This window comes from Garra rufa, chromosome 16 (assembly GCF_049309525.1).
Source record: "Garra rufa chromosome 16, GarRuf1.0, whole genome shotgun sequence".
Lineage (NCBI taxonomy): Eukaryota > Metazoa > Chordata > Actinopteri > Cypriniformes > Cyprinidae > Garra > Garra rufa.
The window spans coordinates 34,194,198-34,338,376 of NC_133376.1; the positions used below are offsets into that span (position 1 = coordinate 34,194,198).

Consider the following 144,179-nt stretch of genomic DNA (forward strand, 5'->3'; position numbering starts at 1 on the left):
AATCACATTATCATCATGTTTTGCACAAACTCATGTTTGTTTTTTACAGGAAACGTGCAGTAGAAACTAGTATTTAGAAACATTTAGTTAACACCTGGCATCTTTGCTGCAGCAGTGCGGTGTATACTTTGAGAAAACAACCTTTGGCCTGGATGAGGGGTTTCCCAAAGCAGCGCTGGTGGATCCAATTGGGAAAGTGCCATAGGTACATTTGGAAAGTACAGGCTGGCTTCGAGCCAAATACAAATGCCTTTTATTGTATTGTAAGTGCATACGGCTCATCATAACCACATTACAGCTTGAAATGTTTGCTCAGAGATTCAGCTGTAATATTGAAAATGGTTGTAGAGGCATGTAGGTTTTTTTATTTGTTTATTTTATGAAAGGGAAAGTCCACTAAAAATGAAAATACTCTAATACTGTAATCATTTACTTACCCTCATCCAATTACAAACCGGTATGAATTTCTTTTTTCTATGGAACACAAAACAACATATTTTGAAGAATGCTGGTAACTAAAGAGTTTAGGTGACCATTGACTTTCAGTGTATGGACAAAAACATTTATGTTCCACAAAAGAAAATAAGGACAGTTTTAAATGATGCCGGAATTCTATATATATAGATGATAGATGTAGAAATACTCTGCAACAATAATAATGTATAGATGAGAAACTGTACAATAATAATGAGAAAACATTTTTTACTTCTGATCTTAAAAACCTGGCCTAGTTAAATGCAGGGAGACCATTCTAAAAAATATATATATATATAAAGAATATAAAAAAGTGAAATGAGGAAAAAAAAAAAAAAAAAAAAAAAAAAAAAAAAAATATATATATATATATAATAAAATATATACATTTATTTGATCCAAAGTCAAAAAAAATATTTGTACTATTTAAAATAGCTGTTTTCCATTTGAATATATGTTCAAATATAATCTTTTTTCTGTGATCAAAGGTAAATTTTCAGCATCATTACTCCAGTGTGACATGATTCTTCAGAAATCATTCTAATATGCTGATTTACTGTTCAAGAATAATTTATGACTATCATTATCAATATTTAAAGCAGTTCAGTAATTTATTTCAGGATTCTTTGATAAATAGCAAGATCCGAAGATCAGCATTTATCTGAAATAAAAGTTTTTTTAAAGAAATTATAGAAATGAATACGTTTACTTAGCAAGGGTGCTTTTATAATTTATAATGTTACAAAAGATTTCTGTTTCAGATAAATGCTTTTCTTCTGAACTTTCTATTCATCAATGAAACCTGAAAAAATCTCAGCTGTTTTCAACATAATAATGTTTTTTTGAGCAGCAACTCAGAACATTAGAATGGATTCTAATGAATGTGACTGAAGTAATGATGTTAAAAATTCAGCTTTGAAATCACAGGAATAAATTAGATTTTAAAATCTATTCAAATAGAAAACAGTTATTGTAAATATTTAAATATTTTTCAAAATTGTACTGTTTTTGCTGTACTTGGGATCAAATAAATGCAGGCTTGGTGAGCAAAAGAGACTCCTTTAAAAACATTAAATATCTTACTGTTCAAAAACTTTTGACTGGTAGTCTATGAGTTATTTATTTCAGTCTCAGACATTGTCATGACTTCAGTATGCAAAGTGATTTTTTTCCTCCTTGCACTCCATCTGAAGAGAGCTTTTCATATGAACTTGAAACAGCACCTCCAGGCAGATCCACATTAAAACTGACAGGAAAGCACCTTCTAAGAGGGGCTTTTAAACGCACGGGGGGGCTTTGTGATCCATCTGAACCCCAGTCGCCTTCATCTTGCCCTCTGTGTTTACGATACACATCTTCTAACAGCCCGCCGAGATCAATGGTCAATGCAGGATGATTGTGCTCCGGAAAAGGCTTTGCAGACACGGATACTTGTCCGTGAGTACGAAGGCCACAAAGATCTCAAAGCCTGTTTAACAATATAAAATCATCCTCCAGGTGGTCCAGATGGAACAAACACATTGCTAGTGAAGAGACTGAAGGTGCGGCTGTGTCTTAAGAGTGTGAATGGAGCTTCCCTCTTCTTTTGAAACGACTCATGCCCGCTGTTTTTGCGGTCCTGTCTCCTTTGATGTTTGAGGTTGAGATGTTACACCAAAGAAAAGCTTTGTGGGAAGTTTTCCATGTGCTGGTATGTCAGCTGAAATAATGGCTGTTTTGACATGACTGGTGCAGAAACTTTAATCTTGGCATCATTCATGTGTCATTCACCGGAATGAAAAAATGATGAAATTGCATTTCATGTCAGTGCACAAAAAAAGCACACGCCGGACTGTGGCCCGCATTTCTGCGACATTGTGTGTGCTGATGAAACATAAGCCTTTATTGTCCTATCTTGAAACCAACACCACAATGTATCCATCAGCGACGTAAAAGTAGCGTGCAAGTGTGTGTATCTCAGAGGATCTGCGGCAAGACTTTGTTCTTCTTTATTTGTTAAACCGATGTTAAAACACCAAGATATCTCTTTGGGATAAAGGCAAGCGTCATCATGCGGCATTCAGGCTAGATGTGTGGACCACCAGGCAGAGGTCTTCACATACAGGAATAAAGGTAGTGTGATATGAGCCTAACTCCTTATGCTGAGAGTGATTACGCTGTGATTTGCGGTATAGGGACTGGTGGTGCTTTGTATGGCTCATCTAGATTTGAGATAGAATGCAATGATAAGTGTCATGAAAGGAGCTTGTCATCAGTTTTTTGTGTTATTTTTTTCCCACAGCACCATGATGATGGCAGCAGGGGGCAGCTGAAAGGGCTTGGAGTTGGCAGGGATGCAGCATGGGTTGACAGGCAGGCACTCGCTGGTGACAGAGGACCGGAGCTTCTGTCTCTTTGAAGTTTCTTCTCCGTGAGGATTTCTATTCTCAACTCATGTCTTAAAAAAAGTATAATACTGTAATAGAGCAAGAACACATTAAGATAATTAAAAGTGGCTGTTAAGACATGTTAGGAAAGAACTTTCTGTTTATCAAAAGCATCCCAGTTTCCAAAAAAAATTGTGACCTTGGAGCACAAAACCAGTCAGAAGGATCATTTTTTTGGAATTGAAATTTATACATCACCTGAATAAAAAAGCTTTTCATTAATGTATGGTTTGTTAGGATAGGACAGTATTTAGCTGAGATACAACTATTTGAAAATCTAGAATCTGAGGGTGCAAAAAAAAAATCGTTCTTAGCAATGCATATTACCAATCAAATTTACAGCAGTCAACTTACTAAATATCATCATGGAACATGATCTTTACTTAATATCCTAATGATTTTTGGCATGAAAGAAAAATTGATCATTTTGACCATACATGCATTTTTGGCTATTGCTATTGCAAATATATCCATGCTACTTATGACTGGTTTTGTGGTTCAGGGTCACATATGTGACCCTGGACCACAAAACCAGTCATAAGGTTAAATTTTACAAAACTGAGATGTATACATCATACGAAAGTTCAATAAATAAGCTTTCTATTGATGTATGGTGTGTTAGCATAGGACAATATTTGGCCGAGATGCATCTATTTGAAAATCTGGGATCTGAGGGTGCAAAAAAATCAAAATACTGATCAATAATTTTGACCCATACAATGTATTTTTGGCTATTGCTACAAATATACCCCAGCGACTTAAGACTGGTTTTGTGCTCCAGGGTCACATATTAGGCTGCACAACTGTTTTAACATTGATAATAATAAGAAATGTTTCTTGAGCAGCAAATCAGCATATTAGAATGATTTCTGAAAGATCATGTGACACCGAAGACTGGAGTAATGATGCTGAAAATTCAGCTTTGCATAACAGGAATAATTTGCCTTTTAAAAATATATTCAAACAGAAAACAGGTATTTTGGATTGTAATACTATTTGTTCAAATCAATACAGCCTTGTTGAATACAAACCCCAATCTGTTGAACCGAAGTGTATATAATACGTGGTAGACACAAGTCAGTTCTAATCAGCATTTTTCTAGATACTAAAAGACTGGAGTAATGATGCTGAAAATTCAGCTTTGCCATCACAGGAATAAATTACATTTTTCAAATATATGAAAATAGAAAACAGTCCATACAAATTGTAATAATATTTCACAGTATTGCTGTTTTTACTGTAGTTTTAATAAACAAAAATGCAGCCAAGGTGTGCATAAGAGATTTCTTTCAAAAAACATTTACAATCTTACCAATCCCAAATCTTTAAACAGTTGTCTGTAAAATATTTGAAGAGTTCATTTGCAAAATCAGATAACTCAATTTTTAACTATTTTCAAAAATCATGTTTTTTCATTGTACATTCCAATTAATCTCAATCAAACTGCAGTTGGGTTATTTTGATGTAAAAATAACTAAAAAATACAGTTAATTAACAATAAAACACAATAAAAACATGATTTTTGACCATTTAAAAAAACATTAAACAATAAAAATGAAATGAAAATGCTTCTCATTTGCATTTTTCTAGTTTATTACAATTTCAAAATCGCAAATGATATTATTAGCAAATAATTTGAGTGAAAAGTTGACTTTAAAAACTGACATGAATTTCAGAATGTTAGTATTTGAACATTTTTAGCTTTGTTTTTTGCTTTAATGACAAAACATGGCAAGGTTATCTTACAAAGATCACATGATCACTGTCACAGATTTGCTTATTTAATTTGGAAATTATGTAATATGTAATATTATATGTAATTGTAATGTATATGTAATGTTATATGTAATATATGTAATATTAGTTTTCCATTTTACCTCACAGTGTTTCTTTGTTGTAAGTGCAGTGTTTTAGTCGAGACCAGCTCTTCAAGTCCAAATCAAGAACGAGACCAAAAAAGGTTTGAGTCTAATTCAAGAATGGGAACATAGCTTCCAAATCCATGACAAAACAGAAATCATAAAAATATGGTCTTAAAATCTACCTCACATTTTTGTGGTCAGAGTTCAGGACCATATTTTCCTGGTCTTGGTCTTGTCATAGATTTGGGAGAATGTGGATTTGGTCTTCACTAAGACTCAACCCTCTTGTGGTCTCAATTTTGACTCTGTTAACGGGATAGTTCACACAAAAATGAAAATTCTGTCATTAATAACTCACCCTCATGTCATTACAAACCTGAAAAACTTTTGCTCATCTTCTGAACACAAATCAGGATAATTTTGATGAAATCCGAGAGCTTTCTGACCTTGCATAGACAGCAACACAACTAACAAGTTCAAGGCCCAGAAAGGTAGTAAGGACATCAATAAAATACCATGTGACATTAGTGGTTCGACCTTAATTTTATGAAGGTATGAATGATACTTTTTGTGCGCAAAGAAAACTAAAGACAACTGATGTCACATGGACTATTTTAATGATGTCTTTACTACCTTTCTGGGCCTTGAACGTGGTAGTTGTGTTGCTGTCTATGCAGGGTCAGAAGGCTCTTGGATTTCATCAAAAATCTCTTAATTTGTTCTCCAAAGATGAATGAAGGTCTTATCGGTTTGGAACGACATGAGGGTGAGTAATTAAGCGTTTTCTCAAGTTTAAAAAAAAATTGAGATTTCAGTTAAACAATTTAAAAAGTAAATAATACAAAAATCACAAAATGAATATCATAAATAGCACACATATGTTATTCAAATTCACCTTTAAAAAGCATTAGTACAATGGATCCATTCATTACAAACACCGTATATGATATTATTCAGGTCAGTAATGATCCAAAGCAACCAAGTGGAGTGTACACTTTCACAAAATAAGATGTTTGCTGTTCTTCTTCTTATCTGCGCCGCATAGCACAGCATTAATGCCATCTAATGTTTCCCCCATATATCCCACAACACACACTAACCCTATGTTATCAGTTCTGCATGTCAATGTCAAGCTTAAAAAGGCTATTTCCTCTTACCTAGAATGTTACCTGTATGTACTGAGGCCAATATTATAGCTGTCATCTCTGCCCAGTGCTCCTTGCATAAAAGAATCTTTTGTTCCAGTTGTAATTTAGACATTATTCAGCTCTCAGGTGCACACACACACACACACACACACACACACACACACACACACACACACACACACACACACACACACACACACACACACACACACACACACACACACACACACACACACACACACACACACACAGCAGACTGCAGTGAGGAACATTATATCTGATCTTGAACATGGCGTAACTGTTTCTTGTTGACAGAGTGGGATTTCTCAGCAAGACATCACTACATGTTTAATTCCCTGCTTGTTTTTCTAGTAAACTGCACATACATGACCAATGCTGGGAAGGAATGTATTCCCATGATCACCGGTGCTTTTACATACACAGCAAATCAAAAATCCTCACTTCTTTTCTTTTTTTGACAAGCGCTGAAGAATGTAAGCAGAAACACTGAGAAGAAAAACATATGATGTCTTGAAAGTGACAACATAAACCTTACTGTTTCTCGCCTTAAGGCTATGGATTGTATGCACTGTTGTGATTGGTCACCATCTCTGAAGCTCATCTCAAAGCTCACACCCCTTTCTCAAGGGAGAGAGATGCTTTTGTTTGATGGTGACAGGGGGAATGTCAGACTAAGCAGCGTTTCAGCTCTTCAAAACCTCAGAAAAGCTCTAATGTGCACACAGAGCTACTTTGATCTGCTGATTCTTATACATCTGCAACAAGCTTGGAATAAATCTGAATAGCTGTCACTGTTTTTCGTGTTAGAGTGGCCCGTGTAAAGTCAGAGCACTAGAGTTTCTGGAATTATTGGCTGTGAGATAGAACATTCCTGTAGATGTCTGCAAACTCTAGCTGCTTTTTTTGACATACAAAAGAGTTTTTTTTCGAGACGACTCAAGATCTGCACATATTTGGTACTATTTATGGCATCCCATGAAGGAATCTCTTGGGACCAGTGCAGATATAGGCCTAAAGTCATATTTTATTTATGCTGTTGGTTCTACACAAACTGTCAGCGTTTTTTGTGCAAAATCTGGTGTAACATTTGATGCAACTCATTCCTTGAGTCTAATTTTAGGAATATAGCTGTCTTAATTTTATTTATTTTTTATGGTATGTTAGAAGAACGTACAAAATCTGTATCCTGTCTCATGTAATCGCTTAATCAGTGTTTCCACCGTGCAAAGACGTCAGTATAGAATACTTGTAAACAGCTTGTAAACAATATGTCATGTAACGTCACGTTTACCTCAGAAAAAAACATAGAGGAGCATTTTGCTAAATATATACACCAGTGAATATGTTGTTCATTAGTTTTTACAGTTCTTCAATGTTTAATTTATGTTTGAATAATGATTAATACATATCTGAAATTTAAATAAATAAGCTTTCAATTGATGTATGGTTTGTTCGAATAGGACAATATTTGGCTGAGATGCAACTATTTGAAAATCTGGAATCTGAAGGTGATAAAAAATTTAAATTTTGATAAAATCGCCTTTGAAGTTGTCTAAATGAAGTTCTTAGCAATGCGTATTACTAATCAAAAATTAAGTCTGGATATATTTAAGGTAGGAAACTTACAAAATATCTTCATGGAACAAAATCTTTACTTAATATCCTAGTGATTTTGGCATAAAAGAAAAAAAAATACAATTTTGACCTGTACAATGTATTTTTGGCTACTTAAGACTGGTTTTGTGGTCCAAGGTCACATATATATACAAAATAATTGAATCACAAGCTTGTGAATCAGAAACAAATCATCAAGCTTACTTTTTAGTGCTAAAATAAATGGGAATGCATATAATATTAAATATTATATATGAAAGAAAGCCTAAATTATTCATTTTCCTGTTTTTTTTTTGTTTTTTTTTTGACAGGGAATGGCGGGGCAGAGGGCAGGGGGGGTGTGCATACATTACTGTGGGATAATTAACATCTAAAGCACTGGGTCATTCTGAGCCCTGCTGTGTAAGGAAACGCTGGCACATGCATTCTTCAGCTGCTCACTCGTCTTTAATCAATGACAATATCTCCACTGGATCTATATGGGAAAGGTATTAAAAGATTAACCGAAACTTAACCAGTATAATGTCTTTTGATTTGAAAAACTCTATTTGGAGGAACAGGGTGTCATTTTAATGCTTCTATCTATTACCCGCGACCACAGCGCTGTATGTTGGTGGGAACTCCATCTATACCTGTCTGCCTAACAATTTCCCCTCCAGATAATTACACTGGGGTCAGATTGGTCTCAGGAGCCGAACTTCAATTCAGATGACAGGAAGTTTATCCAAGCACTTCTTAGAAATAACATTTTAACCCCCAATTAAAGCAATTCAGTTCAAAGGATGAAAAACACAACAAATCCAAATAATCTTTCTTATATTGCTGTGTAATAATCTTTATCTATTTCTTTACTTGTAGCCTTCAGTTTTAGTATCTAAAATATAGCAAAATGGTGATTAGAGCTGACATGTGTCTACCATGTATTATATACACTACTGTTCAACAGATTGGGGTTTGTATTCAATTGAGGCTGTATTGATTTGAACAAAAATACAGTTATATTGTAAAATACTATTACAATCCAAAATATCTGTTCTATTTGAATATATTTTTAAATTGCAATTTATTCCTATGATGCAAAGCTGAATTTTCAGCATCATTACTCCAGTCTCTAATGTCACATGATCCTTCCGAAATCATTCTAATACGCTGATTTGCTGCTCAGGAAACATTTCTCATTTTCTGTAATATATAATCTATTTATAGAGGAATGTAAAGTTCAAAAGAACAGCATTTATTTAAAATTAATTTTTTTTAACATTACAAATACCTTTACTCTCACAATTTAATGCATCCTTGTTGAATACAAGTATTGATATTTTTTTTCAATCTTGATTGCTTTTTAACAGTAGTTTATGCATATCTATTTATTTACATTTTTAAAAGAACAATAGCAGTCAAAAATTTGTGAACAGTAAGATTTTTAATGTTTTTTAAAGAAGTCTCTTTTGCTCACCAAGCCTGCATTTATTTGATCCAAAATACAGCATAAGCAGTAAAAAATGTGAAATATTTTAACTATTTAAAATTACTGTTTTCAATCTGATTATATTTTAAAACGTAATTTATTCCTGTGATCAAACAAATTTTTTTTTAAATCATTACTCCAGTCTTCAGTGTTACATGATCCTTCAGATATCATTCTAATATGCTGATTTGCTGTTTAAGAAACATTTTTATTTTTATTGTCAATATTTAAAACAGCTGGGTACATTTTTTTCAGTTATCTTTGATGAATAGAAAGATACAAAGATCAGCATTTATCTGAAATAAAAAGCTTTTGTAACATTATACACTAAACCATTCAAAGGCTTTGAGTCAATATAACTTTTTAAAAAAAGAAGTGATAGGAACTGATCAAAAAGTGATGATAAAGGCATCTTTCTACTGTTTTCTAGCTATTTTCAACATAATAATAATAATAATAAAAATAATAATAATAAATGTTTTTGAGCAGCAAATCAGAATATTAGAATGATTTCTGAAGGAAATTTCTGGAGTAATGATACTAAAATTCAGCTTTGAAATCATAGGAATAAATTACATTTTAAAATTATTCAAATAGAAAGCAATTTTTTAAAATAGTAAAACTATTTCAGAATTTTTCTGTTTTTGTTTTACTTTTGATCGATTAAACGCAGGCTTGGTGAGCAGAAGATATTTCTTTAAAAAATCTTACTGTTCAAAAACGTTTGACTGGTAGTGTACATGTGAAGTTATTAAATATTTTAATTACTTGAAATGTAATCCCTATATCAGCTTGATATTAGACTGGGAAATGCCCAAAGAGAGATCTGACCTGAACTACATCTAATGAGTGACCTTTCCATATCAGAATCTCACATTTCTAATTCACCAGGTTCCCTCTAGAAATTCTTCAGCATGTCAGATGGTATACATCTTATCACCTTGTGCAGCATCTTGTTGTGCTAGCTTGTGTTGCCTTTGATATCGGAGAACATAGAGGTTTCACCAAAATAAAGGCCTCCTTTGTACTCCACTGATTAACTTCTGTACCTGAGCTCCCTGATAAGGCCTGAAAAAAAATCCATCCTCGAGAAGCCGACAACCGTGGATCCTGTTGGTTTTATTTATTGGGTTTTCTGTGACAGCTTTGGATTTTGTTCAGTGCTTGAAATTGCCATAATATTGACCTGTTATCTTTGCCATCACATCACAATAACGAATATCAGCTTAAAAAACTGCACATCTTTCATCCAATATTAACTCTTATTTTCTTCTTAAGTATGCTTGCGGTCTTCTAAGCTCTTTGAGAGACTTTAATGTGTGTTATGAACTACATTTAACAGATAAAAACTACAAAGCACATGTAAAAAGAGCTCCTTTGATAGCCTGCCTTTGCACATTTGATCTCAAGCCATTTGAGTTTGTCATAGTCGTTCCAATGAAATTTACAGGCCCGAGGGCATGTACTCCAGCAGCTGAGAAGGGAAATCACATCAAATTTATTTTGATGTTGGTTTCTCAAAAACAGCCAAGGATTTTGTTTGCACTAATTTACATGTTCTATCTTTTGTTGTATAAATAATATGTGTCTAAAGTGATTATAAATATGGATGTCTGTTACTCCTGACTTCTTTAGTTTGATTGCACAAAACATTTTTTCTTAAAGGGAACCCCGGGTATTAAGACTTGCATGGCTTAATATAACATAAATGATGTCTCTTATTGAAATATGTAGTAGAAAACCATGATAGATTTATGATATTTAAAAAATCCGCATCGTTTTATGCATATTTTGGACAATGGGGTGCGCCAACATTTTGATGATGTAAAATGGTTGCACTCTGAGAACTACTGGCACTACCTGTTGCTGTTTTCACAGCAACAAAACTCTGAAAATAAAATACTGATACGATGACCACAGCTACTGAGAGACCTTACAGGTGGCGATGGATATAAGCATAGGCTTAAACCAAATACCGTACCATAGTTTTGTCCCATTAGGAGTGAGAAACTCCTTTAGTGCCCACAGCATCATGACAAGCGTCAACATGTTTACATCCTGCCAGGATGGCATCTAGCGTTTCTTGTCTCTGCCATTTGTAAGCTCTTTCAGTAGCTGTGGTCTACTAAAAGCCTCAAAGACATCAAGGCTAAAGTGGAGAGAACAAAGACGCAGGTCTTTAGAAAGTTTTATTCATCCACAGGCATCTTGCATTGCTTCTCTTGTTTCCCTTCGACTGAAAATTACAACCAAAAGCCGCACATTGTGGCGTCGTATGAGTGTTTTTTATTTTCCGAGTTGTTTTGTGGGAAAATAGCAACAGATAGCTCACCGAATGTAACCATTTCACCATGGCACCACCCATAGTCCAAAATAGGCATAAAACAATGTGTGTTTTTTTTTAAATAACAGAAATCTTTCATAAATTTTCCACTACGTATTTCAGGTAGAGACATCATTTATGTTACATTAAGCCATACAAGTCCTAATACCCAGGGTTCTTTTTAAATGTGAAATGTTTGATGGACAATTAAAAAAACCCCTCTGGTAATACTTTTTAACTACAACTCACACTTTTGTACTTTCATAAGCAATCACTGAATTTACATGCGTTTACACTCATTTGTCAGACACTTTTATCCAAAGCAACTTGTCAATTCATGGAATTTGTGGAAATCTGATATCTAGCACCTGTTTGTGCTACAGGAGCAGTTTCGGCTTCTAATATAACCACTTTTTTTGTTGCTTTACGATGCAATAGAGGAACCTTTTTGTCTAAATTGTTCCATAAAGAACCTTTAACATCTGAAGAACCTTTCTGTTTTACAAAAGGTCTATTTTGGAGAAAGAAGGTTCTCTAGATTATAAAAAGGTAAGAAAGAGATGATTCTTTGAAGAACCTTTGACTGAATGGCTCTTTGTGGAAGCAAAAATGGTTCTTCTATGCCTATGGCATCGCTAAGAACCTTTTAATTATTTAATTGTCAAATATTACAGCAAATTTTTAGTGAACTATTCAGTGAGCCAGCAATCCATTTTATATCAAGAACTAAAAAGTGATAATATCATCAGGATATGATCATTTAACCTCTGACCCCCTCAGTCATCTTCCCATGCTGCCTCTGATGGTGTTTTCGTACATGTCTGATGTCTTGTCAGAACCTGCAGTGTTCAGCCCTATGATTTATCAAGTGTCTTGATGGGAGCGTTTTAATTGCAGATGTACACATTGACAGGTGGCTGCTCTTTTTTATATTTGCGCTTTGATCTCTGTATATATGATCACTGCAGGCCATGTCAAAGAAACCAAGACTCTACACATGGGATTTCACCAAGTAAAAACATCCTTTGGATTTCAGGTGCCACTACAGCTGATGATGATGTAGACGGAAAAGACAGCAACAACATGCGGTGTTTTGATTTCATTAAATTAAACTCAGCCATAACAATCACTGTCAGAAGCATGAGGGTTATTTGATCAGATTGACTAAAAGCTGGGCTTTTATTTCCATTTTTCTTTTCACACACACACACACACACACACACACACACACACATATATGTATATACAGTGGGTACGGAAAGTATTCAGACCCCCTTAAATGTTTCACTCTTTGTTATATTGCAGCCATTTGCTGAAATCATTTAATTAAATTTTTTTCCTCATTAATGTACACACAGCAAAAAGACAGAAAAAACACAGAATTGTTGACATTTTTGCAGATTTATTAAAAAAAGAAAAACTGAAATATCACATGGTCCTAAGTTTTCAGACCCTTTGCTGTGACACTCATATATTTAACTCAGGTGCTGTCCATTTCCTCTGATCATCCTTGAGATGGTTCTACACCTTCATTTGAGTCCAGCTGTGTTTGATTATACTGATTGGACTTGATTAGGAAAGCCACACACCTGTCTATATAAGACCTTACAGCTCACAGTGCATGTCAGAGCAAATGAGAATCATGAGGTCAAAGGAACTGCCTGAAGAGCTCAGAGACAGAATTGTGGCAAGGCACAGTTCTGGCCAAGTTTACAAAACATTTCTGCTGCACTTAAGGTTCTTAAGAGCACAGTGGCCTCCATAATCCTTAAATGGAAGATGTTTGGGATGACCAGAACCCTTCCTAGAGCTGGCCGTCCAGTCAAACTGAGCTATCGGGGGAGAAGAGTCTTGGTGAGAGAGGTAAAGAAGAACCCAAAGATCATTCTGTCTGAGCTGCAGAGATGCAGTTGAGAGATGGGAGAAAGTTGTAGAAAGTCAACCATCACTGCAGCCCTCCACCGGTCGGGGCTTTATGGCAGAGTGGCCCGACGGAAGCCTCTCCTCAGTGCAAGACACATGAAAGCCCACATGGAGTTTGCTAAAAAACACCTGAAGGACTCCAAGATTCTGAGAAACTAGATTCTCTGGTCTGATGAGACCAAGATAGAACTTTTTGGCCTTAATTCTAAACGGTATGTGTGGAGAAAACCAGGCACTGCTCCTCACCTGTCCAATACAGTCCCAACAGTGAAGCATGGTGGTGGCAGCATCATGCTGTGGGGGTGTTTTTCAGCTGCAGGGACAGGACGACTGGTTGCAATCGAGGGAAAGAAGAATGCGGCCAAGTACAGGGATATCCTGGACGAAAACCTTCTCCAGAGTGCTCAGGACCTCAGACTGGGCCGAAGGTTTACCTTCCAACAAGACAATGACCCTAAGCACACAGCTAAAAGAACGAAGGAGTGGCTTCACAACAACTCCGTGACTATTCTTGAATGGCCCAGCCAGAGCCCTGACTTAAACCCAATTGAGCATCTCTGGAGAGACCTAAAAATGGCTGTCCACCAACGTTTACCATCCAACCTGACAGAAATGGAGAGGATCTGCAAGGAGGAATGGCAGAGGATCCCCAAATCCAGGTGTGAAAAACTTGCATCTTTCCCAAAAAGACTCATGGCTGTTTTAGATCAAAAGGGTGCTTCTACTAAATACTGAGCAAAGGGTCTGCCTTAGGACCATGTGATATTTCAGTTTTTCTTTTTTAATAAATCTGCAAAAATGTCAACAATTCTGTGTTTTTCTGTCAATATGGGGTGCTGTGTGTACATTAATGAGGAAAAAAAATTTACTTAAATGATTTCAGCAAATGGCTGCAATATAACAAAGAGTGAAACGTTCAAGGGGGTCTGAATACTTTCCGTACCCACTGTATATACATACAGTTGAAGTCAAAAGTTTATATTTTACCAAAATAAGAGGTATCATACCAAATGCATGTTATTTTCTTATTTAGTACTGACCTGAATAAGATATTTCACATAAAAGATGTTTACATAATAGTCCACTAGAGAAAATAATAGTTTAATAACAGAAAAAATGACCTTGTTCAAAAGTTGAATAATCCACAGCTGTGTTTTTGTTTTGTTTAGCGATAGTTGTTCAAGAGTCCCTTATTTGAACAGTTAAGCTGCCCGCTGTTCTTCAGAAAAAAATTTCAGGTCTCACAAATTCTTCGGTTTTTCAGCATTTGTGTATTTGAACCCATTCCAACAATGACTATATGATTTTCAGATCCATCTTTTCTCTCTGAGGACAACTGAGGGACTCATATGCAACTATTACAGAAGGATCAAATGTTCACTGATGCTTCAGAAGGAAAAATGCATTAAGAGCCGGGGTGTAAACTTTTGAACAGAATGAAGATGTGTACATTTTTCTTATTTTGCCTAAATATCTTTTTTTTTTTTTTTTTTTCATTTAGTATTGAAGCTACAGAAGATGTCTGCAAAATAAATTTACCCTGATCTTAACCTGAAGGATTTTTCTGAAGAACAATGAGCAGTTTAACTGTTTAGGACAAAAAAAAAGAAAAGAAAAGAAAACAGAGCTGTGGATCATTCAGGTAACAACACAGTATTAAGAATCAAGTGTATGTAAACTTTTGAATGGGGTAATTTTTATAAATTCAACTATTATTTTCTCTTGTGGACTATATGTAAACGTCTTCTTTGTGAAATATCTTATTCAGGTCAGTACTAAATAAAAAATAACGCAAAATAATGCATTTTGTATGATCCCTTTTATTTTGGTAAAATAATTAACATTTTGCAGATTCTGCAGGATGTATGTAAACTTTTGACTTCAACTGTATAATACATTTTTATTCATTTCTATAAATCATTTTTTTTTTTACCCTGACAGTTTCCTTACTCTGTTTGCTTTAAAATTCCTTGTACTACAAAACGTAGAACAGTAAGAAGCAGTGACTGATTTCTCAACCAACAACAAAATCAACCACCATCCCAATAAGGGAGGAGACTATTGATTTAGGCAACTGGAATCCAGACAAGTGCTTGACAAGCGGAAATAATTTCACCTCAAGAGACGTCAATAGATTCTGATGGGGTTATTAAGGGGAAATCAAAGATATTTGCATTTAGACAACGGGCAATTTGTCATGTAAACCGAAATCTCCTCTCACCCTTGCAATGCAAAGGAACTCTAACAGGAAGCGAATGAAAGTTAATCAGGAATGTATGGCACAAAACACATGATGAATGAACTGCTTTAATGCCGAGCCAGGAAAACACAGTAATCTCTCAACATCCTCATCGATGTAATGAGTTTATAGAGGACCACACAAACAGATAGAGAGTCCCTTTGATTGTTTTCTTACCCTCGGGGTTTAAGGCCAAAGCATTTAATGTCTGCATGCTGGAAAAGGTATGAAAAGACTTTGTGACAAAATCACAGGTTTTCTTCTACCATGCACTCTATTCATCGCAAACTGAACACAGAGCATGACAAATTTCTCTCGCCTATCAGTTTTCCTTGGCCTACAAGGCAGTCCTCTGCTAAACCCTCCTTTATTTTGCACTCTTCTTGTTTTGTTATTTTACCTGGCAGTCCAGGTGTGAAAGGGTGAGGCCATGGAAAAACATTCAATTCTGCAGGCTTGTCATGAAAGAATCCACTGATTGACCTCTACATCAAGGAGCACAATGACAAATGGGTTAGCAATTTTCCGCCTCGCTTATGGCCAACAATGCACATTTCCACTTTCACTTGCTAGCGTTGAGTGTACAGTGTGCATACCTTTTGTGGACTCTGTTTTCACAAGTTTTCACCAATAAATTTAAAATGGATAATTTTTCATTGACCTCCTCAAATAGTGACCCAGGTTTGCGCTGTGTTAATCTACAGTTGTTTTTGTATTAGCATGTAAAACAAACACTAATGATTTTCTATTTCACTCAAGGATGTTATTGCATGTTCTAGCCGCTGATTGAATTACTCGGAGTGCTTTAAGAATGTTTTGGGTGGAAAGTATGGAAATTAACCAATTGACCTTTGTGTTGACCTTTGGGTTAAGGGAGCTTTGTGGGAAAAGCTCGCTGTGGAGAATCAAAGACACCTATGGTGAACACCAAAAAACCTTTCAAAACATGTCAAAATAAATATGAATTTGTAAAGAAAATAAATGATGGAATATGATTTATTTGTTGTATTAAAACATATTTGTGGCCCTGGACCACAAAACCAGTCTTAAGTAGCATTGGTATATTTGTAGCAATAGCCAAAAATACATTGCATGGGTCAAAATTATCGATTTTTTATGCCAAAAATCATTAGGATATTATGTTCCATGAGGATATTTTGTACATTTCCTACCGTAAATATATCAAAATTAAATTTTTGATTAGTATTATGCATTACTAAGAATATTTAGATTTTTTGCACCCTCAGATTCTAGATTTTCAAATAGTTGTATCTCTGCCAAATATTGTCCTATCCTAACAAACCATACATCAATAGAACGCTTATTTGTATAATATAAATCTCAATTTTAAAAAAATATGACTGTATGTTTTGTGGTCCAGGGTCATATTTTCAATAGTCGGTTTATCTTATTAAGGTAAGAAGTTTCCATTCACATTTTTGGAGTCACCGAATATCTCTGATACTTCTGACGGCGGCAATTTTCAGGCCGTGAGTAGCTTCTGTCCTCAGATCAGACATGTCCTATAGGGATAAGCTGTCACACTGCTGGGTGCCTAATTGATGCCTCATGCTTTTGAGGAGCAATTATGGTGCCCAAATGTCAAGAGCTAATTTGTGGCTTTATAATGTGGACACATGGGCCAAGGAGAGGGCCAGATCCAGGCCCCTCTGGGAGAATCAGAATAGTTTGCTCAGCAGATGTTAGATGGTCTGCGTAAAAAAGTCTGGGGGTGGGGGAGAGCCTTCGGAAGATGTGAAATCTACTGCAGGGACGCTTGAAATGACATTTTGCTCATTATGATTTTTGGTTTTAACTTACATAATTTTCACACTCTGAACTAGGTCTATTGTTTATCCATTTGCAAAAGACATGTTTAGAAAGTGCCCGTTCTTAAATACATGATAGAAACAGACGTGTAAGAGGTGTTTAAAAGAGTCTTAAAATGCGTAACCACTAGTTGGATCGTGTGAGTTGCTCCTGATGTCTCCATAGTGATGCAAACAGCAGAACAACAATTTAGCTGCAGTTGACAGCTTGAAAGTCAAAAGTCAATATAAAAACATTACATCTTCATTGCCTACTTGAGGAGTGGTAAGACATACAGCGCAAAATGCGGCAAGGTGATGTGCCAAAAAGATGTGAAAGGATGTTATTAACTCTTCTACACCTACACAGAAGAATCCTCAGGAAACCTTGAATATTCAAGTTCAATCTGTTGATTCATTTCTTATTTCTTCAGATGTGTTTCATTAAAAGAGATTTGACTCTTTTATGATTCTTTGACAATTTAACACTGCTTTTTACTCATGAATACATCAAGGAGCGATAGTCATATGGTCAACTATTATGAAACTTTAATGTTTCTCATTTTGGAGTAATTTTGACATTCCCATTCATTTTTAATGTATTGAAAAGAGTTAGGGTTATGTTTGAAAAGACAAAGAGAAGTTTCAAAGTTCCATTGTGTGTTTGTGTACACACTGTAAAAAAAAGAAATGAAAAAAGATTTTTCAACTTAAAAGACAAAAAGTAAGTGTTAATGCTTTAAATTTTTAAGTTTACTCAACTCAAATATCTGTTTTCATGTAGTACAACTTAACATTTCGTGTTGACTAAATGTAACATTTTAAGGCAGCATGAACACTTACCTTTTTAAGTTTAATCAACTTTTTTTTTACAGGGCATGACTGGTTAAAAGTAGAATAATTAGAGGGATAGTTTACCCAAACATTAAAATTTTTAATGATTCCCCATGATTTATTCACCCTTAAGCCATCCTAGATGTATATGGCCTTCTTCTTTCAAATGAATACGATCAGAGTGATTTTTTAAAACAGTGCTGAAAAAATGTGTGGAAGCTAAATCATAGGAGGCCTTAGTAAGTAGGAAAGAGCGCAATATATTGACAAAGTAAAGTTAATAGGTGGTAAAGATACATACGAGCAGTATTCATTAAGATATTAGCCTAATATTTCACCTGACCGGAAATGATAAGAACAAACACGAATGTTGTCAAGATTCTTGCCCTGGAAATCCTGGTTCAGTTTGACCAAGCACAAATACCTTTTGTTTCTCAAGACAGTTTTTGCTCTCTTCTCCTTGATTTGTTATAACTTTTGGCAGTCTATAGTATTTCAAATGTGTTTCTCGGTCCGACCGATAAGTACAGCCCAAAACATGACAATAATTGACAATTTTCAGCAGCAACAATCAGCAAAATATGCAAGTTTTGTCCGATTCAGTGGCATTTTTAACATTCAGTGCCACTAATATGACAGATTGTTGATGTATTATCTAATAAACTGCACCCATTCATCATGAAAAAGTATTCCACACAGCTCTGGGGGTTAATAAAGGCCTCCTGAAGTGAATCAACGCATTTTTGTGAGAAAAATATCCATATTTAAAACTTTATAAATAAATGACATAGGTGTTACACTCTTAAAAAAATAACGGTGCTTCACAATGCCATAGAAGAACCTTTTTTGTCTAAATTGTTCCATAAAGAACCTTTAACAGCGATTATAAAAAGGTAAGAAAGAGATGGTTCTTTAAAGAACCTTTCACTGAATGGTTCTTTGTGGAAGCAAAAATGGTTCTTCTATGGCATCGCTGTGAAGAACTTTTTAAAGCACCTTTATTTTTAAAAGGGTACGTGAGAAAGTAGCGTATCATAAAAAGTCAGTGTTTCCGCAAGTTTTCTGTAAAGATTTTGTCATAGTAGCTATTAGGTCACTGCTTTAATAGAAGCAAGTTTGCATCACGAAATACTCCTTGGCACGATTTTTAAATGTTTTTGAAAGTCCAAGGCAGCAATATAGTAAAACAGTAATTTGTGGAACATTATTACATTGTAAATATCTGCTGTGATTCAACTTTGCCATCACAAAAATAAATTACATTTGAAAATGCATTCAAATAGTCAACAGTTGTTTCAAATTGTAATAATATTTCACATTTACTGTGTTTTTGATCGTTCAGCATTGTCCTTTGGCTATAAAGAGGTCATTTACTAGATAAACAGTTGCTGAGGATGTTGTCCGACGCCACCCTTGTGCAAACACAAATCTGCCCTGAGACTACAACTTAAAACACCAGGTGAGACTCTGCCACTTCCCCCAGCCTGTAAAGATATGAATTATGCACTATTGTAATCCACACGGACTACAAAGCTACCGAAGCTGTATTTCCACGGGTTCGCGTGAACTCCCGCCCCATTTTCGCAGCTGACAAACACAGGGCCTTGAAGATCAGAGACCCGGGACATGCTGACATGTGCTGTGGGAACACCTGCAATGTCTGATTGGGCCACAGCGACAGATCCCTCACTTACACACCTGTCTGTGGACCCATGCCACTCTCTCTCTCTCTCTCTCTCTCTCTCTCACACACACCTATCTGATAGGGTTTCTTTGAGAGCTCTTTGAGGCCACGTCTGAGGTGATGAAAATAAGGGTGCATCCATTAAGCGCAAGAGGCAGGGCTGAGAAAGGGCATGGATGAAGGATTTAAGTGTTGCTTGTAAAGTGCTTCAGACCACCTGCTAGAAGGACAGACAAAGGCATCTATTTCAACTCAGACAGACAGAAAAATATTGGTTCTTCATGTGCCAGGGAGTATTTCGTGACACGAACTCGAAACTCTCTTGTATTAAAGTGGTGCCCTAATAGCTACTATGACATTTGCACTAAACAAACAATTATGTGAAACTTGGGCAAACATTGAGTTTTTATTCGTTAAGCCACGCTTTACAAACTATATCCGATGATTGAAATCAGAGCACTTGTGGTTTAATTTTTACAATTGTTTATCTTTCAGTTCTGAATGGAGTAAAGCTCATATACTCACACTCATTCTCCACCCTCATATATCTGTTGTTAACAATCACGCTGGTTTTAAGATGGGGAAAATCCCACAATGTAACTCCGGTTGAGTGTTTCAGGTACACTCCCATCTTAAGTCAGAGCCTGGCTCACCTTCACAGAGATACTGAGATCACAGACTATATCTTCATGCTTCAACATAAAATGTCCTCTCATCCGTTTAGAAACTGTGTATAGATGTGCCTCTTTAGTCATTGTTGTGGAAATGTCTCATTGAGGCGTTAAACAACATTCGGGAAGGTTTAGCCCGCGGTGTTTAAATCTCATATCACCTTCCCTAAAGCTTCTTGCTTGGTTTCAAATGAAAATGCTGGTACTATCCGTCAAAGAAAACTCTAGTGGGGTTTATATATACAGTAGGAGGAATTAAAATCATATTTGAAAAGTGAATTTTTACTTTTTTGATCTCACTGTTCTCACGGACTGTTTCAGCAGGCATCATTACTAAGCATCAACTGAGATTACTCTAACTTTGGGTTTGACCCAAAAGAAAAGGTCAGTTTTTATTTCAGTCATTGTGTAGCTGTTACCTGAGAAGGTCTTGCAAAAGAACTTTGATGCTGATGAGTGCAGGACAACCCTGGGTCTCGGCTAAACAGCGTCTTAAAGAGATAGTTCAGCCAAAAATGAAAATGTATTCACCCTCAGTTCTTTCTTTCTTCTGGAGAACACTATAGAAGATATTTTTGAAGAATGTTAGTAACCAAACAGTTTTGGTCTGACATTGTAATATCTTCAAAATATCTTCTTTTGTATTCCACAGAAGAAAGAAGGTTTAGTAAATTACACCATTTTCGTTTTTGGATGAACTGTTCCTTTAAAAACAAGACACATTTGATTTGTTTTCCTTGTTTTCTTTTCTTTTTTATTAATTTATTTTCCTTTTTTTCGTTTCAGAATCTGCGGTTGTAATGTTGGATCATTTAGGTTTTTCAAGAATTAAGAAACTATATCAAACAAAACAAGCTTTTTAATGATAATACTTGATTTAATGGCCTGTAAAATGTACTGTGCGGCATGCCATTCTGGGAAATCGTGCTTGAAAACAAATCTATTAAAATCACAGAGTCTCATGGCATTCTTCATACATTTGCAATAGGAAATCACAATCGTTCTTACCCTCCGTAATATCATAGCAGTGATAATGAGTAACTTGTACAGCTTCCATCATATAAAAAGAACAGCTTTGCCACTATTTCAAAGCACCTTCTACAGTTTGGTCTAATAAAAAAAAATCTACTTTTAGATGTAAAAATATATATTTATATTTTCAAATAAATAAATACATACAATAAATACGTGTATCAAGAACTGTATAAATAACATTGTGTGAGATGGCATCTCCTGTTCTCTGCATCATCCCAGTTCTGTCATCTCTGAGCATCATGTACGCATTGTTCCTTCAAGTCCTTCTTAAGCCATATCGAATATTTCCAGAGCAAAGCAGCACCATGTTTAAAACCTTCAAAACCCTCGGTTTTGGCTTTCATGGACATGTTATGCTACCAGTCAGCAACACATAGGGAGTCTTTTGAGACTCGAGACTGTTGTCTTCACTGTCAGTACTGGCCAGTGCATTTCCAGAGCAAATCTTAGCTTTGGACCCTATTGGCATCTCCACCTCATGTAGAGAAGAAACTGGGCTCAGCTGTGTCCAAGCACTTCTTTGTAAAGTTCTGGAACTTTTTCAGGGTCCACAGGTCTTGGAAGAAAGTGAGTGAACTTTTGGTGTCTCCTAGATTTTGTCCCATCACGTGGCGTGCCGTCCTTGTTGAGAGCCACGAAATAACGTGCTCCTCTCTCCCCATGTTTGTAAAGATTTGAAGAATACGTGTTGTACCAGTTCTCCTCAAACTGCTCACGGAAGACACATTCTGCTGTGAGTTTCTCCTGAGAAAACAAAAAACATACTATAATTAATACAGCGAGAGATTGGCAGAATTATAAAACATATATGCCATCTACTGGGCTTGGTTAAGAACAGCAATCATGCAGGATCATTCTTAGTGGTAAAAAAAATATCAAAATCGGGGTAAAAGTTTACTTACAGAGCCGTAAAGTTCTCCCTTGTCGTTCATCCCAAGATAGAGACCACTGTCCACTCCTCGGATACTTATTAATCCAACTGCAAGGCTTATGAATTCCAAAATGCCTGGAGAAGAATAAATCAATTGTTCAGATGTTCTTTGAAGTCGAAACCCTGGTCACATATTGTGAGAAAGTGCAATGCATTTTCCATCTGTATATTGCCTAGACTAATATACAGTTTAATAAGATTAAAAATAAAACTTTTAGAAAATGACAGCTTTTTTCCTTCACTTTTGAGAAATTAAAAATACTACATTTTATCTTGTTCATATCAAGGTCTCTAAAAGTAACCAGAACAACTTTATAAGAATTATAAAAACGGGAAACCCCACATTTTTAAAAGCGTGAGTACATATTGTGATTAAACAAATCCAGAATGCTAAAAACAAAGTGTAAAATTACCAAAACGACTGTGGTCCTTTCTCGTGCCCTGCACGCTGCCATCCGGGAGTATTTCAAGGTGAAATCCAGTCCTGCAGTACAACTGTCTTCTCCGCAGGATCCCTTTCAAGTGCGTTAGATCTGCGGAGGTGCTCCGTGACAGTCTCTCTGCTGGAACTAAATGATCATTTAACAGCCCGAGGTTTTCTCCTAGAGGTGGTAGGAAGAACTGTGATCCGACCTGTCCGAAACCCTCCAGGCTCTGTAAAAACGTCCCGATCTCTCCCATAGCTGCCATCGCAAACCTCCAATCCGCTCAGGGAAACTTGATCTAAATGTATACGGTGAAGCAATCGTCCAAAGCTATACGTTACGCCGAATAATATCCATGCGAGCACGTCACTTGTAGTGGATCCATGCTGAGCGCATATGAAATATCACTTGACTCCTGTAGATTGGGTACACAGACATATCCAGTGGACAAGAAACTTGGTCACTGCAAAGAACTGACTTCGGGCAAGTCCTTTAATTTCTGCTCTCATGCCTCATCCACATGGTGGCCGGTGGTGCTTTCTGACATGAGTAAATGTGGAGCAGGTATGAGGCAGCAGGTATGTGTTGTTGTGGGAAGTGCTTTGCGCAGTGAGTGGCTGCTGTGCGCGCGGGGCAGGTGCAGAGATCGGGCTTCTGTGGGCGGGACATCGGTTTGGTCCAGCCTTGAGTTTTTGCGCACAATCTCAGTTGTGTGTGTTTAAGTTTATGTCTGTGTGGGTCAAGTTTTGCATACATTGTGGGCTGAATATGTATCTATCTCACAGGCAGAGTACAACTTAAAATGAATTGTGTTCTATCTATCTATCTATCTATCTATCTATCTATCTATCTATCTATCTATCTATCTATCTATCTATCTATCTATCTATCTATCTATCCATCCATCCATCCATCCATCCATCCATCCATCCATCCATCCATCCATCCATCCATCCATCCATCCATCCATCTATCTATCTATCTATCTATCTATCTATCTATCTATCTATCTATCTATCTATCTATCTATCTATCTATCTATCTATCTATCTATCTATCTATCATCCGTCATTCTATCTATCTATCTATCTATCTATCTATCTATCTATCTATCTATCTATCTATCTATCTATCTATCTATCTATCTATCTATCTATCTATCTATCTATCTATCTACCTGTGTATCATCCATCATTCTATCTATCTAATAATTCCTATAAAGTATATTATAATGTGTTACTACAAAATGATATACTACTAATTTCATTTTAAATTCCTATACAATATTTTGTAACAATGATTTCACTGTTATTTAATTATAGTGTTGTTATTAGGCTAAAAATAAGTACTTCTGAACCCACAAATATTAGATAGTAGTAGACAACATTTAATACATTCACAATTTGTGTTTTATTATGTTGTATAAGACTTTTTCCTGAAATTCTTTTTAAGAGTTGTTTTTATAGTTGTTCACCCACATGTTTTCACATTTGTTTACTAATTTAGTTACTGCTTTAATTAAAATGTTTTCTATTTGTTTACCATTTTTAATACAAGAAAATTGGTAGTGGTAATGGCATAATTATTTTTAACAGGTGATTTTGCCCTTGAGAATAATTTGTAATTGTATTTATTGTTTTTATTTGCAGCAGATAAATATATATTTGTATATAAATATTATATAAAATATGGAAAAAACTTACAGTCTAACCAAACATTATTTAGGCACCAGATATAATTTTAGATTTACTAAAATTACTAGTTTGTACACCACAAACTGAACAAAATTAAAACACTGTTTGGTAATTGGCCAACGTATTGATAGTTTGTATAAATATTGTCATATTGTAACAGTCAGAATTTTTGGTTGATTGTAATCCATTACACACCTTTCTATCAAAGTTATGTGACATTATCAAGATGATTTTTGAGTTTGATTGATGAGTTTAACTCTGAGTTCTTGTCATATTTTATTACCATTTTATAAACTATAGCGAATAAACTGTGATAATGTGAGAAATGTTGAAGGTGTCTGAATAAATTTTGGTTTGACTGTAGTTAATTCAGTGCTACAGAACAATCAAACACTCCTGTAGTAACTTAGCTGAAACTGTTTACCAAGTCAAATTTGTAAAAGAAATCCACAAACCACAAAATGAAAGAACCAAACGTTCTCCAAACGTTAACATATAACATTTTGAAGTCTAAGGGCTTTAACTATGACTTTTAACTATGACCTGAAAGGAAAGGACGAATGACTACAAATACAGCTGCTAATGTGTTCATCCCACACCATGTGCTTTAGCGAGGTCGCATATTTCATCTCGCGATGAGTGCGCGCTCTCTGCCCGCGGTGACACAGTCATGATGGCCGCCGTGCGTCGGTTTCTGGCTCTTCGAAACAAGTTCACCAGCTCTACGAACGGTTTAAGCCTTTACTTTACCAGCAGACAGTCATGGAGGGAAAGAGCAGTTCTGAGGCGTGTAGGGACAGGACTGTGTATCACTGTCGGCGGATTCGCTGTTGTTTACTACCAGCAAAATTCGAGTCCGGATCGGGGACGCGCGGCTAGTCTTCGAGCATTGATTTCTCCGCTCCCAGCAGTGGCTGCAAAAGAGGAGGTATCTATGCTATATTTTTGAAATGTTTACGTTTGTGTATACTTTAAATATTTTTACAGCATCTCGGTTTTTACTACTCATAAAGACGGTGGAGTTCGTGTGACATCAAAACAGTCGCTCTCCACTAGAGAGGTGCTGAATTCAATGTCTCGATTTATCAGTCAGGTGATACACTGTGATGCTATAAAACTACATAAAAGAGAAATAATGGCGCACATATTATAGGTACTATACATACTGGACATTTTATAGATATTCTGCATGCGTAGAATTGACTTAAGCTCTGAATGGGTCATTTTACTAGGCATGCAAATTCAGTCAACAACAACCTTTTCTCCTGTCAAAATCACTTTCCATCTGTCTTTCAGTCAGATTTACTAGTATACATTAGTACATGAGTACTTTGGTAGTGTTTTCTAAGCGACGATGTTGTTTCATATAATACTATTAGGCCTATTAAAGTAACTTTTAGACAAAAATAACCAATACTATGGGAAAAACAAAACATTATATCTGTTAAATAATGAGATTAATCACAATTTATTACATCATTTATTACTTATTCTAATTTATAGGTTTAACAAAGCAGAAGAATCCTTCGGATTGTGTTTAAGTGTCTCTGGTTGTTGTGAACAGCATTTATCAGACTAATCAGATTGATCATTAAACCACAGAGGATTGAATCAGTCTTGTCCGACTCTCTCCGCACTGTTCCCTTTTGTTTTTGTGCTCTTATCTGCTTGGGCTGGACGTAACCTTGACTTGTGGATTGAGATGCAGGAATCCAGGCTTGAGGTAACAGGACACGGCAGCTTGGCAGTCGGGTCGACGTTTGATGGGGGTAATAAGTAGCAGGGCACACATTCCCTGGGTGTTTGCACAGTGCCCAGTGGGCCTGGCTGTCGGCCACTGTAGAGTGAGAAGAACACTGTCCTCTTAATATTTCTTCTTGTGGATGTTTGTGTGCATGTATGTACAGGAATGATATTGAAAAGCCAGAGGCCATCCACTGAAAGGTGGAAAAAGATGGCCAGCACTTTCTTTAATATCACACTGTTCTTGTGATGAATTTCTATGTCCTGTAAGTGAGATGTGTATTTGTTTGATTATAGGCCAGTGCATCTGCTGAAGATGAAGAGGTTTCGATGTCAGCCCATGAGCACAGGTTCAGGCTCTTCAGTTCGCTGGAGTATGATGGACAGCTTTACATGACTCCTCTCGACTTTATCGAGTCTGTCACTATGAGCGAACCAAAGAGTGAGTTACACAAACAGTTCATCTTCATTCTTAGAAGAATATATGAACTCATCATATGAATGTGCAAATATAGCTCTCAGATTCCTAGTGTCAGAATTTTGACTAATGTTCTGGCAAAGTTGTGAACAAATGTTCTTCCAGTAATGTTAAATAGAATGTCTTTTTAAATATTTTAGAATGTTTCGGAATGTTTGGAGAACATTCAAAAGTAACATTCCAATAATGTTTGCAAAATGACGAAATGGAATGTTTTTAAACTTTAAAAAAACTGGATGTTTTGAACATTCTGAGAAAATTCATAAATAATGTTTTCATAACTTAATAATACAATTTATTAGAACACATTTTTGTTAGCTGGGTATAAGGTCGTCCTCTTAGTAAATCTTAGTTAAAAAGATTAATTCACACAAAAATAAAAATTATACACTACCAGTCAAAAGTTTTTGAACAGTAGGATTTTTAATGTTTTTTTAAAGAAGTCTCTTCTGCTCACCAAGCCTGCTTTGATTCAAAGTACGGTAAAAGCAGCAAACTTTTGAAATATTTTTACTGTTTAACATAACTGTTTTCTGTTTGAATATATTTTAAAATTTAATTTATTACTGTGATTTCAATGGTGAATTTTTTGTGTCTTTACTCCAAAACATTTATTATTATTATATTAAAAATAGCTGCATATAATTTTTTCAGGTTTCTTTGATGAATGGAAAGTTCAGAAAAACAGCATTTGTCTGAAATAGAAATCTTTTGTAACTTTTTTATTTTTTAGCATTTTTTTCTATAATTTCTTCCCCAAAGAATCCTGAAAAAATGTACTCAACTGTTTTAAATATTAATAATAATACTTAAAATGTTTCTTGAACAGCCAATCAGCATATTAGTATGATTTCTGAAGGATCATGTGACACTGAAGACTACAGTAATGATGCTGAAAATATAGCTTTGATCCCAGGAATAAATTACATATTCAAATAGAAAACAGTTATTTAATATAGTAAAGATATTTTAAAAATGTACTTTGGATCAAAAAATGCAGGCCTGGTGAGCAGAAGAGACTTCTTTAAAAAACAATGAAAATCTGTTAAAAAACTTTAGACTGGTAGTGTATCATCATTTGCTCACCACCATGTTGTCTCAAACCCGTAAAACCTGATTTCTCTGTTGAAACAAAAGAGAAAATTTGATGAAAGTGCTGGTTGCTGTGTTCAGGGGAGCATGTAAGCTTCAAAAGGAATTCAAAAGCACCATAAAAGAAAAGTAACGGTGACTGTGAATCACAAATAATTTACAGTAGTGTTTTTGTGAAACAGATCAGCTGATTCATGAAAATAAAAAAAATCAAACTAATGCATGAATAGTGTATTCTTCAATAGCATTTCTTTTTTATTTAGCCATTTGTGAATTTTAAACAGCATGACATGTGCAGTAAATAATAGCAACATTTTCATTTTTGGGTAAACTATTATTTGCCTCAGTGAGGAATAACCCTTTTATCTTAAAAGGCAAGTAACCCTGCAGGCATAAAAATCTACAAATGTAGCCGCAACACCTGCATAAAGATAGTCATCTCTCTCTGCCAGCATCACAAATCTGACCTATTTCTGTAACCAAAATCTGAAACTGGCTAGACAGACAACTTTTAAACACGTGTGTCAGGTATACTGTGGATCTCAGCTCAACCGAATTCATTAAGTTCATATCTCACATGAAGTGGAAAGGCACTGAGATCGGTCCAGATGGTAGAGTTGATATGCTCTATAAATTTATTTTCAGGACCCAGCTAAACTTGTAGGGGCATTGAGTTTCAACCAGTCATGTTTGCTGCTATCTGAAACTTGGACTTCCTGGAATGTGCAGACGAGAATAAAATGTGAACTGCAATATGGCAGGCAAACATTGCATCACCATCTTTTAATGGCATATGCATGACGGAACGAATAGTGGTATTTATGGTTTTATGCTGTGGCTGTTAAACACACTTTGACTGCATTATATAAACAGAAGCTACAGTTCAGATTTGAACTGTGTAGTTGTTTTTTGTTTACCATGTTAAATATTTGGATTTTTATTGTATTAAAAACAAAAATGAAGTATGAAATGTTATATCTTTTATTTAATAAGAATAATTCTATCTATAGTCAAAAGTTTACATACACCTTGCAGGTTCTCTAAAATGTTAATTATTTTACCAAAATAAGAGGGATCATACAAAATGCATGTTATTTTTTATTTAGTACTGACCCGAATAAGATATTTCACATAAAAGATGTTTACATATAGTCCACAAAAAAAAATTATAGTTGAATTTATAAAAATGACCCCATTCAAAAGTTTACATACAATTGATTCTTAATACTGTGTTGTTACCTGAATGATCCACAGCTGTTTTTATGTTTAGTAATAGTTGTTCATGAGTCCCTTGTTTGTCCTGAACAGTTAAACTGCCCACTGTTCTTCAGAAAATCCTTCAGGTCCCACAAAATTCTTTGGTTTTTCAGCATTTTTGTGTATTAAGAGCATTAAGAGCCAGGGGTGTAAACTTTTGAACAGAATGAAGATGTGTACATTTTTCTTATTTTGTCTCAATATCATATTTTTTTTCTAATTTAGTACTGCCCTTTAGACACTACGGAAGATACTTGCATGTTTCCCAGAAGACAAAATAAGTTAAATTTATCCTGATTTTAAAATTCAAAAAGTTTCCACCCCTTGGCTGTTAATGCACACAAAAAATACTATTTATACTCTGCAAAGATGAAAAAGAATAAACAAAACTGTTACTTCACTGTAACAGTATCTTTTCAACCTGAATGAATGACATAATCTATAATATATACAATGTTTATATTAATAGCCTAAATAAGATTTTGTCATTAATATAGAATTATGGTACATAAAGCCTTTTCTTGGTCTGCTTTCATTTAGATGTAGTTTGTTGTAACCATAACTAATTCTTATGTCTGTCTTTTTTTCTTAGAAAAGAGGTTTTGGAAATCCCTCTCAAAACAGGTTTGTTTTTTTATTTTACACTTAAAATTGATCTACCTCTTAGTTTAGAAAATCTGAATGATTCGAATATATATGTGCTTTTTTAAAGGATCTAGACAAGATTCTGTCAGATACGCCACCAGTTTGGAAAGGATCGTCTTGTTTGTTCCGAAACCTGCGAGAAAGAGGTGAGACCTAATAATCGTATGTAAATCAGTTTGTATTGTATAATGCAGTGTCATTTGCTTAGTAATTTGATCATTGTTTACTAAGGAAATGTCTCCAGGCTACTTGACTTTGAGACGATCTGCTTTTAAACTGCCACGTGTGTGGCTATCATACTAAACACAGAGTTAATATACTGCACTAAAGTGCAAATTATGAATGATGTGCTTGAAATGGACACATCTCTAATTAACAAATATTGATGTAGGCACAATTAGAATAGTTTTTAGTGTGCAGATGCTTAGGCCACCCACATTTGCAGTGTTATGAAACAGTCCGGGTCTTGAAACTTGGCCTCATACAGCTGGAGAGTGCACAGGCTGTAAATACTCTTATCTCGCAATCATTCTAGCATTACTGTGACTTTGCTCTGGGATAATCACTGATAGGAAGGTGACAAAAAAACACCCTGTGCATAACATGGGGCATGTCGTTTTGAATAGAAAATAATCACACGCTCAGCCGAGGGGTGCGTCGTGCTCACACAGTCGCACTAATCCATAAATTACCAAGCTTTATATTACCTCGAGGTCTTACTTTATAGACATGCTTTGAGAAAAACAGTGTTTGCTTATCATACTTGACATATCAGTAACAATACACAAATTAAAAGGCAATTTATGGTATTGCAAGAATTCTAAAAATGCCCACAATATTTAAAAAATTATATATATATATATGCAGAATCTGCTAAATGTTAATTATTTTAGCAAAATAAGAGGGATCATAAATGCATGTTATTTTTTATTTAGTACTGACCTGAAAAGATGTTTTTTTTTGTTTAGTGAGTTGTTCATGAGTACCTTGTTTGTCCTTGTTTGTCAAATTCTTTGGTTTTTAGGCACTTTTGGACATTTGACCCTTTCCAACAATGACTGTATGATTTTGAGATCCATCTTTTCACACTGAGGACAGCTAAAGGGGCTCATATGCAACTATTACAGAAGGTCCAATCACTCACTGATGCTTCAGACAGAAAACGATGCATTAAGAACCAGGGGTGAAAACTTTTGAACAGAATGAAGATGTGTATATTTTTCTTATTTTGCCTGAATATCCTATTTTTTTCATTTAGTACTGCCTTTCAGAAGCTACAAAAGATACTCACATGTTTCCCAGAAGACAAAATAACTTAATTTAGCCTGATCTTCAAATTCAACGAATTCAAATTCAAGTTTTCACCGGCTCTTGATGCTTCGTTTTTCCTTTTGAAGCATCAGTGAGCATTTGAACCTTCTGTAATAGGTGCATATGTATATGACTGCATCAGTATGTATTTTTTCAGGTCATTAAGATTTTTTTGTCCCAGCCAAAAAGGAGAATATTCATATAATTCTTAATTTAACACAGAATAGTTAAAAATTACGAGAGAAAAAAAATCAGCTTTTAACGAGGGGCTTTCCGAGATGCTAACAGTAACATTCCTTGTAGTGTTCTTTCTTACACTTAAAACACTGAAACACTCCACATAGTGCATGATATCTCTGTTCACCGTTGCTCTCCTTGAGTGCCAGCGCCTGGATTTGGGCTTTTAATCCGGCTGTTAAATGTTAAAGCTGCACTTAGGTTAAAAAAAAAAAGAAGATAGGCTTGATCTGTGAACAAAGCCTTACTTCAGAAAATGAAAAGAGCTGTTTGAACTTTGCAATGTTGAGACTTGTCCTAGTGGCAGCCCCGTATCACTCTGGACAGTGTGAATTCTAAGAATGGAGTTGGATTACATCTCCATCACTGACACTCTATATGAATTGTTTCTGCGGAATTCTTTGTGTTCTGACAACTGTTTGAGCTCTTGGGCTGGGTTTCTTTCTGCAAGACTGAAGGTGTGTGGCTCTAATGAAACCTGTCTGGGATCCTAAAAGACTAAATGCACAGGGAGTTTTAAATAGTATAGGTATACGTAGGGAAAATCAATCTGTTATTCACAAATAATCACATATATTCACTACCAGTCATAAGATTTTTAAAGACGTCTCTTCTCTCCAAGCCTGCATTTATTTGATCCAAAGTACAGCAAACAACACAGTACAAATTTGAAATATTTGTACTATTTAAAAGAACTGCTTTATATTTAATTATATTTTAAAATGTTTTTTATTCTTGTGATCAAAGCTGAATTTTAAATTTTAAAACAGTTCATATCTGAAATAGAAAGCTTTTACAGTATACCATTCAAAAGCTTGGAGTCAGTAAATATATATATTTTTGGGAAAGAAATTAATGCTTTCTTTTCTTTTTACCAAGGATGCTTTAAATTGATCAAAAGTGATGATAAAGACATTTATAATGTTACAAAAGATTTCTGTTTTAGATAAACGTTATTCTATTCATCAAAGAAACCTGAAAAAGTTCTGTTTAGCTGTTTTCAACATAATAATAATAATACTAATAAATGTTTTTTTGAGCAGCAAATCAGAATATTGGAATGATTTCTGAAGGTTCATATGACTGGAGTAATGATGCTAAGAATTCAGCTTTGAAATCATGGGAATAAAAAACAATTTAAAACCGCTATTTTAAATAGTACATATATATTGTAAAAATGTACAGTTTTGCTGTACTTTAGATCAAATAAATGCAGATTTGGAGACTTAAAAAACATTAAAAATATTACTGTTCAAAAACTTTTCACTGATAGTGTAAAATATTTAAAAATATAATTAAATATAAATATATTTTTGATCAAATTAAGTCAAATGTTATTGCAAAATAAAACTATTTTCTGTTTCAATATATTTTAAAATGTAATTTATTCCTGTGATGGCAAATCTGAATTTTCAGCATCATTACTCCAGTCTTCAGTGTCACATGATCCTTCAGAAATCATTCTAATATGCTGATCTAAATGAAATTATACATCAATTAATATTTTATTTTGATATAATGAAATATATTAAAATTAACCGTTTAAATTAACAGCCTTAATTATATACAAATTTAAAATAGTGGTGAATCAACCAACACGTACGTCAAGGATCCGAGTGGCCTAAAATGTGAAAACTTTTCTTCTCTATTCTGTTCTACCTTTCTTTATCCATTTCCTTAAACATTCCAAAGTCCCTTTTCCCACAGCACTCAAAGAAGCCCTCCTGAACTATCTGTGTCCAAGTCACTATCATCTCCTTCAAACAAAAGCTTGGGAATGCTTTCAGTGGCAGGAACAATTCTCCTCAAGTCTCTCCTAGACACAGACCTGACAGTTGCTCTTCCTTTCTTCTCCTCTCACACAACAAAGGCCTAACAGACCTCGAAAAGGAAAACAAACCCACATCAGGCATCTGCAATCAGTTACAGATCACTTGAGAATGTTTTACACCTAGGAAAATAAACAGAGAGGGAACTTGGAAGCCACTGGCCTGCTCTAATTTTGTTTGGGTTTGTGTCCCGCCTGGTTACTTTACGTTTTAACGTCTCTGTTTGTGCAAAGAGAACACCAAACAAGAACACCAAACGGGATCCTCTTAGATCTTATCAATGTAAAAGAAGAAAGGAGCTCTCGTTTAAAATGACATTTGATAGGAAGATTTATTTTGAAGGCAGGTTCTGGGATGTTGGAAAACAAGCTTTGTTTGAGCTCTCAAAAGGAAATGTTTATGTGCTGTTTTTCAGGTGTCATCGCCTACACAGAGTATCTGTTTCTGCTTTGCATTTTGACAAGTAAGTTCGTCTTAAGGTTTAATTCGCCACGCACGTTTAGCACAAACAACGGTCACAAAAAGATTATATGTCTTACATGTCTTTCTTTTGTCTTCTAGAGCCGCATGCAGGTTTTAAAATAGCCTTCAAAATGTTTGATGCAGATGGCAATGAAATGGTGGATAAGAGGGAATTCATGGTGGTACGGTTGGTTTTGTTGTTTAACATTAATCTGAGCGTCAGCAGGCTTAAAGATGAATTTACATTTTTTTCATTTAGCTGGAGGAGATATTCCGTAAGAAAAATGAGAAGAAAAAAGAGCGGAGAGGAGATACTGAGAGTTCCTCTCAATTGGTAAGAAATACATTTCTGTTTTTACAATCCTCAGTCGCATGAGCATGTTTATAATCTAAGGAAATAGTTCATCCGAAAATAACAATTCTGTCATGATTTCTTATGCTCAGAATTTGAGTAACACTAAAAGAGAAGTTTTGAAGAATGTTCACACTGCTCTCTTCCATTCAGTAAAATGAATGGTGCTTCATAAAAGCCCCTAAGTCTCAAGCATTACATTATAAGATTTTTTAAATCCATTTGATTACTTAACATGAGGCTTAACAAAAGACTTTGGTTTGCTAAGCTGGGGTTTAAAAGACACTTACTATTAAGTAATCAGAGATTTGACAGCACTGACAGATCAAATCAGAAAAAACTTGAGCTAAATTAATGAAGACAATATTGTGTATTATAGAGCTGCTTTATAGCTAATACACTACCAGTCAAAAGTTTTTGAACAGTAAGATTTTAATGTTTTTTTAAAGAACTCTCTTCTGCTCACCAAGCCTGCATTTATTAGATCCAAAGTACAGCAAAAACAGTAACATTTTAAAATATTTGTACTATTTAAAATAAGTTTTCTTTTTGAATATATTTAAAAATGTACTTTATTCCTGTGATTTCAAAACTGATTTTTTTAAACATCATTACTCCAGTCACAATCCTTCAGAAATCATTCTAATTTTCTGATTTGCTAATCAAAAACATGTATTATTATTATTATTATTATTATTATTATTATTATTATTATTATTATTATTATTTATTCAGGTTTCTTTGATGAATGGAAAGTTCAGAAGAACAGCATTTATCTGAAATAAAAATGGTTTATAACTTTATAAATGTCTTTATCATCACTTTTGATCAATTTAAAGCATTCTTGCTAAATAAAAGTAGTAATTTTTATAATTTCTTTAAACAGCAAATCAGTAGGATGATTTCTGAAGGACCATATGACACTAAGGACTGGAGTAATGATGCTGAAAATGTAGTTTTGATCACAGGAATAAATTACATTTTCAAATATAATCAAACAGAAAGCAGTTATTTAACATAGTAAACATATTTCACAATATTACTGCTTTTGCTGTATTTTGGATCAAATAAATGCAGGCTTGGTGAGCAGAGTTGTCACATTAAAAATCTTACTGTTCAAAAACTTTTGACTGGTAGTGTCTGTCATATTTGATGAAGCATCACTGATTCTTTTCTGTTTAATCTGTAAAGCTGCCTTAAAACAATCTCTATTGCATAAAGCACTATAAAAATAAAGGTAACTTGAAATTGAAGAACTTTGAACATCCATGGAACCTTTCAAATACAGAAAAGGTTCTTTATAGTGGAAAATGTTTTTCAAAATGGTTATTTTAAGAACGGTTCACTAAAAAGTTCTTTGGGGAACCAAAAATGGCATCCCTTTGGAGCCTTTATTTTTGAGAGTGTACATTATCTTTTAAATTTATCTATGAATGAGAAATATAATAACATTTTTGGATAAAATATTCCTTAATTTGAAATGACTGGAATAGAAATCCAGCTCCTATTTTATACCAGGTGGCCTAAACTACTATGTACTAACATCAAAAAAATAAGTGCAGTGTATGTAATGTATTTAATTGCAAAACACTTTTGCTGTTATTGAGGAGGAATACGGGTAAGGTTAGTACAGTTCTGGTGGTATGAGTAGATTTAAGTGTGGGTCAAGGTGTAAGAGATGGGTCAACAGTGTATCTATAAATGTAATTGCAGGTGTAATTGGATGCAGTTTTTTTTTTTAAATATAAGTGTAATGTAAGGCCACCTAATATAAAGTGGGATTGAAATCCATGAATAGTGATTATATTGTTGCATGTTCTCAATCGCATTTAAACATGAGAGATTATGTAGTGCATGATTCATTCATAATGTTCATTTGAACAAATTTGCATGGTGAAAATAGGAATGCATTTCTGCGGAGTACGAGACTACAATGAGTCTCTTATCTCTCATGCTGGGGAAATGCTGATTATTATAGATTGTGTTTTGAAAAACACATTGTCTTTCACCATTCCTTAGTGAGATATGACAGATGCTGAATGGTGATTTGATTTGATTTCTTTCCTGTTCTGCACGCCATCATAATCTGAGAGCGTGGAACTGTACGGACGTCAGGGATCTGTCAGCAGCACTGTATGTATCTGTGTACTAAAGAATCCTTATGAGAATGACTTTGACGTGTGTTTTTAGCATGCCGGTTAATGTGGTCGGTGCTCGATTGAACTTGTAAAGTCATGATCGACAGCAACCATGCACGCCCGTCGTAACCGCTATTGTTTATGCAGCTTCACCATGATTAGTGCTCAATAAACCAGAAGGGTTACATCCACATTTAGTGGCTTCATTCAGACAGTCAGTGAGCAATATTATTTTACATAGTGAAGTGTTTGGATAGGGCGTAACAGAGTGACCCTCACGCATGGCTCACCTCCAGAGAAGAGGGACAATGCAGCTCTAATGGGGCTCAGTCTGAAATGCAGCTCCATTGTCTAAAAGAGCAGAAAAATCATCCAGAGACTGAAACAGATGATTTATGTTGCTTGTCTACTGTCAGGAGCTTTCTGCCAAGGAATGGTCTCACAGAATCAAGTTAAAAGGCCCTCACCTGAAGAATGGCAACTCTCCCTGGACCCCCATGTTTTATTTTTACAGTTGCTTGAAGAGTGGTATTTGGGTTTAGGTTACTTCTTGCGACGGCTTGACCATGAAGAGTTTTGTGTCACTTAGAGTTGCCGCTGAGGAATGAGACAGTCTCAGCACCAAACAAGAGAAATGAGAAGCTCTTTCAGCTCTGTTCAGTCAGTGTTTTTCCGTGTAAACCACAATATACTTGTGCTGACTTTAAAAATGTAATAATACTGAACGGAATCCACTGTTTATCTCGGCACTGGATTCATTCAGAGTGCTTGTTTACTGACTAAAGCACCAAGATCACATTCACACAGCAGGAGGGCTTGGGTATCGTTTGAATTTTATTGATTCCGACTCTGCTTATCGATTCTGATTCTTATTGATTCCTAATTCCGATTCCAATAAGATAAAAAAAAAAATCCATTAAAAAGTTAAAAGTCAAACATTTAAATGTCAAACATATTCTGTCTTTATGGTTTTACCAAAAAAAAAAAAAAAAAAAAACTAGACCAATATAAATTTCAAACATTAAATCGTTAAAGACAAGTAATAAAATAGGAACAAACAAACCAATTAGCAATAGCATAAATAAATAAAACTGAACAAATATCAGGTATAGAAATTAAAATCAAAAGTTTAAAAACACTGCATAGTTTTCTTTTCATAAATTAAATATTGATTAATCCTCATTAAATTTATAAAAGATATTCAGTCAGTTAATGATTTTCTTTTGTTCTTTGATTAACATTAATGACAGGCGGCACGTTTATTAGACGGCTGTCTCTTTAACACCGAACACAGATCTAAAAATACTGTTACACATGTGTTTTCTTTTTCTGTTCATGTTCACTCAAGACAAAAAATGCTGTGTTTATGAGGATATGCTGACGTATTTCATGCATACGGGTCAATAAATGTGAAAGAGAATTTAGTTCCAGGCCGGAACAACCTTTTTTGCAGTGGAAATGCACAAAACTGTTTGTGAACAGACAGTTCGGGAACCCGAATCGGGACAGCTGTTCGTCTTGCTCACGCTTCACATGTCTGTGCTGCAAGCAAATAGTGCGCAAGTTATTTTCCTTCCTGCCTGAATAGTTTAAAAATCCCATTAAAATGCGAACGCGGGAATCGTTAAGCCCGAATCGAAATGCACGTGTCTTATCGAATACCCGATTATTGGAAATTTGGATCCGGTTCTAAAATGGAACCGGTTCTCGATACCCAACCCTACACAGCAGCAGATGTGTGATATGATTGTCTGCCCTGTATTTTAGTGTTTAATAAGGTTATGCTCTTACCTTGTTTTTGTTTATGAGAGTAACAAGTTAAAGGGATAGTTCACCCAAAAATTTAAATTCTGTAATTAGTTACTCACCCTTATATTATTCCAAACCTGTAAGACCTTCGTTCATCTTCAGAAGACAAATAAAGATATTTTTGATGAAATCCAAGAGCTTTCTGACCCTTGCAACTGACACATTTGATACCCAGAAAGGTAATAAGGACATTGGTAAAATAGCCCATGTGACAACAGTGCTTCAGAGTTCTCAGATTTCATTAAAATATCTTAATTTGTGTTCCAAAGGTTGTGTCTTACAGGTTTGACACAACATGAGGGTGAGTAATTAAAAACAGAATTTTCATTTTTGGGTGAACTATCCCTTTAACCAAACTCATAAAACTAGAAAACAAAACAATAACAGATCTTAGAGTGATATAGGGAGAAATTCATGTGTGGTAAACACTTTTCTGTGACACTGTGTTGCATTACTGCAGGTGGTTTTTGATGTGAATTAGCTTTCACCGTATTGTCTGAATCTTGTTTTGGTCTGTTCTGTTAAGCCTTTAATATTTTCACCTCTGATATGCAGGTACTTAAAAAAGAGCAGCCTCAGTCTGAACCCAGAAGTTTCTGGGATGTTCTAAGGCATGGTGCGAGAATAGTACTCTTTTCAGATCTAATGGAGGTACAAGTATCCTCAAGCTCACGTTTTCTTATTCGAATCTCATATCACCCTTGGTCATTCACATTCTCTCCATCCCATGTGAAGTTATACCCATTGTTTCATGTTTTTTTCTTTTTGTAATATCGCCATTTTCATTGTCATTTCAACATGTCACTACACATGTTGTTACAGTTAGATATTAATACATCAAGACATGTTCAAGAACTTAAAAGGTATATGAAGATAACTGAACCAAACCATGTTTGTTTTTATTCATTCATGTTAGTACAAATTATTAAAATTATTACTTGAAATGAAATTATTGTTATTATATGATATCTATTATGATGATTTCAAAAATACTTTTTAGTTGACATTTCAAGGCATCTTTGTGGAAAAAAAAAAGACTATGAGAAACAGTATGCCTCTTGTTTCTGAAACGATACATGGCTGCAAAGGAGCATTGAGGTATACCTTGTATGTAGATTTCTGCACGACCAGCCTGTTGTTTGCGTGGCATGAGATGATGTCGGCTGCCCCATAATGTGTCTTTGCTCTATCAAACATAAACTTTCCAAGACTTTACAGATAGGGACATTTTATTCTAAGTGAATTCTGTCATCAATTCCAAATCTGTTATTTTGTTCATGCAGTTATAGTTTATAATGTATCAACAGGAGATTTAAAGAAGATGCTAAAGTGCTATAAAAATCTAGAGTTACATCATGAGTGTGAAAAAGGATGACAGAATTTTCATGATCCCTTTAATCGATATTCACAGATAGCTGAAGGCCAACAAATCAAAGGACAATGTTGATGTGTGATTTTAAGATGTATGATAGAGATTTTGCTTTTTTCCCAAATCTGATCTCAATTAATTTTTAATTAATCATTTATTTGGCAATTTATGTTCATTTTACATTTCTTTGTGTTTGTCTGTATCTGTGTTGTTTATGTTGTGATATGTTTATGGCTGCACTGTAATATCCTCATCAAGCTATTTTTGTGCACTTATTCTGTGACAAATTTTGCTCCCTTATTCAGTTTTTACAGCTGAATAATGCTTTTCATAATTTGCTTTCACAGCACGAACCAGAAAATGCCACCGACACAACTCTGCTGGTGCATTTCTTTGGAAGAAAGGGCAAAAGTGAACTTAACTTTGATGACTTCTACAGGTAAGTGACAGATTTAATGACTGTGATCCAGAATATAGGCTGCTAGATTTCCTATCTTAAGTCTTTAAGAGATAGTTCACCCAAAAAGAAAATTACCCCATGATTTACTCACCCTCAAGCCATCCTAGGTATTTATGACTTCCTTCTTTCAAACAAATAAAATCGGAGTTATATTAAAAAATGTTCTGGCTCTTCCAATCTCTATAATGGCAGTGAATGGCTGTTTGAAACCCAAAAAAGTGCATTCGTCCATCATAAAAAGCGCATAATAAAGGCCTTCTGAAGTTAATCGATGCATTTGTGTATAGGAAAAATATCCATATTTAACATTTTATAAACTGTAATCACATTTATGAGAGAGTGTCGTTGCAGCAGATGACAAAGGACGGCTGGAAAGCCAGTCTCTCATGAACACACGTACAACACTTTTATGATGGATGGATGCACTTTTTTGGTCTACAAAATCTTGCAACCCCATTCACTGCCATTATAAAGCTAGGAATAGCCAATACATTTTGTAATAAAACTCTGAAAGAAGAAAGTCATATACATCTTGGATGGCTTAAGATGAGATGATCACGGGTAATTTTCATTTTTGGGTGAACTATCCCTTTAAATAAAGGTTTAACTCTATTATGATGTTTAATTAAGTTTCTGTAATACAGCCTTAGGTTTCTTCACTGCTTTTATATATGTTATTAATGCATGACCCTTAAAAAGGAATCTGAATGCCCTGAGGCCATCAGTGAGGATGTTGTATTGGTTATTAAAGCATGTTGGGATGGTCCAGTCACTTAGTCTAGTGTCCTACTGAGCGAGTGAAGGCATCTTCTCTTAACACTGTGCCTGTGTCATGCTCTGTCGGCAGATTCATGGACAACCTGCAGACAGAAGTCCTTGAGATTGAGTTCCTCAGCTATTCTAAGGGAATGACCACCGTCAGCGAGGAAGACTTTGCTCTTATCCTGCTGCGCTACACCACGGTGGAGAACATCGCAGGCTACCTTGAGAATGTGCGTCAAAGCATACCCGATGAAAAGGTAATACTGTTGCTCTGGACACACACACACACACACACACACATGTTGGGTTTACATGTTTTATGGGGACATTCCATAGGCGTAATGGTTTTTATACTGTACAAACCGTACTTTCTATCACCCTACACCTACCCTACACCTAAACCTAGCCCTCACAGGAGATTGTGCAAACTTTTACTTCCTCAAAATAACTCATTGTGCATGATTTATAAGCCTGTTTCCTCATGGGGACCTGAGAAATGTCCCCACAAGGTCAAAATTTACTGGTATTCCTATCCTTGTGGGGACATTTGGTCCCCACAACGTGATGAATACCAGGTACACACACACACACACACACACACACACACACACACACACACACATGTTTGTTTTTGTGAATTGTGGGGACATTCCATAGAGGTAATGGTTTTTATACTGTACAAACGATATTTGCTATCACCCTACACCTTCCTTACACCTAAACCTAGCCCTCACAGGAGACTGTGCATATCTTTACATTCTCAAAAAAATGTATTCTGTATGATTTATAAGCCTTTTGAAAAGTGGGGACATGGGCAATGTCCTCATAAGTCACCCTCTCCTTGTAATACCTATGTCATACCCATGTTATTACACCAATTTGTGTCCTGATATGTCACAAAAACAAACACACACACACACACACACACACACACACACACACACACATTCACCACCATCATTACTCAGGAAAAAGTGCCACAGATACCACATTCAAATTATATGGCAATTTGCATTTACCAACAAAATTGTAAGATATTGTAATGAAACACATTGTTATTTTTGTACAGCATCTACAGAAAATACGCTACCAGTCAAAAAGATTTTTTTGTTTTGTTAAGAAGTCTCTTCTGTTCACCAAGCACGTATTTATTTGATTCATAGTAGAGCAAAAAGTTAAATTTTGAAATATTTTTACTATTTAAAATAACTGTTTTCTATTTGAATATATTTTAAAATGCACTTTATTCATGATTTCAAAGCTGAATTTTTAGCATCATTACTGCAGTCACATGATCCTTCAGAAATCATTCTAATATTCTGATTTACTATTTAAAAACATTTATTATTATGTTGAAAACAGCAGAGTAGAAAGGATTATTTGATGAATAGAAAGTTCAGAAGAACAGCATTTTGTCTGAAATAGAAATCTTTTGTAACTTAATAAATGTCTTTATTCACTTATTTCACTTTTCATTAATTTAAAGCATCCTTGCCAAATAAAAGTATTCATTTCTATAATTAAAAAAATATATACTGACTCCAAGCTTTTGAATGGTATAGTGTCTAATGTTACAAAAGCTTTTTATTTTAGATAAATGCTGATCTTTGGATCTTTCTATTCATCAAATAATCCTGAAAAAAATTTACTCAACTGTATATTAATAATTGTCACAAACGGGACGACCAAGAGTGAGGATCCAAATGCAAGGCTTTATTAAGCAGATCGTAGTCAGACAGACAGGGTCGAAAACACCAGCAAACATGAACAGTGAAGACAATCCAATAGCGTAATCCAATAAACAAGCGTAGGTCAAAATCCAGGTGGGCAGTCCAAATGAAACAATGAAATGAAAACAAGAAACTAGAAAACTAAGACTAAGACTGGGAAAACAAAAACAGAACTATAATTAGGGAACAACAAGGAGACTAGGAAACCTGGGAGCAATGGAAAACGCTTGGTAGAGTCCGCTGGAGCAAAACAATACTTCGCGATGTGTGTGTGTGATGAGCTGGCTTTTATGTCTGATAAACAGGAAGTAACCATAGAGGCAGCAGAGGGAGCAGCAACAGTCAGTGGGGGTAAGGGCTCCCTCTGCTGGCCTGGCGTGACATAGCCCCCCCCCAAGGAGCGGCTTCCAGACGCTCCAAAAAACAACAGGAGGAAACAGTCCAGGGGAGCGGTGGGGGGGCCAGGAGACTGAGGCAGAACAGGTTGGGCAAAGGCCCTCCAGAGCAGGGCAGAAGATTCAGGAGCCCTCCAGGGCAGGGCTGGAGGCAGAGCAGTCCTTTGAGGTGGAGCAAGAGTCTTAGGAGCCCTCCAGGGCGGAGCAGGAGGCTTAGCGACCCTCCGGGGCAGAGCAGGAAGCGTAGAAGCCCTCCAGGGCGGAGCCGAAGGCGGAGCAAGGGGTTTAGGAACCCTCCAGGGCGGAGCAGGAGGCGGAGCGGCCCTCCAGGGCAGAGCAGGAGGCGCAGGAGCCCTCCAGGGCGGAGCAGGAGGCGCAGGAACCCTCCAGGGCGGAGCAGAAGGCGCAGGAGCCCTCCAGGGCGGAGCAGGAGGCACAGGAGCCCTCCAGGGCGAATCAGGAGGCGCAGGAGCCCTCCAGGGCGGAACAGGAGGCGCAGGAGCCCTCCAGGGCAGAACAGGAGGCGCAGGGGCCCTCCAGGGCGGAACAGGAGGCGTAGAAGCCCTCCAGGGCGGAACAGGAGGCCGCATTATGGACTGGGACCTGGGGAGAACAGAGATAGAGGAGGCAGACAGAGCAAGGAGAGAAGTAGAGAGTTCATGGGAGAACGTGGCCTCCATAGCCGTGACCAGGCAGACGAGAACTTCAGGAACGACTTTCGTGGCAGTTCCTGGGCAGACAGAGACTTCTGGAACGGCCCCAGACGCCAAGACAGAGATGACAGGGAACCTAGGCGGTGCAGGCAGAGCAGGGAGTCTTGGCGGGGCAGACAGAGCAAGGAACTTTGGCGGAGCAGGCAGGGCGGGGAATTTTGGCGGAGCAGACAGAGCAAGGAGTCTTGGCGGAACAGGCAGAGCAAGGAACCTTGGCGGAGCAGGTAGAGCAAGGAGTCCTGGCGGAGCAGATATAGCAGGGAACCCTGGCGGTGCTGGCAGAGCAGGGAGCACTGGCGGTGCTGGCAGAGCAGGGAGCCTTGGCTGAGCGGGCAGAGCGTGAAGCCTTGGCGGAGCGGGCAGAGCGTGAAGCCTTGGCGGAGCGGGCAGAGCGTGAAGCCTTGGCGGAGCGGGCAGAGCGTGAAGCCTTGGCGGAGCGGGCAGAGCGTGAAGCCTTGGCGGAGCGGGCAGGGCGTGAAGCCTTGGCGGAGCGGGCAGAGCGTGAAGCCTTGGCGGAGCGGGCAGAGCGTGAAGTTCCGCTATGTACGCCACCTCCGAAAGAGGTATAGGCGCAGCGGACATGCCTGTAGATGAGGTCTCCAGAACAAACTTGTGGGCAGACTCATGGGCCGAAGAGGCAACTGGGGCGCAGTGTGCAGCCCACACACTCAAAATGGCGATAGCCATAACAGGTAACACAGTTGGCAGAGGAATGCCCTCCGGGTCATTGGGCGTGGGGCTTGGGAGCGTTGGCTCTGTGTGACTTGGGAGCGTTGGTTCTGCATGGCTTGGCAGCGTTGGCTCTGCATGGCTTGGGAGCGTTGGCTCTGCATGGCTTGGGAGCGTTGGCTCTGTATGGCTTGGGAGCGTTGGCTCTGCATGGCTTGGGAGCGTTGGCTCTGCATGGCTTGGGAGTGAAGGCTCTGGATGCACAGGGGAGATGTGACTTGGCAGTGAAGAAGTAGCTATGACCTGACTCGTCATGACAAGAGCAGCAGTGACTTGATTTGGCGTGAGAGGGACAGCTGTGGCTTGGCTTGGCTCGGAGGGAACAGCTGCTTGACTTGGCTCTGAAGGAACGACTGCTGCGACATGACTTGGCCTGACAGGAACAGCAGCTGTATCTTGACTTGTCCTGGCAGGAACAGTGACTGTGACGTGACTTGACTCGGCAGGGACAGCAGCTGTAACTTGACTTGACTTGGTAGGAACGGCAGCTGGTGCAGGTTCGAGAGAAGCAGATATGACGTTCACAGGCAATGGCTTGGTTGACGTGGCGTGAGCAGACGCTGGCTTGGTTGACGTGGCGCTAGCAGACGCTGGCTTGGCTGATGTGGGGTGAGCAGACGTTGGCTTGGCTGACGCTGATAGTAAGGGATCAACTGAACGAGCTGACAGCAGTGGTGGGTCCTCCAAGCTTGATATTAGTCTCTGATAAGTCCTGGAAGGGTGAGAGTCTGATGCTGTAGCCACCATGTTGATAGCAGACTCAGGTATGGCGGCCATTTTGTGTGCAAGCTTGGGAGTGGCGGTCCTCCTGGGTGCAGGTTCTGGCATGGCGACCATCCTTGTGGCAGGCTCTGGCGTGGCGGCCATCTTTGCAGCGGGCTCTGGCGTGGCGGCCATCTTTGCAGCGGGCTCTGGCGTGGCGGCCATCTTTGCAGCAGGCTCTGGCGTGGCGGCCATCTTTGCAGCAGGCTCTGGCGTGGCGGCCATCTTACGGGAGGACTTGGGCGTGGCAGCCATCTTGGGCAGTGGTTCTGGAGGTACAGACATCTTGTGAGAAGACTTGGGCGTGACGGTAGCCATCTTGAGTGCAGACCCTGGAGTGGCGGCAGCCATCTTGTTAGCAGGCTCAGGAAAGGCGGCCATCTTGTGAGCAGGATCTGGAAGAGCGGCCATTTTGTGAACAGGATCTGGAAGGGCGGCCATTTTGGGTGCCGACTCAGGAAAGGCGGCCATCTTGTGAACAGGCTTGGGGGTGGCAGCCATCTTGTGAACAGGCTTGGGGATGGCGGCCATCTTGTGATCGGGCCTTGGGGTGGCAGCCATCTTGCGATCGGGCCTTGGGGTGGCAGTCATCTTGCGAGAGGAGTCAGACGTGGTAGATTTCTTGTGAGCTGGGTCCAATTGGGTGACCATCTTGAATGCGGACTCAGGAAGAATAGTCATTCCGAAAGCAGATTCTGGAAAGGCAGCCATCTTGTGAAGGGGCTCTTGAAGGGCGGCCATCTTGTGAACTGGCTCTGGAGGGACAGCTGTCTTTTGAACAGGCTTTGAAATGGCGGCCATCTTGTGAACGGGCTTTGGGATGGCAGCCATCTTGTGCTGTAGCTCTAGGCTGGCAGACATCTTGTGCTGAGACTCTGGGCTAGCAGACATCTTGTGCTGAGGCTCGGGGCTAGCAGACATCTTGTGCTGTGGCTCAGGGTTAGCAGACATCTTGTGCTGAGGCTCTAGGCTGGCAGACATTTTGTGCTGTGACCTTTTGAGTATACCCACAGTGAATGGAGAGCCACAAAACGATAACACAAAGTCAATGAATTGTGCGAGGGTCCAACTCGGGTCCTCATCGGGTAAACTCAGGCTGATATCAGTGTCCAACCCGCTCCAGAAACATTCCTTTAACATCGATTCGTTACAAGGTGCCAGGTGACTGTACGTAAGAAATTCCTCAACATAACATTCGATGGGACGGTCATCTTGAAAAATGGAACAGAGTGAACTTACGGGGTCTGCTGAGCTCATTCTTGGAGGGTACTTCTGCTGGTGGGTAAAGCCGCTGGATCCGGGTGTGGCGAAGTATTCTGTCACAAACGGGACGACCAAGAGTGAGGATCCAAATGCAAGGCTTTATTAAGCAGATCGTAGTCAGACAGACAGGGTCGAAAACACCAGCAAACATGAACAGTGAAGACAATCCAATAGCGTAATCCAATAAACAAGCGTAGGTCAAAATCCAGGTGGGCAGTCCAAATGAAACAATGAAATGAAAACAAGAAACTAGAAAACTAAGACTAAGACTGGGAAAACAAAAACAGAACTATAATTAGGGAACAACAAGGAGACTAGGAAACCTGGGAGCAATGGAAAACGCTTGGTAGAGTCCGCTGGAGCAAAACAATACTTCGCGATGTGTGTGTGTGATGAGCTGGCTTTTATGTCTGATAAACAGGAAGTAACCATAGAGGCAGCAGAGGGAGCAGCAACAGTCAGTGGGGGTAAGGGCTCCCTCTGCTGGCCTGGCGTGACAATAATAATAAAAATAATTGTTTCTTGAGCAGCAAATCAGCATATTAGAATGATTTCTGAAGGATCATTTGACACTGAAGACTGGAGTAATGATGCTGAAAATTCAGCTGTGCATCACAGGAATAAATTACATTTTAAAATATATTGAAACAGAAAATAGTTTTATTTTGCAATAATATTTGACTTAATTTGATTAAAAATATATTTATATTTAATTATATTTTTAAATATATATGTAATATAATATTTTACACTACCAGTCAAAAGTTTTTGAACAGTAAGAATTTTTGTTTTTTGTCTCTTCTGCTCACCAAGCCTGCATTTTTTGTACAGCAAAAACAGTACAATTTTACAATATATTTACTATTTAAAATAACGGTTTCCTGTTTGAATGTATTTTAAATTGTAATTTATTCCTGTGATTTTAAAGCTAAATTATTAGAATCATTACTCCAGTCACATGATCCTTCAGAAATAATTTTAATATTCTGATTTGCTGCTCAAAAAAACATTTATTATTATTATGTTGAAAACAGCTAAATAGAATATTTAGAAAAACAGTTATTTTAAATAGTAAAAATATTTCAAAATTTGACTGTTTTTGCTGTATTTTGGATCAAATAAATGAAGGCCTGGTGAGCAGAAGAGACTTCTTTAAAAAAACATAAAAAATCTTACTGTTCAAAAACTTTTGACTGGTAGTGTATGTTCTAAAGACGTTTTGCAAAAATTTCCATTACGTTATGAAAGCGTTATTTCAGAATGTTCTCAGAATATTCAAAACATTTTAGAATTTTGCAAACATTATTGGAATATTACTTTTCATCTGAAACAAATAGTAATGTTTAAAAAATGTTAGATGAACTTCCAACTAAAGCATTTGAGAAAAGCGTTACACGAACAACAGACCAGATAACATTATTGTTAGCTGTGAAGTACAAAAATAAAATGAAAGGAGCCAGATTGGTATGAAATCATGCCACTTCGTCAATATTCTGTTTCTTCTCCTTTATTAAATTCATGTATTTTTCATGAATGCGTCTATTCAAATCATTGCATAACAAAACAAATACCAACACATAGTAGAGAGAGGCGGACATTTATAATCTGACTGATGTTGGAGTCTTTTTTCCTTTAGGCTGTTTACCTTTTTGCACATTGACCCTCACATTATGAGGTTAGATTCTTTTCAGTTACTCAAAGAGGCTGTTGGTGGATGGCCATTGCTGTATAAGTGGTTTTTATTCTTAAGTTAAGAGATATCGCAATACAGCTTAACTTGTAAAACCACCAAAGCGTCACATATTACTCATTAGATCATTTGTAAAACGGTTGTTGTTGGTTGCAAGAGAGGCTTGAGAAAAAGACGTGGGTCTAGTGCCTGGAAATGGATGAGTGGAAATCAAAAGGACCGCTTGTTTGGGTAATCTGCTAGCGCTGAGATATTTTGGACACATCCTCTTTTGTTTTTATGTATGCAAGTATCAGGTTAATCTTCTTCAGAAGAGTCGACAAGCTACCCGACCTCTGCTTAAACAAAACAACCTAAAGGTGTCGACAGCTCAAATTGTATAGATCGGGCGCGGGAGCAGGAGAGAGATGTGTGCTGGGATTGTTTGACTTTGCTGTTTTCCGTCTTGGGATCTGTTAACGCTCTTCAAGGTCCCACCGACACTTAAGGTGTCCTCCTGGTTGGAATAGTGCGGCATAATGCAGTTTTGTCTTGTTTGTGCTGCATTTATTACCCAGAGAATTATTCAAAATTCATCATTTTATGTACCAGCTCTCTGCATGAGTGCTGTCATATTATAAAGACTCTGACTTAAGGGGATAGAGCAAAAATCTAAATTCTGTCATTAATTACTCACCCTCAGTTCCAAACCTGAGACCTTTGTTTATCTTTGAAACACAAGTTAAGATATTTTTTGACAGGGTTCTATGCTTACTTTTCTCTTTAGGAGCACTTGTGCTCCTAACTTAAAAAATTTAGGAGCACAGTCAAAATTTCAGGAGCACCTTCAAATCAGTAATCCAAAAATCTGATCAAAAATTTGCCTTCCTATTACGAGGTGATATTTGACTCCTTAAAGTGATTTACAGGGGAATTTAGTTTTTTGCTTTTGTCAAATTTTTGAAAACTTATATTTTTAAGCTTTTTACATTTCTAATTAAAACAACCGAATGAGAACAAGTAGAATAAGAATAAGTTACCAATCAAATGAAATCGGTATTAACACAATTATATTAAAGACGTGGCACAGAAGAAAACAAAAGTGGCTTGTAGATGTATTTTTATGTCTAATGAGGCTCAGAGGTGGCATGAATGCAATCAAATTCATAAATTCATGTTGAGGTTAATGTTTTAAATATAACATTTTGAATACAGATATATTAAATGATTTAAATAATTGAAAAGATACTTTAGAAATTAAACTTAATCTGCCAGTAGGTGGCAGCAAGTCAATGATTTAATTACTGAATCAAATTATTCATTTGAATCGTTCAAACTGCTGATTCATTCAGGAATAAAGCAAGTGACTGTCTTTATGTATGAGAAATTGAATCATTGACTCACTAGATTTGTTTAAAAACGCACATTGATTCATAAATTAAACAACGCTGTGTTTTGAATGGAGATGTGCAGCATCTCAGTTGTAGTCAGTCGCACATGGTGCTCCTAAATATTTTTTCATAGTCGCATGCAGTCGTTTTTAGTCGCATATAGAGCCCTGTTTGATAATAATAGTAATAGAGTAATTGATAGTAATAGAGTAATAACTTTATTTAACCACTTTGGTATCACTGATGTCACATGGACTATTTTAATGATGTCCGTACTACCTTTCTGCGCCTGGAACGTGTTAGTTGTGTTGCTGTCTATGCAGGGTCAAAGCGCTCTCAGATTTCATGAAAAATATCTTAATTTGTGTTCCAAAGATGAACAAAGGTCTTACGAGTTTGGAACGACATAAGGGTGAGTATTCATTTTTGGCTGAACTATATATTTAATTCTCTTTCTGTTGCCCAAAGCTCCCACTTAAAAGGAACATTGATGTTTTACTGTGATTTAACACTGATCTTCTCTTTTAGGGCATCACGTTTGAAGAGTTTAGGACCTTTTTTCAGTTCCTCAACAACTTAGAGGATTTTGCCATTGCCATGCAAATGTACAACTATGCAAATCGCCCAATTGGACAAGGTAAACATATAATCCATTCATATCATCCATTTACTCCTAAAACGCTTGTGGGTAATGATGTTTGGCTCTCACAGATGAGTTTGCACGTGCAGTCTATGTGGCCACTGGCCTGAAGCTGTCACGACACCTCGTGAACACTGTTTTCAAGATCTTTGATGTGGACCATGATGACCAGCTGAGCTACAAGGAGTTCATCGGGATAATGAAGGACCGGCTGCATCGTGGCTCCTGGGTAAATATCGGGGGAAGGTTGATGGTTTTCTCCAGTTGTTTAAATGCCATTTCTCCACCTTTCATTGCAATAACAGCAGTTATGAACCACTAGTGAGCCTTAAAGGGATAGTTCACCCAAAATAAAAATGTATGTTGTTCCAAACCCGTAATGGTGCGTTCACACCGGACGCGACTTGCGCGGAAAAAACGCGCTATTCGCGCGTAGTTGAACGCTTGAACATTTGAGTTTACTCGCGCCATTCGCGCGGTAAAATTCGCGTCATTCGCGCGTGACATTTTCTTCACAACAGACGCGAATTCGCGTCATGGGAGGGGCTTCTGCCACTCGTCAGCGGGAAAGTAGTTGTAAAATAGGTGAATGAGCTCAATTTGCCAGCTTTAGCTTGTTTGTAGTCTCAATATGTATGTATATGTAGGTCAAATTGAGTAAAGAGCGTTTTTTTAAAACTAACCAGATTGTCCGACCTCTTCACTCACTTTCTTCCTAGCAAGATCCTTTTTATTCCTGTTTCTACAAAAGTCCAAAGATGTATCGTACAGCTCCGAGTAACCACAGACAGCAACGGTGATTTTATCCTCCATTGTTGTTTCGGATTTCTGCCTCCGTCACTACTAGAGCAAGCTCCTGATTGGTTAACGCGGCACGGATTTTCGCATTTTGCATGACATTACTTTTGCGTTACTTTTTAAATCTAGGCAGGGCTTGCTTGTTTGTTTTTAATATAAAAAGTTCTATTTTTGGCAAATGTAAAAGCCTGTTTGCACCAAAAGCCTCAGGCTTAGAGAAAAGTAAATTCACGTCTGTGCAGTAGACCACGGAAGAAAAAATGTCAACACTTCAGGAATAAAAAAAAGGAAAACAAATGTTAGATTGTCTTGAGTAATTTTTGCTTCTTAGTATGGATGAATTGGATCATCGAAGGTCGGCAGCAAAGACATTGGTTATAATAAAATGGTATTAAATACATGAAGGATATTTGTATTATTTAACATATTTATTATTGCAGGTTTGCGTTGAATTTCACTGTTTTTATTCATTTTGAGGAATACTGTATCTGTTTTTTTAGTGAGTGAGATGAATTAATGTATGTTCACATTTATTCTAGAACTAAAGTAACATCTTACTGACAATTTCTCTCAATCTGGGGACAAGAGATCTTTTAATCAGTAAATTGGGGAAAAAAGTAACTGGCGTTACTTATTTGAAAAAGTAACTTAGATATTTTCTTGTCAATTAAAAAGTAATGCGTTACTTTACTAGTTACTTGGAAAAAGTAATATTATTGCGTAACTAGCGTTACTTGAAATCCGTTACCCCCAACACCGGCAAGGGTCCTACACAGTCAAACTCTCCAATGTGGTGCTAGGATGTTGCAAAGGAGAAGAATTGTTGGATAAAGTCATTATTTTTGTATTTTTTGGCACACAAAAAGATTTTCATAGCTTCATAAAATTACGATTGAACTAGTGATGTCACATGGACTATTTTGTCGATGTTCTTTGTACCTTTTTGGACCTTGTCTATGCAGGGTCAGAGGATTTAACCAAAAATAGCTTAATTTGTGTTCCGAAGCTGAACAAAGGTCTTATGGGTTTGGAACAACATGAGGGTGAGTAATTAATGACCGGATTTTCTTTTTTGGGTGAACTATCCCTTAAATACAGGTTTCTAAGAAGGAAGTAGAGAAAATCAGATGGTCCAGAAATCTGGTTTGAGGTTTTAAATGGACACATGGCATTAGTGTTTGGATAAGGAAAAGTGTTTCCCAGATTTGTTTGTGTTTTAATATGCAAATCAGCTGTCAGTCACCATAACACATTTTGGTTTGACAGGCTAGATTTTTTTAAACACAATTTAAATTTGGAAATTCAAATTCAGTTAGTCATTATTATTTCACTGTTGTTAATATATTGATATGTGACTCTGGACCACAAAAAACAAGTAGCAAAGGTATTTGTAGCAAAAGCTAAAAATACATTGTATGGGTCAAAATTGTTGATTTTTCTTTTATGCCAAAACCCATTAGGATATTAAATAAAGATTATGTCCCATGAAGATATTTAGTAAATTTCCTACCATAAATATATCAAAACTTAATTTTTGATTAGTAATATGCATTTTTAAGAACTTAATTTGGAAACTGTAAATATTTAGTAAAACATTCTCAATATTTAGATTTTTTTGCTCCCTCTGATTCCAGATTTTCAAATAGTTGTATCTTGTCCATATTTTGCTCTGTCCTACCAAATATCAATGGAACGCTTTTTTGTTCAGCTTTCAAATTATGTATAAAACTCAGTTTCAAAGAATTGACCCTTATGACCGGTTTTGTGGTCCAGGGTCACATAATATTACACTACCATTCAAATGTTTAGACTCAGTAAGTAAGACATTAATATGTTTATTTAGCAAGAATGCAATAAACTAATCAAAAGTGACATTAATGCTTTAACATTGTTTTTAAATATATTTGAGATCAGTGCTGATCATCGGTGAGTGTAAGAGACTTCATTCAAAAAATCTACAGAACCCAAACTTTTGTGTATACAAACCCTTTATTGTTTTCAGCAAAATAAATGTTATTTGTGGGTGCAATTTTGCTGACATCTAGTGGCCATTTATTATGCTTGTAGTCTTATTGACTAGCACCTGTAATTTAAATGTTGACATTTTGAAGATAGCATTTCTGTTGATGATGTAAAAGCATTTTATCCTTTTTATTAATATTGTGAACTCAGGGATATAAAGGTGAAGAGAGATTCACATCTTTTAAAGCCTGTATGAAGAAGGAGCTCACTGCTAAATAGGTAAGTTCATGCTTGACTAGAAAAAATTAAGTGGATGTTATGCAGTGTTTTTAGTTTGGCTTTGTGATGTTGCCCTGGAGGATTGCAAATTAATGATACTGAAGTTCAGTGCTACTACTGCTCAGCATTCAGCCAAAGCTCTTTCTCTAGCATCAGATTACTCTGTAAAATTAATGTCTGCTATCCAGAGATACAAGATACCAGCCTAACGCAGTGTATTAGGACTTAACACAGTAATAGAATACAGTGCCTAACCCACAAGAAAAGGGCTTACACTATAAAACACCTAAAACAGTGAACAATTAGACTTACTATGCAGTCTGAATGAAAAAAAAATAGGTATTGCTGTTTTAATAAAGCACATTTGTATTCAAAGTATCACCTGTTGGATTCGGTTATGATGTAGATAAATCATTTGACATGCTGTTCGTCTCTGTCTTTGATTTGTGCAGATGAAAGTCCCACTGAGTGTTTCTCTTCGCAATCACGTCGCATTGAAGAAATCTCAAGTTGGATTAAAGTTCTCAGTGACTCAATGCAATTATCTACCTGACCTGTGTCAAACTCTGTAAGATACAACTACTGCCATAATTCGATTAACACATGCTACCTCCTTAGACTGAAGTTACTTGGACTGCTTTGTCGCTCTGAACCCTTTAAAAGCCATTAACTAAAAGGGATAACACTTTAATGAAATAGCCATGATACTTTTATTAATCAAAGAGTTATTTATTATTTTATTATTAGTACCCACATTTTGGGATAAATTATATTGTTTACTGATTTAGAAAGTAGTGTCTTTATTTATGATGACACCTTGCAGATCTGCAAAATGTTCATTATTTTTCCAAAATAAGAGGGATCATACAAAATGCATGTTATTTTTTATTTAGTACTGACCAAAATAAGTTATTTTAAGAATAAGAGAAAATAATAGTTGAATTTATAAAAATTGTTCAAAAGTTATCATACTTTGATTCTTAATACTGTTGTTACCTGAATGAACCACAGCTGTTTTTTTTTGTTTACTGTTGTTCATGAGTCCCTTGTTTGTGCTAAACAGTTAAACTGCCTGCTGTTCTTTTGAAAAGTCCTTCAGGTCCCACAAATTATTTGGTTTTTCAGCATTTTTGTGTATTTGAACCCTTTCCAACAATGACTGTATGATTTTGAGATCCATCTTTTCACACTGAAGACAACTGAGGGACTCATATGCAGTGTTGGGAAGTAACTAGTTACATGTAACGGAATTACGTAATTTAATTACAAAATAAATGTAACTGTAATTAGTTACAGTTACTAAAAGAAAATTGTAATTAAATTAGTTACTTCTGAAAATGGTAGCGATTACAAAGGGGATTACATCTGAATTTTTTCGCACACTCACTCCCACTTACACTTAAAAACTTACAAATTGTCAATTTGTTTTATACAAACACAGCTGCTGGCTTTATTTATTTTTTGTACACTGTAATGGATTATAAGATAACTAACAAACTAATACTACTTCCTTAATTATTTATGTGGTGAAATGTTGTGTAATAAAACTGGCAAGACTGCACTGTATACCTAAAATGTCTAATTTGAACTTGACATTTGCTAGCAACTGATTTCTTCATGGAAGCTTTGCGTTCAAATATTTCACTCAGATCAGTGTTTCGTGTCTAATAATTTTGACCTAAACATCTTAATTATCTATGAAGCAGTTGTTTAATAAGTGGTATAAGTTGTTGATAATGTAGCCAGTTGTTACCACTAAATAAAGATGTATATTATCCCTTACTGTTTTCAAGTGATGAAGGATTTTGAAAGTCTGACAATAATCAATGTTGAGTGCAACTGTAAGATTAACTCTGCCTCGTTTAAATGTTTCAAAATGAATAACAGTTGAAAATATTTAAAATTTAGGAAAGTAATCAAAAAGTAATTAAAAGTAATAAGTTACATTACTTTTATAAAGTAATCGAAAAGTTACACTACTTATTACATTTTAAATCAAGTAACTTGTAATCTGTAACCTATTACATTTCTAAAGTAACCTTCCCAACACTGCTCATATGCAACTATTACAGAAGGTTCAAACACTCACTGATGCACCAGAGGGTGTAAAAATGACATTTTAGGCAAAATAAGAAAAATGTACACATCTTGATTATGTTCAAAAGTTTTCACCCCCACCTCTTAATGCATCTTTTCCTTCTGGAGCATCAGTGAGCATTTAATCCTTCTGTAACAGTTGCATTTGAGTCCCTCAGTTGTCCTCAGTGTGAAAAGATGGATCTCAAAATCGTACATTCATTGTTGGAAAGGGTTCAAATACACAAAAATGCTGCAAAACCAAAGAATTTGTGGGACCTGAAATTTTTTTTCTGAAGAACAGCGGGCAGTTTAAGTGTTTAGGTTCAACTATCACTAAACAAAAACAAAACAAAACAAAGCTGTGGATCATTCAGGTAACAACACAATATTAAGAATCAAGTGAATGTTAACTTTTGAAATTCAACTATTATGTTCTCTTGTGGACTATGTAAACGCCTTTTATGTGAAAAATCTTATTCAGGTCAGGATTAAAGAAAAAAAATAACCAGCATTTTGTATGATCCCTCTTATTTTGTAAATTAATTAACTTTTTGCAGATTCTGCAAGGTGTATGTAAACTTTTGACTTCTGTAATACTTAAAGGGAACTGTTAAAGTTGAAATGTGAATGTGAAAAGTGCTGAATTCTGATGGAATGTACAGTTATTTATTCTATTTGTTGATCTATTTTGTGTAAAGAAAATCTTCTCTCGGGTTTTAATGCCGTATTGGCAATGCATTGTTCTATTTGCTTCTCTAGGAGTTACAAGCCAGATAATCTTTCCTTACAATGAGTGCATTGCTAACATAGTTTCTCTGAGCTTGTCCACTGCCCACCGACCAGATCAGCTTACACAGGGTCTGACAGTGCTGAGTGCACACAGCAATAATGAGTCCTCAGTAATCTCACAATGTGCTACACATACTGATCCCTTTCTCCACCTCTTTCATGAGTTTCTTGCACTGCCGCTCCTTTAAGAAACATCTTGCGAAGCCAAAACAACACATGAGAAGAAACTGAATCCCACTGATTTCATGTAGTTATTTTGACAGTGCTTTAGACTTTAGTTATTTTTGATTGTTCTTTTAGGTGATTAGGCATATTACAGTGTGCAGTTTTTATTATCATTGTCTTAAGGTTTAGGGGAGGCCAGGGCTAGTTGTCACACTTTACTCTAGTGAATATTTCTCAGGGTGTTTATTTTTAAAGTCTGCACAGACATTTTAAATCCTTGGCTTTTAAAAGCTTTTGAATGTTACCACCATTATTGCCCTGGAAATAAGATACAGTTCACTGAACAACACATTGAACTAGTAAGGTCACATATATGGTTAGTTGTTAATATGGAACAGTTTTTTCAACACTTTTTATTATTAACTTTTGTGACAGTTGCCTTGTGTGACAATTAGCTTCAGTCTCACCTACCATGCTTTTCTACAGAATATAGACCATGTTTTAGATCTTTACAACCTAAAATAACTTATTTTAAGAAACTAAGACTTTTTGACAGTCTTTCACTTCTGTATTACAGTGTGCATCTGTCATTAGCATTATGTGACGTATGCTTTTTATGCATTAGTATCCAGCTTTATTCAGTTTGTTTGAATAAATTTAAAAACCACAATCGGAATAAGAATTTGTGTCATTACTGGTCTGTGCTTGCTTGTTCGTGTCAGAAGACATATCTATAACTGATTCAAAAAAAAAAAAACTCTCAAAAGAGTTTAGTGAACACTTTATTTTAGATCTACAGAGTTAATAAAAAGTTCCTGATAATAGAGGGTTTGCACTTTTTGGTCAGTTACCTGGATGCATGGCCATATCGGCGATACTTGGATATAAACAACAGCATGGATTGCATGGTTAATGTACTACTGAATACGTTGTTCTGCTAATTTATGCTGTCTAAACCACGAAAAAGACATGTGGAAGCTACTAAATTATATAGAGAAAGACTTCGTAAACAGGAAAGGATGCAATATTTTGACAAACTAAAATGGTAACAGGTGGTAAAGATATGTACAAGCAGTATTAATTAAGATATTAGCTTATTATTTCACCTAACATTAACTGACTGGAAATGACAAGAGCAAACATAAATGTTGTCAAGATTCTTGCCCTGGAAATCCTGGTTTAGTTTGGCCAACAAACACATTTTAAGTTTTTTGCACTCTTCTCCTTGATTTGTTATAACTTTTGGCAGTCTGTATTAGCTATTCCAAATGTTTTCATGGTCTGACCGATTAGTACAGCCCAAAACATCACAGTAATTGACCATTTTCAGCAGCAATAATAACAAAATATGCGAGTTTCATTCGGTTCAGTGGCATTGTTTACATTAAGTGCCACCAATATGTGTCGTGAAAACACTCTATTTACTCACCTCCGTGTCATCCAAGATGTTCATGTCTTTCTTTCTTTAGTCAAAAAGAAATTTAAGGTTTTTGAGCAAAACATTCAAGGATAGTGGACTTCAATGGGGACCAACAGGTTAAAGGAGTAGTTCACTTTCAGAACAAATATCTCACCCCCTTGACATCCAAGATGTTCATGTCTTTCTTTCTTCAGAAGGAAGGAAATTATGTTTTTTGAGGAAGACATTTTAGGATTTCTCTCCATATAATGGACTTCTATGGTGCCCCCGAGTTTGAACTTCCAAAATGCAGCTTCATCATTGCTGGCGCGTGCAATGATGACGCAGTGAATAGTGACGATTCTCTCTGACCAATCAGCAGTCTGCTGTGTTTTCACGTCACATTTTAGTATCGCCTCAGCTCGCTTGGAACCTCGCCGGAGGTGGTACGAAAAAAAGTACCTGGAAGCCGGTACAGGTACAACTTTTACACAGTGGAAAACCAAACAGAGCCGAGCCGAGGCGAGCTGGTACTGTGTAGTGGAAAAGCGCCATTTGTAAACACTGGGTCGGTACTTCTGCAGCGATGTAGGGCGATTTTGAAGTTGGAGGAGAAAATGAGATGGGAGTTTTTTGGCATACCCTAACTATCATGAACTGGAATACACAGAGTTCACGCAGAGCTAGGCAAGATGAGCGTTTGAGATTAAAAAGTATATAAGTTGTAATGGTTTTAGAAAATAACAGATCGTTTTACTAGATGAGACCCTTCTTCCTCTGCTGGGATCGTTTAGAGCCCTTTGAATCTGCTTTTAAAAAGTTCAAACTCAGGGGCACTATAGAAGTTCACTATATGGAGAGAAATCCTGCAATGTTTTCCTCAAAAACGTAATTTCTTTACGACTGAAGAAAAAAAGACATGAACATGTTGGATGACAAGGGGGTCAGTATCAGTACATTTTTGTTCTGAAAGTGAACTACTCCTTTAAAGGTCCAATTTGTAGTTTCAATGCAGTCTCAAAGGGCTCTACACGATCCCAGCCGAGGAATAAGGGTCTTGTCTAGAGAAACGATCATTCATTTTCTAAAAAATAATTAAAATTGATATACTTTTAAATCACAAAACTAGCTCTGCGATCCATGTCTGCGACTTACACAATTACTTAATCACATTAGTCACACCTGGTTAGTTGTTCGTCTGCATACTTCGGTTCAAAAAAGGTAAGGCAGGGCGAAAAACTCCATCTTAATTTCTTTTCTAAATTCAAAATCGTCCATCATCTTCGCTTTACCTTTTTTGTAAAGGGCGTTTGACTTTCTTTGCATGTTAGCTTTGTAAACACTAGGTCGGTACTTCCGCCTATGTGAGTGCGGGATTAGCAATGTCTGTGATGAGCTAGTGCAAGATGAGTATTTGTTGTTAAAAAGTATATACAGTCGTGGCCAAAAGTTTTGAGAATTACATAAATATTGGAAATTGGAAAAGTTGCTGCTTAAGTTTTTATAATAGCAATTTGCATATACTCCAGAATGTTATGAAGAGTGATCAGATGAATAGCATAATCCTTCTTTACCATGAAAATTAACTTAATCCCGAAAAAAACTTTCCACTGCATTTCATTGCTGTCATTAAAGGACCTGCTGAGATCATTTCAGTAATCGTCTTGTTAACTCAGGTGAGAATGTTGACGAGCACAAGGCTGGAGATCATTATGTCAGGCTGATTGGGTTAGAATGGCAGACTTGACATGTTAAAAGGAAGGTGATGCTTGAAATCATTGTTCTTCCATTGTTAACCATGGTGACCTGCAAAGAAACGCGTGCAGCCATCATTGCGTTGCATAAAAATGGCTTCACAGGCAAGGATATTGTGGCTACTAAGATAGCACCTAAATCAACAATTTATAGGATCATCAAGAACTTCAAGGAAAGAGGTTCAATTCTTGTTAAGAAGGCTTCAGGGCGTCCAAGAAAGTCCAGCAAGTGCCAGGATCGTCTCCTAAAGAGGATTCAGCTGCAGGATCGGAGTGCCACCAGTGCAGAGCTTGCTCAGGAATGGCAGCAGGCAGGTGTGAGCGCATCTGCACGCACAGTGAGGCCAAGACTTTTGGAAGATGGCCTGGTGTCAGGAAGGGCAGCAAAGAAGCCACTTCTCTCCAAAAAAAAAACATCAGGGAGAGATTGATCTTCTGCAAAAAGTATGGCGAATGGACTGCTGAGGACTGGGGCAAAGTCATATTTTCCGATGAAGCCTCTTTCCGATTGTTTGGGGCATCTGGAAAAAGGCTTGTCTGGAGAAGAAAAGGTGAGCGCTACCATCAGTCCTGTGTCATGCCAACAGTAAAGCATCCTGAGACCATTCATGTGTGGGGTTGCTTCTCATCCAAGGGAGTGGGCTCACTCACAATTTTGCCCAAAAACACAGCCATGAATAAAGAATGGTACCAAAACACCCTCCAACAGCAACTTCTTCCAACAATCCAACAACAGTTTGGTGAAGAACAATGCATTTTCCAGCACGATGGAGCACCATGCCATAAGGCAAAAGTGATAACTAAGTGGCTCGGGGACCAAAACGTTGAAATTTTTCATCCATGGCCTGGAAAGTCCCCAGATCTTAATCCCATTAAGAACTTGTGGTCAATCCTCAAGAGACGGGTGGACAAACAAAAACCCACTAATTCTGACAAACTCCAAGAAGTGATTATGAAAGAATGGGTTGCTATCAGTCAGGATTTGGCCCAGAAGTTGATTGAGAGCATGCCCAGTCGAATTGCAGAGGTCCTGAACAAGAAGGGCCAACACTGCAAATACTCACTCTTTGCATAAATGTCATGTAATTGTCGATAAAAGCCTTTGAAACGTATGAAGTGCTTGTAATTATATTTCAGTACATCACAGAAACAACTGAAACAAAGATCTAAAAGCAGTTTAGCAGCAAACTTTGTGAAAACTAATATTTGTGTCATTCTCAAAACTTTTGGCCACCACTGTACATTTGAACTTTTTTTTTTATCACTAGATAAGACACATATTCCTCGGCTGGGATCGTGTAGAGCCCTTTGAAGCTGCAATTTGAACACAGTCCTCTATATGGAGAAAAACACTGGAATGTTTTCCTCAAAAACCTAATTTCTTTTCGATTTAAGATGGATGACATGAGGGGTGAGTAAATTGTCAGAAAATTGTTTATTCTGAAGGTGAACTACTGTGTATTCACGCGTTTTTATGAATGTAAAGTGTTATTGAAAGCTGCTTTGGTATGGCATTCTTAATCAGATTTTGTACCGTGAGGACACACACGGTGTCAGTAACCTTTAGTAACATAGTAACAGTAACACAATAGATATAGAAAATCTTTGCTAAATTAAAACAGACAAACCTACGGTGATGATACAAAACGGTAGAATCAGGTTTGAGTGTAGTAACACCTCCACCGCATCGCGTAAGCGTCATGTAAGTTTGTAGAAAGGGGCGGTACCGATGTGCTACACTGCAAACAAGAGCGACCGGAGAACCGGAGGATGGAGGAACAGACGAACCGCAGCTGCACGCGGAAGAAGATATGATGTTTTAGCAGCAGTGCGGGCTCGGTGAGGCTTAACTTGTCGTTTTGGCCACTTTTGGTCACCAAATAGAAAGATGGCGCCGTCGGGTTCGCGCAGCGTTGACTGCTGGAGAGTTTTATACTGGATCCCCGTGCTGTTCATCAGTCTGATCGTGGCATGGTCCTACTACGCTTACGTAGTGCAGCTCTGCATAGGTAAGACTGGAAGCAGCTCTCTGAATGAAGTTGGAGTGAAACGGAGAAAGAGAATGAATAAATAACAACTGGCCTCGACCATGTGTTATGCATATGTCTGCTTCTGTTACTAGAGCAATATCTCTGCTGTTGATTATTTGCTTATAAACACACTGACTGAGAGTGGGTTATGGCTAGTGTCAAGTGGTGTGAGATAAATTTATTTCACCTCTCATTTATGTGCATGTGTTTCTGAATGTGTGTGAGAGAACCCATAATGTACTATTATGCATGTCTCTGCATCTTAATTTCAAACTGAAAAGCATATATGGGTCAGTGATAATAAGGAGGTGTGAAATTAGAAAAAGGATACATCTTTATAAAAATGCATATGCCAAGTTCATAGAAATGTGATATTTTAGTTTTATACATTTTGGAAAATCATTGTTTTAACAAAACAAAAAAAAAAATGTCAAGTGATGTAACCATCAATTAAAAAGTATCTATTTAGTTTCTCTTATGTTACAAGTATCATGAAAACTTTTTCATAAAAGGCCAATTATGTTATATATATATGTTTTTAAAAAGCCTTTGTTTTATGGTGTCCTTGTCATATGACAGCAAAAGCTTTCTGCATACTGGTTACACCACATTGACCTTGAATGTCAGGTCAGTTAACACCACTTAGATATTTTTACTTTAACCCACACAAATAATAGTACTACTAATGATTCAGAAACTGCAGTGTATTACTAGAAAAGATGTATTCAAGTATTTTCCTAAATTTAATATTGTAATATTTTATAGAGTGTAACATAATAGATCCAGACAAAGTGTCATGTCACTGACCCATTGCAATACATTAAAAAGCAATTTGGCATCACTCTATAACTACTCCATGGTGTATCATACAAAACTTCTTCTCTCCCAGTCCTTTGTAGCTGTAAATGAGCTCTCACCACTGTACAAAATGTTTTTAAACTTAATTATGTACTGTGTCATTTGTTTAGACCGTGGCTTATTTATGTGTGCGCAACAAGAAAACTTTTAACTTCAGAGCATCATTCACTTCTTTGATAACATCTGCTATAATCTTCCCATAAAAACAGCATGAAGAGGCTTTGTTGTTCTCTTGAGTGGTGGATGATCATGAGGATGCCGTGTTTTTCACTGAAGACTAATGGTGTGTGTGTTTGTTTGAACCCCTTTAATAGAATCAAATGACGTTCAAATATTTGTGCATAAAACAGCAGCTTTGTGATCTTCCTCAGAGACTTCAGTAAAGTGTCAGTGGCCAGGCCACACTTCTGACTGCTGTTCCCACTGGCGGTTTATACCAGTTTATGCCGAACCGCAAACAGTGGGTCTCCATAGGCTTGCTTTGTACTCAAACTGAGCACTTGACTTCAGGATGACGGAATGAAAACCATAAAGGCTTTAATGTCTAAACTTGAATTGAAGGCTGTTGAGGTGATAGTTCACCCAAAAATGAAAATTCTGTTAATAATTACTCTCGTTCATCTTCAGAACACAAATTTAGATATTTTTGATGACATCCAAAAGCTTTCAGTCTTTGTATAGACAGTGGCACAGCTGGCACGTTTAAGGCCCAGAAAGATGAATGAAGTTCTTACGGTTTGGAACAACATAAGGGTGAGTAATTAATGACAGAATTAAAATTTTTGGGTAAACTGTCCCTTTAAATTTGCATGGGTTCAGTAGGATTATCTAGGTTCTCATTGTGAACATCCAAAACCATAACAGTCAGTGTTGGTTTAAAAGATCCTTTTACTTGTTAATACTGTCTTTGCTTCTGTCTTAGCTAGCCGTGATAATGAGGGGACAATGAGTCTTTACTTTACCGAACCTGACGTGACAAATGTTGTTATGAACATACTGTCTACTGATCCTTATGTCTCAAAGCTAATCTCACCGCCAAGCTGTCAAACTGAACCTCACCAATCTCTACTTGACCTATTTCTGCTGTCAAATCACTTGTGCTGCACACTGAGTTTAGCAACAAACACATTTGACATTTTTTAGACAGCAACACTGACACCTTCAGGGAGAGAAACGGTTTAATTGCGGAAATTGCTAATAATGAATCTCGTAGTCTGTTGACAGTTTTTTATTACTGAGAGGGTTATATACCAGTAGACTTTAGTCAGAGTACCGCCATATTTAATTTTTGACAAGGTTGTGAGAGCATAGAAGTACAGTGTGTTCAATGGGCTGTACAATTGTTTAACAACATGTTAACAAAATGTGACCCTGGACCACAAAACCAGTCTTAAGTAGCACGGTCCAAAAATACATTGTAGGGGTCAAAATTACTGATTTTTCTTTTATGTCAAGCCAAAAATCATTAGGATATTAAAGGAGTAGTTCACTTTCAGAATGAAAATTAACAGATAATTGACTCAAGATGTTCATGTCTTTCTTTCTTCAGTCTTAAAGAAATGGTGTTTTTGAGGAAAACATTTCAGGATTTCTCTCCATACAATGGAGTTCTATGGTGCCCCCGAGTTTGAACTTCCAAATTGCAGTTTCAATGCAGCTTTAAAGGTCTCTAAATAATCCCAACCGAGAAAGAAGGGTCTTATCTAGTGAAACGATTGGTTATTTTCTAAAAACATTTACAACTTATATACTCATTAATCTCAAATGCTCGTCTTGCCGAGCTAGACAAGACAAGCATTTGAGGTTAAAAAAGTATATAATTTTTTTTTTAATTTTTTTTAAAGAAAATAACCAATCGTTTTGCTATAAGACCCTTTTTTCCTCGGCTGTGATCGTTTAAAACCCTTTTTCAAGCTGCATTTTGGAAGTTCAAACTCGGGGGCACCATAGAAGTCCATTATATGGAGAGAAATCCTGAAATGTTTTCCTCAAAAAACATAATTTCCTTACGACTGAAGAAAGAAAGACATGAACATCTTGGATTACAAGAGGGTGAGTACATTATCTGTAAATTTTTGTACTACTACTCCTTTATGCAAAGATCATGTCCCATGAAGATATTTTGTAAACTTCCTACCGTCTATATAATAAAACTTAATGTTTGATTAGTAATATGCATTGATAAGAACTTTAAAGGTCATTTTCTCAATATTTAGATTTTTTTTGCACCATCAGATTCCCTATATTCAAATAGTTGTATCTCAAATAAATATTGTCCTGTCCTAACAAACCATACTTCAATGGAAACCTATTTTTTCAGCTGTCATATTATGTATAAATCTCTATTTTAAAACATTGACCCTTATGACTGGTTTAGTGGTCCAGGGACACAAATCGCCATAAAACATGTGATCTAGGAGTTTTATAACAGTGTATATCATTGTTAAGACTGTAAGTCTATCCCTCACAGCCTCACTTTCATCTGTGTGAAATTAAATATGGCGTCTCACCTGACTAAGGTCTACGATGGGGTGTTATGATAATGGCCGTATATGAGATGTACTTACACTTGCAGTAATTCTTTACATGCCTTTTGTGTACTATTACGAAATCATAAAAATTGCATAATGCCACAAACGCATCACAATTTTTAAGCACCCCCTGAACCTGCTTGAGTGCTCTCTAGGGTACACATATTCAATTAAAATATCTGTTTGGAGATGCACTGCATTCTGGGATTTCATTTCTGCTCTGAGCTTCAGAGAAGCTACAGTTTTTTTTTTACTTTAGTGCCAGGCACTATCATCTTTCAAAGAGCATATTTTGGATAGAGAGTAGTGCAGCCCAACCACATTAAATGAGAGGATAATCTAATGAGGCTTTTAGGACACTGCAACCTCAGTAAACTTAAAGAACTAGATATTTATTGAAGAGACTATATGCTTACTCTCAGAAAAAAAAGCTGTCACTGGGGCGGTGCCCTAAGATACAAAAGCTAAAAGGTACATCTACATAGTTTTATTTTCTACTAAATGGTACCTTAGAGGGGTAGTTCACCCAAAAATAAAAATTCTGTCAGTAATTTTTCACCCTCATGTCATTCCAAACCCGTAAGACCTTTGTTTATCTTTGAACACAGATGAAGATATGAGTGATGAAAGCTGAGAGCTTTCTGACCCTGCAACTGACACATTCAAGGCCCTTTTGAACACAAGAAATCTTTGTTTTCTATGCGCACAAAAAGTGTTTTCATAGCTTTACAAAAGTACAGTTGAACCGCTGATGTCACATTGACTATTTTAATAATGTCCTTACTACCTTTCTGGGTCTTGAACATGCTAGTGTTGCTGTCTATACAGGGTCAAAAAGCTCTCTGATTTTATCAGAAATATCTTAATTTGAGTTTCGAAGAATAATTAATGACAGAATTTCATTTTTGGGTGAGCTAATTTTTTAAGGGCATATTTTAGTACTTTAAAAGTGCATATTAGTACCTAAAATGTACATATGTGAACCTGGATCACAAAACCAGTCTTAAACAACATGGGTTTAATTGTAGCAATAGCCAACAATACATTGTATGGGTCAAAATTATCGATTTTTCTTTTATGCCAAAAATCATTAGGATTTTATTTTGTAAATTTCCTACCATAAATATGTCAGAACTTAACTTTTAATTAGTAATATTTGTTGCTAAGAACTTAATTTGGACAACTTTAAAGGCGATTTTCTCAATATTTTTTGCACCCTCAGATTCCAGATTTTCAAATAGTTGTATCTCAGCCAAATATTATCCTGTCCTAACAAACATAGTTGATGTATATTTCAATTTCAAAAAATGCCCCTTTTGACTGGTTTTGTGGTCCAGAGTCACATATTAGTATTTTGGAAAGAGCACCGTTCCAGTGACAGCTGAGTACCTTTTTTCTGAGATTGTTGAGTGTGTCAGAATAATCACAAAGGAATATTTAAGCAAAAACACTGTGCAAAACAACACACCTCCTTCTGTCTCATCTGTGTGGGTGGTTGTGTTTTGTTTTTGAAACTGAGCTTTTTTTCCTGTGTGGTCGTGATTAGTATCTCTAACCTCGTCACCACAACATAGCTCGTCGTTCTGAAAGAGCACCAGTTGAAGAGATGCAATTATGAGCTGGTGAATTTGGGCATGTGATCAAGATCTCCGTACAGCGTGAGTTCCAGCAACAGCGATCAGAGAACTGTGCTGAGAACCATCTGCTGCTCACTGACCTTCCATGAAATGCACAAGGAGTTTCTGACCTACTGTTTATACAATAATAGCCAGTGCAGAATTCAAATCATACTGCATTAACAAAGTTGTACAGAGTTACAAAAAGTTACCTTTCTGTTTTTCTTTCCTCTGCAGAAACTATAGAAAACATGGGAGAGAAAAGTAAGTCAGATTTTTTCTTACAATGTTTTTACTAGTTATTAGTTACTAGTTACTTATAATTTTTGCATTTGTTGAAGAAAATGTTGGTTGGTCTTTTAATGTAGACTACCATTCAAAGGTTTGAGGATTTTTTGTGTGTGTGTGTAAAAAAAAAAACTTTTCTGCAGCAAGGATGCATTAAATTGCTCAAAAGTGACAAAAGATGTGTTTCAAATAAATGCTGTTTTGAACTTTCTATTCAGCAAAAAAAGTCTTGAAAAAACGTATTGTCGATTTCATAAAAAAATACTATGGTGCGCAACCATTTTCAATATTGGTAATAGTAATAAATGTTTTTTTCTGAGCTCCAAATCAGCATATTAGAATGATTTCTGAGGGATCATGTGACACTGAAAACATTTTAAATCATGTTAATCATATTAAAAACTGTAAGAATATTAACAATTAATGCCAGGCAAAAGATTAATCGTGATTAATCACATTTAAAATAAAAGTTTTTGTTGTATATATGTATATATAAATACACACACATGCATAGATGTATTTAAAAATATGTTATATTTATATTTTAAATATATGTAATATTTCTAATTATATAAATGAAAATATATACATGTAAATGTATGTATACTTTGTTTATTGTTATATATATGTAATAAATATACACAGTGCACACATTTATTGTGTAAACAAAAACGTTTGTATGTGATTAATCGCAATTAATCTTTTGCATAACATTATTAACAATATTAATGTTTTTACTATATTTTTGATTAAATAAATGCAGATTTGGTGAGCATAAGAAACACTAAAACATGTTTTAAAAAAAACTTCAAACTCCAAACTTTTGTCTATGGGATTTTTTATTTTATTTTTCAATTATATTTTTATTTTGCCTGATAAAAATGGTAAAAACAAACTGTAATTGTAATTTTTTTTTTTTTAAATCTATAAAATAATAAAAAAATCTACTAAATTGTAAATTGTGAAAAAAAAACAAAAAAAAAAACGCACAAAATATCTCAGTATGAGTTACACACCTTCATCATAATCTTAATCTTTGGTTTAATATAAAAGTTATTAAAATTAGTATTTTAAAAATACATAATTATGTTGTCAGAGATGTTTTAATTATGATATCTTTATTTCTAATCACCTTTCAATATTTGTTTTGTATCACAGTAGTTTACCTCCTGGTATATCATGTGCTTTTCATCATGTTCGTGTGGTCATACTGGCAAACCATCTTCACACAACCTATGAACCCACTCAAAGAGGTGAGTTTATTTGATTACGGAAATAACTTCTTTTTTTATTTTTTTCAAATTTTTGAAATTTATACAAGCTGAATAAATAAGCCATTGTTCAGATAGGACAATATTTGCTAGAATCTGAGGGTGCAAAAAAATCTAAATATTGAGAAAATTACCTATAAAGTTGTCCAAATAAAGTTCTTAGCATTGCATATTACTAATAAAAAATTAAGTTTTGATATATTTACGGTAGGAAATTTACAAAATATCTTCATGGAACATGATCTTTATTTAATATCCTAATGATTTTTGGCCTAAAAGAAAAACCAATCATTTTGATCCATACAATGTATTTTTGGCTGTTGCTACAAATATACCCGTGCTACTTAAGGCTGGTTTTGTGGTCCAGGGTCACATTTAGTAATAGATACTCAATTCATGGTAAACATTATGAACAATAAATAGAAGACAACCAGAATGTGGTATAAACTGTGTTATCTCTAAGTAAGAAGTCAATTTAAATGTTATTGCACATTTATAGCATGACTCATGAGGTGTTGGCTTATAATGAATATTATTTCCTGCTGGCAGAGATTGCTATGCAATATTTGTAAATATATGGTATAACACCCATTAGGATGAGTTATTGCTTACACATATTGAAAAAACAGCGTGTTGGGTTGTAAATTGCAGGGGATTGTCAGTGTAACTATAGCACCTCACAGCAAGCGGTTATTATTTCAAGCAGAGAGAATGAGAAACAAACTGTAATAGAGAAGCCTGGCTCAAACTGGCAATCAGTCGTAGTCCTCTCACATCTCTGAGTGCAGAACGTGCTGCTTGTCACACAGAAATATCAAAATGTTTTGGTTTTGGTCTGTTCTTTTCAGTTCCACCTGTCACATTCTGACAAAGAGCTATTAGAGCGTGAAGATCGGAGAGAATCGCAGCAGGAGATCTTGAGGAGAATTGCTAAGGATTTGCCCATTTACACACGCACAATGTCTGGAGGTGGGCGCTTTTCTATAAGTTCAGCACATCCTAATTAGCAAGTTTGTAACAGTCCATTCAGCCCAGATTTAGGTTCAGTAACTAATAATGGCCACAGACAGTTACATTTGTCTCAATCTGTCTTCAGTCTTCAGTGAATCCTATCGATCTGTGTTTTAACAAGCTGTCTTGATACAGCTATCCGCTACTGTGATCGCTGTCTGCTGCTGAAGCCTGATCGATGTCATCATTGCTCTGCCTGTGATATGTATGTCTTTTCTCTCTTTTTAAAGACACAACACATATTAGATTTTGCTGTGTTGCATTTTAACAGCTCCTCCCTCTGCTGTTTTACAGGTGCATTTTAAAGATGGATCACCATTGTCCGTGGTATGTACTGGCTCAGTAGATTAAATGCAAAGTCAGAGTAAAAAGATATTTGTCTCGGCTGGAACACATGCACCAAACATTTCTGGGTTTCTGTTAGACCAAGAAAAGTATCTATATTTTTTTTAATGAACATTATTTAATTTTGTCATTTAAAGCTACGCTATGTATTATTTTTGCTTTAAATACAATAAAAATAAAATGTTAATATTGAGTAAATTAGGAAACTATAAAATCAGTTTTATTTTTTCCCAAATTCCCTTTTTCCAGTTACATTTTTATAGATTCCATTTTTTTCTGAAATGAAAAAGTATGTCAAATTTAATAAATAAGAATTACATTTTAAGGCTCTATGAAGTACATTTTGTTTTCTCAAAATTCCATTTAATATATGTATCAAATTGCCATTACCATTTTAATTTAACATTACAATTCTATTGCAATGGTTCAGTTATGTTTTTAACAATCAAACAAGCATGTCTAACTAATTGGATTCAAAAAACTACTTAATTAATTTTTTTTCTGTTGAAGGCATAAAACATTAATTTATGTTTTAATCAGTTTCTGTTTGTACGTGATAGGAGGATAGTTGTTCTTGCATGACATGGTCAAATGCTCATGAAGTGACTCTCTGAGCAGTTCTAAAGGTGTTTTTCATGTATTTATGTCGCCATTTAGTGAGACCACAGATGCTGAAAACACTGTGAGCGTCACATTCACACAGAGACATGCAGAACATGTGGGATTCATATTTAAATAGTCTTTTGTGGCTTAATATTCACGGACACTAGTCTATATCACGATTTTAATTACATTACCAGTCAAAAGTTTTTGAACAGTAGGATTTTATTTTTTGTTTTTTGAGTCCAAAATACAGCAAAAACTTTAATATTGTGATGTGAAATATGTTTACTATTTAAAATAACTGCTTTTTATTTGAATATATTTTAAAAGGTAATTTATTCCTGTGATCAAAGCTAAATTTTCAGCATCATTACTCATGCAATAAACATTTGTTATCATTATTGTTATCAATATTTAAAACAGTTGAGTACATTTTTTTCAGGATTCTTTAATAAATGGAAAGATCTAAAGATCAGCATTGATCTGAAATAAAAAGCTTTTGTAACATTATACACTATACAATACAAAAGCGTGGAGTCACTGTAATTTCTTTTTTTTTTTTTTTTTTTTTGGGGGGGGGGAAACGTATATAAGTATAGAAATTAATACTTTTATTTAGAAAGGATGCGATAAATTGATCAAAAGTGATGAGAAAGACATTTAAAATGTTACCAAAGATTTTTATTTCAGATAAATGCTGTTCTTCTGAACTTTCTATTCATAAAAAAAAAAAACTGAAAAAAATCTACTCAGCTGTTTTCAACATAATAACAATAATAAAAATGTTTTTGAGCAGCAAATCAGACTATTAGAATGATTTCTGAAAGATCATGTGATTGGAGTAATAGTGCTAAAAAATCATCTTTGAAATCAATAGAATAAATTACATTTTAAAATATTTTCAAATTTAAAATAGTTCTTTTAAATAGTAAAAATATTTCAAAATTTTACTGCTTTTGCTGCACTTTGGATCTAAAAAATGCAGGCTTGGTGAGCAGACTTCTTTAAACACATTCAAAATCTTACTGTTCAAAAACTTTTGACTGTAAGTGTAAGTAGATTTATTCATCTACAATTTTACAAATTCCGTGACGTTCCGCGTTGTACAGTAGAGTGCATTTTATAACTGGATTCCTTGATTCCGTCCACTTTTTCTGCATCACGGAAATCATAGGGTTCTAGTCAATATATCTTAAATCCATCCAGCAAACAATGTTTTTGCTTTAACCCAGTTCTAATATGATTTCAGGAAACAGTTTACTTTAACACGCTTAAATAGCAGTCATTCAGTGAATTGGTGGCTAATTTGTATGAATTTTATTAGTATGTTTTAGTATGATGTGCTTAGGCCCCACCATCATGCTTTGTTTTTAAAAAAAAAAAAAATATATATATATATATATATATATATATATATATATATATATATATATATATATATATTTGTTCAAATCACATCATGTTTCTTCAAAATCACACATTATTACCAATTTTACCAACATAAACAAATTACTATTTATAAAATTTATGCTTGAACTGCTAGAGGGCCAAAAGTTGCAAAGTATAGCTAGTAAGTAGTTAATACTATACAAAATGTTTTATTCTAATCAAAAATGTAATTTAAATGGGCAGAAACAATCTGATTACATTACATTTCATGAACAAAAGCAGGGCAAAGAAGGGTAGAAATATGTTGTTAGGTAACAACTGCACATTTTCCCATGTTTCCAGTGTATATTTTTCAATCAAAATAGATATTAATATCCAATTTTTTTTAGACTAATAGGTGCATTTTATCTTCTTTGACAGGGTAAACAATTGCGTGGGCTTCGCCAACTACAAGTTTTTCATGCTCTTCCTAGCATATTCTTTGTTGTATTGCCTCTTCGTCACTGCCACGGACTTGCAGTATTTCATTCAGTTCTGGACTGTAAGTATGAATTATTAATTTCTTCGGCTTATATTAGGAAACAGAAATAATTTGAATGTGCAGATAGGCTGTCTGTAATTTAATAGAACACCAGCTGGAGCAAAATCATGTTTTGATCATTGCTGTTCAAAAGTGTGTTTTTATTTTGAAAGGTTGATGGTAAAACACATGAGCGTCTAATCCAATATTTGGTAGGACTGAGTCAATCACTGACATTACTGATGCGCTTTGATTGACCGACTTATTCCTCTAGTTCCAGTAGTTTTGTTGGTTTCCCTCAGCATAACACCTTAGTTTGTACAATTTCTGTTAGATCCAGTAGACATAGGCAAAATGTTTTCTAGTCTGTCATGGACAGTCCATAGGGGCCATGTATCCCATTTGTTTTTCACTTTTTCAGTTTAATTTTTTCAACCTTTAATAAGTGAATTGAGTATTCCAGACCATTCTACAGATTTGGTCCAAAGTCAGAGAAACGTCTTTGGGAAAACAAAACAATTTTTCCAAAAAATGTATGTATGGAAATTGTATAATATCCAAAGTACAAATTTCTAGTAATTGTGCAGTTAATTCTCATATTGTATTTTCAGAAAGTTTTAGAATTGTCCTTTCCCCAAATTTGTCACTACTGAAACATAGCTAATCTATAATTTAATTAGAAGGGTTATATTGACCTGTTAAGATTTTGCTTGCATCTACTTTGTATATATATATTTATATTAGGGCCGGGACTCGATTAAAAAATTTAATCTAATTAATTAGATCGAAATTAATCGCATTTTAATCGCATATAAATATTTGACCTGAGAACAGTGAGAATTAAGATTTTTACATGGATTTTTAGTATACCATTGAATAATGACTGAATACATAAGCTTAAGCAACAAAATATTGTTTATTTTTGTTCAACCAAGTCCAACAGACCAATGCAATATTGCCATTAAGTGTAGCAAGAGGCACGTTCTTTAACAAGTCTTTCATGCCGAGAACTCTGCTCTTGTGTTTGCTTAATTATGCATTTAAACGTTAATGACCAAACCATCATTATAAATGTTGCTGCACATGGAATATAACGCGGATAACATTTAAAAAATATTTTTTATCAGGTTACACACTGATTATTTATCACGTAAACCCCTTTCTCTACCTGTCCGTTGGTCGCGTATATCCTCCATGTTTGTAGTTTTTTTAACACTTTTTATGCGTGTTTGTAGTTCTAATCGAATCCTCGTTCACGGCGCAGTGTGTTGCGGGCAATATTAGCTGTTAAGAGTGTGCATTGATCGTTAAGTAGTAGACCATCCGGGAATCTTTGGAATAATTTTTTAAACATACTACGATTTGGGACATACAATACTATTTAGGACGGACGCAGCTTATCTAAACGCTAGTTGGTGCTCCAGTATAATCGGTCCGCGGAATCTCATCCAGTAAGAAACGTTCCGCGGTGCAAAACTAAGTGCAATTAAAATGCGTTAAAAAATTTTAACGTGTTATTTTTGTGTAATTAATTAATCTAAATTAACGCGTTAAAGTCCCGGCCCTAATTTATATATATTTAATTTATGAGGTTTGTTGTATTTTGTATCCAGTTTTTCTTAGTAAAAGGCAAAAGTTGATCATACTGATTTCAAACTTAAGGATTCATTAGTTTAAATATACATTGAACCAAAAACTATCATTAACATCCTAGTTGATAATTCAATATACTTTATCTTTGACAAAACACCCATGTTTTGGTAGTGACTGCACATTTTCGGTAGTGACAGTAGTGCTTTGGTAGTGACCACATCACATTACAGAATTTTAACCCACATACTAAAACATCACTAAAACTTACTAAAATTTGCATAATCTCACTAAAATTGCATTTATTTTCCCCAAATAAAGGATGATGTACTCCTTTTTGTCACTACCGAAACAATGATCACATATTTCAATAGTGACAATTTTATGGCATAACACTCAAAAAAACAAAAACAAAAAACAAAGATGTCACTACCGACACGTCACCAAATGTTTCGGTAGTGACAGTATTAGATACTTTTGAACCTAGCTTAAAGATGCTAATCAGCTCATGGTTAGCTAGCAACCCTTACGAAAAAGAAGTTTATTCAAGAAAATGTATATTTGAGCAATACTTGTGCTTTGAGAATCTGTGTTTTCATTGTTATACGCTAGGGGCGCTATTGTAAATCTTCTGTACAGAATTTCCAAAACACAAGTGAAGAAGAAACCGAAACAACAGATGCCTCCACATGTAATCTAACACAATCGTCAGACATAAAACAGCATCAAAACCATAGATATGTAAAACTGTGGAACATTAAATGAAAAGGTAATAAGGACTGTCAAGCTTTGTGGTGGTGATCATCTACTTTTTGATTATCATGAATAGTCTTTTTGTTCAAAATGTTGTTTATTTATTATTTATGAAACTTACCCACATTCAAGTGCTTATAAAAAAGAATGCATAAAGCTAGAATTTGTTTACAAGCAGATAACCTGTTTTTTCTTTTGATGTTTTGTACGTTCAGGTATACATATAACAAAATATATACAAATTAATACCTAAATACGGACATAGTAGTACGCTTAAAGTATGATGTAAAGTTCAGTTAAAGAAAACCTATGAGTATACTTGCAGTATAAATCTACTAAACTAGTAGTTTACTGAGACTATACTTCAAAGTGTACTAAAAATGCAAGTATTTAATTAGTAAACTATCAGTATACCTATAAGTTCACTTTTAGTAGACTTGCAGTACAAACTGAAAACATAGTAGTAAACTATGAGTACACAACTAGTTTACATCTAAGTATACTTAAAAGTATACTTTTATATACTAGAAATTGGGCCAATTTATGCTGCGTTCCAGGCAGATTTTTTAACTGGTAAATCACCACTTTAAACCACGACTCACGACTTTGCAGCATTCCAGGCAAGTCAAGCCAAACTGCCTGGGCACATTTATGAATTATTATTATTTTAATATTATTATTAATTTGATTGCAACGTTATATTGTCCTAAGCTCTATTTTTCCACCGTGTACTACTTGCATAAACACCGCTTCCATTAGGGCTGACATTGTTGTTTCGCGGGCTATGTTACATCAGAACTCGTAACTGGGAGTACATCGATCTAGTACGAGTTCACGAGTGGGAAGTCACGGGTTTGACTGCCGTTCCAGTGCACTTTCACTGGTAGAAGGTCGGAAAAACACGGGTTACGGGTTGTCTGGAACGCGGCATTAGTCTCAGTGAGTACTGAAATAGTACACTTAAAAGTATACTACTAGTACACTGATATTTTTATACTTACTACATAAAGTGTACTTAAATATACTTGAACTTTACTTAAGAATACTTCATAAAACATACTTGAAGTATACTTCTTTTTGGTAAGGGAATTTCTGAACAGTTGTACACATAATAACTTTCAAAAAAGTGTGCTTAATTGCAGAAAAAAAGATGATTAGTGACATTTACTTACACACAGTTACACACAGACTTTTCAGACTTTTGAACACATTTTCCTCAAAATTATAGAGTCAATCTACTCATAACTTGTAGCTATGAGAGAGGGACACATGGATATTTCCTGATCATAAATGTAGGGGTGTAGTTAAAATCAGTCTCCAGTGGACTAAAACATACAGTATATTAAGCTTACTGATATTTTAAATATTATTGTGGGCTTCAATAGATAATAAAAGGATCTTAGTAAACATCTAAGATTTGAATACTTCTGTGCTTTCAATGCTTGTGGAACAGCAGTTTGCACCAGTTCTGTAGAATGGCCAATATACAACTAGATATTACAGCATATTATAGTTTAAATAAGGCCTAGGTATATTTTTTGTTTGTTTGTTTCATGTCTATTTGTGTTGTATTAAGAGTCTTTCCCATGTTTTCCACAGAATGGTTTGCCCGATACCCAAGCCAAGTTTCACATCATGTTCCTGTTTTTCGCTGCCTCCACGTTCTCAGTGAGCCTAGCGTTTTTGTTTGCTTATCACTGCTGGCTTGTCTGCAAGAACAGATCCACCTTGGGTGAGTGGGCTGTGTTTTAATTACCCTTGGATTTCAGTAGTAAACACGGGCTCGTCAATAGTGTGTATTTTGCATCCTGTGATCGTCTGTCCGCACTGCCTGATCAAATACGTCTCGTACATCCAGTGAGTCAGATCTGGGGCAGGTGGTGTTTAGGTCTTTTTGTAGTCTGCCCTTTGTGGCAGATCCTCAAGGGAACATGTATCTGTGACAACATGTCCATTCTTCTGGCAAAAGCAAGTGTGTCAAGATGCATTACAGTTGAAAATGTTGAGAATTCATCTCAGCAACAGACATTCTAATCTTAACCCTGTGAAGCCTTCTCTATCATATTTGATATGTGATATTCTAAGGCCTCTAAATGTTTAACATTATCCAATTGGTGGTTCTTTTTGCTGTGAAAATTAACTGTGGAATTAGAAACAATAGAAAAAGTATGGAAGCCCATTTCCACCACTGAATAAAAATGATAAAAGCTAATTGCAACTTTTTATCTCACAATTAGTTTTTTTCTTGCAATTATGAATTTACGTCTTGCAATTCAGATTTTTTTCCTCAGAACTTTTTCTCTGAATAGGCGAGTTTATGTCTCACAATCTTGACTTTTTTTCTCAGAATCGCAAGTTTATATCTAGCAATCGTGACTTTTTTTCACAGAATCAGCGGTTTATATCTCGCAATTGTGACTTTTTCTCAGAATTGCATGTTTATATCTCACAATTATTACCTTTTTTTCTCAGATTTGACTGTTTATATCTCGCAATTGTTGCTTTTTTCTTAGAATCAGCAGTTTATATCTCGCAATCGTGACTTTTTTTATCAGAATCAGCAGTTTATATCTCGCAATAAATTTTTTTCCTCAGAATTGCGAGTTAATATAAACATGCAATTCTGAGAAAAAAGTCACAATTGCGAGATATAAACTGATTCTGAGAAAAAAGTCATGATCGCGAGATAAACTGGTAATTCTGAGAAAAAGCCATAATTGCGAGATATAAACATGCAATTCTGAGAAAAAAGTCACAATTGCGAGATATAAACTGATTCTGAGAAAAAAGTCACGATCGCGAGATAAACTGGTAATTCTGAGAAAAAGCCATAATTGTGAGATATAAACATGCAATTCTGAGAAAAAAAGTCACAATTGCAAAATATCTCAATTATTACTTTCTTTCTTAGAATTGCCAGTTTATATTTTGTAATCGTGGCTTTTTTCTCAGAATCAGTTTATATCTCGCAATTATGACTTTTCTCAGAATTGCCAGTTTATTTCGCAATCGTGACTTTTTTTTCTCAGAATTGTGAGTCATATCTGTGAGTCAATTGTGACTTTTTTAATTTCGGAATAATGACTTTTTTCTCTGAATTGCCAGTTTATATATCACAATCGTGACTTTTTCATGGAAGCGCAAGTTTATATTTAGCAATCGTGACTTTTTTTTCTCAGAATTGCGAGTTTATGTCTCGGAATTGTGACTTTTTTCCCCTCAGAATTTCCAGTTTATATCCTTTTTTTTTCTCTGAATTGCAAGTTTATATCTTATAATCATGACTTTTTTCTCTGAATTGCAAGTTTATATCTCACAATCGTGGCTTTTTTTCCTCAGAATTTCCAGTTTATATCCTTTTTTTTCTCTGAATTGCGAGTTTATATCTTACAATCATGACTTTTTACTCAGAATTGCAAGTTAATATCTCACAATTGTGACTTTTTTCCTCTGAATTGCGAGTTTCTGTCTCACAATCTTGACTTTTTTTCTCAGAATCGCAAGTTTATATCTAGCAATCGTGACTTTTTTTCACAGAATCAGCAGTTTATATCTCGCAATTGTGACTTTTTCTCAGAATTGCATGTTTATATCTCACAATTATTACCTTTTTTTCTCAGATTTGACCGTTTATATCTCGCAACCGTGACTTTTTTTCTCAGAATCAGCAGTTTGTATCTCGCAATAAATTTTTTTCCTCAGAATTGCGAGTTAATATAAACATGCAATTCTGAGAAAAAAGTCACGATCGCGAGATAAACTGGCAATTCTGAGAAAAAGCCATAATTGCGAGATATAAACATGCAATTCTGAGAAAAAAGTCACGATCGCGAGATAAACTGGCAATTCTGAGAAAAAGCCATAATTGCGAGATATAAACATGCAATTCTGAGAAAAAAAGTCACAATTGCAAAATATCTCAATTATTACTTTCTTTCTTAGAATTGCCAGTTTATATACTTTTTTTCTTAAAATTGCCAGTTTATATACTTTTTTTTTCTCTGAATTGCGAGTTTATATCTTACAATTATGACTTTTTACTCAGAATTGCAAGTTAATATCTCACAATTGTGACTTTTTTCTCAGAATTGCATGTTTATATCACAATTGATTTTTTACTGAGAATTGCGAGTTTATTACTCACAATCGTGACTTTTTTTCTCAGAATCAGCAGTTTGCAACTGTGGTGTGGTGAGGTAAAGTGAGGTGAAGTGAAGTGAGGCCAAGTATGGTGACCCATACTAGGAATTTGTGCTCTGCATTTAACCCATCCAAGTGCACACACACAGTAGTGAACACACACACACTGTGAACACACACCCGGAGCAGTTGGGGGTACGGTGCCTTGCTCAAGGGACTCACCTCAGTCGTGGTATTGAGGGTGAAGAGGGTGCTGGTTATTCACTCCCCCCACCGACAATCCCTGCCGGACCTGAGACTCGAACCTGCAACCTTTGGGTTACAAGTCCGACCTAACCATTAGGCCACGGCTGCCCCGTGTGTGTGTGTGTGTTATAAAGTCAGAATTTCAAAATATAAGCTCGCAATTCTGAGAAAAAAAGTTTATTTATCACAGTTCTGACTTTATAACGCAATTGCGAGTTTATATCAAGCAATTTTGAGAAAAAACTGTCATGCTGTAATGGTCTGGTTGTCTGTTCCTTTAAGGCTCCAGTTCCGGGGATTTTCTTTGCCCCTGCACTCATGTGTATATGCAGGAGGAATCGTCCTTTCTATCGTTTTGTTGTTTCTTCCTTTTAATAGTAATACCTTAGTTAATGGTGACCTGCCTCGTGTGGTTCTTAAATAATGCACAATGGGTTACAATATGTCAGGCTTTACAGAAATAAAAGTTAATAGGGAAAACGAAAATCATGTTAGTAGGATTGCATATAAAACATCTTTATGTATTTATGTGGTTTATTTATCAGAGGCTTTCAGAGCTCCTGCGTTCCAGCATGGACCAGACAAGAACGGCTTCAGTTTAGGAATAAGCAAGAATTTTCGCCAAGTCTTTGGAGATGAAAGAAAATTCTGGCTGTTGCCTATTTTTTCAAGGTATCAGTTATTGTTCAGTGGCACTGAAAATATTGGTGTGAGTGTTCGCTGGTCTCATTCCCTCTGTATGACATTGTGTTTCTGCAGTCTGGGCGACGGCTGTTCATTCCCTACTTGTCTAGTGAACGCAGACCCCGAACAACCATCCTCACCCTCTGGACGCAACCCTTCAATCAAAAGGTTCATGGCTCAGAATGAATTATTCATGAATGAATGAATTATCTGAGTTGTATCACAAAAATGTTACAAATATTACACAGTAAAACCTTACACTTTTTAGTTGACTTAAAAGGTTAGTTCATCCAAAAATGAAAATTCTGTCATTAATTACTCACTCTCATGTCATTCCAAACCTGTAAGATTAAGATATTTTTGATAAAATCCAAAAGCTTTTTGACTCTGCATAGACAGCAATGCAACTGAAATGTTTTATGGCCCAGAAAAAAAAAAAAAAAAAAAAATATATATATATATATATATATATATATATATATATATATATACAGTATATACACATATAAAGATTTTGCATTGCAATCAAACATTGATTCAAGAAATTTGCAGTAGATATTACTGGTTCCACTGTCACACTAGAAATGCACATTGCATTGTGAGATACTGTATTGATTGAATGCAGAGCTTTCCATTCATGCTTTTTCATTCTTTTCTAGTGCTGAAGAATCCCATCAGTTTCCACCTAAACCTTTGAGAGAGTCTCAGAGCCGACTGCTGAACAACGGACAGTCAGAGGGAAGTGAAGACAGAGACAAACGAGGTGAGACAACAGTTACGCCACATCTGACATTACAAAACGTTGCTAATTTGAGTGTTCTGTGTCTTGACCATAGACGTTAGATATGAATGTGTGAGGTAATATTACAATGGGGTCAAACAATATGGTGCTCAATCTGTATTTGTCTAACAGGTACAAGCAACCCAGCCTTGACTATTGAGAAGGAAACTTAAAAGCATGTTAATGGAACAGGTTTGTCACTTTTGTGTGTATATATTGCAATATAACTATGATTTATTTTCATAACTTTGAAGTGTTTCAAAATTATAGCATTGTAACATACAGGAGTCAGTAAGATTTAAAAAATTTTTAAAAGAAGTCTCTATAGCTGTTCAAGGCTTCATTGATTTGATTAAAAATATGGAAAAAAACAGTATTATTAAAATTTAAAATAGCTGTATTCTATTTTAATATATTTTAAAATGTATTTTATTCCAGCGAAGCAAAGCTGAATTTTTAGTGTCATTACTCCAGTCTTCAGTGTCACATGATCCTTTAGAAATCATTCTAATATTTTGATTTGGTGCTCAAAAAGCATTTCTTATTGTAAATTTTGCTAAATATTTTTTGTGGAAATCATGATACTTTTTTCTGGATTTTTTTGAAGATTTAAGACGTTCAAAAGAACAGCATTTATCTGAAATATAAATATTTCTCTAGTGTTTATAGATGTCTTTATTATAAGTTTTAATTAATTTTATGTATCCCTGCTGACTAATTTTTTCTTTATTTTACTGATACTGTAACATAATATAATATAATATAATATGTGACCCTGGACCACAAAACCAGTTGTAAGGGTAGATTTTTTTTTGAAACTGAGATTTATACTACATCTGAAAGTTGAATAAATACGCAAATTATAATTTTTAATATATAAATATAATAATTTATAACAAATTTATAATAATAAAAAAAGTATGTATGGTTTGTTAGGATAGGACAATATTTGGCCAAGATACAACTATTTGAAAATCTGGAATCTGAGGGTGCAAAAAATCTTAATATTGAGAAAATCACCTTTAAAGTTGTCCAAATGAAGTTCTTAGTAATGCATATTACTAATCAAAAATTAAGTTTTGGTATATTTACAGTAAGAAATGTACAAAATATCTTCATGGGACATGATCTTTACTTAATATCCTAATGATTTTTGCCATTAAAAAAATAGAACATTTTTCGATTTATTGCTGAAATTATAACCATGCTACTTAACCAGTCATAAGGATTAATTAAATGTTTTTTTTTTAATCACCTGCAAGCTTTCCATTGATGTATGGTTTGTTAGGATAAGACAATATTATAAGACAAAAATCTGGAATCTGAGGGTGCAAAAAAATCCAAATATTGAGAAAATCACTTTTAAAGTTGTCCAAATAAAGTTCTCACAATGCAAATATCTAATCAAAAATTAAGTTTTGATACATTTACGGTAGGAAATTAACTAAATATCTGCATGGAACATAATCTTTACTTAATTGAATAGATAGTTTGGACTTATCTTAGAATCCTTGAATGTCTCATGGCTTATTCTAAATGAACCGACTTTCGTTTTTTAGGAGTTTTTTGTGCTAGTGATGTCTGTTGACAGTGGAACAGTGAGGACGTCTCCGCTGCTCTTGCACAGACTTGCACTGCCCGTCTACTCTCTACCTGATGAATTGTGATCCTTCACAAGAGCTGACAGCGCAGGATCATGGTGTGTACTGTACATACATGAAGGGCCTCTCGTCCTCCTTGCAAACTGTATGGCTATCTTAACGTGCCTAAAGAAGCCCAAAAAATGCGGCTGAACATTTAGTAACATTACCGTGGTTCCCGCAAGACCCACATTTTTAAAAAAAGTAGAAGTTTGTATGGTAAATGCCTTGAATATAGCTTGCGTGGTGTTGGCAGTGCTGAAGAAGGTGGCGTTTTTGTTAGTCTGCGAAACGTGAAGTATTTATGCATGCTGTGTGATGGTGGTACATAGTCGTTTGTCATGTTTGAGATGTGAACACCGAAAAGCCCAAGTGCTTTTCCACTACAACAAATTGCACCCTGTTTTTGAGCCTGCATTGTTAAAATGCAGCAGGATTTCTTATTTTATTCATTACTATACAGATACATTTGCACATCGTGACTATAATCGGTTTTATTTGACAAAGTGTCCGTGAGGATCTTGTCCATCACACTTAAATCTGGATCCCAGCTGTCATGAATTTTGCAAAGGTCGTACACAGGCAAAATGACTGATGTAGCAAATATTTTAGGCCATTTTTAGCGCTGGATATTCAGACAAAACACTGTCTATTCAAGTTTCTACCTGACAAGCACAGGGAAGACAAAAATACTCTATATGCACTTTGAAAAGCGCTTAAAGCTGCACATCCTGATCCTGATGGTTCTGTCAAATCGAGTATGCAAGAATATTGTGTTAACTTCATACGTGTTATACTGCAGCTGCAGAGAATATTTCACTATTATAAGTAAAAGAACATACTTTTCATAACCCTGTTTGCACAATTAATGCAAAACTCAATAAAGATGTGGTTTTCACATCTGATTTATCTAAGGGCTCTAATAATGTACTTGCGACCATATTTCTTATCTCAGTTTGATTAAACAGTTATTGCATGAAAATCTACTTGTATTTGATTTTGACTGAGGCGTGAACAAGACCTCCAAAATGCCAAGACTTGTGGTGTGTTGTCTGTTTTGTAGTTTTTATGGAAACGTCTGTTGTTTATTTTGTGATTCGGTTCACACACCACATTAAAAATAAACTGTGATATGAGATTTCTACTGGTTCTTGCTTTTGTGTATGTAGACCAGCCAATTGTTGTTGCTGCTTTTGTTCTCTTTGAGAGTATGTGAAATTCTGCTGGCTATCTGCGTGTTGGTAGCTTATTGTGTTCTCATGTAAATTCAGACTCTGTATGATAATGCCATTGAATGATATGCCTTGATGAGTTACTGTAAGAGAAATAAAGTGATATTTTATTAAGTGGTATACTGTTGTTTTGGTATTGATTCAATCTCACACTGTTACTGTCCATTAAAGGAATAGTTCACCCAAAAATGAAAATTTTCTAAAAATGTACTCATCCTCAGGCCATCCAAGATGTAGAGTTTGTTTCTTCAACAGAACAGATTTGGAGAAATGTGAAACTGATGACTCTTGGACCTCTCTGCTGCATTTGATACTGTCGATCATGGCATACTTAAAAATGATGCCCTGTGTTGGTTTGAGTCATACCTAACAGGCAGGTCAGAATTTGTGGCCATGGGAAGCTCAAGGTCGTGCTTGCATGCTGTTGGATGTGGTGTTCCACAAGGATCAGTTCTGGGACCTATTTTATTTATTATTTACATGTTACCCCTTGGCAAAATCATCAGATGCTTGGGAATTTTCACTGTTATGCTGATGATACACAATTATATATGAAAACTGATACTCAATCATCGTCATCTTCATGATCTGCATTCACTGTTTGCGTGGAGGAGATACGGGCGTGGAGGAATAATAACTTTCTCCAGTTGAACAGTTCAAAAACAGAAGCCATTCTCATTGGCTCTCCTCATCAGATTAGAACATCTACCATAAATTGCATTACATTTTCTGGCCAGGATATTCCTTTATCATCAGTGGTCACCAATCTTGGTGTTAGATTCGACCCGCATTTAACCTTTGACTTGCATTTAACTTCGCCCCACACTCACCCTACGTGATGCTGAGAAACTTGTCCATGCCTTTGTCTCATCTAGACTTGATTACTGCAATGCGCTTCTCATTGGGATTCCTAATAAGAGCATTCAGAAACTTCAGCATGTACAGAACTGTGCAGCCAGGATCCTAATGAGACTGCGTAAATATGAGCATTATTACTCCAATTCTTCAGTCTCTTCACTGGCTTCCCATTCCGGCTCGGATAGAGTACAAAGTTCCCTCCTTACACATCAGTGTATCCATGGTGATGCCCCTATGTACCTTAAAGAACTCCTTATTCTTCAGACTTAAGTACGCTCTCTCCGCTCCACAAATACTCACCGGCTCCTACTCCCCAGGACTAAGACACAATGGGGGATAGAGCTTTTTGTACAGCTGCACCTAGCTTATGGAATGCACTGCCTGATCATTTGAGAGCTCCACAAGAAACTGATGTCTTTAAAAAGGGACTAAAAACACACCTTTTTAAAAAGTTTTTTAAGTTTTACATTTTTTACTGTTGCTGTTCTTATTTTAACTTTTACATTGTACCATTTATTATGACTCTTTTGTAGCACTTTGAGATTTTTCCTAAAATGTAAAGTGCTTTATAAATAAAATGTATTATTATTATTAAATGTAGCATTACATCACTTGCTCACCTTACCTATTCTGCAGTGAATGGGTGCCGTCAAAATGAGAGTCTAAACAGCTGGAAAAAAAATCACAATAATCCACACCATTTCAGCCCATCAATTAGGTTTTGTGAAAAGTTGTGTTTGTAAGAAACAAATCTATCCTAAAGATGTTTTTACCATTTCATCTGGCTAAAACATGAAGTGAAAAGCTGTCATGTCTGAATCAGGAGAGAAATATGCACAGACGAAGCACTATTTATAAGCAAAATCTGATTGCAGACTCATATTTTGGCGACAGTGTTTTCTAGTTATTTGGACTCTTGTTCTGACGGCACCCATTTACTGCAGAGGATCTATTGGTGAGTAAGTGATGTAATGCTAAATTTCTTCAAACCTGCTGAGATGCAAGCAGTGATTACCTAGGTTCAATAGCTTTAAGGCATTTAAGCACATGAAAAAAGACATTATTATAAGCCTGTTACCACCTAAATCAATCATTTAAAAAAGTATTTTTTGGCAAATCCAGGTAATTCACCATAGAAATATATATATATATATGTTTTTTACAATAATGACTCCAATCCTGTGGTCCAATCTCAAAACTTTGCATGCCTGTCACCTGTTGCATTTGTTCAGCAGGTTTCATGAAGTTTTGAGTTTTCCTTTAGGCTTTATAGAATTTTGGGTAAATTTAGACAGGCCCCTTTTCTAAACGACCCCATTAGAGCTTCCCAAAGCCAAATTTTTAACATTTTTCCAGAGGTCAATTTCTTTTAAATTTGCCACAGACCTTTGGGAAGGTGACCCAAACAGGTCCACCGAGAGGCCTCTGTTAACCTTGTCTAATTGGTGCTCAAACTTCATTGGCTAATACCAAAAGTACAAAGTCGCACATAAATTCTAAATTGTCAGTCGCAGACTTGCGTGTCTTATGTCGTTGAAATCCTTGGCTCTCGCTGGATAAAACACATGCCTCAGATTCAAAACCAAACCAAAATTTTGGGGTATTTTTTTGAAAATACTTTTGCGAACTAATCGTAGGTTTTTTCGCCATTGGCCATTTTTTTTGGAGATATGTCCTTATTTTTATAGATATTTGTCCTTATAGACACTTGTGGCATTTTGAACCAAGACCATGCTATACGATTTTCATATGGATAGGACAAATGGTTGTGTAGAAATACCCATTTTTATGTTTTTTCCCCTCCTATACCGCAACCAAGTGGCCTGTGACCTCAGTTGGGCTCTTACACAAGTGTTCTGAGTTTAGAGAATATATCTAATTTCATTCAGAAGTTATAGGTATTTTACTAAAAGTGTCCCTGCCCCTTTCAAACAGCGAGTCGAAAGTTCAACCTTTTTTGATTAATATTGATATGGACTAACCAGAGAATCTTTCTGCACTGGTTTGGTTCTGATCAGGCGAAAAACCTAGGACTAGATCGTAAAAGTATTTTCAAAAATTACCCGAAAATTTTGGTTTGGTTTTATCCAAAACATGTGTTTTATCCAGTGTGAGCCAAGAATTTCAGTGACATAAGACATGACAGAGTGCGACTGACAATATAGGAATTATGTGCAACTTCATAGATTTGGTAGTTTTGAGTACTATCATCCCTCCAAGTTTCAAGTCTCTACGACTTAAGGTTTGGTCTGCACAAACTGTTTTACATGGAGATTGCTGATCCTTGGCCATTCTGGTAAATTCAATTTGGGTGAACTATTTCTTTAAGAATGGTGCAATCAACCTTTAACAGCATAAATCTGAACAGATTTTAGATATGTTAGAAAAATCAGGCTTTTATTTCCAAATTCTCTAAAAACAGTCATTCTTTATATTGCATAATACCAATGTGGATACTGTACACATCAAGATGATAGACAAACAGGAGGAGGGAGGTTAAGAGCTACCAAAATCATCTTTCACCAAATCAGACATTCAAAAAAAAAGGGAAAAAGGATAAGCTCTGTTCATGCGATTCACGTCTCTATAAAAGCTCAGATTAGTTAACACAGCATTTATTCAAATGTTTCAGTACATGCAGCAGATCTAGGCAACACAGAATTGTAAAGCAACACAATACAAAAAAAAAAAAGAAAAAGAGGAAAACCCAAACAGCACAAAAAGTGCACCATTCAAAAACCAGCACTACAAGTAAAACTAATTCCACTGATACTGAGTACTTGAGTTGGCTAAGATTTCTTTTAAGAGGCATTATTTCTTAAATGAATAAAAGGCTTTGAACTTCCTTGATACTAAAATACTACAAAACCTTTAAATCTCTTTTAAAACTGAAAATGGAAAGACAATCTTGATCCTGAAGTATGAGGTGACCTCAGTTCACTTAAATAGTGGCAGTTACATCTTCACTCTTAATTTACTTGTGTGGTAAAATCTGTGCTAACCCAACATAAAGGGTAAAATCAGTGCAAGGCTTTGCTTTACAATTAAGTGCCTGTATTTACCTGTGTGTCTGTGAGATCCTCCATCTGCCTAAAGCTATTGGGAAGAGTGAGAAATCAGTACTCCTGTGATCAGGGAACGGCAGTTCACGTAGGTGACCGGTGCAGTCGGTTTCGCCAAATTAGTCGATGAACTATGCAACCGTACACGAGAAGAAACGAACACAATAAATTAACGATAAAAAAAGAACATAAAAAGTAGCTTAATATTAAGGCTGTGGAGGGGGGCAAAACTAAAACAACAAATGGTTCCTCTTCTTTAACAATAAAAGATGAACATTGTGTGAAAAGATTGAACCCAGAGAAGTCAACAAAGGGAAGAAGTTTTTTTCTCTGTTGGATGGGAGCTTTAAAGTGCAAAATTCTATCAAATCTTTCATCAAAAACAAAACAACAACTAAAAACCCATGTCTTGAGCCCTGTATATGAGGTTGTTTATGGTGAGGGATTCTTGTTGTGTCATGACTGCTGCTTGTTTGCCTCCTCCTCGTAAGCGTTTCCGGTGCCGTTCTGGACATAGGATGAGCCTGAACCCAGTCCATACAAGTGACCACAATACTTTGCGTCGTCAATGTGATCTTCAAAAAACATCTGCAACAACAGTGATGTTACGGTCAGTACAAATGCTGCATTCAATGCCACTTTTTGAGATTTTAATATTTTTTTTTTTTTAGCTGAAGGCACACCTCTCTCATCTTGAAGAAAGCCATTCCTGTGAGGAGTGAGTCAGACCCTGCCTGATGCTGAGGTCCAATTCTCTCCAGCTCAAGCTGCTCTGCTACCTCCTGCAGACCGCCCTGCACATCACATGACACAAATCAGCCACAGATTCCTTCTTTTCACACAGACTGCTATAAATTAAAGTAACCCCTGATATACCTCACAGCAAATGTTGCAGTGAAAGCATTCACCCCCAGTTTTCAGGTTTTTACAAAACACTGAACCACAGTAAACATGATTTATTACACTTGTAAAACTATGCAAGTATTCAAATCAGTAACTTGACAGGGATTACTAGTCTTTGGTTTAGTCTTGGGTTTGTAAGGATACGCATCTTCCAGTGTTATCTTTTAACTAAAACTATAAAAAAAAATGTTTTCAGTAACTGAAATACAGCTGAAATCAAATATTAAATACTTAAAAAAAAGAAATGTTGCTTTGGCAATTAACTAAAATATGTTAAAGTACTACTTAAACTTAAACTGAGGTAAAAATAAAGCTAAATATAAATATTTTAAACTAATAAAAATAGCAAAAATATGGAAGCCCATTTCTGCCACTGATTAATAAAAAAATGTAATTGTGACTTTTTAATCTTGCAATTGCGAGCTTACATCTCACAATCTGAATTGTTTTTTTCAGAACTGTGATACAAACTCGCAATTCTGACTTTTTTTTAAACCCACAAGTTTTTTTTTTTTTTTCCAAAATTGCGTGAGATAATTGTGAGTTTATATCTCAACAAAATTAGGAGTTTATATTGTTCAATTCTTAGACTTAAGACTTAATTTCTCAAAATTATGAATTTATATCATGCAATTGCAAGAAAAAAGCTGAATTGTTTGTTAAAACTTCACAATTACTTTTTTATTGTTTATTCAGTGGTGGAAACGGTCTTCCATAAAAAAAGCGATTAAAAATGTAATAAAATTAAAACTGAAAATATAAAAATAATAAATTAAAAAATAAATAATTTTTTGATATACAAAATACAAATACAAAAGTTTTGTTTTTTTGCTCTTATATATAAAGTATGATAAAAGTACAAAATCAAACAAAATTTAATAAATAAACTAAAATTTAAATTAAAAAATAAAGCCAAATATAAATATTTAAAAACTAATAAAAAAATCACAGAAATATGGAAGCCCATTTCCACCACTGAATAAAAAAATGTTAAAAAAAAGTGAAAGTCTCACAATTCAGATTTGTTCTGTCAGATTTGTGATACAAACTCACAATTCTGACTTTTTATTTTGCAATTGTGAGTTGGGGACTGGGGAAGCCCATTTCCACCACTGAATAAACAAAAAAAAAAAAAAAAAAAGTAATAATCTCACAATTCAGATTTTTTTCCCCCCTCAGATTTCTGATAGAAACTTTTTTCTCCAAATTTTGAGATAAAAACCCGCAATTGCGAGTTCTAAAGTTAGAGTTGCGAGATATAAACTCACAGTTCTGACTTTTTTCTCAGGATTCTGTGATATAAACTTGTAATTCTGGATAGTGAGTTTATATCTCGCAATTCTGACTTTATTATTAGCAATTGCAAGTTTTTATCATACAATACTGACATTATTTCTCAGAATTTATTTCATGCAATCCTGAGAAAAAAAGTCAGAACTGCAAGATGTAAACTCGCAATTGCAAGAAAAAAGTCAGAATTATAAGATAAAACTTTTTTATTATTATCAGAAACAGGCTTCCATATAAAAGAGAATAATAAAATTAATAACATTAAACTGAAAAAAAAATATATATATATATATTTATATATATAAAATCAATAAAAAATTAATAATTTTTCATGTGCCCTTTTTCATGTGCTCTATTTAAAGATTTTGTCCATTTAAACAAAATCTTAATAGAAATGTAAAAATAAATAAAATTGACAAAAGCCGAATTACTGTAATTACAATTAATACAATTACAATTACTGAAATTAAAATGAATGTCAAAATAAAGCAAAATATTAATACATACTGTAACAGCATACATAATACTAAAATCACACTGATCAATTCTGAATGTGTGCCACACAAATATAAAAAAATTGAGGAATTATCGCTACAAAATCACTGCTATAAAATACTGATGAATAAGTCCATGTACAATACTTTGTCTAATGTAATTTCTAATGACAACATCTTGCAGATTTCCAAATGCTAAAATACCTTCAAGTTCTTACAGCTCTTCATGAGGTATTTCACATCATAAATGATGGGAAAAAATAAACGGAGAATCTCGAAGAAGTCAACCTCTTCCTCTGGCAATTTCGAGTTGGACAAAATTTTAATCAGGTACCCAAAGTCATAGCCACTGTTTGGAAAAGAGACAAAAATTAGCTTGACAATAGATAGTATAATTCACAGAAATGGTTTTAGATGTGTACTACAAGCAAGCGCAAAAAGAGAAACACTTTATTTAAACACTTCTCTACATTTTCTCAAGCTGTGAAGAATCTTCCACTTTTAACGGCGCCTGAAACACTGTATTGATTTCACTATGTGAATATTACTGTAAGATTACCTATGGAATGAGAGCCACTTGACCCCCTCACAAAGCACCACACCTGAGGTCATAAGCAGCTCAGCAAAGTACAGTGTCTCAATACCCTCCTCCTCATGCTTCTTAAACTGGATACCTGACGAAGTGAGCAACTCAATGGAATCCTGTGCATACATGTCTTCCCTGCAAAAGACAGTACCGTTGGTGTAATGTCCAGCTTTCATAAAGAATCACACTGATGGCTATGGATACACCTGAAGACAAGAAAAGTCATCTTGTCATATGTTTTCAACATGGACTTATGCAAATAAAAATGTGATCATGGATTGATGCGTTGTTGTTGAAAATATGTGCCATACCTCTTAAAATGACAAAGTGCAATGCTTACGTGAGGTTAAATTTGAAGTTGAACTGCCACGTTGACGTCCCTGGAGGGTATTCACCCTGTTCGTTCATAAATGTAAGGCCAAGCTGGATGATCTTTAACAAGTCTACGTTACACCGCAGCAGCTGGTACTGGTAATCGGCATTGCTTCTAAATTCTCCGATTGGTCTTGCAACTACACCTGGAAACTCTGTGTCCTACAAACGCAACAAAACGCATTATGGTTGTTATGGTTATTTGTATATATTTATAGTACAGTATCAAAAAGTGTTCTGTTCAGACAGGCAGAAAATATCTGATTTTTGAAATGTCAGACTAATTAGCTCTTTAAAATATAAGCTAAGCATTTAGAAACACATGAAATATTTTCTTTTTTTTTTTTATTGTTAATTTTTTTTTTTTACTTTAGTTTTCATAATTTTTGTAACTTTATTTCAGTTAGCTGCCAAGGCAACATTTTTTAAATTTTCTTTTTTTCCCCACAAATTTTTGTATTATGCAAATTGCATAATATCACCATGTACCTATGAGAGAAAGTGACAAATGAATGTTTCCTAATCATAAATGTAGGGGTTTAGTTAAAAGCCAATGGACTAAAACATACAGTGTTTCGGCAGTGACATTAAATAATAAGCAACGTTTTTTTTTTACATAAAGTTTCATAATTTACAAAGGAAATAAAAAAATTACATATTTTTCACTTTAAAAAACTTTTTCTAAATGATATTCTTTAAAACAACAGGGGAATAAAATGCTAAAATTATTTCAATATAATTTTGAAGTTCAAATTTAAGTTAAGTTAGGGTTAAGGTTCAGTACAGAAACCTCCCAATTGAAAGTACCAAATAAGCAAAGATTTTATATATATATATATATATATATATATTAAGCTTACTGATATTATTATAATATAATAATAATATGGGTTTCAATAGATAATAGAAGGATCTTAGTAAACATCTAAGATTTAAATGCTTCAATGCTTTTTTAATGCGTTTTTGGTTGTGGGAGAGCAGTTTGAACCTATTCTGCAGATTTTTCCAAATATAAAAAAATAGTTTTAATAGTTTTAATTATAATTAACAGTAACAACACTGGAAAAGTTAGACTGAATTTTAAATTAGTTAATTTTTTTGCATTCAGGATGTGACGTGACTAATGTCATTCACAAAATGAATTCATTTTACTCACATTTAGAGCAGCAAAACAATTAGTCACGATTAATCGATTCAAAATTTAAAAAAAAATCAAAATTGAAAAAAGTTTATGTTTGCATACTACGTGTGTGTACTGTGTATATTTATTGTATGTATTGGTATGTATCTGTATGTAAACACTTGTATATAATTTATATTATATATAAAAATAAATATTTTGCATGTAAATCATATTTTTTCCTAATATATACATATATGTGACCCTGGACCACAAAACCAGTCTTAAGTCGCTGGGGTATATTTGTAGCAATAGCCAAAAATACATTGTATGGGTCAAAATTATTGATTTTTCTTTTATGCCAAAAATCATTAGGAAATTAAGTAAAGATCATGTTCCATGAAGATTTTTTGTAAAATTCCTACTGTAAACATTCCAAAATGTCATTTTTGATTAGTAATATGCATTGTTAAGAGCTCAATTTGGACAACTTTAAAGGTGCTTTTCTCAGTATTTTGATTTTTTTGCACCCTCAGATTCCAGATTTTCAAATAGTTGTATCTCGGCCAAATATTGTCCTATCCTAACAAACCATACATCAATAGAAAACTTATTTATTGAGCTTTCATATGATGTATACATCTCAGTTTTGTAAAATTTAACCTTATGACTGGTTTTGTGGTCCAGGGTCACATATGTGTGTATTTATATATACACATAATAAATATACACAGTACACATACAAATAGTATGCAAACAAACTTTGAATCGATTAATCGCGACTAATCGTTTTGCAACTCTATTCACGTTAAGGCTGTGCACTTCACTTCATTTCTGCTTCAAACGATTATGAAAATGCAATAATTGAGATAAAATTATTATTGCTCCTAATTCCGCCCCTTTCCACTGGTGCGCTTTCACTCCTACATAAAAGCCCAATTTCACATGCAAACCAGTAAAATCATGTAACATGACTTGCATAAAATGGGACGTGCTTGATTTATTAATGTTTATTTGATGTTGTTTTTTTTTAAAGCACAAAAGAGAATTTGCGCTGATCTGTATATGCACTCAGAGAGGTAAAGTGAACGTTTCGCTTACCTGAACGTTCAAATACATGCAAATATGTCAAAATGCAGCGTTTGGTGATTATTTGTGTTCTTCAACTCTTCAACTTCAACTTACGTCTTAAATTAACGTAAACAGTTGAGAATGAAAATACGTGTGTACAAGTATCTTAGATCCATGCAGCTCCTAAAGCGGCCACAAGTAATATTCCTTCTGTCATCTCTGTGCTTAATGTTAATCAAACAACAAAAGACAAAGACAAAAATCACTCACTGCTCTTGACGGAGGGACATTTTTGTAGTTTTTATAAGAAACAAAGCATGTTTAATTCTTACAGTGAAGACTATGCTGTTTTATTTTAAATTCAATTACATTTAAAAAAAAAAAAAAAAAGTCTCATTTGTATCTTTAAATTAATCAATCATATAAAGTTCCGGACCCACTCATAATCGTGATAAATAATCGTGATTACAATATTGACCAAAATAATCGTGATTATGATTTTTGCCATAATCGAGCAGCCCTAACTCACATTATTCATTTTACATTAAACATACGAAACAAACAAGCAATTTTTGACTCAGTATGATTTGCTGCAACGCCTTTGACCATTTTTTGCTGTCTGATGCACCTCATGAGTAAAATCCTCCTGTTTTTCCTATCCTCTCTTTCCACAATGACAGCAGCTCTTTTATGTCTCTTGCCATCAGGCAACTTAAGTCATTACTATGGCAACTGACATAGACCTACCGGATATTACCTGCACTGTCTGAACATATGGATCTGATTTCATTACTTACAAAACGACAATCAGTTCATTTGTATAAAGAGTTTCAAACTCACCATTGCAATGTAGTTGAATTTTCGGGTCACCTGTCGGATCCTCTTCATCTCCTCATCCAGGTTGCTGGCCCAAACCTCACATATTCTTTGACTATGATCCACAGTGGCTGCGGGCATAGTTCCAGGTTCACGGCATCAAAACCAAAAAAACACTCCCCAGGGGATATTCTCATGAAATAATCGTTGCTTGTTCCCTCTTTTTACCTGTTAAAAACAACAAACAATCAGACAATCAGGAAGCTGCTGATTTAAATCAACTCACTTTATTGTCACTAAACCATAAACAAATGGAAGAAAATATATTAAATTCCTACATATATAACATCACCATAAAAAGCTCTCCTATTAAAGCATGACCAAAATGTTTATTTTGCACCAAATCTGCATGGATCTATGGCTTGTGGGTAATTCCTCTGTCATGGCCTGGCTGATTCACTTTGGTAAATCATTAGTGCTGTGTTTACTGACTTCAAACTAGATGATAGATTAGTTCATCCTTATCAATCAGACAGAATCATGTGGACTATAAACACTGCGACATTTCATGTGCTTCCACTTCAGTCTTAGTAAACATGACTACTCATCTACTATTCTTGCTTCCTGACAGCATTGAAAGGACAATGATTCAGACATACTCATACCACGCATAAAAACCCTGTTGTACTGTGACTAAACATTACAACAAGTGCCATTTGAGCCAAAATGGTCGCAGGCTAACAGAAGTAGCATTCAGTTCAATATGCCAAACAAAACATTAGGAAGATTGGTCGTGTGCCAAAAAATGCTCTAGAACAAACATGCCTATTAAAGTGCCTTTATAAGCTACAATAAGCTGTTTTATATGTCCTTGAGCTATTAAATGTCCAAATCCTTTTTTATAAGTTGACAGGTTAGCACTAGCTAGCACAACATATGCCAAACAACTATCGTTGATAAACCTCGCAAACGTCCTGAAATCTCGTCTACAGTCAGCTTTTGCAGGTTTTTGTGAACAATTCTTCTTTAAGATGTGAATGAGGCTGTTTGGTGTCGACGTGAGTGTTTATTTGTGTATGTGGCTAGCGTGTTAGCTGTTAGCCTAGCCACAAAAGTTTGTCCTGTTATTATGATCAAAGTTCACTTTCTCTGTCAGGACTTACCTTTCCTCAAACAAGGCAGTTACACTTAAAGCGTACACTGCTTCTGTAATACAAAATCACCTTGTTTAGAAAGGACGGGGACCTTGCTCTTTACTTTTATATAGTTTTATTGGGCTAACACCGATATCAACAACCAGCTGCCATCTCTGAACTACATCACAACGCTTCAGCGTGACGTCACGACACCACGACGCCTGACCTTTGAACTACTACATTTTGCATTCATAAATGTACATTAATCACCTCTCTTATGGAATCAATGAAACCATACTTGCAGAATTAAAAATTGATGGTCTTGAAATATTGTCTTCCTTATGTAAAAATAAAAATATTAGACAACTTTGGCAATCAAAACAAAAAATCTCCCATAGAGGAATTTTTACCAATTTTGTATTTTGAACAAATTTAAAGAGGTGCATTTTTAAAATACTTCACAAAATGTACCTGTGCAAAGTAGCTCTTTTTAAATTCTGGGACATTGACAATACTTGCATTTTCTGTAACACGCATGAGGAAGACTTGTGTTATTTGATTTATAATTCTGATTTGTCTCTTAGATTTTGGTCTGATATTAAGAAATGTTAATTATATGCTATCTTTAAAAGATGTTATTTGTACTATGTTCACACAAAGGTAAAATTATTATGTCCTTAACTTTTACATTTTGCAAGATAAATATTACATGCATAAACGGAAATTTGCGAAATGCATACTAAAGTGTAATATATTTTAATTATAAATGGAAGCTTTGAAAAAGTCTCTAATGCAAATTAATAACAAAAAGAATGACATCTTGTTGGATTTCACGGCATTTTCTGGTATAGCTCCGCCGCTGTAATTTTTGAATGTGTCCTAAGGAAAAATGTTAAACTTTTTTATTTTTTTCTATGTATTTTAATTTATTTTATTGTATCTTTTATTTAGTTTTTTTTTTTCAATGTAATTATTTCTTTATATTATTTATTTTATCTTCTCTTAAACATTGTTCTACAGTTCATTACTCTTCTATTTTGTGTATCTGGATTTTATTTGGATGTTCAATCATTCTTCTTTATTAAAAAAATTGTAAATGTACATTTTCACATGAATACCTGTTTTATTTTTAAGGTGGCGTTTATATATAGGGGAAAGTGGAGTGAGTTGTGCCAGTTTTTACTCAAAGTGACTTTATAGTGAAGCCATGACAGTAATCCCTCCAATTTAAGCATGTACATATATTTCAGGATGTGGTGCATCCCCGGGAACAATAACTTTGGATCTGAAATAACCTGCTTCAGAATTATAACTTTCAGAAAAAAAGTGGTCTCGTGGCACAACTTGCCCCTGGTGCGGGGTGAGTTGTGCCTTTGGGGAGAATACAGTGGGGTAAATTGCGCCAGTGATTATTTAAGTTAAAAAGAACATTTTAATGTCATGAACTGTAATGCTATATAAAATCAAGACAAATTCAATACAAAATTGCTAATGTAAGGCATGTCATATTTTCTACTTTTTCGTAAAACACAAAAAAACTCAAATACACAATATATGATATTTGTGAATAATCAGAACGCTGCCTGTTAACAAAACGCTGTCTGTCAATTATGTAACTTATAGGAAAGAAGTTACTTTCTTATGAACATTTCTGAACATCCCATTGTGACTTTTGCCACTTAAAAACCTGACAAACAGCAGGTAAATCAAACACTGATGAGGCACGCTCATCTGCTCACACAGATTATCCCCTGTGGGTATGTAGGTCTAGATCAGGGACCCAACCCTGTTCCTGGAGATCTACCATCCTACAAAGTTCAGCTCCAACCCTAATCAAACACCCCTGAACCAGCTAATTAATCTCTTAGGTAGCATGTGATAATTACAGACAGCTGTGTTGGAGCAGGACTGGAACTAAAGTCTGCAGGTAGGTAGATCTCCAGGAACAGGGTTGGTCAGTCCTGGTCTAGATGATCTAGATCTGGACTATTACTTAACACCCCACTGGCACAACTTAACCCTGCCCCTTTTGGCACAAATTTCCCCATTCCGACAATTTTGAAAGACTAGCGTGTTTCAGATCATCAAACTAATTTAAATATTAATAAAAGATAACCCAAGTAAACACAACATGCAGTTTTTGAATGAAGTTTTTTTATTATGAAGGGAAAACTAAATCCAAACCCACATGGCCCTGTGTGAAAAAGTGTTTGCCCCCTAAACTTAATAACTGGTTGGGCCACCCTTAGCAGCAACAACTGCAACCAAGCGTTTGCGATAACTTGCAGTGAGTCTGTTACAGCGCTGTGCAGGAATTTTGACCCAATTGTTGTAATTCAGCCACATTGGAGGGTTTTCAAGCATGAACCACCTTTTTAAGGTCATGCCACAGCATCTCAATAGGATTCAGGTCAGGACTTTGACTAGGCCACTCCAAAGCCTTAATTTTGTTTTTCTTCAGTCTTTCAGAGGTGGATTTGCTGGTGTGTTTTGGATCATTGTCCTGCTGCAGAACCCAAACAGATGGTCGGACATTGTCCTTCAGGATTTTTTGGTAGACAGCAGAATTTATGGTTCCATTTATCACAGCAAGTCTTCCTCCAGAAGCGGCAAAACAGCCCCAGACCATCATACTAGCACTATCATATTTTACTTTTGCAGATGTAATGAGACACACACCTTCCAACTTTTGTCACTTCAGTTCACAGAGTATTTTCCCAAAAGTCTTGGGGATCATCAAGATGTGTTCTGGCAAAACTGAGACGAGCCTTTATGTTCTTTTTGCTCAGCAGCGGTCGTCTTGGAACTCTGCCATGCAGGCCATTTTTGCCCAGTCTCTTTCTTATGGTGGAGTCATGAACACTGACCTTAACTGAGGCAAGAGAGGCCTGCAGTTCTTTAGATGTTGTTGTGGGGTCTTTTGCAACCTCTTGGATGAGTTGTCGCTGCGCTCTTGGGGTAATTTTGGTCGGCCGGCCACTAGAGATCTGCAATCCCACGGGAGTACCGCGGGACCCAACACAACAGAGTGCGGCGCGGGACGAAACTTGATGGGCAAGTGCGGGCGGTTAAAGACTCGTGTGTGTGCGGGATGCGGGAGAATAAAATGATTTGCGGGACTCCCGCAAAATATAAATATCTAAACATAAAATATCTAAAAACAAAAAATTGTTATTCACCTGTTGCACAAAAGCAGCAAGAAAAACATAAATATGATTAGTAAGCGCAAGAATAGGCAGTTTCGATTTAAAACTTGTTTGCAGCATGAGCAATGTAGCCATCTGCTGATTTCTGGAACGCATCGCCAATCTGTGGTGTTCAAGTTAAAATCCACTCACTGCTCAAAAGTTTTGCACAGTGCTGAATATTGCGTGCTTACGAATTACAACACACAAAGTGTAGACATTTATGAAGGTTAATTGTGCATAATATCCATTGTGTTATAAGAGCTTTGTGAGATCGCGTATGTACTGAGATGTCAGCTTTAAAGGAGCTTTGTTTGCTTGCATTCTGCCGTGATGCACGCAGTAGCTCATGTTTGCTTTTTTGTTAAGAATAACAGTGGTTTGTGAATGTTGATGTTTAGCCTAAATAACAAATATTTTATCCAGAGCATTTATGCTGGAGTCTAGTGGAACTTACAAGCTGTTACAGAACTGTTTAATGTAAATTCAATCAATGTACTGAAAAAATCTATATAGGTTAATTTTATGCGGGCTTTTGCGGGCGGGAGCGGGACAAAACATGAATGTTGCGGGCGGGAGCGGGACGAGATAACATATATTTCCGCGGGAGCGGGCGGGCAAGGGACATACAGTATTCTTGCGGGAGCGGGACTGAAAAATCCGTCCCGCGCAGGTCTCTACCGGCCACTCCTGGGAAAACTCTTCTATAGTGTTATAAGATATTACAATACAGTTTAGAACATTTCAGAATTTCATGTTTTGTCTCCTTGCTTGTAAGTCGTGTTCTTTGGGATAAACACAATAATGTAATCTAACCTAATGAAATCACATTAGCTGTGATTAATCTGTCCCAACACCCACAATAAATAAATAAATAAATACATAAAGTAAAAAAAAAAAAAATGAAACAATTATAATAAAAAATGCAAATAAATGTTAAAAATAAAATAAAAAACTACAACCATCCAGTGATTTGATAAAACTAGAGCATTCAAGAAATATTTGTTTTCTTGAAATGTTGCCTTTATTTTCAATTACATCAACATTACACACCTTGTGACAAAGGGAGAGTTTAAGACATGATAGCAGGTGAGCAAACCTTTCTATATGGATCTAAACTGACCTAAATCTGAGAATTGTTTCTGTTAATCCTTCAAAATCATCTTTTAAACATTAATTTCCTATGTGAATACATCCGTATTTGATTAGTATTTATATTCCCTTTGCTGCATTAAATGCAACATATCTTATTTGGTCCGGTTTCTTTTGGTTCCATGCATGTGCCAGACTCAGTTTAAGGTGCACAACTTATACAATATGCACAAACTTCTAGAAGTTTTACACTATGCAAAACAATCCAAAGTCTAATTGTAATAAATAGCTTTAAATAAAGCACACCTGAAAAAATGTAAATATTATATTAATTTCACAACGAACTGAATGTTTAAGTATTCATGTTATTCAAGTGCATAAAGTGCAAAAAAATAAGATCAGATCATTTATTGCACACAAGTACTTAATGTCTGAAAGAATTCATGCTAATGAGAAAATAAATATATACTAGAATAAAACATCACCTGTATAGTACACCTGTAATACACGTTCAGACAGAAAGACATGTTTCTGTGATGCCAGACAGATGAGACACATGTCCACTTTGTCCAATATCTTTGCATAATTTAAAATTCCCACATTCCTATCTTGATTACACACAGTTATAGCTTTTCTCTGTTTGCAAACTGTTGCATTTGTTCACGCTCTGTTAGGGCCAGTCTCGTCTGAGTCAGGATCTTTCACGCTGTCCTCACTTGGCAAGGACTCTTCACCAGAGGAATGGGAGCTGAAATCTGCCACTCCCGACTCCTGGTCACTATTGTCAGCATTAGAGCTTTTTGGTTTGTCTCCAAAAAGGCTAAACTCTGCACTTTCTCTCTCTCCTTGTAAGGTAAAAACATTGGGAGCACCACCTATAAAGCCACCGATGTAATCCTGAGGAGTATTGGCCAGGCTTGTATCTAAAGGTAACGACCAAAGGGCCTGCTTGCTGTCCAACACTCCCTTTTGCATGTAAAGGGCTTTCGCACGCTCCTTATCCAAAACAGCCAGTTTCTGCAAGGGGAAAATACCAGATCACTGAAGTTAAAAAGACTGAATGAAAATTTTGCATTTGTGGAACATGCATATTTAAAGGAACAGTTCAGCAAAAACAGATTTGGAGAAATTAAGCTCAGTTGTGACCTTGGACAATTGTAAACCCAGACCACAAAAACAGTCATAAGGGTCCATTTCTTGAAATTGAGATTTATACATTATATGAAAGCTGAATAAATAAGCTTTCCATTGATGTATCCTTTGCTATATTTGCCAATATTTGGCCGAGATACAACTGTTTGAAAATCTGGAATCTGAGAGTGCAAAAAAATCCAAATATTGAGAAAATCACCTTTAAAGTGATCCAAATGAAGCTCTTAGCAATGCATATTACTAATCAAAAATTAAGTTTTGATATATTTATGGTATATACTAAATATCTTAATGGAACATGATTTGAACTTAATATCCTAATGATTTTTGGCATAATTTTAACCCATACAGTGCAGTTTTGGCTATTGCTACAAATATACTTTAAGACTGCCACTTAAAGGAGTAGTTCACTTTTAGAACAAACATTTACAGATAATGTACTCACCCCCTTGTCATCCAAGATGTTCATGTCTTTCTTTCTTCAGTCGTAAAGAAATTTTGTTTTTTGAGGAAAACATTTCAGGATTTCTCTCCATATAATGGACTCATATGGTGCCCGCGAGTTTGAACTTCCAAAATGCAGTTTAAATGCAGCTTCAAAGGGCTCTAAATGATCCCAGCCAAAGAAGAAGGGTCTTATCTAGCAAAAAAAGTGGGTTATTTTCTAAAAACATTTACAATTTATATACTTTTTAATCTCTACACAGAGTACAAGATGAGCATTTGAAGTTAAAAAGTATATAAATTGTAATTTTAGAATACAACCGTTTTGCTAGATAAGACCCTTTTTTTCTTGGCTGTGATCGTTTAGAGCCCTTTGAAGCTGCATTTTGGAAAAATTCAAACTCTGGGGCACCATAGAAGTCCATTATATGGAGAGAAATCCTGAAATGTTTTCCTCAAAAAATATAACTTCCTTACGACTGAAGAAAGAAAGACATGAACATCTTGGATGACAAGGGGGTGAGTACATAATCTGTAAATTTTTGTTCTGAAAGTGAACTACACCTTTAAGACTGGTTTTGAGGTCCAGGGTCACAATTTAGCAAATAAGTGGCATTAGGATGAGAGGATTACTTGTGGATTATTGTGATTTTTATCAGCTGTTTGGACTTTCATTCTGACGGCACCCATTCACATCCATTGGTGATCAAGTGCTAAATTTCTCTAAATCTGTTATGATGAAAAACAAACTCATCTTGGATGGCCTGAGGGTACATTTTAAGCAAATTGTCATTTGTGGGTGAACTATTCCTTTAAGTAAACAAGATTCAAATCAACTGATAAAAACTAATTAAAATCTAAACATTTTTAGGCGAATATCTGGTGTTCTACCTTCTCATACAGAGCCAGTTCTTCCTCAAGTTGTTGTGTCTCCTCTTTTACAGTCATCAGACAATCTAGCTCAGACTGGCGTGGGTGCAACTCACGATCAAAGCGATTATACAACCTTCTCCAGTATCTGAACACAGAAAAGACAAACAATTTTACAGTTAAACAAACAAATACCACATATCAGTTACTCTGTAACAGCTGAATTGACTTACAGACAGAGGCATGCTTAGGACTAAAAAGACAAATTGTGCATGAGAAAGAGAATCAAACTATAAGCTTTTGTTTTATAGAGTAGAAGAAAAAAACTATTTGTGACCCTGGGCTACAAAACCAGTCTAAACCAGCTGAATAAATAAGTTTTCCATTGATAGGACAATATTTGGCCCAGATACAACTATTTGAAACTCTGGAATCTGAGGGTGCAAAAAAATCTAAATATTGAGAAAACTTTAAAGTTGCCCAAATTAAGTTCTTAGCAATGCATATTACTAATCAAAAATTAAGTTTTTATATATTTATGGTAGAAAATTGACAAAATATCTTCATGGAACATAATCTTTACTTAAAATCCTAATGATTTTTCCATAAAAGTAAAATCAATCATTTTGACCCAGACAATGTGTTTTTGGCTATTGCTACGAATATACCCATGCTACTTAGGGTCATATTTAACATGTTCTGACATACTTAAAACAGTAGGGGGCAGTACTGGGCCTTAAAAGTCCCTGATTCTGGCTCTGATCAGGTTTGAACAGAGGGTTCATGAAATCCAGCTTGTTCTCCCATAAATGCGGCCATATGGAATGAGTTTTCTCTTTGATGCTGGAGGAAAAACAAAAGAAACACATGCCGTAAAACATGTTTGGTACATCCAGAGAATTCTGACGTTCGCAGTGGCATAAACATTACCAACAATTTAAGATTTGACATTCATAAAGGACAATTACCACAGATCTTTCCGCTCCTTCTGGCTGTTGCAAATGAAGTTGCCATAATGACAGGAGTAGACATGATTGTGGATGCTGATTAGAAACTTCTCATTGTACTCAAAAGCACAGGGAAACTGTTCCATAAGCTGCCATACACATTCCAGGAACTGGTCAATGACGGGTGACACTTCCTTTGCTTCTCCATCAAGATGACCGCATCTAAAAAGCCATAAATGACATTTAGAATAAGCACTTTTGAGATAATACATCCTATACAATACAATACAACCTTTGTAAATTATACGACGGAGGCAAACCTGTGTGAAAACTTGTGTCCGAATGAAACCCAGTCTTTTTCAATCAGCACCTACACATAAAAAAGAAAGGATTTTACTTAAATGTAAGCTTGTTTTTAAAAGGAATGAATACTTTTAATCAGCAAGGATGAATTAAATTTATCAAAAGTGACAGTAAAGACATTTATAATGCAACAATACAATTCAATTTCAAATGCTCTTCTTTTGAACTTTCTATTCAACAAAGAAAAAATAATGTTTATTAAGCACCAAATCAGCATATTAGAATGATTTCTGAAGGAAATTATGTGTACATTTTCAACTGAGTGCTCAAAATATTATGTTTTTCATGCTAATATGGGATGTATACCTAGCTTTAGGTTTCCTGGTAAACTACAATATTACTGTCTTACTGATCACTTGCTGTGAACTCACTATTTCCTAACAATGTGTCGATTAATGTAGACTGTTGTTGTTCTAATTACTTTGTTTCATAATAAAGAATGTAGACATATTTTGGTTTACAAACTGTATTGTTTCATCAGTCGGCTAACACATCCACCATTATTGTTTTGTGAAGTATTTACAGTTTGGCAGCTAAACTTTAGCTGTGGGCACAGTTCGCTTACATTGTATATTAAAAGACCAATCACAACAGACTTGGCCAGCTGACCAATCAGAGTAGAGCAGGCTTATGGAAGGGAGGGGTTTAAAGTCCTTAAAGGGATAGTTCACCCAAAAATGAAAATTTGATGTTTATCTGCTTACCCCCAATGCATCCAAGATGTAGGTTACTTTGTTTCCTCAGAAAAACACAAACGAAGATTTTAATGAAAACCGGTGCAGTCTGCCAGCCTTATCATGGGCGTGGATGGGCACCAAACCTTTAAAAGTAAACAAAAACATGCACAAACAAATCCAAATTACACCCTGTGGCTCGTGATGATACATGGATGTCCTAAGACACGAAACGATCGGTTTTTGTGAGAAACTGAACAGTATTTATATCATTTTTTACCTTTGATACACAGCCACGTCCATCTCTCCTGAGCACGAGTTTGGCATCAGTCACGTCACATGAGCACGCGCTTCTGGCGTAGTATACGCAAACGCCGGAAGCGATCTGTCGCATGAATACGACACTCATTGTTTACACAGAGCACAGATATTGTGGGTATAGCGGCTATTCAAAATGGTAATTACTTGCGCGTATCCTGATTGTTTAAACTGATTTAAAGCTAAAAGATTAAATTAGTTTGCGCAAACTCATCCGGGACTTTTCACTGATTTCCCCTTACGGCATTTGCGTATTCTACGCCAGAAGCGCGTGCACATGTGACGTGACTGATGCCGAACTCGTGCACATTACAGATGGACGTGGCTGTGTATCAAAGGTAAAAAATTATATAAATACTGTTCAGTTTCTCACAAAAATCGATCATTTCGTGTCTTAAGACATCAATGTATCATCACGAGCCACAGGGTGTGATTTGGATTTGTCTGTGCATGTTTTTGTTTACTTTTAAAGGTTTGGTGCCCATCCATGTCAATGATAAGGCTGGCAGACTGCACCGGTTTTCGTTAAAAATCTTCGTTTGTGTTTTTCTGAGGAAACAAAGTAACCTACATCTTGGATGCATTGGGGGTAAGCAGATAAACATCAAATTTTCATTTTTGGGTGAACTATCCCTTTAAGCTCAGAACTGCTGTGAACGAATTGTTTTGAAATCATTGCAAAATGATTCTAATATTAGTTTATTCTGAGAAATATTTAGTATATTCTGAGAAAATTACAATGTTTTATGATCATAGATGCATTTAAACTTGTTGTAGGGGACTCCAACACAATATTAGGACACTTTAAAAAACCACCTTTAAAAATGCTCTTTAAAGGTCAAATGTCAATTTTCGATGTTAAGATACTTCTTCATATCCAAGTTTCATAAGCAGAGACAACTATAAGTAACTATAAGTAAGCAAACACTGGCACTATCATAACATTGAGCATGCCTTGTTTAGTTGACCAATAAAAGACAGGAACCGCTGGTAAAACCGGTTTTAAAACAAATAATAATTTATCAGATCTATTTGTGACCCAGGACCACAAAACCAGTCATAAGGGTCACCATTAAACAATAAATACATTTTGAATAAATAAGCTTTCTACTGATCTATTGTTAGAATAGATCAATATTTGGCTGAGAGTGCAAAAGCATCAGAATGCAAAAAAAATCGAAATATTGAGAAAATCAAGTTCTTAGCAATGCATATTATTAATCAAAAATTAAGTTTTGATATATTTATGGTAGGAAATTTACAAAATATCTTCATGGAACTCGATCTTTACTTAATATCCTAATGATTTTTGGCATAAAAGAAAAATCTATCATTTTGACCCATACAATGTATATATACCCCGATGACACTTCATCTTTTTAAATGGATCACAAAATCATTCTATGCATCTGCACATATATCTTCTTCTACCAGTGTATCAGGAAATGAGTCTGTATTCCCAGACAGAACTAATCTGTGCTAGAAAGTAGGTTCTTCCTTTTAAGTTGACCCCATATGAGGGTACATTTCTAAGAAGATGTGATTTTCCGACTGAGGCCGGCTATTGAATGTAACCTCTCCAGCAGAGATCTAGTCTCCCTCCAGCAGAGAACCAGCCAGAGTCAATCCTTATGATTAAATGAGTAAGGCCTGTCAGTTATGCATCTACACTGTGAACTCTGTGACTTGGACATTTTGGAGTAAATTTAAAACACTGTAATGCTTACCATCAGCCCCTTGATGGTCCTGTAGTATGGGTCCAGAAGCACACTAGCCACAGAGCACACCTGAGCTGTCCTATCCCAGCCATCAGAACAATGCACCAAGACGCTGACCCCTTCCTCTGCCACGGCCTGTGTACGTGAGAACATAAAATAAGCGACAAAGTGCACTCATGAAGAACTCTTAAAAAGATCTTTCACCTTAGATATGAAGATTCCAGCCTCCATGATTGATTTGATGTGTCTCAACCAGTCTGAATTTTCAAGCCCCAGAAGAAATTCTCCCATGGAGGGAGAACACAGTGCCGATACTAAAAAAAGACAAGCCACTTTGAGAAGATCCAGACAAATTCACTGTTAAAGTTAAGTTTATATACCATCTGATGAAAACCAGGAGCTTTATTGAGAATTTACAACAGGGAACTGATATGAGGAATATTTTTGGATATCCTCAGTTCTTTAAAGTGCTCAATATTTACTTTGGCTTTGCAAAGAAAGCTGTGGGTATTTATGTTTCCTAAAATATGCACGACTGATAAATTGGCTTGATGACAGTTATGAATTGAGTTCTTATGGCTCATTAGTTATTATGACAACCAAATGAAATTGTGTTTCTATAAGTGGCATTGATTCTTTTTCTTGAAAAGCAGCATTAACATTCCTTGTGAGCACTGAAAGCTTTGATATGCCAACAGTTCAAATGTGATAAGAGTATTTAAAGGCTGGTGACGTCTCATGAGAACACTCCAGATGAGAGCTCAAGCCAATATACTGACAAACCTGGTCACAGTATTTCAGGCAAACTGCCATTCTAAGAAGAATCCAGCGTGTTGTAATCAGGGTTTCTGCAGATATGAACAAGTGAAATTTAAGACTTTTTAAGACCTTTTTAATACCACCTTATATGAAATTTAAGACCTAAACCTGTAATGGAAATAGATATTATATTACATGCATACATGTAATATTTAATGTGTTTAATGTAAAAAGTAAACACAATTTCATGGCTGTCATAAATTAAATTTATTACTACGATATACAGTGAACCTTTCATATCAGCAGATACTATTCCACACAAAATATCCCCATAAAAGTACCACTAGAAATAGCTGATGTAAAAAAAAAAAAAAAAATTCTGAAGCAATATTTTCATCAGTGCTCTATTAACTTTTACATCTTAAATCTGCATATTTGATTTACCTTTATAAAGGCCTTTTTTTTTACTTTTGAAATGTATGCATTACCTTTTAAATTTATTTTATTAATTTATCAATAAATTCTAAATGGCTGTTAGCAGTGAGATTACATAATTTACACTGCAAAATTAAAAGTGAGATTAATGTTTTAAATACATTTATTGATTTATAAATATATACATTAGAAATGTTGGGTGTGGAGGCAAACTTTTAAACACACTAAACTACCAGCAGGTGGCGGTAAGTCACTTCATGAGCGAGTTATTTCAACTGATTCGATCAAAACACTGAATCATAGCAAAACGTTGCTAGGAGAATGCTTCTGTTAATGTTGCATATTGTCTAATATGTAAGTAACTACTTGACTAGCTACTTTTTTGTTGAGCTAAAACTAAATGTAACATTTGTAATTGTGAGTATTTTCAGCAAAAAGCTCACTTGGTATATTACTGAACTATATCATGTTATAAATAAACTATACATTTGAAATTTTTACCTCAGTGTGTTTCTTTAGAGTGCTGTTACATTCATTTGTTTTAAAGTATGTCACAAATAGACCAGAAATACACTATCCATTATCAATTTCTGTTTACGTTGAATGTTATTAAAATATGAATCTTGCCTTTCGATGCTTCGCTAGTTGTTTTTGTCACTTCAGTTTTAATCAGGCGGTTTGTTCGGTCGGGCAAGTAAAAAAAATAAACATTTTAAAAGTATTCTGCTACTGCGATTCTGAAGACGCAGTAACTTCCACAGAGGGAGAAAAAAAATCTAGTTGTTAGCAACTGGCCTTAGCCAAGCCCTATATTCAGTTTTTTCAAGCTAAGAATCGCTAAACTTGCACTTCCTCACAGCTAAAAAGTTAAATCCATTTTACTTCTGCGGTACAATCCGAGAGAGACTCGCGCCAATAACAGAAAGCTGATTGGCTATTGCATGCTGGTCTCATTTGTAGTTTAAATACAGCAAATTATATTTGGAATTGTGAAATAAAGAACTACAACACCACGGAAACAACAAAAAGAGAATTTAAATGAGCATTAGAGGTAGCGTTACATGGACATCGGAAAAATAAGACCTGTGTAAAATTATTTAAGACCTAGAACAGCGAATTTAAGACTTTTTAAGGCCTAAAATTTTTATTTTTAAATTTTAGACTTTTTAAGACTTTTTAAGACCCCGCGGAAACCCTGTGTAATGAGATCTGAAACAGCCACAGAGTCTCTGCTGGAATTATTCGACCAGATGACTCCCTGGTGTTTTCTGGGTCAAAATGCTATCACACCCAGTCCCACTATTATTTCTTCAACACTGGAAGATTTCATTCTCACGCCCTCCTTTTCTCAATCATGGCAAAAGGGTCTCCAATCGTTAAGTCAACAAAACAAAAATAGGCGAGGAATAAAAGCCAGATGGATTCAAAGCATCCCTATTACACAATCTGCTTTGCCAAGAAACTCTCCTGTGGTACAATCAATGGCTCATTGCAGAACATCTTTATAATAGACGATAAAACACTAAGTGCTCTGAAAGGGATAGTTCACCCAAAAACAAAAATTACCCCACGATTTCCTCACCCTCAAGCCATCCTAAAATACAATTGACCATATGCACAGATTACTTCCTTGTTTTAGACAAGCCAGCTCAGTCATTTCCAGTCAACTGTACTGTGCCGTAATAGGAGTGTACTTTGCTCGTTTTCTCTACATAATCCATTCACAATCGAAGAAAGGTTTTGTTTTGTTTGTCTAAGAGGACCAAACGTCCATGTATATCGTTTCAAGAATGACTAACGCGAGTTTAAAAAAATATGCGAGTAAATCGGTTAAATATGTGCGAGTCATTGCTATGATTGACAGTATTAACTGGACAAGCTGAAAAAAAGCTGTGCGTTACATGATTCAGACTAAATTCAGAGTAACAAAACTACAGCAGTAACACGTTTGTGTTGGTTAAATATAGACTATTTAATAGCTTTTCCACTTCAAGATAAAGCTTAAAAGATGTAGTTATTAAATTACATAAAAAATTTCAAATTCATATCGATTCATATTGAGTGCATTATTTAATTCTTATAAAATTAATATTTAACTTATTTAATTTGTAGTGAACTATATATAAGCATTTAAATAATTCACCCTTATAGGCGAGCTTATTTATTTATTTAAATGGCTTTCTCAGGGTTTCTGCAGATATGAACAAGTGAAATTTAAGACTTTAAGACCTTTTTAATACCACCTTATATGAAATTTAAGACCTAAACCTATAATGGAAATAGATATTATATTACATGCATACATGTAATATTTAATGTGTTTAATGTAAAAAGTAAACAAAATTTCATGGCTGTCATAAATTAAATTTATTACTACGATATACAGTGAACTTTTCATATCAGCAGATACTATTCCACACAAAATATCCCCATAAAAGTACCACTAGAAATATCTGATGTAAAAAAAAAAATTCGATCCTTGTTTGGAACTATTTTCGTTGGTGAAACAGAACAAAACAGTGGAAATATTTTGTCTAATATGTAAGTAACTACTTGACTAACTACTTGTTTATTGAGCTAAAATTAATGTAACATTTGTAATTGTGAGAATTTTCAGCAAAAAGCTCACTTGGTAAATTACTGAACTAAATCATGTTATAAATAAACTATACATTTTAAATTTTTACCTCAGTGTGTTTCTCACAAATAGACCAGAAATACACTATCCATTATCAATTTCTGTTTACATTGAATGTATTAAAATAGGAATCTTTCTTGCCTTTCTATGCTTCGCTAGTTGTTTTTGTCACTTCAGTTTTAATCAGGCGGTTTGTTCGGTCGGGCAAGAAAAAAAAAACATTTTAAAAGTATCTCGAAGGCTGGCGGTCAGCTAGCTCGACCTATATTTATTATTATTATTGATAACATTATATACAGAAAAGGGTAGTTTGACCTGTATTCTGCTACTGCGATTCTGTCTGAAGACGCAGTAACTTCCACAGAGAAAAAAAATCTACAGTTGTTAGCAACTGGCCTTAGCCAAGCCCTATATTCATTTTTTTTTCAAGCTAAGTATCGCTAAACTTGCACTTCCTCATAGCTAAAAAGATAAATCCATTTTACTTCTGCGGTACAATCCGAGAGAGACTCGCGGCAATAACAGAAAGCTGATTGGCTATTGCATGTTGGTCTCATTTGTAGTTTAAATACAGCAAATTATATTTGGAATAGTGAAATAAAGAACTACAACACCATGGAAACAACAAAAAGAGAATTTAAATGAGAATTAGATGTAGCGTTACATGGACATCGGAAAAATAAGACCTGTGTAAAATTATTTAAGACCTAGAACAGCAAATTTAAGACTTTTTAAGGCCTTAAATTGTGATTTTTAAATTTTTGACTTAAGACTTTTTAAGACCCCGCGGAAACCCTGCTTTCTGTACTTGCTATACTATATACTTCAGTGCGGTAAAAGTACTACAATTTATTATACTAGTAATTTTATAATAAAACAAAAAGCAAGACATCTTGAAAAAAACAGACTGTAAAAAATATGGACGTAGTATCTGTAGCGTCACCCATAGGTTTCTGATGAGCATTTTTGAGGCTCATTGTGGGCGGGAGTCGCCATTGCCATCATGAGTTGAAATGGAATCTGTAGCCAACTGATCCTCTGCTGCCATCTTTTGGTTATATGGGTAATTTCATGTCATTTTCATCTTAAAAAGACATTGTTTTCAGTGACTAGACATTTTTTTCCATGTGGTCTTTAGGAATGAAAAGTTAATCTTTGAAGTGAATTTTATTCCACAGCTGTAGAGTTGAAAAATAAAGGCTTTAAAATATTACAATGTGTTCATGACTATGAAGGCAAGTTACTGATTATCAAGAATATGATTAAGATGTCCTTAAAGAGAAACATCGCTAGCTAGCTAACGTTAGCCTAAACATGTTATGAGAGTGTTTAGTTGTCAGCATTTAAATGTACAATATGCAGGTACTCTTCTGGGATTACCAGGCTCGGCTTTTAAATTATATGTTGTTAAATAATATGAAACTGAATGGTTATGCCGCTATCATTATTTTACGATGTTGCAATTATTATTTTTCTCAGTTTCTGATAAGAACAAGGCAGTAGGAGTCTCAAGAGTGTCCACCTAGTGTCCAATAAAGTGCATCCATCCATCATAAAAAGTACTCCACACAGCTCTGAGGGGTTCATAAAGGCCTTCTGAAGCTAATCGATGCGTTTGTGTAATAAAAATATCCATATTTAAAACCTTATGAACTATAATCATTAGCTTCCGCTATTGTACGTGTGTTCACGAGAGAGTGGTGTTACAGCAGATGACTGGAATTTGGACATTTTTTACACAAACGCACTAATTCACCTTAGAAGGCCTTTATAAACCTCCTGGAGCTGTGTGGAGCACTTTTTTATGATGGATTTATGCACTTTATTGGTCATTAAAATCTCAACAGCCATTCACTGCCATTATAAAGCTTGGAAGAGCCTGGGCATTTTTTTTAATGAAACTCCGACTGTATTCGTCTGAAAGAAAAAAGTCATATACAACTAAGATGGCTTGAGGGTGAGTAAATCATGGTGTAATTTTCATGGTGTAAAGTGGAGCTGCAACTGGTTCAAGCTGGTCTACACTTCTAAGCATCTATGGTTGCATGAAGTTCCTTTAATATCCATGGAACCTTTCCATCTCACAAAAGTTTCTTTATAGTGGAAAAAAGGTTCTTCAGAATATTAAGATGTGCATCACATTAAGGAAATAACTCTAAACTGGAAGATTCTTTGGGGATTAAAAATAGTCTTTCAGAAGGATCTTCAAAGTAGTGGTTTATATGGTGAAATTCATTTTCCTCACTTAATAAGACAGAGACAATACCCTCTATAAGTTTCAAGCCATCCTAAAATGCAATTGGAGTTACATAAAAATGTTTCCTGGTTCTTTCCTCCTTTATAATAGAGGTGAATGGCTGCTGAGATTTTGAAGTCCAATAAAGTGCACCCATCCATCATAAAAAGTACTCCACACAGCTCTGAGGGGTTAACAAAGGCCTACTGGAGCAAATCGATGCATTTGTGTAATAAAAATATCCATATTTAAAACTTTATGAACTATAATTATTAGCTTCCGCTGTTGTACGTGTGTTCACGAGAGAGTGGCGTTCCAGCAGATGACTGGAATATGGATTTTTTTTTACAAAAACACACTGATTCACTTTAGAAGGCCGTTATTAACCTCCTGAAGCGGTGTGGAGCACTTTTTATGATGGATTTATGCACTTTATTGGTCATTAAAATCTCAACAGCCATTCACTGCCATTATAGAGCTTAGAAGAGCCTGGATATTTTTTTTGTAACTCTGATTCATCTGAAAGAAAAAAGTCATATACACCTAGGATGGCTTGAGGGTGAGTAAACAATAGGGTTATTTTTTGGGTGAACTTTCCCTTTAAGTCTTGGTTTTTCAAATGAACTATTGGAAGACCTTCTAAAAAACTGAAGTGGAGCTGCAACTGGTTCAAGCCGGTCTACACTTCTAAGCATCTATGGTTGCATGAAGTTCCTTTAATATCCATGGAACCTTTCCATCTCACAAAAGTTTCTTTATAGTGGAAAAAAGGTTCTTCAGAATATTAAGTTGTGCGTCACACTAAGGAAATAACTGTAAACTGAAACTGTAGTCTTTCAGAAGGATCTTCAGAGTAGTGGTTTATATGATGAAATTCATTTTTCTCACTTAATAAGACAGAGACAATACCTTCTATGAGTTTCTGCTGACTGTTCCTCATCACATGGATATTTTCAATGCCGATGAACTGGAACTTAATGTTGCAGTAGTTGTCCTCATTTTCGTAGCCTTTGCCCGCAGCTCGGTTTGCCATTGCATTTAGCTGGAAATACATGAGTCTTACATAAAATGTCTTTCCGTCTGGTACATCATATACTGGTATTAAGTGGACTGACCTTGGGTCTGGTGTCCACAACATACATGAATCTGCTGCCAGGATTAGACTTCATGATGGCCTGCAGCATTTGCTCGTCCTCCAGGCAGCGAGCACTGAAGCCAGAAAGAGGCTGACTGCTGCGACATATCGTGGCCTGGAAAAAATACATTATCATATGAGTAGGTGTTAGCATATGTTGGTATCCTGTGGTGTTATGCATTTTTTTTTTGAATGGGCACCAGAAATGGTCCTTGTTCAGTAGGTACCCTAGACAATAAAAAGCATGACAAATAAGTGTTGGACAAAATAGTTTAAAGGCATAGTGTTTCTTTAGTGTGAAAGTGGTGCTTTAAAAAATAAAAATAAATACATAAATATATGCGCTAAAGTATATTTCAGTTTCATTATTAACATGTACACAAATAAATATTTTAATTGAATGAATTTAAAAAATAAAAAAGATTATTATTTAAATGCTAAATAAATAAATTACATTTTTCGAGCAATTGGAAAAGCGGTCCCAGCATTTAAAAATGTAAAAAATAAAATAAATAAGAAAAAATATTTTTTAATTTAATTATTAAAATGTGTAAAAAAAAAAAAAAAATCTAAATTATATTTTAATACTTTCCATTAAAATAAACTCAATCTAGCAAAAATGCAATCATACAGCCTCAGAGTAATTCCCAGTCCAATCCTGTCACATTCGATTAATAAATTCAACTTACAGAGCAGAAGATCACACTGTCCTCTCTGTGGAATGGGCATTTCATGAGAATTTGGCCCTGGCCTCATAAAACTCTAAAGGCTGAGCTTGCAATATTACTTTTTTAGACACTGTTCTAATCATATTTTGGGGTTAACGAACCATGAATGGGGGAGATATTAAGCTATAACTGACCCCTTTGGGCCTCACCAGCATGATCCTTATGTGGAAGTCACACACAAGCTTCTCCATGTGGTTTGAATTCATGTGTCCAAAAGAAAACACAGAGACTCCAAGGGGAATATTTGACCTCAATGAAATGAAATGTATTTTAACAGAGTACCGAACCCAAGAGGGTGCAGAAGGAGCTTGACCTTGCTTTTAAAATATCCATTATTGCTGTAAATCACAAACCACGCATATGCTGCATGACACATTTAGTATCTTGTCATGGAAAATGTACTACAATTTAAATGTTTAACTGACTGCAAGTTTGCGCTGTGGATCAATATAGAGTTTAATGCAAAATCGAGCTGCACCCTATTTTTATATACAGTCAAGCCCGAAATTATTCATACCCCTGGCAAATTCTGACTTAAAGTTACTTTTATTCAACCAGCAAGTTTTTTTTTTGGCCGGAAATGACACAGGCTTCTCCCAAAAGATAATAAGATGATGTACAAGAGACATCATTGTGTAAAAAAAATATTTCTCAGCTTTTATTTACATTTGAACAAAAAGTGGTAAGTCCAAAATTATTCATACCATTTGCAAACCGTCACAGTCTATGGGAAAATCCAAAGTTCTATACCATTCCAAATAGTCCAAGCTGTTCTAAAGCATCCTAATTACTCTGATTTATTGGGAACATCTGTTTTAATCAACTCAACAGGTGAAAAACAGAAGCTCTCTGCTGTTGGTTTGTGGACAGTCATGGTTAAGACAAAGGAGCTCACTGAGGACCTGCGGCTGCGCACTGTGGCTGCTCACAAGTCAGGACAGGGCTATAAGACCATATCTAAATGTTCTGAAGTTCCAGTGGCTACAGTGCACCCTAAGAACACCATCCCCACTGTCAAACATGGTGGTGGGAACCTAATGTTTTGGGGGTGTTTTTCAACCAGGGAACCTAATCACAGTAAACAGCACCATGAAAAAGGAGCAATACATCAAAATTCTCAACAACAACATCCGGCAGTCTGCAGAGAAACTTGGCCTTGGGCACCAGTGGACATTTCAGCACGACAACGACCCAAAACACACAGCAAACTGGTGAAGAAGTGGTTAGCAGACAAAAACATTAACGTTTTGCAGTCCTGAGTCCTGACTTAAATCTAATTGAGAATCTGTGGAGGGAACTAAAGATCAGGGTGATGGCAAGGAGACCCTCCAACCTGAAAGAGTTGGAGCTCATCGCTAAAGATAAATGGGCAAAAATACCAGTGGACACATGTACAAAGCTGGTCAGCAATTATAGGAAGCGTTTGATTGCTGTAATAGCCAATAAAGGCTTTTCTATTGATTATTGAGAAGGGTATGAATAATTTTGGTGCAAAAAAAAATAATACAAATAATTTTGTAAATAAAAGATGAGTAATATTTTTTTCCACAATGATGCCTCTTGTACATCATCTTATTATCTTCTGGGAGACATCTGTGTCATTTCCAATAATAAAAAAAAAAACTTGCTGGTTGAATAAAAGTAACTTTACGTCAGAATTTGCCAGGGGTATGAATAATTTCGGGCTTGACTGTATAAGAACACTTAAGTCTCAAGAACACTGTGTTCTTGAACCTTGAACTTGCATCCTGAATCCGCTGACAAAATATTTGGCAGGAAAGGACATATGAAGGACAGGACAAAATTCTCCACAGCCTCATTAAATGAATGCTAAAACTGCATAGAGAATGTGCCAGATGTGCAGCCAGACTCACATGGTTTTCCTTGCAGTAGTATGACAACGTGGGAAATCGACCTCTGCTACGAAACTTCGAGCTCCCTACGATGACAGGGAGGGTGACGGATTTAGGCACAAACAAGTCAGCTGGGTAAGTATCACACACCTGTGTTACAAGGAGAAAAGTTCCACATATAAACAAGCACTTACATAATATATTGATTGTGTTTACATAGTGAATGTTTGGTGATTTACTCACTCTGTACTCTCGGTTGATTGGGGTGACATGCCACAGCTTATCTGGAAGTCCCATTCGACTGTACTCGGCCTTCAGATCTAAAAAGTCCCACGAGTGCTCCCGTTCAGCTTTGTCAACATTGGGATTGAAGGAAAAACAATACAACTCCTCATATTTTTCTGCAAGACACAAAACAAAAACATGACATCAATGTCTTGGTACACTGAAATAAATATGCTGATATGTCTGCAATCATATTTTAATTACAATATATTCCTAAAATTATGTCAAATGCATGCTAGGTGACTCACCTGGCCTGGAGAGACGTGAGAGTGAAATGTAAACATTGTGGCAGTTGCTCTCTTGAGGAATGATAAACTGTATGACCTGAAAGTTCTTGCAGTGGATTAATAAAGGGTATCCACTCTGGGATGCTTTATGCTTTACAACATTACACACTAAACTGTGCAGGACCTGTGAAAAGCAAACATCAAGTGTCAGTTATAGAGTGTTTTCTCGACATGTCATCAATCGGCTATATTGCTGGCACTGAGCGTAAACAATGCCACCAAACCGAACAAAACTTGCATATTTTGCTGATTATTGCTGCTGAAAATGGTCAATTATGGTCATGTTTTGGGCTATACTAATCGGCCTGACGAGGCAAAACATTTCCAGGGCAAGAAATATTTTGCCTTGACAACATTCGTGTTTGTTCTTATCATTTTCAGCCAGGTAGGTGAAATATTAGGCTAACATCTTAATTAATACTGCTTGTACATATCCTTACCACCTATTAAAGCGAGACACTGCAGGTAAATAGGGTAAAAAAAAATTGTATTACAAGTTTTCTAAAACGTTAGGTTTAAATATGCAAATGAGGCATTATTTAATGAAATATGCGCATATTTGCATGGATTTATAGTACAAAAATCTAAATACTGGATGAAGTCAGTTTTTAAAATTTTGGGTATCTCATTGTATCACTCAGATAGTGAGAAATAATTCAGAAAAAAACTTAAAACAGGCAGAAAACAATATATTTTTTACAATTTGGGAGGGAATAAAATGTATAAAATCAAACAAATTATATATCAAATCCTTCTGTAAAAACCATCAGGATAAAGACAGAAATAAAAATGTAAAGTTTGATGTGTGTGAATGCTACTGAAGTGTAGATTTATGGCTCAGCGTAAGAGAAAAAAATCATTTTGAGAAAACAGCCTTTAAAAATATGGATTGTAATTAAACTCTATTGACACAAATAGATAAAGTGCTATAAAAGAAACACTTAACAGTGTATTTGGATGTTTTTTTCCCACCAGTCTGAAAAAAACACTTTATAAAAACCAAAAAGGCCAAAATCTCAAACTTGACAGGTGCATGAAAAAACAGCTTTTTGCCTGCAGTGTCTCCCCTTAACTTTAGTTTGTCAAAATATTGCGGCATTTACTGCTTACTAAGTCCTTCTCCATATGATTTAGCAGCTTCCACACTTCCATAGTTCAGAAAGCACAAATTAGCAGAACAACGTATTCAGTAGTACATTAACCGTGCAATCCATGCTGAGTATCGTCAATATGGTAGTGTATCTGGGTAATTGATCAAATTGTGACGTAAGTGCAAACCCTCTATTGTGCTATATATTATAGGACATATTTCGGGCACACAAATACCGCACAATGACATACCGAAAATGCCAAGCACTTACCCAAAGCTCATTTCTGTCCTCAGATCCTTTACCTACAAAAATAATGTGTGTGGCTGTCAGGTAGAGCGTGCCCACTTGAGTTCTTCTCGAAGAACTTCTGTCCACTAACCAGACATTTTCAACCTGTAAAAATAGGCAACATTGGTATTAGTGGTGCACTATACAGTATCTCACAAACATATTTTAGTGATCATCCCTCTGCCTGAAATGGTACAGCATGTTTTAATTATCTGCAATCAAATAGCAAAACTTAGAATTGAATATGGCTTTTCAGTCATTTTCTTTACATTATAACTGATACTATAACAGATGTAGGCCCTTGTATTTTTTTCCTTGCACACTGGTCTCATTGACTGTGTTGAATCCAGTGAATGAATCCATTTACAAGTAATTTAACCTCAGGTTACTAATTTTGAGCATGTGAAAGCAATGCATGGAGATGTGAGGTACGAGCCATTAAAAAGGAAATTATTGTTATTATTGCATGGATGCTGGACATTTACCTTTGGCATTCTGATGTGCTCCATCTCTGACCACCACAGCTCTTGCGCCTGCAGTTTATCAGTGTACAGAAATACTTCTTAGTGTCATGCTGAACGAGTGATATTGTGTTAATTTAAACACAATAATATCTGAAGTATTGTTGAATCCTGGTTGATACGGTTACATATGGCTCCTCCCGTCATCTGTAGTGATTCACCGTAAGGTCTCCGTTCTGCGCTGACCGCCGCTGGGTCCTAAAGCCGATGAGGTTCGTGGTGGAAGCAAATTGGAAAATCTGATCAGTTTTACGCCTTTATGCCAAACCTATCCACTTTTTTCTCCTAATAATGGCGCGGTCATGCGTAAATTTTGTGGGTCAGGCTTCCGGTCTCATTCAATTCCAGCTATTTTTAGCTGTACAAAACAGCTGGCTTTGCTGCTTGATATAGCAAAGTCGTGTATTATACAATGATATATTAATGTGTTATCTTAACACAGTGGTTTGTACTGAAAACAGTTTTAACATTTAATGCACATTGTTATTCTTCTCGTTATTTCCCTATAGCGGCTAATGAACTGGAAGTTTCACCCATAGGCTTTAAGGTGGATAAGGCTATTCGGTGAATATATAGTGCATGTATGCCGTTTTCTTCATCTAATTAAATTATGTTTTACTCCAGTGAATATTTAGGTGAAATTTGAGGCCCCCGGATACACAAAAACATTTCCATTGTTAATGCAATTGCGCTTTGTTTATTTCACAGCTTGGGCCAGAGCCACTGAACTTGGTTGACAGCGTATGACAGCCACAATCACATCCATATGGCTATAAAATATACTATTCTGTGTAGAATTTGAATGGGTCCGATACATTTTATGATCCGCTACCTTGCTATCGTGTCTCTGGACCGGAGAAGCCTGTATGCACACTGGCGGTTCGCGTGACATAGTGCAACCCTAGACACTAAATTGTCTAAATTGTTCCTTATCCCCTATATAGTGCACTACAGTGCCTTGCGGAAGTATTCATACTCCTTATTTTTGGTATGTTTTTTTATGTTGCAGCCTTATGTTAAACTGCTTCAAATTACTTCCACATCAATCTACACTTCATACACCATAATGACAAAGCACAAAACAGGTTTGTAACAACTTTGCAAATTTATTAGAAATAAAAAACTGAAAAGATCCCATTGCATAAGTATTCATACCCTTTTCTGGGACACTCGAAATTTAGCTCAGTAGCATTCATATTGCTTCTAGATGTTACTAGATGTACGATAACCTTAAGGCTAACATATCCATACTAAAAGCCAAAAAACTTTATTTTTAGTTTCATGGGGACTTTAAATTGTCACAATCTAGATGCACAAAAATGTTTTCAAAGTCTTTGTTACTTATTCAAAAACATCACTATTACAGAAGCTATTGCATATGGGAGTAATATTAAAGGAGTAGTTCACTTTCAGAACAAAAATTTGCAGATAATGTACTCAACCCCTTGTCATCCAAGATGTTCATGTCTTTCTTTCTTCAGTCATAAAGAAATACGTTTTTTTGAGGAAAATATTTCAGGATTTCTCTCCATATAATGGACTTCTATGGTGCCCCCGAGTTTGAACTTCCAAAACGCAGCTTCAAAGAATCACAAACAATCACAGACAAGAAAAGAAGGGTCTTATCTAGGAAAACAATAGGTTATTTCCTAAAAAAAATACAAGTTATGTACAGTCGTGGCTAAAAGTTTTGAGAATTACATAAATATTGGAAATTGGAAAAATTGCTACTTAAGTTTTTATAATAGCAATTTGCATATACTCCAGAATGTTATGAAGAGTGATCAGATGAATTGCATAGTCCTTCTTTGCCATGAAAATTAACTTAATCCCGAAAAAAACTTTCCACTGCATTTCATTTCTGTCATTAAAGGACCTGCTGAGATCATTTCAATAATCGTCTTGTTAACTCAGGTGAGAATGTTGACGAGCACAAGGCTGGAGATCATTATGTCAGGCTGATTGGGTTAGAATGGCAGACTTGACATGCTAAAAGGAAGGTGATGCTTGAAATCATTGTTCTTCCATTGTTAACCATGGTGACCTGCAAAGAAACGCGTGCAGCCATCATTGCGTTGCATAAAAATGGCTTCACAGGCAAGGATATTGTGGCTACGATTGCACCTAAATCAACAATTTATAGGATCACCAAGAACTTCAAGGAAAGAGGTTCAATTCTTGTTAAGAAGGCTTCAGGGCGTGCAAGAAAGTCCAGCAAGCGCCAGGATCGTCTCCTAAAGAGGATTCAGCTGCGGGATCGGAGTGCCACCAGTGCAGAGCTTGTTTAGGAATGGCAGCAGGCAGGTGTGAGCGCATCTGCATGCACAGTGAGGCCAAGACTTTTGGAAGATGGCCTGGTGTCAAGAAGGGCAGCAAAGAAGCCACTTCTCTCCAAAAAACAAAACAAAACATGAGGGACAGATTGATCTTCTGCAAAAAGTATGGCGAATGGACTGCTGAGGACTGGGGCAAAGTCATATTCTCCGATGAAGCCTCTTTCCGATTGTTTGGGGCATCTGGAAAAAGGCTTGTCCGGAGAAGAAAAGGTGAGCGCTACCATCAGTCCTGTGTCATGCCAACAGTGAAGCATCCTGAGACCATTCATGTGTGGGGTTGCTTCTCATCCAAGGGAGTGGGCTCACTCACAATTTTGCCCAAAAACACAGCCATGAATAAAGAATGGTACCAAAACACCCTCCGACAGCAACTTCTTCCAACAATCCAACAACAGTTTGGTGAAGAACAATGCATTTTCCAGCACGATGGAGCACCATGCCATAAGGCAAAAGTGATAGGCTAACTAAGTGGCTCGGGGACCAAAACGTTGATATTTTGGGTCCATGGCCTGGAAACTCCCCAGATCTTAAAACTTGTGGTCAATCCTCAAGAGGCGGGTGGACAAACAAAAACCCACTAATTCTGACAAACTCCCAAGAAGTGATTATGAAAGAATAGGTTGCTATCAGTCAAGATTTGGCCCAGAAGTTGATTGAGAGCATGCCAGGTCGAATTGCAGAGGTCCTGAAAAAGAAGGGCCAACACTGCAAATACTGACTCTTTGCATAAATGTCATGTAATTGTCGATAAAAGCCTTTTAAACGTATGAAGTGCTTGTAATTATATTTCAGTACATCACAGAAACAACTGAAACAAAGATCTAAAAGCAGTTGAGCAGCAATCTTTGTGAAAACTAATATTTGTGTCATTCTCAAAACTTTTGGCCACGACTGTAGACAAATCAGTGTTTCATTACATTTAAAAGCCTCTTTTCCTTTATCATAAGCTTAAAATGTAACATATATTATTGGCCTATCAGAAATTTAAGGCCTACCATCTTTCTTAAAGCTTGTTTAAGCTTGCAGAATTTGAGTAGGCCTATGTATTCAAATGTATTTTGCCTGAAAACATATATAGGATGTATTCACCTATATGAGTCGTTCCCCTCTCTAAACATGCCTCTGATAACCACCCCTGTCCCAGATTTTAGCAGTGCTTACAATTTACTCCCATATCAATGCATAGTACACTAGATTGTATTTTAGATCTAATGGCAAGGACAGACCCACAGAAGTGCTCTGGGCCATAATGGTTAATAAAGCAGAATAGCAACCTTAGTAATGGCCCGGTTTTAGTAACTAAGGATTTAGTCCATCAGCCTGAATCATTATATCATTAGTTGACATGCAAAAATCAACAAATGTATTCTGACTTTTGACCTAGTAACTTAAAAAAAATAATTCCTTGCTGCGTGGTTGGCACAGAAATTTGACAAAGCTAGAGAAACCTTGGGGCAGTTTCTCACAGGACCACTCTGCTTAAGAGGATTAGGCAAATTGAGCACTTTCCTAATAAAGAAAGCATTAAGTAGATCTTGCAATACACACAGGTGATCATTTCAGGTATTCAATATAAATAAGATTATGGGCATTAAAAAAGCTTCCTGGGTCAGTATGTCACTATTCACTGCCGAAGTTAATATTCACATCCTCTCCTATTGCCCTAGCTAGCAGATAATGCTTTTTATAGCATAAAAATGAAGTTTCTGTCATCTTACCTTCACCAGATTCTCCTCAGGAAATGCAGTGATGCCACAGATGATCATTTTCCCATGCTGATGCTCAGATCAGACTTGTCTAGAAATTCAACTTCAGCGGAGTCAGCACAGTATCATTCAAGTCGAAACTTAAAATCTTCTGGTAACCGCTGTGAGTTTCAGTGAAGTAAATAATCACTATTGGTCTTATTCCCTCAATCAGGCTGAACATTTTCTTAGGTTCTTTGTGTCCTTTAATGCAGGATGGTTAACAGGTGACTGAACTCTAAGGACGTCATCAAAACAAAAGCAAGCACAAAGTGACGCTCATTGCATAAAAGTTATTTGTTCTCATAGATAAAGAGGGGGAGAGGGCAGTTGCAGCCGCATGCGTTTTGTAACAATGACCCTGCATAAAACTAAAGTTGACTGCACAGCAGTTTTCCGATTTGCATCCTTATATTCTTATCTGCAGCCATTAGCTTGGACAATCCTCGGGTCTTCCCACTAATAATGGACTTGAACATTTCCTGGTGACAGCTCTGTTAAGTGGTGTGGAGTGTCCCCTTGACAAACAGTTTCAGCAAAGCTGCATAGCGGTGTTGACATTAGAACCAATGTTTTCACATTCGATGAATTAACTACGGTCTTGTGTGTGACATTGACTAGTGAATCAGTTGTGTCAGTCTGACCTGAAAGACAAAAGAAAAAAAAAAAAAAAAAAAAACCTTACTCATTTTAGGAAAAATTGGTTGTATGACCTTATATAGATGTGTAGTTAAAAAAAAAAAAAAAAAAAAAAAATTGTAGTTCAACCGGTTTCTTCCCATTTCTCAAGGAATCTTGTCTTCTTTTGTTTTCCCTGCTGTTGGCAGATGAATGCTCTTTGAACTTGATTTTACGCCTGAAAAGGCTTCTGGGTTTCAGACCAACAGTGAGACATGTTTGCTGGTGCCCATTCGGTGTTTTTTTATGCAGTATAAAGGCTGTTAATGTGAAATGTGTCTACACATCGTATGATGTTTCAAAAGTTCTTTTAGCAAATAGTTGCATCAGGCTTTTAATGCAATTTCTTTTGATTCAAATCAGGTCTGCTTTAGCTGATGACTGTGCCAACACTGGCAAATGTGGTAAACCACATTCCCTGCATTTCTGTAAAGCAGTCTGTTCTGCTGTTTCCCTGGATAGTGTATGAATGTTTGCAGTGGTGGCTCTTACTTACCCATTCATTCAGAGTGGCATTTGCTTTCACTGTAGTGTTCAGATAGATAAAAGGCACAGAGTAGACACAGACTTACAACTAATGATGAAGAAAAACAAAACAGCCCCACACATGCTAGAGCATAGCAACTGGAGAAAAACTCATGGCACTGCACAGTTTGAGAAACTTTGATCTTTTCCAAATGAAGACTAAGTAAATAACACATTGCATAAAATATGGAATTAAGTTTTGTAAATGTAGACTAACATATTTCAGGTTAAGTTTAGCCTAACATATTCTGGGTTAATTCTTCACCATTCACCTATAAGTATCAGTAGTAGAAAGAACATCCGTACCATAAGTGTATAATTTATAATCATTATCTTACTAACCATTAACATTATCACATACAGATTTTTTAAAAGCATTTTTATTTCATTTACCTTGGATTGGTTAAGCATAAATACACGCATTATATGGACATATTTGACTGTTTAGCTTGCATCTTGCAGAGCTGTTTTTAATAGGTTTTCTAAGTAAACATACACTCAGCAAATGTCTTTGACTATTGGGCAGCATTATGCTGCTTTTTAAGCAGCTCACGCATGAGCCCCACATTGTCTTAAGATGCCTTTGTGAAGTTTCAGTCCACACAAACATTTTTAGTCACCCTCAGGCCATTCAAGATGTAGATGAGTTTCTTCATTAGAACAGATTTGGAGAAATTTAACATTACACTTTCTCACCAATGGATCCACTGCAGTGAATGGGTGCCGTCATGAGAGTTCAAACGACACGACTCCAGTCTGTCAATTAACGGCTTGTGAGGTGAAAAGCTGTTGTAGGAAACAAATCCATCATTAAAGCATTTTTTAACTTTAAAGTGTCACCAAAATACAGGTCTATAATAATAATAATGCTTCTTTCCGTGAAAAAGTCCATTCTCTGTTGTGCTTTCACATCAAAATCCAGTGGGATATTTGTTTAGAACTGTTATGGACTGTTCATGTATATCGTATATTTCTCTCCTGATTCAGACAAGATGGCTTTTCCAATGGAGAACGCAATGTTATGGATAGAGGGACTCGTATTTTAACAATAATTTTTGAGGTTTGAGGTTAAAAATGTCACACAGCTTGTGGATTATTGTAATGTTTTATCAGCTGTTTGGACTCATTCTGACGGCACCCATTTACTGCAGAGGATCCATTGGTGAGCAAGTGATGTAATGCTAAAATTACTCCAAATCTTTTCTGAAAAAGAAACAAACTCATCTACATTTTGGATGACCTGAAGGTGAGCCAATTTCCAGCTAATTTAAAATTTTGGGTGAACTAATGCAAAAAAATAAAAAATGCATTTGAGACCCTGCTTTCTTTTTCATTCTCTATGGTTTATGGGTACTTGCTCTTTAGTTCTGCTCTAACTTTACATTTACAGTTGAGGTCAAAAGTACATACCTTGCAGAATCTGCTAAATGTTAGTTATTTTACCAAAATGAGAGGGATCATACAAAATGCATGTTATTTTTTAGGGATGCACCGATAAGAATTGGCCGATCATGCTTGCGCGTTTTGTCAGTAAAGCCGGTTCTGTAATCAGCGGTAAATGCCATCAGGTGCGTGATTTCACGTTGAGCCGTATATACTACACACAGCCGTTGTTTACCGACGAGCTGCGCAAATCAATGTTCATTATCAGTGTGAATGTGCGCAGCTCGTCAGTGAACAACGGCTGTGTGTAGTATATACGGCTCAACGTGAAATCATGCACCTGATGGCATTTACCGCTGATTACAGAACCGGCTTTACTGACAAAACGCGCAAGTGATCGACCGATACGGATCGGTGCATCCCTATTATTTTTTATTTAGTACTGACCTGAAAAACATATTTCACATAGAAGACATTTACATAATATTCCACAAGAGAAAATAATACTTGAAATTATAAAAATTACCCCGTTCAAAAGTTTACATACGCTTGCTTCTTAATACTCTGTTGTTACCTGAATGATCCACAGCTGTTTTTTTTTTGTTTGTTAAATGATAGTTGTTCATGAGTCCCTTGTTCATCCTGAACAGTTAAACTGCCCGCTGTTCTTTAGAAAAATCCTTAAGGACTCACAAATTATTTAGTTTTTCAGCATTTTTTGTGTATTTGAACCCTTTCCAACAATGACTGTATGATTTTGAGATTTATCTTTTCACACCGAGGACAACTGAGGGACTCATATGCAACTATTACAGAAGGTTTAAACCAGAGGTCTCAAAATCAATTCCTGGAGGGCTGCAGCTCTGCAGAGTTTAGCTCCAACCAACTCCAACTCACACCTGCTTGGAAGTTTCTAGTAATCCTGAAGACCTTGATTAGCTGGATCAGTTGTGTTTGATTAGGGTTGGAGCTAAACTGTGCAGAGCTGTGGCCCTCAAGGAATTGAGTTTGAGACCAGTGGTTTAAACGCTCACTGATGCTTCAGAAGGAAACACAATGCATTAAGAGCCAGGGGTGAAAACTTTTGAACAGAATGCAGATGCATACATTTTTCTTATTTTTCATAAATATCTTTTTTCATTTAGTAGCCTACTGCCCTTCAGAAGCTACAGAAGATACTTATGTTTCCCAGAAAACAAAATAAGGTAATTTACCCTGATCTTCAAATTCAAAAAGTGTATGTTAACTTTTGAACGGGGGGTAATTTTTATAAATGTAACTATTATATTCTCTTGTGGACTATATGTAAACATATTTTATTTGAAATATCTTATTCAGGTATTTCAGGTATTCAGTACAAAATAAAAAATAACATGCATCTTGTATGATCCCTCTTATTTTGGTAAAATAATGAACATTTTGCAGATTCTGCAAGGTGTATGTACACTTTTGACCTCAATTGTAGTTACTAGGCTTACAAATTTGACAAAAACGTTCTTGTTTGAGAATATGTGTTCACCATTTGTGTAACTGGACTTTTGACTGCGTTACTAAATTTCAGCCTTGAGTGACGATCACACACTATATACTGTAGCTCTGGACAGGCCAATTGACCCAGTATCTCTGTGCTCATGGACTTATAAATAAGGGAAACAATCATCCATTAAAGCCCTTTACCTGTGACAGACCTCTTTGTCCAATCAGGGTCCATGCTTTTAGCGACTCTTCCGCACTGCACTTGGCAAACAGATCTGTCTGTCTCAATGTTTGTCAATGTCAATTGCTTAACCATTTATCAGTGGTCAATAAGTGCACTGGCAGCTGGGACTTACTCGGCCATGAGGGTTTTTTCTGAAGCACGTTCAAAAAGAATCAGGCAGCATTATTAAAACACCCCGTTTTTTCCATAAACCCATGCTGACCTGGTTGAATAGTGAAATTAGCATTGCCTCCCTCTGTGTGAAGTGTCTCTCCTCCTCTTTGGGGTAGCACACAGCTGCCAGACCAGCCCTCCTCAGAGGGGGGCAGGGCAAGTTAAGACAAACCAGAACAGAGTAAAGTAGGCAGTAAACTAGTGGGGCTGTGGGCTGACATGTCATTTGAGCTTGGGGAAGGAAGGGGCAAACTTGGATCTCTCCGAGCCTGTGAGCTTTTTTAAGATATCAGTGGAGATCCCTGAGAGGCGTGTGTGTGTGAGGGCGTGTATAAGTGTGTTTGCATGAAAACGTAAGGTACTACGCGCATAAGGCGATTTCTACAGCTGCCAGTCTCTCATCGGGTGGTAAGTTTGAGTTTTTGTGTTTTTGCAAATATATAATTTCTAATGATTCACATGCATTTACACATGATCAAATACTTTTAGCAGACGCACTGAAAACAAATCATTTTAAATGCAGACTAATGTATAGAAGTTACGAAGTTTGTTTGTAGTATTAATGATATCCACTCACTCATTACAGTAAGACAGAATGAAGTCTGGCTCTGCTTTAAAACATGCTGTGCTGTAATGTAGCTTTAGAGTTGCTTGTCAAGTTAAGCATGATGAGCCCCCAGGGCTACAGCTCACAGGTATAGCCTCATGCATGTCAATCTACTCTGACTCCTTAACAACTTCACAGGTTGTAAGCAAACACAGTGTAATGCTAATGCTCGGCAATTTGGTCACACAGACTACAATGTGCCAAATCTTTTATAAAAACATCTGTTTTATGTGTAAAAGACGTTCTTTAAGAAGTAACTTAAGTGCAACTTTGGTCTGCAACCTCATTTACATGTAAAATAAAACTGGAAAAACAAATCCCTAAAGTAGTTCTACATATTGCCCGTATGCGTGTATAAAAATATGTATACTATTCAAATAAATGGAAAAAAAATCTTTCCCCAATTAAACTTTTTTAATGTTTTGCACTTATTTGATCCAATATAGCAAAAACAGTAATACTGTAAAATATTGCAATTTAAAATAAATCTTTCCTATAAATATTTTAAAATGCAATTTATTTTGGTGATGGAAAAACTGAATATTCAGCGTCATTACTCTAGCCTTCGTTGTCACATGATCCTTCAGAAATTATTCTAATATGCTGATTTACTGTTAAAGTATTATTTGTACTGGAGTTTTTGCTTTATTAAACAATTTATGTGATAATTAATATTTAATTTAGTGACAGTTATTATTATTTTTTAATAGCATACCATTTATTTGAAATAGAAAACTTCTGTAACATTATAAATATTTTTACTGTCACTTTTGATAAATTTAATGCATCCGTGCTGAATAAAAGTTATCCTATTGACTCCAAACCTTTGAACAGTAGTGTATTAACATGTTATTTTATTTAGATATTTAAAGAGACAGTGCCATGCCATTTAACAGATTTAATTACCTCTGTAACAAATTTTCATTGAGTTAGGAGTCTAGTATTGCCCTTGGTATATAAATGCTCCAGTCTGCCTGCTATAAACTTACTATAATTTATAATAACCTTTTAAATTTAATTAACTTGTAAGATGACAATGGCTTACCACTAACACAACTCTTCAATTGCACAGAAGTGCACTGGCCAATAAGGGATGTGCCAAATACATACGCCTTTTTTTAAAATGAAAGGGCTTTATCCCACTATTATGCAATAATGCCTAAGGCTTTTACATTTATTGTACATTGGGCAACGCTAAACCTGCTTAAACTGCAGACATGTGCAAGTGAGAACAAAGGTGTTTTTTTTTTCAGCTCCACTTAGGTTGCCAATACTACTGATCTTGCAGAATCGAATCTTTACATTGTGCAATAAATAAATTTGTGCAACGTTAGTCAAAAAAATCGACAAAAATGTTCACCACACATATAGAAAAGAAAATAAATCACATCCTTTCACTTGAAAAGAGTTTGTATACGTGATTTATTTATTTAACAAAAAAAAACATCTTGACAGTTTTTCCTAACAGAAAGAATGCTGGAACATTGCCTTACATTTGGCCGCTCCCTTGTGAGGAGGAAAAATGTGGACCAGGACTGTCTGGAGGAGTCCAAGCTGTGCCGCTGCCTCTCCACTGTTGATCTGATTGCCCTCGGGGTGGGCAGTACACTTGGGGCCGGTGTCTATGTGCTCGCTGGGGAGGTGGCCAAAGGCAATTCTGGCCCCAGCATTGTAGTGTCTTTCCTCATCGCCGCTCTCGCATCTGTGATGGCCGGCCTGTGTTATGCCGAGTTTGGTGCGCGGGTACCCAAGACGGGCTCGGCCTATCTGTACAGCTATGTGACCGTGGGGGAGCTCTGGGCCTTCATCACAGGATGGAACCTCATTCTGTCATATGTCATAGGTATTTATGATTTGGCAATTACATGTTAAATAATGAATAAAAAAGATCAGATTGTACAGCCTAAACTGATATTCTGTTGGAACAGGGACGTCTAGTGTGGCACGTGCCTGGAGTGGGACATTTGATGAGCTTATAGGGGGCCACATTGAAAAGTTCTGCAAAATGTACTTCAGAATGAATTTGCCCGGCCTGGCAGAGTACCCTGATTTCTTTGCTGTCTGCCTGATCTTACTACTGTCAGGTAAAAATCATTAACTTCATTAAAAAGTGGCTTGAACTATTCTGAACAACGTTGGAAACTATGTATTGCCACATTCTCAGAAAAAATTAGCAAAAGCTGTCACTGGGATGGTACCATTTTAAAAGATACACCTTTTTACTTTATTTTCCCTTTAAAGGGTGCATTTTAGTACCTTAAATGTACATATTTGTACCTTAAGTGTGCATACAGTTGAGGTCAAAAGTTTACGTACACCTTGCAGAATCTGCAAAATGTTAATTATTTTATAAAAATAAGAGGGAACATACAAAATGTATATTATTTTTTATGTAGTATTGACCTGAATAAGATGTTTATACATAAAATATGTTTACATATAGTCCACAAGAGAAAATAATAGTCAAATTTATAAAAAATTACCCTGTTCAGAAGTTTACATACACTTAATTCTTAATACTGTGTTATTACCTGAATGATCCACAGCTGTTTTTTTGTTTGTTTAGTGATAATTTGATAATTGATCAGGGATAAAAAAGTCCCTTGTTTGTCCTGAACAGTTAAACTGCCTGCTGTTCTTCAGAAAAATCCAACAAACTCTTTGGTTTTTTAGCTTTTTTATGTATTTGAACTAGTGCTGTCAAACGATTAATCACGATTAATCGCATCCAAAATAAAAGTTTACATAACATTACATAATATATGTTTGTGTACTGTGTATATATATTATGTATTTATAAATACACACACATGCAGTATATATTTTGAGAATATTTTCCATATTTATTTTGAAATACATTTTTATTCATAATTAATATTATATATAAATATATTTCATATATAAAGGTAACATATTTTTCTTAAATACATCCATGCATATGTGTGTATTTATATATGCATATTAAATATACACAGTACACACATATATATTATGTAAACAACCAATTTTATTTTGGATGCGATTAATCGCGATTAATCGTTTGACAGCACTAATTTGAACCTGTGACAAGATGAATGGAGGGGAAGCAAATGCAGGGCGAAATGACAGTTTATTGGAATGCACAGAAGAATACAAACAAACAGGTGCAGGATGGATGATATCTCTCGGATGGGTGGGGCAGGGGCTAGATGGTCGATGATGTGCAGTGTTGAGTAATCCAGAGCGGGTGAGTCCAGTGATGAAGCGTGAATAATCCAATACGAGATGAACACGAAGACACGAACAACATCCAACGAAGACTAGAACTCATAGAACACAAACACAGCCAAGGTCCGGGGAACAATCATCTGACAGAGGAAGAGAGACAACGGTGAGTTTATATACACTGAGATGATGAGCGGCACCTGTGGGGACTGATTGGCAGCTGATGAGCGAGCATGACGTACAACACAACAGTACACAGATCACGAGACATGAGAACACAGCTGATCTGTGTATCGTGACAGTACCCCCTCCTCTAGGAACGTCGCCTGACGTTCCCAGACTCCTTTACCTGTCGATTGTAATCATCAATGAGGGAGTGATCCAGGATGTCTCTGGCAGGAACCCAACTTCTCTCCTCCGGACCGTAACCTTCCCAGTCCACCAAATACTGAAATCCGCGTCCCCTCCGCCTAGAGTCCAGAATACGATTAACCGAATAAGTAGGTTCCCCATCTACGAGACGCGGCGGTGGAGGAACCGGGGTAGGCGGATTTATACGTGCAAAAAACACAGGCTTAATTTTGGAAACATGAAATACGGGATGAATTCTCCTGTACACTGGAGGGAGTTTGAGGCGGACTGCCACCGGACTAATGATTTTGGTGACAGCAAACGGGCCAATAAATTTGGGAGCAAGTTTATTCGAGACGGAACGCAGAGGAATGTTCTTGGTTGAAAGCCACACTTTGGAACCGACGACGTATACGGGAGGCCTAGACCGGTGGCGATCGGCTTTGGCCTTAGTGCGCGCTCCCACCTGGACCAGAAATTGGTGGCTGGTACCCTATGCTACATTCAAATGGGGATAGGCCCGTAGATGATACTGGCAACGAATTGTGGGCGTACTCCACCATAGAAAGTTGTTGGCTCCAGGAGGAAGGATTTCTGGCGACCATACATCGTAACGTTCTCTCCAAATCTTGGTTGGCTCTCTCAGTTTGACCATTGCTTTGAGGATGGAACCCCGAAGAGAGACTAACAGTGGCCCCCAGAAGTTTACAAAACTCTCGCCAAAATTTGGACACAAATTGGGGTCCCCTGTCGGAGGCCACGTCTGTCGGGAGGCCATGTAGCCGAAAGACGTGGTCAACGACCGTTACCGCTGTCTCCTTGGCTGAAGGTAATTTGGGCAAGGGAATGAAATGAACCGCTTTCGAGAACCGGTCCACCACGGTCAAAACTACCGTGTTACCCTGGGAGGGTGGGAGGGCGGTAACAAAATCTAGCGCAATGTGGGACCAGGGTCTCGAAGGGATAGGCAGCGGTTGGAGGAGCCCATCTGGAGGTCTGTTAGAAGTCTTACCAGTGGCGCAAACTGAGCAAGCCAAAACAAAACTGCGAACATCACGAGCCATAAGTGGCCACCAAAATCTTTGTTTAACCAAATGTAAGGTGCGACTTACCCCTGGATGACAAGCAATATTGGAACAATGACCCCACTGGATAACTTCGGACCGAAGTCTCTCTGGCACAAACAAACGGTTAGGTGGGCAACCGACCGGAGGCGTTACCCCTTGTAAGGCTGTTTTAACCTTCGATTCGACCTCCCAATTGAGGGTCGAGACAATAAGTGTCTCAGGAAAAATACCCTCGGGAGTGGACGGGCGATCGGAACGGTCAAAAATACGTGACAAAGAATCGGGTTTGATATTTTTGGAACCCGGGCGGTACGAGAGTGTAAAGTCAAAACGTCCGAAAAAAAGAGCCCACCGCGCCTGCCTAGAGTTCAATCGTTTAGCAGTTCTAATATATTCTAGGTTCTTATGATCGGTCCAAACGATAAAAGGTACCCCCGACCCTTCCAACCAGTGACGCCATTCCTCCAATGCCAACTTGACTGCCAACAACTCTCTGTTACCAATATCATAATTTGCTTCAGCTGGCGACATACGATGTGAAAAAAATGCGCAGGGATGCATCTTGTCGTCTGCGGATGAGCGCTGTGAAAGCACCGCACCTACCCCCACCTCTGACGCATCGACCTCCACCACAAACTGACGTGATGGATCAGGGGTAACTAGGATGGGAGCCGAAACAAAGCGGCTTTTGAGTTTGGCAAACGCAGCCTCGGCTGCGTCTGACCACCTGAACGTCGTTCTGGGGGAGGTCAAGGCAGTCAGAGGTGCGGCTAGTTGGCTGAAGTTGCGAATGAAACGCCGGTAGAAATTGGCAAACCCCAGAAACCTCTGTAGGGCCTTACGGGAATCTGGGCTTGGCCAATCCACCACAGCCTTAACCTTCTCGGGATCCATGCGCATACCCTCAGACGACACGATGTACCCTAGGAAAGGAACAGACTGTGCATGAAAAACGCATTTCTCCGCCTTGACAAAAAGCCCATTCTCTAGCAGCCTCTGAAGCACTCGTCTGACGTGTTGAACATGTTCCTGGAGAGAAGAAGAAAAAATCAATATGTCGTCCAGGTAGACATATATGAACTGATCGACCATATCTCTCAACACGTCATTGACGAGTGCCTGAAAGACACCTGGGGAGTTGGACAAACCGAAGGGCATGACCAAGTATTCAAAGTGCCCCCTGGGGGTATTAAAGGCAGTCTTCCATTCATCTCCCCTCCTGATGCGGACCAAATGATAAGCATTCCTTAAATCCAATTTCGTGAAGACTGACGCTCCCTGCAACCTCTCGAAGGCTGAAGATATTAACGGCAAAGGATAAGTATTCTTTACCGTAATATTATTCAGCCCTCGGTAATCAATACAAGGTCGCAGAGAACCGTCCTTCTTCCCCACAAAAAAGAACCCCGCCCCCGCTGGTGAAGAGGAGGGTCGAATGAACCCCGCTGCTAGAGAATCAGAAATATATTTCTCCATAGCCTCTCTCTCTGGAACTGAGAGTGAATATAACTTGCCTTTAGGCGGAGACGTCCCTGGCAGTAACTCTATAGCACAGTCGTAGGGACGGTGAGGAGGGAGAGAAGCAGCCCGAGACTTACTGAACACTTCCTTCAGGTCGAGGTACTCCGTGGGCACGTTACACAGCTCCACCGCCTTCTCCTGTAACACAGAACTAGAGACAGACGAACAAGCAGACACAAGACAAGACTCATGACACTTATTGCTCCACTCAGTTACCGACTTCAGCTGCCAATCAATCCGGGGGTTGTGTTTGATGAGCCAGGGGTAACCTAAAACAATGGGTGAATGGGGAGAGTCCAGGACGTAAAAAGATATACTCTCACTGTGATTGCCAGACACAGTGAGAGTGACAGGTTCAGTAATGAGTGTGATGTCTGGAAGAGTCTGGCCATTGAGTGCGTGGACACTGATGGTGTTGGTGAGGGGGAGGAGTGGCACAGAAAACTGACGAGCAAAACTATGATCCAAAAAATTACCTTCGGCCCCAGAGTCCAACAGTGCAGTGCAGTGATGGTCTTGGTTTGACCATCTGAGCCTAATCGGAAGGAGCGTGGAGGTCGCGCTGGATGAGGTCTTCGTAGCGGAGATCCCACCCGACAGTAGCCTCTGATTTACTGCCGGGCTGGGCCTTTTACCGGGCAGTTGTAAGCAAAGTGTCCCGCGGCTCCACAGTAAAGGCAAAGGCCCTGGGACCTCCGCCTCTCCTTCTCCTCCCGAGAAAGCCGAGCTCGACCCACCTGCATAGGCTCGTGATCGTAGGTGGGGCTGACCGCGTCACCGCCGCTGGCTCGAGGTGTAGTTCCCTCCCCAGGGGGGAACGGAGCGGGTAAACACCGCCGCTCGGCTCGGGAGAGTCGAGCGTCTACCCGCAGTGCCAGGTCGATAAGGCCGTTGAGGGAAGCGGGTAGGTCCAGGACGTAGATCTCACGCTGGACGCGATCAGCCAGCCCATGCAGGAACATATCCCACTGCGCCTCCTCGTTCCACTGACACTCCGCCGCCAGGGTGCGAAAGTCGATGGAATACTCTGAGACGGATCTCTCCCCCTGTCTGAGATCCGCCAAGACGCGCGCGGCCTCTCTTCCTGCGACCGCGCGGTCAAACACCCTTTTCATCTCGGCGGCGAGTGCAGCAAACGAGGCACAACAGGGATCTTGATTCTCCCACACCGCCGTTCCCCACAATGCCGCCCTCCCAGACAGCAGGGTGAGCGCGAACGCTACCTTGCTTTCCTCACTAGCGAAGGTGCGCGGCTGTAATGCGAAGTGCATAGAACACCTAGTGAGGAAAGCACGGCAGTGGTTCGGCTCACCGCTGTAGAGTTCCGGAGTGGGAAGGCGGGGCTCCGATGTACTGGACGCGCTGGATGGTGGTGGGGAAGTCGATGGCGTGGGCGGTGCGGGCGGCGCAGCGGGAGGTTGCATCTGTTGCATGCGCTGAGTGAGCTCGGACACCTGCCCCACGAGAGCTCGGATCGCTGAACCCATCGTTTGCTCTTGGCTGTCCATCCGAGAGATGCAGGCTTGCATGAAGCCTGCCATGGTGGGTTGGGAAGAGCCTGCTGCTTCCATGATGCGTCAGATGATTCTGTGACAAGATGAATGGAGAGGAAGCAAATGCAGGGCGAAATGACAGTTTATTGGAATGCACAGAAGAATACAAACAAACAGGTGCAGGATGGATGATATCTCTCGGATGGGTGGGGCAGGGGCTAGATGGTCGATGATGTGCAGTGTTGAGTAATCCAGAGCGGGTGAGTCCAGTGATGAAGCGTGAATAATCCAATACGAGATGAACACGAAGACACGAACAACATCCAACGAAGACTAGAACTCATAGAACACAAACACAGCCAAGGTCCGGGGAACAATCATCTGACAGAGGAAGAGAGACAACGGTGAGTTTATATACACTGAGATGATGAGCGGCACCTGTGGGGACTGATTGGCAGCTGATGAGCGAGCATGACGTACAACACAACAGTACACAGATCACGAGACATGAGAACACAGCTGATCTGTGTATCGTGACAGAACCCTTTCCAACAATGACTGTATGATTTTGAGATCCATCTTTTTACACAGAGAACAACTGAGGGACTACAGAAGGTTTAAACACTCACTGATGCTACCGAAAGAAAAACGATGCATTAAGAACCAGGGGTTTAAACTTTTTAGTATGAAGGTGTACATTTTTAAAATTCTTTCTAAATATCAAATCATTTTTATTTAGTACTGCCATTCAGAAGCTACTTACATGTTTCCCAGAAGACAAAATAATTTAATTTACTCTAATCTTCAAATTAAAAAAAAAACTTTAGTCTTAATGCATTTGTGTTTCCTTCTGGAGCATCAGTGAATGTTTGAACCTTCTTTAATAGTTGCAAATGAGTCCTTCAGCTGTGGGTCATTCAGGTAAGAACATATATTAAGTATTAAGAATCAAGTATGTAAACTTTTGAACGGGGTAATTTTTATAAATTCAACTATTTTTTTTCTCTTGTGGACTATATGTAAACATCCTTTATGTGAAATATCTTATTCAGGTCAATATTAAACAAACAATAACATGCAATGATCCCTCTTATATGTTGGTAAAATAATTAACATTTTGCAGATTGTGAAAGAGGGATGTAAACTTTTGACCTCAACTGTATTAGTAGCTATATGCTACATATGAGCACCTTTTGAAAGGGTACTGTCCTAGTGACAGCTTTTTTACATTATTTCTGAGAGTGTAGCACTTCACAATTCACATGATGAATTGGCTGTTGTATTCTGAATCAGGACTGCCAACTTTGAGTTGAGAATCTATAGTGGAATCTATAATGGATGTGTAGCGAGTGCATGAGAGACGTGTCAGTTGCGCAAGTCTCACTCTGAATGCATGAGAGTTGGCAGCCCTGCCCCTCATTTGTAAGTTGCTTTGGATAAATGCATCTACTAAATGAATATCTGTAAATGTCTTTTATCATTTAATACAATAAGACAAATCTCCTGAATACATCTAAATTAAATGAATTACCACTACATTTACAGGGATTTTTCCTAAATGTCTGTCGCTGTAATCCCCCCCCCCCCCCCAGGTCTTCTCTCCTTTGGGGTGAAAGAATCAGCTTGGGTCAACAAAATCTTCACAGCTGTAAACGTGCTTGTGCTGATGTTTGTTATCATTTCTGGATTCGTCAAAGGCGACTCGCTCAATTGGAATATACCAGAGGAATCTCTCATAAATGTTACCATTGTCAAAAGGTGAAGAACATTTTTTTATTTCTTTATAAATGTTGATGAATTAAGCCTAATGTGTGAATTTTAAATTATACAATTTGCTTTCAGGAATCTCTCACACACTGCTAATGTCACAAGTGATTACGGGGCAGGGGGCTTTTTGCCTTATGGCTTTGGCGGGACACTGGCTGGTGCCGCTACATGCTTTTATGCCTTTGTGGGATTTGACTGCATTGCAACCACAGGTAATGAATCACTTATTCTGTTTTATTCAACAGTTAAAGGGTTAATGCATACAAATTATGATATTTGTGATGAAATCTGAGAGCTGTCTGAACCTGCATAGACAGCAACGCAACTGACACATTCAAGGGCTAGAAAGGTAGTAAAGACATCCTAAAAATAGTCCTTGTGACATCAGTGGTTCATCTGAAATTTTATGAAGCTATGAGAATACCTTTTGTGCACAAAGAAAACTTCATTCAAACTGACTTCATTCAACAATTTCTTCTCATCCGTGTCAGTCTCTGAAATTTTATGTCCTTATTACCTTTCTGGGCCTTGAATGTGGTAGTTGTGTTTGTGTCTATGCAGGGTCAGAAAGCTCTCAATTTTCATCAAAAATATCTTAATTGTGTTCTGAAGATGAACAAAAGTCTTACAGGTTTGTAATGAGGTTGAGTAAATAATAACAGAATTTTCATTTTTGGGTGAACTATCCCTTTAACTTCAGTTCTCCAGTATGATCATGTGGTCTAAAACTTTTGTGACTGTGACCAGGTGAGGAAGTGAAGAATCCCCAGAGGGCCATTCCCATTGGGATAGTTGTTTCCCTACTAGTCTGCTTCCTTGCCTACTTTGGCGTATCAGCAGCCCTCACCCTCATGATGCCCTACTACCTGCTGGACGAGAGGAGTCCCCTGCCTTTGGCTTTTGAATATGTGGGCTGGGGGCCTGCGAAATATGTTGTAGCAGCAGGATCACTCTGTGCTCTATCAACCAGGTAAACGTCTTTCTTCGCTCTCATTAAACTAGCCTTTATACAAGACTGTATTTTGAGGAAGCATGCTGATATCAAACATTGTGAAGAGTTACATAAAAATGCAATTATTCATTATGTAATTTGTTTGACATTCCGCTAAACATTTAGTTTCTAATTAGTTCCCTTCCGGGAACTCGAGCCGCGTCAGGAACGCTATGGGGAACGCCATTGGCGGGCCGCACTCTGAACTGTGTATAACAACCAATGAAATGACGGGGGTGACGTCACAGGCGCGGTGACGTCACCGACCAGGAAGTATAAAGCACGTGCGTTTGAAGCCGGCGGCAGCTTTTGTCATTCAGCGAGAGCGCTCTGTGTCTGTGTCTGTCTTGCCATTTCTGCTGTTTTTGTGTCCAGTTTGACACACTTTTATTTGAGTAGAATGGCATCTTTACAACCTATTAAGAAAAAGAGTTTGATGGTGGTTAAGCGCCCGCATAGACAGTGTGTCCCTCCCTGCCAACGCTTCATTGTTGGTGGGGATACACACAGTCTATGCGTGGTCTGCTTGGGAGCGGAGCATGCACAGTCAGCCCTCGAAAAGGCTGGCTGTGAGCACTGTGAACGCCTGCCGGTGCGTCTGCTTCGCTCCCGGAAAGCCCTCTTCGAGGAGGGGGCTTTCACTAGCGTGCCCCGTGGGTCTGGCCCCGCTTCCGCCGAGGCGGAGCGGCGGCTGCACTCGTGGGGCTCGCAGCTCGATCTGCTGGAGGGTATGGAGACGGGTGATCCCCTATCTCCGCCCTCACTCAGCGGATCGAGCGATCTCCTCCTGGATGTGGAAGCCCGCGCTGCGGTTTCTTCCCCCCGGGAGGAGGTCCCCGAGTTCCTCTTGTCTTCCTCCGAGGAGGTTGACATTGAAAGTGTTACAGAGGAACCACAACCGCCATCACGCTCGCCTCACTATGAGGAGCTCGTAGAGGTGCTGACTAATGCGGTAGCCAAATTACACATCACATGGCCCGCAGAACAACAGCAATCACATGAGCCGCAGCGAAGCCGATTAGATGATCGCTTCCTGCGGACAAAGTCAGCACCTCCAAAACGGAGCCTTCCCTTCTTCCCCGATCTCCACCAAGAGCTAGCGAGATCGTGGGAAAAGCCATACTCCTCCCGTCTTTTCTCCCCCGCTGAAAATTATGGAAATGTGGGGGGGGCAGAGGAGAGTGGCTATAGGACGATGCCACGGGTTGAACAGACGCTTGCGGGCTATCTGTCACCCGGCTCGGCATCATCCTTGAAGGCTCCGTCCTTACCCACCAGGCCCCTTAAAGTCACATCTGGCCTGATGGGTAAGGCATACACGGCAGCAGGTCAAGCAGGGTCTTGCCTTCACACCATGGGCATCCTGCAAGCCTACCAGGCTGACCTGCTGAAGGAGTTCAGCAGCGGCGAGGAAGTTAGCGTCACAGAGATGCAAAAAACTGCAGATCTCGCTCTCCGCGCCACCAAGGAGGCCGCCCGTGCTGTTGGGCGGTCTATGGCAGCCCTGGTGGCCGCGGAGAGGCATCTCTGGCTGACCCTGTCCGACGTAAAAGAGAAGGACAGGGTCACGCTTCTGGACGCCCCCCTGCAACCATCTGGCCTCTTTGGTGCTTCGGTTGATACCGTTGTGGCCAGGCACCAGGAGGCCCGCAAGCAGGCGGCGGCGTTCAGAACTTTCCTTCCTCGCCGCGTGTTCTCCTCTGAGGCTGCTGCACCATCTAAGAAGCAGCCTCAGCCGTGTACGAGCTCCCATAGAGAGGCACAAAAACAGAGCGTTGCCGCCCGTGCTCCCCCGGCCCAGCCTAGGGGACCCGGAAAGCAACGCTCTAAGTCGGGGGCTTCCAAGACGAAGAGGCCTGACCTGAGGGTCGTCCTCCAGTCAAGGAAGTCCTCGGCTAAGCGGCCCTGACGGTTGTGGTTCAGGGCCGTTGAGGGCAGCCCCTCTCGAGGGGGTTTGCACCGTACCTCCAGGTGCGGGTTTCAGACCCCTTCGTGGCCCTCAGGAGATGAGTCAGCTAACCCTGCCAGTGTTACAGGGCGCGGCTATCTCCCGCGAGCATCCTCTAGCTGGTCCGCCCGGAAACGTAGCGGCCCTGGAGAGTTCGCAACCCCCGCGGGGGTTTTCCGAGGAGCTAATTCCGGCGCTTCCTGCCAGTTCGCTGTTTCAGGACTCCGAGTTAGTTCCTCAAGTAAATCCAGACACCAGTCTCGAGAGGCTGGTACCCTTAGTGAACTTTCTGGTTCTTTAGCACAGGAAGTATCTCAGGTTCGCTTTCAGGGGCAAGGCTTACCAAGACAGAGTGCTTCCTTTCGGCCTAGCTCTCTCACCTCGCACTTTCACGAAGTGTGTGGATGCTGCGCTGGCTCCACTGTGACTCCAGGGCATCCGCATACTCAACTAACAGTTAGCGGTTCAGCATCGAGGTGCTGTTCTCGCTCACATGAAAGAGTTAGGGTTGAGACTCAACGCCAAGAAGAGTGTGCTTTCTCCACTACAGAGGACCACTTACTTAGGCGTAGTGTGGGATTCGATCTCCATGCAGGCACGCATGTCTCCTGCACGAGTCGATTCCATACTGACCGCAGTGAATGCAGTAAAGCTAGGCCAGTCACTCACTGTCAAACAGTTTCAAGTACTGTTAGGTCTTATGGCAGCCGCTTCCAACGTGATACCTTTTGGACTGCTGCACATGAGACCACTGCAGTGGTGGCTCAGGACCAGGGGGTTCTCCCCGAGGGGAAACCCACTCCGCAAGATCAAGGTCACGCGGCGTTGCCTACGTGCCTTGGCCATGTGGAGGAAACCCTGGTTCCTCTCTCAGGGACCGGTTCTGGGAGTGCCTGGTCGCCGCATCACGCTAGCGACCGACGCTTCCCTTACCGGTTGGGGGGCGGTCATGCGTGGCCGCTCAGCCCAAGGCCTATGGAGCGCCCACCATCTCTCGTGGCACATAAACCGCTTAGAGATGCTGGCAGTATCCCTGACCCTAAAGAGGTTTCTCACAGACCTAAGAAACAAACACGTGCTGGTCCGTACAGACAGCACTGCGGTGGTTTACTACATAAACCACCAAGGAGGACTCCGCTCACGCCCCTTGTACAAGCTGGCGTACCGGATACTCCTTTGGTCTCAAGAGAAATTCCTCTCCCTGAGAGCAGTCCATATTCCTGGACATCTGAATGTGGGAGCAGACGTCCTGTCAAGGCAGGGGCCGAGGCCCGGGGAATGGATGCTTCACCCAGAGGTGGTGAAGCAGATCTGGAGAGTGTTTGGCCAGGCTCAGGTGGACCTGTTTGCGACTCAGGAGACATCGCACTGTCCCCTCTGGTACTCTCTAGTTCATCCAGCTCCACTGGGGCTGGATGCCATGGCACAGACGTGGCCGAGGCTGCGTCTGTACGCCTTTCCCCCGATCGCTCTGCTCCCGGGAGTTCTGGAACGGGTCCGTCGGTTTCAAGTGCGGCTGCTACTAGTAGCCCCGTACTGGCCGGCACGAGTATGGTTCTCGGACCTGGTATCTCTCCTAGACGGCTCTCCGTGGGAGATTCCCGTCAGGAGGGACCTCCTGTCTCAGGCTGGGGGCGCAATATGCCACCCCCACCCAGAGAGGTGGAGGTTATGGGTGTGGCCCCTGAGGGGGCACAACTCATAGGAGCGGGTCTCTCAACCGAGGTTGTTGAGACCCTTCTCCAATCCAGAGCTCCCTCTACGAGGAAACTGTATGGCCTTAAGTGGAACTTATTCGCGAGATGGTGCCGCGAGCGCCACCTGGACCCAGTCAACTGCCCGGTCGGTACAGTTCTGGAGTTCCTACAGTCTCGCCTATCCGCAGGGCTAGCTCACTCCACTCTAAAGGTATACGTGGCGGCCATAAGTGCCTACCACGCCCCTTTAGGTGGCCTCTCAGTAGGTAGAGAGCCCTTGGTCATACGGTTCCTCCGCGGTGCGCTCAGGCTGAGGCCTCGAGTGACACCCAGGGTCCCCACGTGGGACCTCGCTGTGGTGCTAGAAGCTCTCTGCAAGCCTCCATTCGAGCCCTTAGAGGAGTCTACGGATCGCGCCCTCACAGTTAAGACGGCGCTCCTGTTAGCACTCACCTCCCTCAAGAGAGTAGGCGATCTGCAGGCCCTTTCAGTGGCCCCATCTCATTTAGAGTTTGCCCCAGGGATGGCCAAGGCCTTTCTATATCCCAGGGTCGGGTACGTCCCGAAGGTCCCCTCCCTAGCACCGCAGCCAGTAACGCTGCAGGCGTTCTATCCTCCTCCATACGTGGAGCCAGGTCACAGGAAGTTAAACTGCATGTGCCCAGTCAGAGCTTTAGACGCATACGTCCACAGAGCTGCCACGTGGCGTAAAACAGAGCAACTGTTTGTCTGTTACGGCCCCCCTAAGAGGGGGAGCCCAGCTTCAAAACCCACTATTAGTAGATGGATCATCGATGCCATAACTACTGCTTACGAGTCCTCTGATCTCCCCTCACCGTTGGGACTCAAGGCTCACTCTACTCGGGGCATGAGTGCCTCGAGAGCTCTGACGGCAGGTGTCCCAATACAAGACATCTGCAATGCTGCGGGTTGGTCCACGCCCCTAACATTCGTTAGGTATTACGAGCTCGACCTCAGAGCCGCTCCAGGCTCGGCTGTACTCTCGGCCTAGTGCGCTAGGCCTAGAGGGGCAGCCACCTCCCTAGCCAGGAGGAGACTTCTCAAGGCGCATTCTTTCTGCGGAAAGAAGAGAAGTCGTTTCGCCACTCATAAGAGATCTGCAAAACTTTACCCCTTTTGTCCGTGAAAGCTAGACAAAAGCCCTTTCAGTCCCTCTTGTCCTGGCAGAACCCCCAGACAAAGGACTAAGACCCCTCGTGAGCCCGAGGGCCGAGGGGTGCCTCTCGCACTGGCTGGCGAACCAGGCAGAGGTCACGGTTCTCGTGTGCCCGAGGGCCGAGAACTGTACAGCCCTCTTGTCCGCGGAATGCTAGACAATGGCTTAATTCTCCTCGTGTTCTGACGCAGGATGCTATCAGACCGAGTGTACTCCGGTCCCTCTGGTTTCTGGCTTTCCCCAGACCAAGGACTAAGACTCCTCGTCTGCCTTCACAGAAGGCCGAGGAGTGCCTCATGCACTGGCTGGCTACCAGGCAGAGGCACCTACTGTCTTCCCCGTGAGCCCGAGGGCCGGGGATTGCAGTGCCCTCTTGTCCGCGTAATGCTAGACAATGGCTTATTCCCTCGCGTCCTGGCGGAGCTCCAGGCCGAGCCTTGGATCCCTCTTGTTCTGGCTGAACCCCCAGACAAAGGATCACCCTCTCCTCGTGTGCCCGAGGGCCGAGGAGCCTTGAGGTCGAGCTCACCGTCCTCGTGGGTCTGCGGACCGAGGACTTCCCACACCATCTGTCCGCCGAGTGCTAGACAGTGGTCATTCGGTCCCTCTTGTTCTGGCTAACTCCCAGACAAAGGACTAAGACTCTGCGTGTGCCTGAGGGCCGTGGAGTACCTCTCGTTCTGGCTGGCGACCAGACAGAGGAAGACTACCATTCCTCGTGTGCCCGAGGGCCGAGGACTACAGGGCCTTCTTGTCCGCGTAATGCTAGACAAGGGCTCTCTCTTTTTCCACCCTGGTTGAGCAGACACTCGCAGGGCTCGGTAATTATGGGGGCGTTGGTAGTCTCGTTCCCCATAGCGTTCCTGACGCGGCTCGAGTTCCCGGAAGGGAACGTCTCGGGTTACGTATGTAACCTTAGTTCCCTGAGGGAACGAGACGCCGCGTCTCGGACCATAATTCCCGCACCCTGCGGCGCTCGCTTCATTCCTAAAGAGCTGCCGCCGGCTTCAAACGCACGTGCTTTATACTTCCTGGTCGGTGACGTCACCGCGCCTGTGACGTCACCCCCGTCATTTCATTGGTTGTTATACACAGTTCAGAGTGCGGCCCGCCAATGGCGTTCCCCATAGCGTTCCTGACGCGGCGTCTCGTTCCCTCAGGGAACTAAGGTTACATACGTAACCCGAGACGTTAGTATGAAGGGTCCGTGGTGGATTGATTCCTATGCTTTGCATCTCTAATGACTTTGTCTGAAAGAGAGCCAGGTAAATAATTATACACAGCATTTAATTAATCAGATTATTATTATAAGCTTTAATATGATTGAGGTTTATACTTGCTCTCTTTCAGAACAAAATCTTCATGTGGAGTGAATTTTAGTTTTTTCCTGGTGACAATCTATAAATCTATAAGGACTTGTTGGCAATTAGCAACACTCCCTAAAGTGGCATGAATTACAACCCAGTAATTTTAACAGTATGTTCATTGGATTATTATTGGTTTTGCTTGACTATTAGTCTTAATTATGTTCAAAAGCATCCGGATGTGTGATTGGCATACACAAGCTGTATACGAGTTATAAAAGTTTTATGCCTGAGACCAATCATTTTGATTGGAGTCATTTTTATGAATTTACTAAAACATTTAATATGCTATCTTAGCCTAGGCCTTGTGCAATACTCCCAGGAAAAAATGAAGATGATTTAACTGTCCGTCTGGTCCCATTTGCCTCATTTGCTAAGTGCTGTATAAAGATGTGCTGTCAAATTTTTTATGTCCTAAAGTCAACATGAAACAGCCATTTGGCAACCCATATTACTTCTGTGTCAAACAGAATATTCAAAATGTTGGAAAAAAGTCCTGTGATTGGAGTGGTGTTGAAAACATTAAAAGGGACTGGTGCTGTCAGTCAAATTTTTTTTTTCTCTGCAGAATATCGTACTCATCAATCATACACAAGAAGACTAAAAACGTGTTTAAAGAAAGCAAATAGGGTTGATTTTGATTTCATGTTGACTTTAAAATCCAAATAATTTCTTTGTGGAGGCCTGTAACAGTCCTCAGCAGCAGTGTTTGGGATCAGGTCTGCAGCATGTAATTAATTGACCCCTTGCTTCTGCTGATGTCTTTGCCTCACATGCAGTCTGCTGGGCTCCATTTTCCCAATGCCGCGTGTAATCTATGCTATGGCACAGGATGGGGTGCTTTTCAAAGTCTTAGCCCAAATCAATCCTAAGACGAAGACCCCTCTTATTGCTACAATGTCTTCAGGTGTAGTTGCAGGTGAGAGACGGAGGCACGATTGCTATGCAAATCGCCAATGTGATCCACCAGGCAAATGTGAATAAGAGCGGATATGTACGAATTAAGGAATTTTCTTTGGGAACATACATCAAATAAACCTTGAAATATCAGTATTTTTTTTTTAAATTGTAACTTCGAAACCTGGATGAATCAAAATCCTAAAAAGTCAAATTCCAATCATTACAAACACAATTGGATGCCAATTATTTGCTCCTT

At 37.3% G+C, this 144,179-nt stretch overlaps 6 protein-coding genes across 12 annotated transcripts in view; 3 read left to right on the plus strand and 3 right to left on the minus strand.

Moving 5' to 3' along the window:
- Window positions 1-21,388: 21,388 nt before the first annotated feature.
- fgf20b (fibroblast growth factor 20b) lies at window positions 21,389-23,440 on the minus strand. The gene is made up of 3 exons (XM_073820952.1): window positions 22,875-23,440; window positions 22,433-22,536; window positions 21,389-22,274 (listed from the first exon to the last, which is right to left on the minus strand). Exons 1-3 carry the CDS (start codon window positions 23,149-23,151, stop codon window positions 22,029-22,031), a joined length of 627 nt encoding a protein of 208 aa, XP_073677053.1. The 5' UTR covers window positions 23,152-23,440; the 3' UTR covers window positions 21,389-22,028.
- A 1,804-nt stretch (window positions 23,441-25,244) lies between these two features.
- On the plus strand, window positions 25,245-56,557 carry micu3b (mitochondrial calcium uptake family, member 3b). 3 transcript variants are annotated; one of them, XM_073820399.1, is made up of 15 exons: window positions 25,245-25,508; window positions 26,621-26,765; window positions 29,743-29,774; window positions 29,863-29,941; window positions 33,588-33,635; window positions 33,734-33,816; window positions 33,894-33,968; window positions 36,078-36,119; window positions 38,489-38,584; window positions 39,650-39,741; window positions 40,610-40,781; window positions 49,705-49,813; window positions 49,888-50,045; window positions 52,787-52,855; window positions 53,308-56,557. In XM_073820399.1, the coding sequence occupies exons 1-14, from the start codon at window positions 25,251-25,253 to the stop codon at window positions 52,853-52,855; spliced, it is 1,458 nt and encodes a 485-aa protein (XP_073676500.1). In that variant the 5' UTR covers window positions 25,245-25,250; the 3' UTR covers window positions 53,308-56,557. The 3 variants fall into 3 exon arrangements, with proteins under 3 accessions (XP_073676500.1, XP_073676501.1, XP_073676502.1); XM_073820400.1 differs by lacking the exon at window positions 38,489-38,584; XM_073820401.1 differs by lacking the exons at window positions 36,078-36,119; window positions 38,489-38,584.
- Window positions 56,558-60,778: 4,221 nt separating this feature from the next.
- On the plus strand, window positions 60,779-82,679 carry zdhhc2 (zDHHC palmitoyltransferase 2). 2 transcript variants are annotated; one of them, XM_073820393.1, is made up of 14 exons: window positions 60,779-61,050; window positions 66,314-66,340; window positions 67,523-67,617; window positions 68,484-68,604; window positions 68,782-68,851; window positions 68,941-68,973; window positions 71,404-71,524; window positions 71,677-71,715; window positions 75,446-75,578; window positions 78,778-78,904; window positions 78,992-79,084; window positions 79,576-79,679; window positions 79,830-79,889; window positions 81,257-82,679. In XM_073820393.1, the coding sequence occupies exons 1-13, from the start codon at window positions 60,930-60,932 to the stop codon at window positions 79,868-79,870; spliced, it is 1,125 nt and encodes a 374-aa protein (XP_073676494.1). In that variant the 5' UTR covers window positions 60,779-60,929; the 3' UTR covers window positions 79,871-79,889; window positions 81,257-82,679. The 2 variants fall into 2 exon arrangements, with proteins under 2 accessions (XP_073676494.1, XP_073676495.1); XM_073820394.1 differs by lacking the exon at window positions 71,677-71,715.
- A 3,117-nt stretch (window positions 82,680-85,796) lies between these two features.
- Window positions 85,797-94,450, minus strand: cnot7 (CCR4-NOT transcription complex, subunit 7). Of its 2 annotated transcripts, XM_073820627.1 has the most exons (7): window positions 94,305-94,450; window positions 93,166-93,369; window positions 90,103-90,296; window positions 89,736-89,897; window positions 89,381-89,525; window positions 87,173-87,283; window positions 85,797-87,077 (listed from the first exon to the last, which is right to left on the minus strand). In XM_073820627.1, the coding sequence occupies exons 2-7, from the start codon at window positions 93,280-93,282 to the stop codon at window positions 86,946-86,948; spliced, it is 861 nt and encodes a 286-aa protein (XP_073676728.1). In that variant the 5' UTR covers window positions 93,283-93,369; window positions 94,305-94,450; the 3' UTR covers window positions 85,797-86,945. The 2 variants fall into 2 exon arrangements, with proteins under 2 accessions (XP_073676728.1, XP_073676729.1); XM_073820628.1 differs by lacking the exons at window positions 93,166-93,369; window positions 94,305-94,450 and having other exon boundaries at window positions 89,736-89,968; window positions 90,103-90,241.
- A 4,023-nt stretch (window positions 94,451-98,473) lies between these two features.
- On the minus strand, window positions 98,474-117,460 carry mtmr7a (myotubularin related protein 7a). The gene is made up of 14 exons (XM_073820379.1): window positions 117,261-117,460; window positions 116,758-116,880; window positions 115,358-115,520; window positions 115,068-115,225; window positions 114,846-114,974; window positions 112,224-112,358; window positions 112,018-112,150; window positions 105,245-105,354; window positions 105,050-105,175; window positions 102,288-102,337; window positions 101,989-102,189; window positions 101,729-101,863; window positions 101,042-101,168; window positions 98,474-99,571 (listed from the first exon to the last, which is right to left on the minus strand). Exons 1-14 carry the CDS (start codon window positions 117,282-117,284, stop codon window positions 99,215-99,217), a joined length of 1,971 nt encoding a protein of 656 aa, XP_073676480.1. The 5' UTR covers window positions 117,285-117,460; the 3' UTR covers window positions 98,474-99,214.
- An 8,550-nt stretch (window positions 117,461-126,010) lies between these two features.
- Window positions 126,011-144,179, plus strand: part of slc7a2 (solute carrier family 7 member 2) — a 29,392-nt gene continuing 11,223 nt past the window's right edge. Inside the window, exons 1-7 of one of the 3 annotated variants that reach the window (XM_073820032.1) lie at window positions 126,011-126,244; window positions 127,912-128,286; window positions 128,372-128,527; window positions 135,672-135,837; window positions 135,922-136,058; window positions 136,594-136,816; window positions 143,803-143,942. In XM_073820032.1, the coding sequence (XP_073676133.1) occupies window positions 127,917-128,286; window positions 128,372-128,527; window positions 135,672-135,837; window positions 135,922-136,058; window positions 136,594-136,816; window positions 143,803-143,942 (1,192 nt within the window). In that variant the 5' untranslated portion in view covers window positions 126,011-126,244; window positions 127,912-127,916. Of the gene's footprint in view, window positions 126,245-127,898; window positions 128,287-128,371; window positions 128,528-135,671; window positions 135,838-135,921; window positions 136,059-136,593; window positions 136,817-143,802; window positions 143,943-144,179 lie in introns of all 3 variants that reach the window. The other 2 variants (XM_073820031.1, XM_073820033.1) reach the window with 2 other exon arrangements.

What these genes read in the sequence shown, in the direction of transcription:
- fgf20b (XM_073820952.1), bottom strand. Translation starts at nt 23,151, where the DNA reads ATGGCAGCTATGGGAGAGATCGGGACGTTTTTACAGAGCCTGGAGGGT. An exon ending in AAAGGACCACAGTCGTTTTG is followed by an intron (nt 22,537 to 22,874) that starts GTAATTTTACAC and finishes ATTCTTCTCCAG; the next exon opens with GCATTTTGGAATTCATAAGC. An exon ending in AGGGAGAACTTTACGGCTCT is followed by an intron (nt 22,275 to 22,432) that starts GTAAGTAAACTT and finishes TTGTTTTCTCAG; the next exon opens with GAGAAACTCACAGCAGAATG.
- micu3b (XM_073820399.1), top strand. Translation starts at nt 25,251, where the DNA reads ATGATGGCCGCCGTGCGTCGGTTTCTGGCTCTTCGAAACAAGTTCACC. An exon ending in CCGAAACCTGCGAGAAAGAG is followed by an intron (nt 29,942 to 33,587) that starts GTGAGACCTAAT and finishes GCTGTTTTTCAG; the next exon opens with GTGTCATCGCCTACACAGAG. An exon ending in AACTTTGATGACTTCTACAG is followed by an intron (nt 39,742 to 40,609) that starts GTAAGTGACAGA and finishes CTCTGTCGGCAG; the next exon opens with ATTCATGGACAACCTGCAGA.
- zdhhc2 (XM_073820393.1), top strand. Translation starts at nt 60,930, where the DNA reads ATGGCGCCGTCGGGTTCGCGCAGCGTTGACTGCTGGAGAGTTTTATAC. An exon ending in ATGGATCACCATTGTCCGTG is followed by an intron (nt 68,974 to 71,403) that starts GTATGTACTGGC and finishes CTTCTTTGACAG; the next exon opens with GGTAAACAATTGCGTGGGCT. An exon ending in TGAAGACAGAGACAAACGAG is followed by an intron (nt 79,680 to 79,829) that starts GTGAGACAACAG and finishes TTTGTCTAACAG; the next exon opens with GTACAAGCAACCCAGCCTTG.
- cnot7 (XM_073820627.1), bottom strand. Translation starts at nt 93,282, where the DNA reads ATGCCCGCAGCCACTGTGGATCATAGTCAAAGAATATGTGAGGTTTGG. An exon ending in AACTTCAAATTTAACCTCAC is followed by an intron (nt 89,898 to 90,102) that starts GTAAGCATTGCA and finishes TGTCTTTTGCAG; the next exon opens with GGAAGACATGTATGCACAGG. An exon ending in AGAGCTGTAAGAACTTGAAG is followed by an intron (nt 87,284 to 89,380) that starts GTATTTTAGCAT and finishes TGTGATGTGCAG; the next exon opens with GGCGGTCTGCAGGAGGTAGC.
- mtmr7a (XM_073820379.1), bottom strand. Translation starts at nt 117,284, where the DNA reads ATGGAGCACATCAGAATGCCAAAG. An exon ending in ACTACTGCAAGGAAAACCAT is followed by an intron (nt 112,359 to 114,845) that starts GTGAGTCTGGCT and finishes TATTTTTTCCAG; the next exon opens with GCCACGATATGTCGCAGCAG. An exon ending in ACTGCCCCCTACTGTTTTAA is followed by an intron (nt 101,169 to 101,728) that starts GTATGTCAGAAC and finishes TTCTGTGTTCAG; the next exon opens with ATACTGGAGAAGGTTGTATA.